The sequence below is a fragment of the Anomaloglossus baeobatrachus genome, chromosome 7, assembly GCF_048569485.1.
Source record: "Anomaloglossus baeobatrachus isolate aAnoBae1 chromosome 7, aAnoBae1.hap1, whole genome shotgun sequence".
NCBI classification, from domain to species: Eukaryota; Metazoa; Chordata; class Amphibia; order Anura; family Aromobatidae; genus Anomaloglossus; species Anomaloglossus baeobatrachus.
Window position 1 is genome coordinate 114,075,390 of NC_134359.1, and position 144,179 is coordinate 114,219,568.

A 144,179-nucleotide genomic window follows, 5' to 3' on the forward strand; every position below is an offset into this window, starting at 1 on the left:
GATGACATCCTTATCTTCTCTCCGGACCTCCAGACCCATAGAGAGAACGTACAGCTGGTTCTGCAAAGACTGAGGGAGAATCGTCTTTACTCCAAATATGAGAAGTGCGTCTTTGAGCAGTCTTCTCTCCCTTTCCTGGGATACATCATCTCGGGCACTGGACTGCAGATGGATCCAAAGAAGGTCTCCTCCATACTCAACTGGCCTCCTCCTTCTGGACTGAAGGCAATCCAACGGTTCCTGGGATTCGCCAACTACTACTGCCAGTTTATCCCTCACTTCTCTGCCCTGACTGCTCCTCTCTCCGCTTTGACCAAAAAGGAGGCTAATCCAAAGGACTGGTCACCTGCGGCCGACGCCGCGTTTTGCTCCCTGAAGCGAGCATTTGCCTCCGCTCCTGTACTCCACCGTCCGGAGTTAAACCGCCAGTTCACCTTGGAAGTGGATGCCTCCTCCTCGGGGGCTGGAGCAGTGCTCATGCAGAAATCCTCCTCCGGCAAGATGGTAACTTGCGGTTTCTTCTCCAAGAGCTTCTCAGCGCCGGAACGTAATTACACCATCGGTGACCGAGAACTATTGGCGGTCAAACTGGCTCTGGAGGAGTGGCGCTACCTCCTGGAAGGAGCAGTGTACCCCGTGATTATCTACACGGACCACAAGAACCTGGAATACCTGCGGTCCGCTCAGCGACTGAACCCACGGCAAGCCAGGTGGTCCTTATTCTTTGCCAGGTTTGACTTCCAGCTCCATTTCAGACCCGCGGACAAGAATGTACGCGCTGATGCCTTGTCTAGGTCTTTCGTGCCCATGGAGCAGGAGGAAGAGACTACCCAACCTATCATCCCTCCTAGCAAGATTATTCCGGTGGCCCCTGTCACTCTGGCCCAGATACCGCCCGGGAAGACCTATGTCTCTGAGACTGACAGGCAAAAAGTGTTACACTGGGGTCATGCCTCCAAAACAGCCGGTCATGCAGGCCAGAAGAGAACATGGGGTGCGATTGTACGCCATTACTGGTGGCCATCCCTTCGCACGGACGTCGCTGCTTATGTCTCTGCCTGCTCCTCTTGTGCCAGGAACAAGACGCCCAAACACCTGCCCTATGGCCGTCTTCTGCCTCTGCCTATACCCTCAGTTCCGTGGCAACACATAGCGATGGATTTTATTACGGACTTGCCATTATCCTCCGGACACACAGTCATATGGGTCGTGGTGGACCGGTTCTCCAAAATGGCTCACTTCGTCCCTATGGCCGGACTGCCCTCTGCTCAGGAACTCGCGGAAGCCTATATACATCACATCTTCCGCTTGCATGGCTTTCCATCCCACATCGTGTCCGACAGAGGAACTCAGTTCACCTCCCGCTTCTGGAGGGCGCTCTGCAAGCATCTGGGAGTGACTCTGGACTTTTCTTCTGCTTACCATCCTCAGTCTAATGGCCAAGTGGAGAGGGTCAATCAAATCTTGACATCCTTCTTACGTCACTATGTCAACGCCCATCACGACGACTGGTCCACGCTTCTGCCTTGGGCTGAATTCTCACATAACCACCATATCAGTGAGTCGTCCTCCAAATCTCCCTTCCATGTCGTTTACGGACTTCAGCCCTCCGTTCCATTGCCTATATCCCCTTCTTCGGATGTCCCTGCGGCTGATACTGTAGCCCGTGACTTCGCTACCATTTGGGACTCTGTCAAGGCGTCTCTTGGACGCGCTTCCCAGCGGATGAAGAAACACGCTGACAAGAGGCGTCTGGACCCTCCGTGTTTCTCTCCTGGTGACCTGGTCTGGCTTGCTTCCCAGTACATCCGATTGAAGATACCTTCCTACAAGCTGGGTCCTCGCTACATCGGGCCGTTTAAGGTCCTTGCCAAGATCAATGAGGTCTCCTACAAGCTACAGCTCCCGGCCACGATGAGGATTCCCAACTCTTTCCACGTCTCCCTGCTCAAGCCGGTCGTCCTTGGTCCCTTCTCCGCTGCTGCCTGTCCGGCTCCTCCACCTATTGCCGATGACGACATCTATGCGGTAAGGGATATCGTGGCCATGAAGACCGTTCGAGGTCGTCAGTTCTTCCTGGTGGACTGGGAGGGGTATGGTCCTGAGGATAGGTCCTGGGAGCCCAGGGAGAACGTGGGCACTCCTCTGATCCGTGCCTTCATGTCCCGGTTGCGGGGAGGGGGGCGTGGGGGGGGGGGTACTGTCACGCTCCCCGGGTCCTTGGCTTCCCTCCCCGGGTCCTCTGCTCCGCTCCCCGGGTCCTCAGCCCCGCTCCCCGGCTCACCTGCCACGCTCCCCGCTCTCCAGCCTCCGGTCCCCGTCCTTCCCAGGCCCCCTGGTCCCCGTTCGCGGCGCCTGACGGCTTCCCAGGCCCTGGCCGGCTCCCCTGCGTCCTCTTCTCAGCCTCCTTCCCTGGCTTCTGGCACCCGGGCTGCGCGCATGCGCATTAGGGCGCGCGCGCGGTCACTGACCCTTTCTTAAAGGGCCAGCGTCCATTAACAGGTAATGAGGCTAATCAGGTACAGGGTATAAAGGGGTGTATTGTCCAAGGGGGCGGGGCCTGATCTTCGTGTTCCCTAAGCTAGGAGTCAGGTCTCCTGGTGTTTCAGTGCATGTACTCACCTATCTCTCTTTGTAGAGCCGTGCTTGCCTCGCCATCCAGTCTGCCGTATCCTGAACCCCGAACGCTGTCCTTCTGCCATCCTGACAGTCCGCACCATCTCGGATCCCTGCGGTGACCCGTCATCTTGCTCCCAAGGTTCCGGACCCCGCCTGACATCATCTCGGCTTCCGAACCTGAGCTGCGTCACCCGGACTACCACCCATAACTCCGTGGTCCCAGGGACTTCTCCGCTATTCCCGTGTGCAAGGACTGTTCTGCTGTTTCTAGTGTTCCAGCTGCCGGACTCTTTCCTACCATCTAGGAGTTCGGTCCAGTGGATCCACCTCCTGGGCCTGCCCGTACACCTGGCCGTGACAGATAGAGTGGCACCTCCACAACGTAATTTCACGCTGCCGACCATAGTAATGGCAACTGGATGTCAAATAATGACCTCCTTGTCTACTAGCTATGGTGGCCTGTTAGACCATTCCAGGGTCATGGTCTAAAAGGTTTTCTCTGCTAGTGTCCACCTGACAGCTCTAATGCATTGCAGTACATATTTATTGCAATTCATTAGAAGTGATCAGAGAAATAAAAGTTGAAGTATGAGTGAGGGGCTAAGTAAAAAAAAAGTAAAAAAAATAGTTCACCTATTAAGTAGAAATATACAGTAAAAACACAATAAATAACAAAATTGTAAAATAAAATTACTCCAATAAAAACACATATTTATGTAAAAATAAAAGGAAATAAAAAAATACACATATTTGGTATTGTTGCTTCCAGAATCTATAAGACTGTCACATTATTTAACCCAGAGGCGTATCTAGGGGGTGGCTGGCAGAGCGTGTGCCCCGGGCACAGTGGCAGGGGGGGCGCTGTCGGGCCTGCTGATGCAGAATTCTGAGTCACCCAGGTGGCCAGGGACGGCGTCATCACCTGTCAGCAAGGGTGGTAATGCATGCTGCGGCCCCCGAACCGAGTTCCAGGGACCGCAGCGCTGATGCCAGCAGCCGCACTTTCCTGATTTGCTGGCTCTTAAATCCACACCTGCTCGCAGCTTTCACTGCTGCGTGCAGGGTCCAAGTTCGTCTGTGGGTAGAGCTAGCATGTAGTGTGCACTGCGCTCCCATCCCACAGATGACTTAATGTGTAATGAAGCTGGTCACGCCCACTACCTGGAAGGAGCCCATGCATTCTAGGCTCAACCCATAGATAAAGAGAGGAGCCGAAGCATCAACATCCCGCTCAGCTGTATGTTGTCCCCCCACCCCAGTGCTGTACACCCCCAGTACTATCTGTCCCCTGACCTCAGTGCTGTATACCCCCAGAACTGTTTGTCCCCACCACCCCAGTGCTGTATACCTCTAGAATGGTTTGTTCCCACCACCCCAGTGCTGTATACCCCCAGAACTGTCTGTCCCCCCATCCTAGTGCTGTATACACCCAGAACTATCTGTCCCTTGACCCCAGTGCTGTATACCCCCAGAACTGTCTGTCCCCCCATCCTAGTGCTGTATATGTGACGCCCTGGACTAGCCAGGTAGTCACAAACATACCAACATACACACCCCCACCCTAGGCAGTTACAGCAGTCAACCAAAAACCCTTGTTGCCTCCCTCCAGGGCCTGATGTCCACACCAGGTGGGGCAGAGCCAGGCGGTTGGCCCCACCCACCAAGGAGTTCACAGGCCTGGAGGCGGGAAAAGTGTCAGATCAGTCTTGGAGGTGAAAGTGAGAGGAGTAAACACTTCAAGTGTCTGGGTCGGAGCCCAGGCACTGACAGCAAGGTTGGCAGACGGTGGTGGCCATCTGCAGGAGTTGGTGGAACTCCGCAGAGCCGTAAGGACCAGGGTCAGGCGTCGGCCCGCCGGTACCGGACCGGGGAACGGAGTGAAGCTAAGCACACAGGCAGGGCCATCGGACCCCGACCAGGCTTGGAGCCGCCGTCAATAGTCAAATCCGAATGTGACATCAACCCCCGGGGTTCCCTAACAACCAAGTCCCGATTGAAGGCAACTGCTCACACCGTGATATACAGCCACCGCCACAGGCTAGAGATCCAAGGGCCAGTGCCTGCGGGCAAAACGGGCTCCTACGGCACCTATACGCCGGGGAGTGGACTACCAGTGGGCAACCACAGGAGTCAGAACATTCTAAAAGGTGCAGGGAAAGACAGCCACCATCAGCCGTCCGGGAGAGCACAACATCAACACTGCAGCCGGCTGCGGGACCCGTCCATCCGGCCGTTTTGGTTTACCAGAGACTTTGTCAGTGATTGTCTGAGTGAGTACACCAGTGCCGTCCGGCACCACGCCGCACAGTCCCTGCACCCCAGCCATCCAGCCTCCCGTTACATCACCAGGCCCCGGGATCACCAACCCCCTACCCACGGAGGGGACAACATCCTAGCTGCACCCTACCATCTCTCCCGGGATCCCCGTTATCAGCAGCGGTGGTGCCATCATCACCACATCCCGTGGGTGGCGTCACGAACAATCTCCCTAAACATACCACCCCCTTTTCACTCACGGCCGAGGAGCGCTGCTCGAGTCCCCGGGTCCGGTCCACCGCTCGAGCCACCGAGCAGCAGCAGCAGAGGCCCCGGACCCGAGCGTGGCGAGCGTGTCCCCTCCGCCCGCGACATATACACCCAGAACTGTCTGTCCCTTGACCCCAGTGCTGTATACCCCCCAGAATTGTCTGTCCCCTGTCCTCAGTGCTGTATACCCCAGAACTGTCTGTCCCCCACCCCCACCCCAGTGGTGTATACTCCCACAACTCTGCCCCTGACCCCAGTGCTGTATACCCCCAGAAATGTCTGTCCACTGCCCCCCAGTACTGTATACCCCCCAGAAGTGTCTGTCTCCCCACTCCAGTGTGCTATAACCCCCAGAGCTGTTTGTCCCCCCACCCCAGTGCAGTATACCACCCCAGAGCTGTATCTCCCCCCATCCCAGTGCTGTATACCCCCCAGGTCTGTATCTCCCCCCACCCAGAGTTGTATACCCCAAGAGCTGTATGTCCCCCCACTCCAGTGCTGTATACAACCTCAGAGCTGTATGCCCCCCTCTGGAGCTGTATGTGCCCCCATTGCTGTATGTCTCTGTGGCGCCCCTGACCTGGTCAGGCACCACTGAGTACTGCACCCATGCTGGGGACAGTACAATACAGGTAATCCAGAAGGCTGACCGAGGTGTGACTACACAGGCGCATAGTGATCAGGTCTCACACATGTACCTTTGGGAGGACCCCTGGGATCCCAGGAGGGGGAAAAGCCTTCACCTCCACTGGAATAGTGGAGGGGGCCAAAAGCCTCCATCTCCTCTCAAGGGGTGTGGTAAGAGAGCCTGGTTGCTAGGTGCGTAGGCAAGAACAGGAGAGGAGGAGCAGTGAGCCGGTTCAGTGCAGAGTCCAGGGAGCTCAGAGAGGAGCAGACCCCTAGGGCTGCTGTAGTCTGACAGCGTCCGCGCAGTGGCTACCGACGGGGGAGAACGGTCACCTAGGAGTGCTACCCGAAACCCATCTCCAGCTAGAGAGAGAGCACAGAGTGGGAAGTAAGGAGACTGCTAGGGAGTACCAGGCCCAAACGGGCGGCAGATCCCGGAGCGGGGATAGATCCACCTTTCCCTGCTAAACCTGCCGGTGTGGGGCCCTCAAAGCCCACACCACAACACCTAAAAACCGCAGCCACGTAGCCACAGTTAGGGCCCATAGTTCACAGGAGGCAAGCAGCTGGAGTGATCTGGCCCAGGCAACAAGCAAACGGCAACCGAAGGGGAGAGAGGCTTCAGCAACTTCCCTGGGTGACCCCCATAGGGACTAAAAGTCGGGGTTACCCCAAACCACCAAGGGCTAAAGGAAGGCGAGTTGGTAGTCACCATCAGAAGTCAGCCTGAAGGATACCTGGTTCCAGCCTGGTTCATCCAGCTACGCCCGGGTTACTCACCCTGCCATCTGAAGTGAGTAAAACCCCTGAAAGACATTCTGCGTGTGTGGAGTTATTCTGCGCCTTGTGGTACTACGCACCTACACAGGGCCCTGGGGCTTGCCTCACTCTCAGGAGGCTATTCCAACTAACTGCACTCACCATCAGCCCCAGGCGTCCCTCAACCTGCAGTGGCGGTCCCCACTGACCGCAATACTGAGAGTGGCGTCACGACAAATAGAAGATCTCCTACCGGTGACAGGATCCAGACTGAGCCAGTGGAGTCCCTGGAGGTAATGCACCGACACAGCGTTCTCGGGGCTTCACATCTCCAGCCTCTCCTTTGATGTATATAGCAGTGTCAGTGTGCACTGTGTGCGGCCATGTCTATTAGCCATGGCCACAAATAAGCGTGGCACAGCCACATGTCCAGGAGGAGATGGATGGGAGACAAGTGGGGGAGGTGAGTGAGGCTGCTGCCGACTTCCCTATATTAATACCTCTAATGTATCCGTATGTGCATGTATGATGTTTACCTATATATGTCAGTGTATATGACTGTGTATAGATTTGTCTATTTAGATGTATTCTTGTGAATTTGCATTAAATATGTACAGTATATGTGCGTTTTTATGTGTGTATGGGGCCGACTAAGGGCTCGTGCGCACGTTGCGTAATTTCATGCGTTTACGCAGCGTTTAGCACTGCAGCGTAAGTGCATGTGTCCTGCGTCCCCAGCACAATCTATGAAGATTGTGCATAATCCGTGCGCACAATGCTTTTTTGAGCGCAGCGATTTGAGTGTCAAAACTTTGACAAAATCACTGCGTTTAAAAATGCAGCATGTCAATTATTCCGTGCGCTTTGGATGCAGCTCCCACTCTGTTTATGGGAGAGGCAGCATCCCGAGCGCATGAAATCGGCATTTTCTCTGCGGTCACAGACAGGTGGAGGGTCGCTGGTTCTCTGCGGTCACAGACAGGTGGAGGGTCGCTGGTTCTCTGCAGTCACAGACAGGTGGAGGGTCGCTGGTTCTCTGCAGTCACAGACAGGTGGAGGGTCGCTGGTTCTCTGCAGTCACAGATGGGTGGAGGGTCGCTGGTTCTCTGCAGTCACAGACAGGTGGAGGGTCGCTGGTTCTCTACGGTCACAGACAGGTGGAGGGTCGCTGGTTCTCTGCAGTCACAGACAGGTGGAGGGTCGCTGGTTCTCTACGGTCACAGACAGGTGGAGGGTCGCTGGTTCTCTGCAGTCACAGACAGGTGTAGGGTCGCTGGTTCTCTGCAGTCACAGACAGGTGGAGGGTCGCTGGTTCTCTACGGTCACAGACAGGTGGAGGGTCGCTGGTTCTCTGCAGTCACAGACAAGCGTAGGGTCGCTGGTTCTCTGCAGTCACAGACAGGTGGAGGGTCGCTGGTTCTCTGCAGTCACAGACGGGTCGTTGGTTCTCTGCAGTCACAGACAGGTGGAGGGTCGCTGGTTCTCTGCAGTCACAGACAGGTGGAGGGTCGCTGGTTCTCTGCAGTCACAGAGTCACAGACAGGTGGAGGGTCATTGGTTCTCTGCGGTCACAGAGTCACAGACAGGTGGAGGGTCGCTGGTTCTCTGCAGTCACAGACAGGTGGAGGGTCGCTGGTTCTCTGCAGTCACAGACAGGTGGAGGGTCGCTGGTTCTGTGCGGTCACAGACAGGTGGAGGGTCGCTGGTTCTCTGCGGTCACAGACAGGTGGAGGGTCGCTGGTTCTCTGCAGTCACAGAGTCACAGACAGGTGGAGGGTCATTGGTTCTCTGCGGTCACAGAGTCACAGACAGGAGGAGGGTCACTGGTTCTCTGCAGTCACAGACAGGTGGAGGGTCGCTGGTTCTTTGCAGTCACAGACAGGTGGAGGGTCGCTGGTTCTCTGCGGTCACAGACAGGTGGAGGGTCGCTGGTTCTCTGCAGTCACAGATGGGTCGCTGGTTCTCTGCAGTCACAGACGGGTGGAGGGTCACTGGTTCTCTGCAGTCACAGACAGGTGGAGGGTCGCTGGTTCTCTGCGGTCACAGAGTCACAGACAGGTGGAGGGTCGCTGGTTCTCTGCAGTCACAGAGTCACAGACAGGTGGAGGGTCGCTGGTTCTCTGCAGTCACAGACAGGTGGAGGGTCGCTGGTTCTCTGCGGTCACAGACAGGTGGAGGGTCGCTGGTTCTCTGCAGTCACAGACAGGTGGAGGGTCGCTGGTTCTCTGCAGTCACAGACAGGTGGAGGGTCGCTGGTTCTCTGCAGTCACAGACAGGTGGAGGGTCGCTGGTTCTCTGCAGTCACAGACAGGTGGAGGGTCGCTGGTTCTCTGCAGTCACAGATGGGTGGAGGGTCGCTGGTTCTCTGCAGTCACAGACAGGTGTAGGGTCGCTGGTTCTCTACGGTCACAGACAGGTGGAGGGTCGCTGGTTCTCTGCAGTCACAGACAGGTGTAGGGTCGCTGGTTCTCTGCAGTCACAGACAGGTGGAGGGTCGCTGTTCTCTACGGTCACAGACAGGTGGAGGGTCGCTGGTTCTCTGCAGTCACAGACAAGTGTAGGGTCGCTGGTTCTCTGCAGTCACAGACAGGTGGAGGGTCGCTGGTTCTCTGCAGTCACAGACGGGTCGTTGGTTCTCTGCAGTCACAGACAGGTGGAGGGTCGCTGGTTCTCTGCAGTCACAGACAGGTGGAGGGTCGCTGGTTCTCTGCAGTCACAGAGTCACAGACAGGTGGAGGGTCATTGGTTCTCTGCGGTCACAGAGTCACAGACAGGTGGAGGGTCGCTGGTTCTCTGCAGTCACAGACAGGTGGAGGGTCGCTGGTTCTCTGCAGTCACAGACAGGTGGAGGGTCGCTGGTTCTGTGCGGTCACAGACAGGTGGAGGGTCGCTGGTTCTCTGCGGTCACAGACAGGTGGAGGGTCGCTGGTTCTCTGCAGTCACAGAGTCACAGACAGGTGGAGGGTCATTGGTTCTCTGCGGTCACAGAGTCACAGACAGGAGGAGGGTCGCTGGTTCTCTGCAGTCACAGACAGGTGGAGGGTCGCTGGTTCTTTGCAGTCACAGACAGGTGGAGGGTCGCTGGTTCTCTGCGGTCACAGACAGGTGGAGGGTCGCTGGTTCTCTGCAGTCACAGATGGGTCGCTGGTTCTCTGCAGTCACAGACGGGTGGAGGGTCACTGGTTCTCTGCAGTCACAGACAGGTGGAGGGTCGCTGGTTCTCTGCGGTCACAGAGTCACAGACAGGTGGAGGGTCGCTGGTTCTCTGCAGTCACAGAGTCACAGACAGGTGGAGGGTCGCTGGTTCTCTGCAGTCACAGACAGGTGGAGGGTCGCTGGTTCTCTGCGGTCACAGACAGGTGGAGGGTCGCTGGTTCTCTGCGGTCACAGACAGGTGGAGGGTCGCTGGTTCTCTGCAGTCACAGACAGGTGGAGGGTCGCTGGTTCTCTGCAGTCACAGACAGGTGGAGGGTCGCTGGTTCTCTGCAGTCACAGACAGGTGGAGGGTCGCTGGGTTCTCTGCAGTCACAGACACGTGTAGGGTCGCTGGTTCTCTGCAGTCACAGACAGGTGGAGGGTCGCTGGTTCTCTACGGTCACAGACAGGTGGAGGGTCGCTGGTTCTCTGCAGTCACAGACAGGTGGAGGGTCGCTGGTTCTCTGCAGTCACAGACAGGTGGAGGGTCGCTGGTTCTCTGCAGTCACAGACAGGTGTAGGGTCGCTGGTTCTCTGCAGTCACAGATGGGTGGAAGTTCGCTGGTTCTCTGCAGTCACAGACAGGTGGAGGGTCGCTGGTTCTCTACGGTCACAGACAGGTGGAGGGTCGCTGGTTCTCTGCAGTCACAGACAGGTGTAGGGTCGCTGGTTCTCTGCGGTCACAGACAGGTGGAGGGGACGCTGGTTCTCTACGGTCACAGACAGGTGGAGGGTCGCTGGTTCTCTGCAGTCACAGACAGGTGTAGGGTCGCTGGTTCTCTGCGGTCACAGACAGGTGGAGGGACGCTGGTTCTCTACGGTCACAGACAGGTGGAGGGTCGCTGGTTCTCTGCAGTCACAGCAGGTGTAGGGTCGCTGGTTCTCTGCAGTCACAGGCAGATGTAGGGTCGCTGGTTCTCTGCAGTTACAGACAGGTGGAGGGTCGCTGGTTCTCTGCGGTCACAGACAGGTGGAGGGTCGCTGGTTCTCTGCGGTCACAGAGTCACAGACCGGTGTAGGGTCGCTGGTTCTCTGCAGTCACAGACAGGTGGAGGGTCGCTGGTTCTCTGCAGTCACAGACAGGTGGAGGGTCGCTGGTTCTCTGCAGTCACAGACAGGTGGAGGGTCGCTGGTTCTCTGCAGTCACAGGCAGGTGGAGGGTCGCTGGTTCTCTGCAGTCACAGACAGGTGGAGGGTCGCTTGTTCTCTGCGATCACAGACAGGTGTAGGGTCGCTGGTTCTCTGCAGTCACAGACAGGTGGAGGGTCGCTGGTTCTCTGCAGTCACAGACAGGTGGAGGGTCGCTGGTTCTCTACAGTCACAGGCAGATGTAGGGTCGCTGGTTCTCTGCAGTCACAGACAGGTGTTGGTTCTCTGCAGTCACAGACGAGTCGCTGGTTCTCTGCAGTCACAGACGAGTCGCTGGTTCTCTGCAGTCACAGGCAGATGTAGGGTCGCTGGTTCTTTGCAATCATCTCCTTACCTAAGCACTCAGCAGCACTTTAAATATTACACACCCCGCCCCTGACCTTGGCCACACCTACAAAGCTGCTGATTGGTTTGCAGGTGAAGTAGCTTTTACTGTGACTGGCTGAGGAAAAGGGGCGGATTGTCATTGGTGCCTTTTCACCCTGTGTGTAGCTGTGAACTTTGTTTCTGGCCTGGAGTGGGGGCAGTGAGCATGGCAGCTACACGGCGGCTGTCACACACTGTGGCTGTGATCACCATCAACCACCCTCCCGTCAATGCACTGAGGTAACTGCTAGAACTACAACTCCCATCATGCAGCGGTGGTCCTGTGGCTATAATGCACATAGCTGAACAGGCAGCCAGTGCGATCAGGTCATGCTTGTAATTGTAGTTCCACAAGAGCAGAACGGCAACTGGTTATGTAGCAACATATGAGTAAACTGACAGATTAGGCTGTAGCCTGTGCTGGAGTGTAGTCTCACTATAGCTGCAGGACACGTCTGCTGTGCAGCCCTGGCATTGTGTGTGCTCGGTGCATGACTTGTATCAGTGCAGACACTCAATCATTTACTGATCAAACAATTGTAGATGTTTAATATAAAGGGTCTTTCAATGTAGCAGATCGGGCATATCGCTAGATTTGTGCCATCAATGTATGACCGACCTCTAGGACTCCCACTGGTCCAGATAATAAAGGGGTCTACATTCTGTAATGTCCCCCTGTAGGGATCTGCAGCCGCCCTATCTGTTGGTGCCCCTGACATTTGGGGTGCTGCTATAATATCACCTCCTGCATGATAATACATGGGATGCCATTTATATAGTGTGGTGCAGACTATACCTGACTTTGACTGTGCCATTGTAGGGAGTGGACTCATTGGTGGTCCTTGCCCTGAAGACCCCAATCACGGTGTTGTATTCTCTTGTGGTTTAATGTGAATTGTGTTCTGCGGCTTTTGTAAATATTGTATCATGTGCACTGTGATGGTAATGTACAGTGAGACTGTAACATATGTATATCACATAGCACTTGTATATGTAGTTGCCAGACAGTAGGGCAGGAAGTAGTTAAGTGTTGGGACTAGCCCACAGTGGGAGGGGTTAGCTGATGGGGAAAGAGATGGTTCCTTCTAGAAAGATAGTGAAGCACTAGTGTACCATAGATATGGTCAGTAGTCTGTAGGTCTTCAAGCCCACATGCAGTGAGTGACTTGTGGCGGAAGAAGAAAAGAGGAGTCCAGATAGCGTCATCCTAAAGTATTAACTGAGACACAGCATTTGAAAGAAGGCTGAGGCTAGAATCCGGCCTTCAAATGGAGTGTACCCAGATGGCAGGGTCTATAGTGTTTACTGATAAAGTCTCAAGCCTAAAAGCTCCTGAGTAAGGAGGGACTGGTATGTGAGCGAAGTAGTCTCCCCAAATGTCCAAGAGCGCAAGGCTCGACTCCGGCACTACTGGCTACTCCTTACCACTCTGCTCTATGAAAATTTTGCCACTACAGCTCTACTCTGGCTATAGCGGCAAAACCCCCGAGCCCTCCTCTATGAGGATACTGGACGTGGAGCTGCACTAAGGGAAGTCACGGATTGGACTGCAGTGTTTGGCTGGGTTATACCGGGACTCGCAACACCAGTAAGATCAGAATCAGCTAGTGGGAACGGCTAATGTGTCTGATTATCCTTTGTACAAATGGAAACGTGCTGGGAGATGTGTGCCGCTATCTGGTGTATAGAGTTGATGAACATCAGTTCATCTTATAATAAATAATAATAATAATAGAAATAAAGATTATTATTATTATTTATTATAAGATGAACTGTTAAGTAAAGGGTTGTTGTTGAAACTGAACTGGTGGTCTCCTTATGAAAGCGAGTCGTCATCTAGCTACATGGGCCTATATGACATAAGTCCACACACCCAGCATCATGTCTTGTATGTAGCGTGTCGGGGCATTCGGAGTCAATCCCTTGCCCATGACTTCCACCCCGCACCACTCTACAACATCACTGGTTTCTATAACCTAACCCCTTTACCACCCAGCCTGTTTCCACCTTCCTGACCGGGCCAATTTTTGCACTTCTGACCAGTGTCATCACTTTGACAGGGTATAACTTTGGAACGCTTCACGGGAACCCGGTGATTCTGAGATTGTTTTTTCGTGGCATATTGTACTTTATGTCAATGGTAAATTTAAGACAATATTTTTTTGCATTTATTTGTGAAAATATCAGACATGTAGCTCAACTCCTTTTTCAAAATTTTGCCATTTTCAAACCTTGAATTTTTATGACCTTAAATCCTAGAGTTAACGTATTTTTTGTTTTATAAGACGCACCGGATTATAAGACGCACCTCAAATTTAGAGATAAAAAAAGGTTTAAAAAAAAAAAAAGGGGGTCCGTCTTATACTTCGGTGTTGTCTTACCGGAGGGGGGGTCACAGGAGGCAGAGGCTGTGCTGGCAGCGATGGCAGGTCAGTGATGGCAGCGGCGGGTCAGTGGTGGCGGTAGCAAATCAGTGGTGGCAGTTGGAGCTGCGGTGGTTGTGTGGTGGAGCAGGCCGGTGCAGTGAATGTCCCAGTCTGTCCGCGGTTCAGGCTTCAAAAGAAATGGCAGTCGGAGCGGCATGTGCGCAGATGGAGCTCTTATCCAAGAGCTCTATGTGCGCACGCACTAACTCCTGGCGCCATCATATGAAGCTGGGACCGCAGACAGACTAGGACACCCGCCACACAGCCACAGCAGTCCACACAGCCACCTGCATAGAGAGGCAGCCGGCCGCCGGGACAGAGAGGCAGCTGGCCACAGGCACCCGGCCACCCACACGGACAGGCACCCTGCCGGCCGCCCGCACACAGAGCCGCACAGATAGCCCCCTGCTAATTCACCTCCCAGTAAGCTATATTTGGATTTTAAGACGCACCCCTCATTTTCTTCAAATATTTTGGGGAGTAAAAGTGTGATTTAGTCCGAAAAATACGGTATATTGCAAAAATTAGTTAATAAATAAAATTATACCCACATGTCCACTTTACATCAGCGCAATTTATTTTTATTTTTTTTTAAATTTTGTTAGGAAGTTAGAAGGGTTCAAAGAATATCAACAATTTTCATATTTTTTTCCAACAAAAGTTACAAAATCATTTTTTAGGGACAAAACTTTGAGAGGTCTATGTGACAGAAAATACCCCAAAATTATACCATTCAAAAAACTTCACCCCCAACACTGCTCAAAACCACATCCAAGAAGTTATTAACCCTTTAGATAGAAGGAAAAAATGAAAATGTTATTGTGTCCCACAAAAATTTTATTTTAGCCCCAAATTTTGTATTTTCACAAGGATAACAAGACAAAATGCACCATACAGTTTGTTGTGCAATTCCTTCGGAGTACATCCGCAACCCACGTATGGCAAAAAATCTACTGTTTGGGTGCATGGCTGGGCTCAGAGGGGAAAGAGCACTATTTTACTTTTTGAATGCAAATTTAGCTGGAATGTTGCATTTGGAGACCCTCTGAGGTGCCTAAACAGTGGAGTTGCCTCGTTCGTGACCCCATTTTGTAAACTAGAACCCTCAAGAAATTTATCTAGATGTTTGGTGAGCATCTTGAACCCCCAAGTGCTTCACAGAATTTTATAACGTTGTGCCGTGAAAATTAAAAAATAAATTTTTAACCACAAAAATGTTGCTTTAATGACATATTTTTATTTTCACGAGGGTAACAGTAGATAATGGACCATACAATATGTTGTGCAATTTCTCCAGAGTACCCTAATACCCCATATGTGGTCAAAAAATGTTTTGCGGGTGCTATGACACATTGGTAGAGCCCCAGAAGTGCCAGAACAGCAGAATTTCCCCCCCACAAGTGACCCTATTTTACAAACTGCACCACTCAATAAATTCATTTAGGAGTGCAGTGAGCATATTGACACCACAGGTGTGTCAGAAAATGTTATACTATAGGACGGTGAGCAAAAAATAATTACATTTCTACCACTAAAATGTTGTGTTAACACAAGATTTCCAATCTTCACAAAGGAAATAGGTAAAAAAAAAAAAAGGCCCCATAATATGTGCCACAATTTCTCCTGAACGTGGCAATACTCCACATGTGACTGTACACTACTATTTGGCCCACCAGAGGGCTCTGAATGGAAGGAGCGCCATTTAATTTTTGGAGCACAGATTTTCATAGAATAGTTTGCAGAGCCCCTAAGTACCAGAACGGAAGAAATTCCCATCAAGTGACCAAATGTTGGCAATTTACGCCCCTCTGGGAATTCATCTAAATTATAGTGCCTGAACATTGTACTCAGCTTGTGATTCTGGAAGCCTACACCCTGTAAATTAAGCGAGCTCTCCTCACAAGAACAATGCCAAACATGTGGACGTTAACTGTGGTTTAGGCGCATCGTGTGTTCAGAAAGGAGGAGGCTTATGGATTTGGGATTATAGATTTTGCTGGATTTATTTTTTGAGGGGGGGGAGCCATGGTGTTTTTTAGAGACTTTGTGTTAGGCCTAAGACACACAGCATGAAAATCGGAGCGAGTGGAGTGCAATAAAATATCACATTCCACTCGGACCAATATTAGCCTGTGTGTCAGCACCCATGAGCGATTATTTTCTCAGCCCCAATCTTACCGAGAAAAAAAATCGCAGCAAGCTGCGACTGTAATGCTTTCCTAGTTTCTCTCGCACCCATTTAAGTCTGTGGGGCGAGAGAAAAATCGCACTGCACTCAAAGTACACCGGTGTACCACGAGTGCACAGCGAGAATGGCATTAGCAACGGAGGAGAGAGGGAGATAAATCCCTCCCTCCCCTCCTCAGTGTTGGACCTCCCCCAACAGCTGAGGTCCGATCGCATGATCGGACCTCAGTCGCAGTGACACTTGCATGACACTCTGCTCCCGCTGTGCTGCCAGCTGTGGCGATTCGGGTACAGAACATTGTCAATCAGTTCACATTTATCCTGTGCTCTATGCTGAGCACTTACATCAGGGTTTCCATCTACATCTCTGAAATACGTGATTCAGTTGAACCCCCCCCCCCCCCCATGGATCCAATTGCTAATGAGGCAGCAGAGTTACTCCGGAGACTGTTTGGCCTCTTGTTCAGCGCTGTCCGTCTCTTCAAAGATAAACAAAACTGTTGTTGACCGCTCTTTCTTTATCGTTCCTTTGGGAGACCCAGACCTTGGGTGTTTAGCTTCTGCCTCCGTAGGACACACAAAGTACTACACCTAAAAGTGTAGCTCCTCCCTCTGAGCTTATACACCCCCTGGTGAGCCAGTCCCAGTTTATCGCTTTGTGTTCAGGAGGCATACATGATTTTTTGCTTTTTGGAAAGAGATTGAAGAAGTGCGGGTCCACGTCTGGACTCCCGGCATGTCCCTTCTCACCCCACTGTGTCGGTGGTGTTGTAAGGTTGATTTCCAAGGCTGGAGCCTTACATGCTGTGCTCCTTCACCATCCCTCCTGGGCTCTGGCTTGAAGTGGGAGCCAGCGCGGTCTCCATGCCTGGCAGGAGACCGGTCTCCGTCCACAGCCCTTTAGGACTCTGCTGGACCGGAGCACTCATCCCCAGGGACCTGGCCCTGCGTCTCAGCAGCTAAGTACCTGAGACGTTCATATGTTGGGGATCCCTGTCCTTTATTGTATGGGGAGAGTGTGTTTGCTGTATTTATTTTGGCATTTCCGGCAGGTTCTCTGGCTTTCGCCCGAGAACCGCGCCGATGGTGCCTGCGCGTCGGCCTCGCTGCTCAAATTTAGGCCCCGGCTTCACCGGAGGCCTAGTTTCTGTTACCGGCCCTCGCATGTCACTCATGCAGAGGGACAGGCACGGCTCCTCCCGGCGGCCGTCCTGCACAGGGGAGGGACACTCCCCACTGCTTGTGCGTGACTCCTCCCCTGCAGGTCTCTATGGCCCTCCAGATCCCGCTTTCCTATAGGGACGCCCCCGTCCCGCCCCCTCTCTTCGCTCCGGCGGCCATTTTCTTGGACAGGGTTCACTCTGCGCTGGGCCATCCTGCACTCTGCATCCCTGCTGAGGTACTGTGCATTGGTGGTGCGGGCTTCGGGATCTGGAGGGCACACAACACCGCTTCCAGCGGTCTGGTAAGCCACAGCCGGTCTCTGGTTGTGGACCTCTGTATATACTCCCTGGGGTTCATTCTCTTTGTAGAAGCTGTCCCCACTCCAGCAGCATGTCTCACACGAGGAGCAAGGCTCCAAAGCTTTATACTGTATGCGCTGCATGTAAGCTCCTGCTGCCTGAACCGAGCACCTAGCCACATTGTGATGTCTGCTCTAACTTGGAGGTGCCACAGCCTGGAGCCTCACCCCCAGTGGTCTCTCAGGCTGCTTCTGCACCTGTGGCTGAACCCCCGGCCTGGATAGAGTCCTTCTCTAGGTCTATCTCCCAGTCGTTTTCTGAGTCCATGGGACTTCTGTCCAGGACTTTGATGAATATGCATCAGCCCCCTTCACAGGGTGCCTCTAATGCTCTTGCTAAGGGTCCTTTAGGATCCCTATCATCTGACCTCCGTCCACCGGAGCTCACAGAGGATTCATCATCAGGGCACAAACCCCGTCCTCCTAAGAGGAGCCGCAGGGTTTCCTCTCCCTCCTCATCCTGCGGCTCTGATTCAAGAGCTGACTCGCAAGATGAGGAGGATGCCTTTACAGGGGGCTCGGAGGCTAACTCCATGTGCCCCATTGATCTTTCCGAGGGTGACTCAGATCTTAGTGACTTGATTGCTTCCATTAATTCTGTACTGGATCTCAATCCGCCAGTATCAGAGGAGCAACCCTCTCTGGCAGAAAAGCACCAGTTTACCTCAAGAGAGTAAAGAGTGTGTTCTTTAACCACTCCAGTTTTCAGACCGCTGTGACCAAACCCAGGGCCTGTCCTGACAAACGCTTCCCAAAGCGTGGTTCTGATGACCAATTTCCCTTTCCACCTGAGGTGGTCAAGGAGTGGGCTCACTCCCCAAAGGTAGACCCTCCGGTCCAGCCCGGACCGTTGTGTCGGTGGCTGATGGCACTTCCCTTAGGGATTCCACTGACCGTCATATTGACCTTCTGGCCAAATCCGTGTATGAAGCGGCGGGGGCCGCGTTTTCCCCAACTTTTGCAGCAGTGTGGGCTCTCAAAGCCATCTCTGCTTCTCTAGAGGAGATGCATTCCCTCACCAGGGAATCTATGCCCCAGATGGTTGCCTTAACCTCTCAAGCTTCAGCTTTTTCATCTTATGCCATGTCTGCCATGCTAGAGGCTTCTCACCGCACTGCGGTGGCTTCGGCTAATTCCCTCGTTATCCGCAGGATCTTGTGGCTTCGAGAGTGGAAGGCAGATGCTTCTTCAAAGAAGTACCTTGCTGGGCTCCCTTTTGCTGGTTCCCGGCTGTTCGGTGAACAGCTGGATGAAATTATTAAAGAAGCTACTGGCGGGAAGAGTACTTCCATGCCACAAACCAAGACCAGGAAACCTGCCCACGGTAGGAATCAGTCGAGGTTTCGCTCCTTTCGTTCCTCCAACTGGTCGTCCTCTAAGCCCTCCGCCTCGTCCGCTAACTCAGCTAAGGACCAGAAATCCAACTGGCGCCCAAAAGCGCATCCACAGAAGACCGCAGGAGGTCCTGCCACTAAGGCAGCCTCCTCGTGACTCTCTGCCCGCTCCAGGAACGTCCTTAGTCGGTGGCAGGCTCCCCCACTTTGGCGACGCTTGGTTTTAACAAGTCTCCGATCAGTGGGTGAGAGATATCATCTCTCATGGCTACAGGATAGAATTCTCTTCCAGCCCGCCAAACAGATTTTTTTCTGTCAACTCCCCCCTGCTCCAAGGCCGCCGCCTTCTCACAGGCAGTGGCAGCCTTGCAGGCCAACGGAGTAATTGTACCAGTTCCCGCCCGGGAACGGTTCAGAGGTTTTTACTCAAACCTCTTCCTAGTTCCCAAAAAGGACGGTACCTTCCGGCCCATCCTGGATCTCAAGCTTCTCAACAAGCATGTTCGGGTGCGGCACTTTCGCATGGAGTCTCTGCGATCAGTCATCGCCTCAATGACCCAAGGGGATTTCCTGGCGTCCATCGACATCAGAGATGCCTATCTGCATGTGCCCATTGCGGTTTCACACCAGCGTTGGCTACGCTTTGCAATAGGAGAAGATCATTTCCAATTCGTGGCTCTCCCCTTCGGGTTAGCCACGGCTCCTCGGGTATTCACCAAGGTCATGGCAGCAGTGATTGCGGTTCTGCACCTCCAGGGGTTGGCAGTGCTCCCTTACCTGGACGACCTTCTAGTCAAGGCTCCATCCAGCGCAGACTGTCAGCGGAGTGTCTCGCTCACTCTCGCCACTCTAGCCCAATTCGGGTGGCTTGTCAATCTTCCCAAATCCACTCTGACTCCGACCCAGAGTCTCACGTACCTAGGGATGCAGTTCGAGACTTTGACGGCACTTGTGAAGTTGCCCTTAAACAAACAGCTGTCACTCCAGTTGGCGGTGCGCTCTCTCCTGAGGCCCCGCCGTTATACCCTCAGGCGTCTGATGCAGGTGCTGGGTCAAATGGTGGCGTCCATGGAGGCTGTTCCCTTTGCCCAGTTCCATCTGCGCCCCCTGCAGCTGGACATTTTCCGCTGTTGGGACAAGCGGCCTTCCTCCTTACACAAGTTAGTGGCTCTGTCGCCACGGACCAGGAGCTCTCTTCAGTGGTGGCTTCGGCCCCTCTCCCTGTCCCAAGGGCGCTCCTTCCTGGCCCCGTCCTGGGTGATTCTCACCACGGATGCCAGTCTATCCGGCTGGGGAGCGGTATGTCTCCACCACAGAGCACAGGGCACTTGGACTCCGTCCGAGTCAGCCCTTTCAATCAATGTGCTGGAAACCAGAGCCGTGTTTCTAGCTCTCCTAGCATTTCACCACCTGCTGGCGGGCAGGCACATTCGAGTCCAGTCAGACAACGCGACAGCGGTTGCCTACATCAATCATCAAGGCGGGACACGCAGCCGCCTGGCAATGATGGAGGTACAACGCATTCTTCAATGGGCGGAAGACTCCAGGTCCACCATATCCGCAGTCCACATCCTAGGCGTGGACAACTGGGAGGCAGATTATCTCAGCCGTCAAAGCGTGGACGGTGGCGAGTGGTCCCTGCACCCGGCAGTATTTCAGTCGATCTGCCGCAAATGGGGCACTCCGGACGTGGACCTAATGGCATCCCGTCACAACAACAAAGTTCCTGTTTACGTGGCTCGCTCCCACGATCCTCAGGCCTTCGCCGTGGACGCTCTGGTTTAGGACTGGTCCCAGTTTCGTCTGTCCTACGTGTTTCCCCCTCTAGCTCTCTTGCCCAGAGTCCTGCGCAAGATCAGAATGGAGGGTCGTCGAGTCATCCTCATTGCACCGGACTGGCCCAGGCGAGCTTGGTATCCGGACCTGCTCCAACTGTCCGTAGAGATGCCGTGGCATCTCCCGGACCATCCAGATCTACTCTCGCAAGGTCCGTTTTTCCGTCCGAATTCTGCGGCCCTCAAATTGACGGCGTGGCTCTTGAGTCCTGGATTTTGACGGCTTCTGGTATCCCCCCTGAAGTCATCTCCAATATGACTCGGGCGCGCAAGTCTTCCTCCGCTAAGATCTATCACAGGACTTGGAAAATTTTCCTGTCCTGGTGTCGCTCTACCGGCCATCCTCCTTGGCCATTCTCCTTGCCGACTCTTCTGTCTTTTCTACAGTCCGGTCTGCAGCTAGGACTGTCCCTCAACTCTCTCAAGGGACAAGTTTCGGCTCTGTCAGTTCTGTTCCAGCGGCATCTCGCTCGGTTGGCTCAGGTCCGCACCTTCATGCAGGGCGCGTCTCACATCATTCCGCCTTACCGGCGGCCCTTGGACCCCTGGGACCTTAACTTGATTCTCACAGTCTTGCAGAAACCCCCTTTTGAGCCTCTTAGGGAGGTTTCTTTGTATCGTCTTTCACAGAAAGTGGCCTTTCTGGTTGCCATAACTTCTCTCAGGAGAGTCTCTGATTTGGCTGCGCTCTCCTCGGAGTCACCTTTTTTAGTCTTTCATCAAGACAAGGTGGTTCTCCGTCCGACTCCGGACTTTCTTCCTAAGGTGGTCTCTCCCTTCCACCTTAACCAGGACATTACCTTACCTTCCTTCTGTCCGGCCCCTGTTCATCGCTTTGAAAAAGCTCTACATACTCTAGATCTGGTGCGTGCTCTCCGGATCTATGTGTCTCGCACCGCTGCGCTTAGGCGGTGCACCTCTCTTTTTGTGCTAACCAGAGGTCGGCGCAAGGGCCTCCCTGCTTCTAAGCCGACCTTAGCCCGTTGGATTAGGTCGACCATTTCGGACGCCTACCAGAGAACGCAGGCGCCTCCCCCGCCGGGGATCAAAGCACACTCGACCAGAGCTGTCGGTGCCTCTTGGGCTTTTCGGCACCAGGCTACGGCTCAACAAGTCTGTCAGGCTGCCACTTGGGCTAGCCTGCATACCTTCTCGAAGCACTACCAAGTGCATGCTCATGCTTCGGCAGATGCGAGCTTGGGCAGACGCATCCTTCAGGCGGCGGTCGCCCATTTGTGAAGTTAGGTTCTGCCTACTTCTTAGTTTTTCTGTTTATTTCCCACCCAGGGACTGCTTTGGAACGTCCCATGGTCTGGGTCTCCCAAAGGAACGATAAAGAAAAAGAGAATTTTGTTTACTTACTGTAAATTCTTTTTCTTATAGTTCCGTCTTGGGAGACCCAGCACCCTCCCTGTTGCCTGTTGACAATTTCCTTGTTCCGCGTGTTTTCACCGGCTGTTGTCGTGGACAGAGTCTCCGGTTGTTCCGGCTCTTGCTCTGTTCTACTTGTGGGTGGCTATTCTCCTTCAGCTTTTGCACTAAACTGGCTGGGACTGGCTCACCAGGGGGTGTATAAGCTCAGAGGGAGGAGCTACACTTTTAGGTGTAGTACTTTGTGTGTCCTCCGGAGGCAGAGGCTAAACACCCAAGGTCTGGGTCTCCCAAGACGGAACTATAAGAAAAAGAATTTACGGTAAGTAAACAAAATTCTTTTTTTTGTGCATGCCTAAAAAGACGGACACTGCCGGACCACAGGCCAGACATGAGGTTAAAGTGACTCCCTCTGCCTCATTACAGTGAATCACGTTTTTTCAGAAATTTACATGTAATCCCTGGTGTAAGCACTCAGCGTAGAGCTCAGGATAAATGTGAGCAGCATTGTACTGTGATCTTTTAGAGGCAGAATGAACAAATCAACAGCTGTGGGAGAATTAGCTTTATTTTTTTTTTTTAAGTTGTACATTGTTCACCTTGCGATATAAGTGATTAGGCGGCTTTATTTTTTTTAAGGTTTGGCTACTATCACGTTAAAAAATGCTTTTTACAAAGTAAAGGTTTGTTTATCTCTGAATTTTGAAGAATCTAGTTTTTTTTGTTTTTTTTTTGGGGGGGGGGTTTCCTGCTGACAGTTATGTGAGACCTTGTTTTTTCTGGGATGAGTTTTTGTTGGTACCATTTTTGGGCCACATAATATTTGTTGATCATTTTCTATCCCACTTTTTATGAGACAGAATCATGAAGAAACAGCAATACCGGAATTTATTTATTTTTAACGCTGTTCGCTTATTCATATACGTGATAAGACGGTATTATTCTTCGGGTCAGTACGATTACAGTGATACCACCTTTTATATAGTTGATTTATTTTATTTTTTTTAATGTTTTTGTTGCTTTTACACCTTAAAAACTAATACTACTAATAATAAAACTAATACTAACTAATTTTTTTTCTCTAATATAGTTATTTGCACTGCTGTATTCTGTGAGCTATAGCCTTTGTTATTTTTTTTTGCTGATGGAGCTGTATCGTGTTTTTTGTTTTGTTTTCTTTTGCACAGGATGACGTTTGCAGTGGAACCATTTTTATTTATATACGACTTTTCTATCGCATTTTGTTTCACTTTTTTGTCAGCTGTATGATGAAAAGACTTTTTTTTAATTTTTTTTATTTTATTTTTACTGTATTCATTGAAGTGGTTAACTAGTGTGACAGTTTTATAGATCGGGTTGTTACAGATGCAGCAATACCAAATATGTATACTTTTTTTGTTACATGAACTCACATATTTATTGGAATTATTTTTTTCTTTAGTTTTTACAATATTTTTTTTTTTTTTTTTCTTAGTCACTTTATGGGACATTACTTTTTTGTACTCTGATCACTGATATAATCCACTGCAATGCACGATCATTGCAGTGGATTATGTCAGTGCTATATTCTGTTTCCTACACAAACTAATGCTAAATCCTTAATATATTCAAATGCTTACCTCGTCTATTCCCCTTATTTTTTTTCTCAGCTCCTCTGTTCGTCATGCAATAGTGAAAGAGTTTGGAGAAGCTACTAAAGACCCATCAGTGAAGGCTATTGTGCTGGCAGGGGCCAATGGAAAGTTCAGCGCCGGTATGTTGTGTTGTTATAAAATTTATTTTTAAGACTTTTGGCTAACCTGGATAAATATACTGGAAACCTGACATCAGCAACATGGTGCCGTATGTTCCTCATGGCCACATTTGTGGGAGGAGTGTCAGTAAAGCACAGCTGAGTTTTGTCTCTTTACACACACCTCTGCAATTCTCCTCATAGTGCTGTCAGCTCAGCTGTACTGCTTCCTCCCCTCTCCCCCACACTCTCACTTCTGAGATGAAAGCTGGAGAAGTAATTACACTTAAGTCTGCTCTACTCCTGACACCTTGGTAATGAGACCACTGACAAGAGCAGACTATCTGTCATTACATGTCTCACACTGAGAAGTCTGCTCTATGTTATTGTGAGGGAGTGTTCTTCTTTCCCCTGAAAGTTGCTTAATGGATATGATTGGTCCATGTCATACAGGGGAAGAAGTACACACCCAGAGGCCGCCTCTCCAGGAGATATTTGATAGATCTTAACAACTCCTCTACATAATAAATAAAAATATGGATTTCTTTCGAATAAACCTCAGATATCAAGATATCATTTTACTCCACTTTCTATGATTTATTGTGATTTACGATTGTTTGTTTTTTTTTTTTGTTTATTTCGTTTCTATTTTTTAGGTGCAGATATCCGTGAATTTGCCACCTCAGCTTTAAAAACGGTGTCCTTAGAAGATATCAATGCAACAATTGAAGCCAGCAGGAAACCTGTAGTGGCTGCAATCGAAGGTGTTGCCCTTGGCGGGGGGCTTGAGCTAGCCTTGGCATGCCACTTTAGGGTGGCGAGCGCTCAGGTAACTGTTTATCTATGCCCCAACTTTCATTCTAATTTGTGGCTGAAGATAAGTGCACAATGCATTTGTACTCACTGTTGGACGTATATGCTCATGAGATATGTGCCCAACAGTGACCACAGTCTGGGCATCCATCGACTATAAGGACACATTGCAAAATTCATATTGCATCATGTGTTTGTTTTTTTTTTTTTTGTTTTGTTTTGGTAAGCTTGAATATGAAAAAGTTGTCTGCTGCCTTTTTTCTATACCGTTAAATGGGCAGTATGTATAGCGTACATACCAGATAAGGCCAATGAAAAATCACACTTCTGCCATCCGCCTGGTTAATAGAGGCTTATACTTTTGAAATATAGACCTCTGTAGATAACATTTGCTACCTATAGAGCTAAATTACACCCACACTGTGCTTCTAAACCTTTTTCAAAATGCTGTACAGTAATTAGAGACTTCAGTATTTTTTTAAGTGACCACTAGTGATAGTAAAGAACAAAACAAAAAAAACCCAAAAACTTCATGCAGAAATCTTCTTCCAGGTACAGAATACCCGTGTCCCTCGCCGATAATGCCCCCTTAGGTTATGTGCTACATTCTGTCCAGTGGAAGGGCATTTGCACACGATAATGTTTTGCTGTAAACATTTCTACATCAAAAACTTTTTTGCAGGAAATGCGCTGCATAAACAAACGCTCATTTTTGCTTCAACAGTTTATGCCCATCCGTATCCCCATCCTTCTCACAACCTTGTGTGTGGCTGTAAGATAACTGACTGCAGCAGAAATCTCCTTCCTGCGTGTATTAGGATCAAAGATTGTTAGGCCATCCCTTCCCCTACACTTAAACTGATTCAGTCAGCCACAAGACGAAAGTGGAAGTGATCAGCAGGGGACCAAACTATTTGTTCTATTAGGGATTTCTACAAGACTGAGTTTTTTCAGGATCCTGGTTTGCACAATAATGTAAGACCATTGTCTGTCCTCCGGTGCTCACAGCACACAGTAGTGTGACTACACAAAAGCTGGCATGGCCTTCCACAGCCTGACAAATTTGCTATAATTTACTCTTGCCAATTGCTGGAGTAGATTTCCCTTTCTGATTCATGCACAGGCAAAAGATGCAACTAAGATTTTTAAGAAGCCTTTGCCTTAGAAATGCTACCCTGTAACTTTCATTATTAAAATAGGATGTGATATTTTGACTTATTATTTGTAGATAACCATTGGCATTGTTGAACTTTATGCCATGCTAGGAAATATGGTGGACATGTGTCACACTATAAACTCGCTAAATGTCATGGCGGCATCAGATGCTGTTCAGACTACAGACTCTGACACTCCACACTATGCTTCCTCTGGTGCTTCTGAGTTGCACAGGCATCAACCAGCTATGTGCTCTTTAGTGATCAGACTAGCAGTAGTCAATTTCTGCTAGCCTGCTGGTTACCATTTGGATCACATGTTGCAGCAGACCTATCAGTTACTCCCCACCTTTTTAAGATGGAGGAATTTGTCTTCCCATGCCGGCTATAGCTTTTTGCTATACCAGTCCATGTGATGTTGTGTTCCAGTAACTTACTGTGTGTTGCTTGGTATGCTGTGGAATTCCTCCTGTTGTCTGAATATTTCCTCCCTGCTTTAGTTTTCCTACTTATCAATTGTTGTCTGATTACTCCGTGTGAGCGTGCTGTGTGATAGTTTTGGTTTCCCCCGTGTGTCTATCATTGTTGGTGTATACACGCTCCTGTCCCGGCCCCTCCCACCATTTAGAGTAGGGAGAGAGGGGGTATTAGATCAGGACTGGTTAGGAACAGGGTAATGCTGGTGGCTCTGACAACCTAACTATCAGATGTAAATGAGATAAGAGATAGCCAGGGCCCCTCTAGTCTGAGGGCCTAGTCTCCGCTTTCTCCATGATCACCGTGATAGCATGCTTACTCATGTGTTATGCTGACCATGGATACACTCATCCTCTGTGACTTCTCCACTCAAGTGTCAACAGGGCATGTCATTTCTACATAGTGATAGAGGGATACGCCATCAGGTACTACACGTCTCATAGAAAGCCATGAAATCTAACCTTACCGATCACTATATCCCCAGACATGCAATGTTGAGGTACAAGTGGACTAATGGTGGTAGGATTGGTTGACAATCTTTAATATCTTATTTTAGTGTTTTTGATCTTAAATAATGCTAAAAGATAATATTCCCTGCATATAGATAATTAGACATGGACAGTTTTGTTTTGATAACCTGACAGTCTTTAGTCTGCCATGACAAGTTGCATTCTGCCAATATAGCTACAGGTCGCTGATGACTGGTTTACTATTTACTGTAACTCTTTTAATTGGACCTTTCTATGGAAAAAGGATGTATTTAAAGTGCTTCTGTCATTTTAAAGCGTTCCTGTTCTGTGTGTATACAGGAGCAATAACACTGTTTGGCTGTGACGGTATATAGTGTTCAGTTGTCTCTGAGCTAGTCGGTAGAGCCTAGCTGCTGTGATATCTTGTATACAGAGCGAGATATTCCTGCAGCAGCATTGAGCACTGTAGCTGTGAATCCAGCACAGATGTGAGTTCTTTTATGTCTGGGTCTCTTCCTCCTTCCCCCTCACTCTTCTCTCTGCCCCACCGGCTCCATATACTGTCATAATAGCAGTAACCTGACCCCTCAGCTGCCATTTTATCTTTTTTTTTTTTTTTTTTTTTTACGAAGACATGTTTGAGCTGTTTTTCAGTAAATGATGAGTACAGAGGGAAGGGAAAAAACTCTCCTAAACATAATTTTGTCGTAAGACATATTACAAAGTTTGTTATATTCACTTGTACTATTGATTTACGTAGCTTGATAAAATGACAGTGATCACTTAAATCTCGACTATGGTAGACTATCTTAGAAAGTTGGCAAAAGATCCAGTAGCTCTAGAAAGTCCAATATATTTTGTCATCCTCCTTCAATCATAGCTGGGCACACCCTCAGCAGAGGTCCACTGTAGGGGAGACATGATTTTCATCCACATGAGCTTCTATACCCCATATGCTTTTGTATGATGTGACCATTATTGTTTGCATGGTTTTCTAGATATTGATGATTTTCTTGCCCGTTTTTGGTTTTCATTAAGTTTTATTTAAACAAAATAAAGTAATTCAATTAGGTCATAAAACTCAAAATAACATAGAATAATGGGAATCTTGTATTTCAGTTTTATAGATAAATATATCAACACCATATAAATGTGAGAAAACAATAATAACTGTGCATCGTGTATAATATCCTGCTGTTTTTGATTACAGTCCCGGGTGGGTCTACCCGAAGTACTAATTGGCATTCTGCCAGCAGCCGGAGGAACCCAACGCCTACCCCGGTTAATTGGTGTTCCTGCAGCTCTAGATGTGATTGTGCGAGGTGATTATTTTGTATTTATGGATAAAAAGAAACATAAAATGCTGACGAAAGCTATCCAAATTCTCCTACTAGAAGTTGAAAATGTGGCTAAAATTGCAAAGCTACCTAGCTGCTGCTTTCATGGAGCAGACCTGCAATCATTTCATGTCCAAAAATTATACTACTTAAATTGAAAATTTAGTAACCCTTTAGAGATACCCATTGTATGATGGCCGTGCACAACCGCGGTATAGAGCAGGCTCAGGAGTTGAGCCTGTTCCATGCAGCATGGCTACCGTCTGTGTTACATAAGTTGTTCCAAAGAGTAATTGATGGGATCGGAGCTAGCTCTGATCAGATAACGTTTACCTTTTATAAATCATGCTCTCAAGTGTGACTACATCATTTTAAAAGGTTTCAACATGGTGGTCTTCACCCCTGACAGCCACTGGAACCTCTCAGGAGGTTGTGAAGTGCCAATCAGTTGTCATGAATGCCAAAGGAGTTCTGAAGACTACTCCCATGAAGACCATCCTGTGGCTGCATTTTATAGGAGCTTGTCTATTTCACAATACACTGCACTACTACAGTACTGAAGTGTATTGTATAGGGGATCAAGAGATTGTAAGTTCAAGTCCCTTTTGTGCTGTTCATTTAAAATGATTAAAAACATTAAAAAATGTCATAAATGGTACATTCTCTAAATGGGCTATAGTCAGCAGTGGGATACTGCAGGGATCTGTGCTAGGATGAATTCTTTTTAATCTCTTTATTAATGACCTTGTGGATGGGATTGATAAGTGAAGTGTCAGTCTATACTATTGACACCAGTCTATGTAGGATATTAAAAACTGACCTTGATAGTACAAAATTACAAAATGATCTGAATAAGATGTCAGAATGGGCAGATACTTGGCAATTGAGATTTAATGTTGATAAATGTAAAGTAATGCACCTAGGACGGAGTAATCCTATAACTGCATATACATTAAATGGAAGTAAACTCTGGACTACAGAACAGGAGAAGGACTTGGGTATTCTCATTACAAATCACAGCACAACAATGATTTTGCTACTGAGGGTAAAACATGTGTTCTTTACTAATTTGAACATGCTGATTCCAAATATGAACTCAGAATTTGCACAGCACGTCCAGATTTTGAGTTATACTTAGAAAAGGCCATACGCCTATTCAGGCATTGTTGAAGGCATTGTACATGCGGTTGGAATGAAAGAGACCTATGCTTCTATGCAGATCATTCTGAAATTGATTAAATATTCAGAACATCAATGGAACATTTGTGCTGACCTCAAAGTTGTTGCACTAGTCCTTGGTTTGCAGTTAGGTTACACTAAGCATATGTGCTTTCTGTGCCTATGGAACAGTCGAGATGACAACAACCATTATAAAATTAAACGGTGGCCCAATAGAGATGAACATAAGATTGGTAAGCACAATGTTCAACACGAATCACTTGTCGATCCACTTAAAGTTTATCTTCCACCTCTTCACATTAAACTAGGACTAATGAAAAATTTTGTAGTAGCAATGGATCGTCAAGGGAATGGATTTAAGTATCTGAAGGAAAAGTTTAGTGCATTGAAAACTGAGGCCAAACTCAAAGCAGGAATCTTTCTTGGTCCTGAAATCCACCAACTAATCCATGATGAAATCTTCAAGAAAGAACTCACCCCACTTGAACTAACTGCATGGGATGCATTTATAGTAGTAGTTCAAAACTTCCTTGGAAACGAAAGAGCAGAAAACTATGCTGAACTAATAGACAATATGCTTCAAGCATACGAAATGCATGGTGCCCGAATGTCATTGAAAATGCATTTCCTACATTCACATCTTGACTTCTTTCCTCCAAATATGGGTAATGTCAGTGACGAACATGGTGAGAGATTCCACCAGGACATTTCTACTATGGAAAAAAGATACCCAGGTCGCTTTAACCCCAACATGATGGGTGATTACTGCTGGTTTTTGCAACGGGCCACTAGGACCACTCACAAGCGCAAAAGCAAGTGCCTGAAGCACTTTTAAAAGTACTCTGCTGAGTTCAAGGCGATTTCTTAAGCTACTATAAGTGATTTTTAAGTTTTTTGGTTTATTTACCTATACTTCTTTTTCAATAAAAATGATAATACATGTTGTGAAACTGTGGGACATAACGATTCTGTATCTTTATTAATTGCTTATTTTAATTTTCACAAAAATTGGAATAACTTAATATCCTGACGTGCTACAAAAAAACTAACTTCAGATTTGGATTCAGCGCTTTCGATTTAGTATAGCGCACATGGTTTTTGCCAAGTAGCAGACAAAAAGTGTTTATTTGTTGTGCTGTGAAGCTGAGCAGCAGCACTCAATGTCAAGCAGCAGCTGCTAAAGCAAACAAGATTCTAGGGTGTATAAAAAGAGAGATTAGATCCTGGGATCCCAATGTATTGTTACCCCTCTATAAATCACTTGTAAGGCCACATCTGGAATATGGGATCCCGTTTTTGGCTCCACATTTTAAAAAGGACATTCAGAAGTTACAGTCAGTTCAAAGGCGGGCAACTAGACTATTACAAGGAATGGAAGGCCTCCCATATGATGAGAGGTTGAAAAATTAGATATGTTTAGCTTAGAAAAAAGACGTCTCAGAGGAGATCTCATTTATATGTATAAATACATGTGTGGTCAATATAAAGGACTGGCACATGACTTATTTCTTCCAAAGACAGTACTAAGGACCAGGGAGCACTCACTGCGAGTGGAAGAAAAGCGATTCCGACAGCTAAATAGGAAAGAGTTCTTTACAGTTAGAGCGGTCAGACTGTGGAATACACTACCACAAGAGGTAGTAATGGCAGATACTATAACAGCTTTTAAAAAAGGGCTGGATGATTTCCTCAGTACACAAAACATTGTTGGTTATAAATGACAAAATGCAGAATTGGTGGAGGAAGGTTGAACTAGATGGACCTAGGTCTTTTTTTCAACCTTTGTAACTATGTAAAAGTTAAATTGTTTTCCTTTTCTCTAAATTTAGATAGTAAAATAAAAAACTATATTTGGTATTGCTGCTTAATTATTAAAATGTAAAAATATTTATTCCATATGGTGTACCCAAAAATGGGGAAAAAAATCAAAACAACAGAATTAGAGTTTTTTGGTCACTGCAATTCCCACCCAAAAAAGTGATAGAAAAGAACATATATGCCACCCAATGGTATTGATAAAACCCTCACGGGTCTGGTCTATTGAAGGAAAAAGAAAGAAGTTCTGGGTCTCAGAAAATAGCGACATAAACCACATTTTTAGATTTTAATTAAAAAATAAATAAGTAACTATGGTATCTCTATAATCATACTGACCTGTAAATTTATGTTGCCAGGTAATTTTTTTAAAATTTTTTTTTTACCACACAATAATTTCCGCAAAACATAATCCAAAAAATAATTGGAACAATTTGTCCCGAAGATATTAAGTCCTCTTACAGCAATATTGACAGAAAAGTAAAAAACTTAAGGCTCTTGGAAAAAGAGGAGGGAAAAACAAAGAGAAAATTGCGCAGGTCCTTAAAGACTCTCTCCACTTTACTGCTTAGGGAGCAGATACTGGTGAAATCTGCACACCGGGGGGCAGGACTGCATGCTATAGCTTGTTCGCCACAGTTTCCAGTCCGCGGGGGGGTACCAGACGCGCAGGAAAAGGGCCTGATATGCCCCTCCAGGAGCATGTTTCCCAGGTTTGGCTAAAACACTATTTTTTATTTTTTTTTTTTTTGTTAATATTTTAGATTAGAAACCAATTTATACATAGAGGAATTAAGTGGATAATTAGACGTACATTTTAAAGTTTTAATTTAAAAAATGATGTACATATAGGCAAGAGTGTATTTCCAACCAAAAATGAGTTCTTACTAGAGGTGAATGCTATATACCTAGATCTGTTGTTGACCTATATATATTGCCACCTTGACCTTGATATGTGGTAGCAAGTGACTTCCATTGCACATTATACATGTAAACTAAAGAAGAGATTGTTATAATTGAAAGAATCTTCTGGACTAATTGGTGCTTTTAATTTTTTTTTTTTATTTTTTTTTAGGCAGACATGTCCCTGCCACTGAAGCATTACAGATTGGGATTGTTGATGAAGTGGTACAGGGTAATGTTGTTAATGCAGCAATACAGCTGGCACGGACAGTTATAGGTAAGCAAATACGAGGTTTACGTCTACATTATGAACATTAAACTATTAATACTTCGATTGGTAAATAGATTTTATTTTTTTTTTTTTTGGGTGTTGCATTTTTCTTTTTTTGTTATATGGCCCATGGGTTCATCATGTGTCTCTTTGCCTTGACCTCAATTTCTGATGGGCTGCAGCTTTCACAGTTCTTTCAGATCAAACTGTCCTTCCTGCCTAACGGAAGTGTGAAGCTTGCAGCTCATCATTGGCTGCCGATAGGCTACGGAGTGTTGGGAGTCACCACAACGAGATTCATGTGAGCTCTGGGAGTCATCACACCTAGCGTCATGGGAGCGATTGAACGCACCACACTGAGGGTCATGGAAGCGTTGGGACACACCACACCAAGGGTCATGGGAGCTCAGGGAGTCACCACACTGAGGGTCATGTGAGCACTGGAAGATGCAGAACCCACATTGCTAGAACAGTCTTGTTTTTATTTTATGAGGGGTCCCGTAGCATTTTAATAAAGGTCTGTCCATTAGTATATAATCCCTTTTAAGGCCTCTGCCACACTCACGTGGAAATCACGCACATGCCGCGAGACACATATTTTCCCTGCGTGTTGCAAGTACGTGTCTCCGGTACGTGCGGTCCACGTGTGTTCTCCGTATGCTATCCGCGATAACACATGGAGAACCGGTAATTTGCATACTCATGTGGTTGATGCTGCTGTCCAGGGTTCTGATCTTCGGCTCCAGCCCCGCCCACTCCCCACTGATGCTGCTTCTGGCCGAGCGGAGGGGCGGAGATCAGAGCCTGTGACAGCATGCCCACCTCCATAACACGCTCATAATGAGTGGCGGCCGGCAGCAACTGTTTGGAGCAGAAGATTCTGCAGGGAAGAAGGAGGTGAGTATGTGTTTTTTAAAATGACACGTGTTTCTCCGGCGCGTGTCACATGGGACCGCATCCACACTACATCCGTGTGGTATGGGTGCGGGCCGTGTGACACCTGTGCTGCCGGAGGAAACGTGGACATGTCGGCGTGAGGAACACACGGACTCACGTAAGTACGGAACGGACACACGTTCCATTCCAAAATACTTATGTCGTGGAAACCACTTTCTTGGGAGAGCTAATTTAGGGTGAGATACAAAGTGATCTCCAGATCTGCCAGTGTTGGTCCAATTAATAGCGATGCATCGGAGACAAACACACGAACACACAGTTAATGTCCGTGTACCAGGCTTTGTCTGAATCTCAGATGCCCAGACAGTAGTTTATTAACACCACAAAAGAAAAGGGGACGGCTTAGTACATGACCAAAAATGGAATGAAAGTTGAAAATAACAAAATCGTAAATTATGGATCCTGCTGCATTCCTAAAAATCTAGTTCTGTCCAGTTTTCTGGACCTTCATTAACAAAGACATTTGAGACAAAAGCATCCTTATAACAAAGAGTACACCCTGTGTTATTGCTTTTATGAATAACACTTATGAAGCTAATATAAAAGTACAAAATTATCAAAGATATATAGATATATAAATTGCTTAAATGATAATCAAACTTAATATAAAATATTAACCATAACAATTCCTCCCTTTTTATTATTTACAGACAATTTATCCATCAGCTATATCCCCATGCTGTGACAGCATGAAGGGGCCAACCCCGTTCACCGATAGATATCTTGTTTGTAAACTTCATCATATATGTTTACCAAGGGAGCACTTTGATGTTTTGCAGATGTGTTAACTGACGGCCTGTGATGTTTGATCTTACGAGTCTCTTTACATAATGTTGTCACAACAAATATACCAATTCTTGCAGCTACATACACTAGTAGTATCAACATTCCCATCTGTAGAATGCCCATCAGCCACCCAGTGATACCTGAGAACCAAATTGTCGGATACATTTGTCTGCAGCTCGGTTATATAGGGAATGTTTAGGTAAAGCACTTATATCTAGAACACCATGAGGAAATATGAAGGTAGCGGCATAAGGCGTGCAGAGGTGTCGATCCCCACTGCGCCCCGGGGAAGTCATTTATAGGCCTGGTGACCACATACTAGATATAAATCCTTAGGCATTATGCAGTGTATTATGTCAGTGGTTCTCCCAACACAACACATATCAGTCAAACGTCCTTTGCTTAGAAGGTTTGGTACACAAATTTCAGCAGTTTTTGAGACAGACCTCATTCCTTCAGGATGTCTTAGACTCAAAATGTTAGTTAAATTGGTAAAGTTGTTCACAAGTCTACACAGAATGTGTAAACCACAGTTCACTATTGCTCCAAACATCCATGGTCACTTTTCTGGAAACAACTATCATTACAAATAATCACGAGTAATTGAAGTACTCTCACAGTTTTTCCAGTCCTAAGAGTGGGAGCATCACAGGCGTAACTTATAGTCCTCATATAGGGTCAGGGGATCTGCAAGATATGGCGTAGAATTAGAAGATATTGGGCTCGGAGTGCATATCCAACAGTTCTTAGTGCTTTAGAGTCCATATCTTGGAACAGAACTTGGTGATGCTTTATCAGTTTGTTATCACAGTCCTCTTTTAGTGCCTCATTGATAGGACAAGAGGTACAGTTGCCATCAGCATAATCCAAAAGGCAGAGTGGTTATCTTTGTATCTTTGCCTTGGATCTTGACAGAAGTGGCAGTGGTTAGCATCACTTAGAATGGCTCCCTGGATCTAGGCTCCAATGGTCTCTTTATGTGTCTCTTGACCACGACCCAGTCACCTGGTGCCGGTGTGTGTGTGCCGCTTATAAACATGGGGTCTGGGATGGAGGAAAGAACACAGTTATGAGTAACAGTCAGATGTTTGTGCAACTCAGCGACATATTCAGTGAGAAAAGCATACGAGGCCTGCAATTGCTGTAGGAAATATAATTCTGTCTCAGGAATACTACCAAACATTAATTCATATGGGGACAGCTTCTTTATACCTCTTCGGGCAGTTCTCACTGAAAGCAATGCGATGGGCAAGCAATCTACCCAGGACAAGTGTGTTTCCTCCATGCACTTTAATTTAAGAGTACCGTTAAAGCATTCCACCTTCCCACTACTTTGTGGGTCAAAGGGAACGTGGAAAGCTTGTTCTATTCCCAAAGCAGCCATGATCTGTTTCATTTAATTCTCCATTGAAGTAAGCACCTCTGTTACTTTCTATAGTTTTGGGAAACCCATATCTGCAAACCACCTTACTTATTACTTTCTTGATGGTAATTGTGGTCTTTGTATTATCTTTCATCACGGTCTAAGCTTCAGACATACCAGGACATATTCATAAGTACCCACCTTAGGCAGCAGTATGTAGTCCACCTGCAGTCTCTGAAATGAGTAATCTGGTTTTGGTGCTGAATTTCTGCGGAACTCAAATAGGCCTACCGGGGCTGTGTTTTGCACAAACAAGACATACTTTGCAGCCATATTCGGGAACCCTGGGGCACATCAGTTTTGCAGCACTACCGCACACGTCACACCTTTGCACCGGAGAATGTGCCAGGGCAGCCATCATGGGGAACAGGCAGCGTGGGAGGCAAATCCGGGTGTTTACCTGCCATACCCCTGACTCTGACCGTACAGCGCCCACTTTGACCCACGCATTCTGTTCGTTTGAGGGGGCCTGGGTCTGGAAGACCTGCAATAGTTCACGATCAACAGCCACTGGGGCCGGTACGGTGCCAGCCTCCTTTGCTGTAAGGGGGCACCCCGCACTATCGGTCACTAAGCTCCCTGAGAGGGCTATGTCTGTTATGACCAGTATGTCTGTCAGAGGTAGTCTTGCTGCTTCTTTAGCCGCCTTGTCGGCCAGTGCATTCCCTACTGCAAGGGGAGTTTGTTCCCGTGTGTGTGCCGATACTTTGACTATGGCTGCCCTTCGGGGAAGGGTGAGTGCTGTCAGTAGCTGCTCTACCGCCTGCGCATTCTTTATGGGTTTGCCAGCAGAGGTCAGGAAATTACGGCTTCGCCAAATGGCGCCAAAGTCGTGTGCTACCCCAAAAGCATATTGTGAGTCAGAAAATACATTGCTCTTCTTACCTTTTCCCAGACTGCACATTACAGCGAATGCCTTCAACTCAAACCTCTTGCGCAGAGTAGCTCGAAGGGAATGGTTCTTACTGCCTTACCATTGTGGACTACTGCATACCCGGTGATGAACAGTCCTTGATCATTGTCCAAAGCTCTGGAACCATCTATAAAATACTCAACAGAGGGGTTAGTGAGTGGTACATCAGTGATATTTGTCAAGTCCTCTGTTTCTGCCTCCACCAATGCCTGACAGTCATGTGTCATATCAAACTGAACTTCTTCATCTGCTAGTTTGAAAAACAGGGGCAAGTCTTGTCTCACGGTCTCTCCCACAGGGACATGTCTTGTCTCATGGTCCCTCCCTCAGGGACATGTCTTGTCTCATGGTCCCTCCCACAGGGACAGGTCTTGGCTCATGGTCCCTCCCACTTCCCCATCCAAATATTCTCCTCCCTTTTCTACAATCCACTGTTAATCATGCAGCTGGATTTAGACCATTACAGTTTGAGAGCATTATGGGGGAATGTAAAGAGGGAAAAGCTTAATATTTGTCCGGCCTTTATACTGAAAGATGGTGGGTCTGAGCCTGTTGGAGTCTTTCAGATACAGCATGAGGAGCTTGGAGTGAGGGGGCAGCTTAACACTATGTCCTCTGTCTGTCTAATAGAGTCCTGAAACAGCTGCCCAGCTCTTACACAAGCAGGGGTCACTGTAATAACTGAATGTAGTATCCCAGAGTAATACTCTGGAGGGTGCTGTCTGCCACCGTGTTCTTGGGTGAGGACGCTGGCTATATGTCCAACCTGCTTGTGGCGGTAAAGGGTTAAAGGTTTTTCCCACGTCTATTTTGCTTATGTGAACACAACTGTCTGGATTTATTCTCAAGTCAAACAACTAGCTTTGGGAATTGTCAGTCAGGATTCGGAGACTACACAGAGTGCCTTCTTTTAAGGGGGGGGGGGGGTTGGTCACCTTGGGCCCAATTAGGGTAAATTATATGCAGGTCCCAATTTTCTGCAACACGTCTGTCCTTAAATTAATAAGTGAATATGAGAAAACTAAAACCTGGGTCACAAAATAGGAACAATGAATATAGTCCCCGGGGGATGACAATGGGGTTGTGGGAGACGTCTGAATTGTCAGTTTCCTATGGTGGTGGGGGTCACGATAGTAGTTGTTGCATTTTTGGGACATTTGTCCCCTCAAAAAACAAAAAAACCTTTTTGCCCACAAGCCCAACCTTTTACATTGCTGTAGTCTAAGCCCTTAAAGCCTCTACGGCTGTGACAACTCCACACCCTGATGAAGGTGACACTAATCACAAAACCACACATTAGTTCTGGACATCACACACCAACAAGATGTCCGTAGCGAGGCACCATCCTCTCACACATTGTGCTATCTTCCTATGCAGCATGGATGACATACCTTCAGTCTTTTTAGCTGACACATTTACCATTGCTACTGCTTGCACATTTTCTCTTTTTTTTTTAGCACCTTACATTTACACCATGTACGTTTGTATGGTTCTTCATACATTGCTGCTGTAATATACTTCACCATCATTCCATTCTGTTCTATAAACTCATTGCCTTACATACACACGCAGCATGTTACTTTTGTATGGTTCTTCATACATTGCTGCTGTAATATACTTCACCATCATTCCATTCTGTTCTATAAACTCATTGCCTTACATACACACGCAGCATGTTACTTTTTATAACTCATGCTGCTTTTTGTATCATTATAGGTCAATACGGGTCTATTCACATTGCTGCTTGTGGTCATCATTATAAACATTCCATTATAATCCAACATTATAAATATTCCTTTTACATATTTTGATTGTTGTGATGCTGCCCTTTCTCGGTTGTACCCACTGCACCATTTTACTTGTTATCAATAAACATTATTGTGTTATTTCTCCTCTATAATGGTTACATATAGGCTATTTTTTTTTTCCTCACTCTTTTGTGTATTCCTGTAGTTTAGTCTCTTATCTCCTTCTTGTGGTGGATTCCCCCTCTACCCCTCCCTTTTCTTCTACTTGGCTGCAGGGGGGCCAAATTAACGCTTTCCTTTCTAGTTCAGCTACCCAGGGGATATTTCCCTCAAATACATCCATTTAATATTGCTCCACTTTGGGAGACTGGTACAGTGCCCTGGACTGCAGGTCTATGGGCATTTATAACACACCGCAGCAATAGTCCATGATTCTTATCATTATGTTCATACCCAAAACTGAGTATGGTCCTATGCTACAATCTGCAACAAATCTTGTCGCTTATTCTGCCTAAAACCAGTGTCTAATCCTCTGTTAAACTCCATTCTCTGGAAAGTTACCAAGATTAGGTTTTCCTATGTGGCCAGATATACCTCCTGAATACCCTGGAGATATGTTCTAAATGTAAGGGTAATTTTACAGGAGATTCAGGATCTAGGTAGCAAGGATAATATACCTGGGCATGGGGAAACACAGGACACGCAATATTAGCTCCAGAGGGACTGTGTTGGCCACAGTGTCCGAGGTCTATCCCAATGATCCTGCATATGGCAGGGGTGCTGAAGGGGGGAGGCAGCACAGGTTTTACATCAGTTATAGAGACTGCAGCGTTCCCTGGGCCTTTATACTATCACAGATTACATATACACCACCATGAATGGTTTAATCTGATTTATGGTCACTCAGTGAGAGACGCTTGGATACTTTACCACATTCTAACCTGTTTGTTTTTATCTTTCAAACAGTCTTCACATTTGCAGAAAAAAAAACATCTCCCAAAACAAAAAAATTCCAATAACATTTTGCATCAATCCATTGCTTCATTCCCTTTTCGTCTTTCTTCTATACCCTTTGTAGGGACATGGGTGGTACCTCTGAGGCTGATTACATCCTATAGCTGCCAGTCCTCTGACTGCAACTTCAATGCCCGCAGTTAACCGTAGAACTGAAATGGGCCATAGAGTCTTAACCGCAGAAGACTCTACTCTTCTCCCAGCACCAATTTGCTCGCAAGAGAAGGATTTCTACTCCCAGAACCACTGTTCTCGCAAGAGAAGAATTTCTAGGAAGCATCAGGTTACCAGCCCTCTGTACCCGTACAATTCTGATACAGAACCAAACAAATAACAATTCATAAACTCTACTACCAACAGTTATTGGGATTACTTCTACTTCTCAATATAATATATCATGGGAGACTAAGCTAATTTCCTACAAAATCTCCATCTACCTCTGACTCAAACAGATTACATCAAACACAAAAGAGACAGTGTATCCAGACCAGAGCATATCAGATTTCAACTACTCAAACAAGTTCCCTTTCTTGTCCTGTAGAGGGCGCAGCTCCAAAAATAAAATCTTCAATAAGTTTTCCCTCTCTGGCTAATGGCTATATGTTTCTTTGTCTGGATAAACTGGATGATTACAAACTACACCTCCTATTAAGCCAATTACCATCTTAAATGCAAATTGAAGAGAACATAAACACCAGCACAATGGTTTATCAGATTTTTACAATACATTCGTCACTCAAACATCAATCAGTCCCACATGAAAGGATCCTCATAGCTTAAAATATAATTCCAGAGATAACAGTCATATAGAAAACACAGGACAACATATAATCTTTCAACTGCTGAGATGATATACTCTTCATTCAATTTCCTTCAGCAATCATTCGCACATTTAAAAACACATTGATACATATAACAGATCACAGATGGCATATCTCTATTATTTCAATCATACACACAAAATCCAAACACTGGCAGAGGTTTGATAAGAATGGTCTTGTTGGACCACTACGTACCCGTCTCGGACCTCCAGAAAGCACTGAAACATTTGTAACACAATGGGTTACTCACCGCGGATTTTGTTCAGTGGTTCCTGGGAAGGTCTTTGTAGTCGGGTCACAGAGAGGTCCAGTTAACCATCCCAGGTTTCTGCACCATGTTCTGTCGTGGAAACCACTTTCTTGGGAGAGCTAATTTAGGGTGAGATACAAAGTGATCTCCAGATCTGCCAGTGTTGGTCCAATTAATAGCGATGCATCGGAGACAAACACACGAACACACAGTTAATGTCCGTGTACCAGGCTTTGTCTGAATCTCAGATGCCCAGACAGTAGTTTATTAACACCACAAAAGAAAAGGGGACGGCTTAGTACATGACCAAAAATGGAATGAAAGTTGAAAATAACAAAATCGTAAATTATGGATCCTGCTGCATTCCTAAAAATCTAGTTCTGTCCAGTTTTCTGGACCTTCATTAACAAAGACATTTGAGACAAAAGCATCCTTATAACAAAGAGTACACCCTGTGTTATTGCTTTTATGAATAACACTTATGAAGCTAATATAAAAGTACAAAATTATCAAAGATATATAGATATATAAATTGCTTAAATGATAATCAAACTTAATATAAAATATTAACCATAACACTTACGTGTATCCAAACCATTATGAAATCATATGTCCACGTGTGTACGTGCCTCCAATACGTGAAAAAACTGCCAAACACGTACCGGAGGCACGAGCGTGTGACAGAGGCCTAAGGGGGTTTTCTCTGATCCTGGTGTCTGTTGTTGTTTGCAGTACTGATGTCATATTGATCGCGCTGCAGCCAATAAGCGAGCTCACTGGCTATGCCCTAGTTAGTACCTGGCACGAGCCGCTGGGCTCACTGAGTGAATGCAGTGCTGTCAACATGACATCAGTGCTGCAAACAATAATAGACGCAGAAGCAGCAGCATACACTCTGAGCTGAACTCAGGAAAGGTGAGTAAAGCGCTGTTTTGTTTTATTTTTCTATAGAAAGTGGTTTACTGTAACCTACAAAATAATTTCAGTTCTTAAAAATAAATTTTTGAAGTGAATTTACATTGTAAGCATGTAAGTTATTTCAGACCCACCCTTGCAATAAAACTTCTAGCGCACGTTGTTTGTGACTTATTCCCTGGAAGCACGGATTGCTTGTCACAACACAAAAGTACTTTGGTTTAGTGCAATAAATTGTATCACTAGAAAGTACAAGCACAGTATGAGCAAAAGATCTGTAGCCTTTAGTCGTCACTAGTATAATCAGCCTCCTAATTATGTCTAGTAGTGTCTATTACTAAACTAGGAGTTAAATACGTCTATCTGCCGGCATCCACCACCAGCAGTAGGGTAGGTTCTTATGGGTCGGAAAAGCAGATTTTTTCCGTCAGATTTCCAAAGGTAAGATCAGCATTGGAATACATTAGTAAATATGTGGATGAGGTTTTAAGAATATTTTCCTACAGTGAAACCTGCATTGTGCGTCTCTAAAATCTGCAGAATGTCAATTTCTGCTACAGATTTTTACAGACATTGATAAGCGGACATAAGTCTAAAGGGGGTTATACACGCAACGACATCGCTAGCGAGATGTCGTTGGGGTCACGGAATTCGTGAGGCACATCCAGCCTCGTTAGCGACGTCGTTGCGTGTGAAACGCAGGAAAGACCGTTAACGATCAAAATTACTCACCTGATCGTTGACATGTCATTCTAATCCCAAATAATGTTGCTGTTGCAGGACGCAGGTTGTTTGTCGTTCCTGCGGCAGCACACATCGCTACGTGTGACACCGCAGGAACGAGGAACAACATCGTACCTGCGGCCACCCGCAATGAGGAAGGAAGGAGGTGGTCAGGATGTTACGGCCGCTCATCTCTGCCCCTCCGCTTCTATTGGGCGGCCGCTTAGTGACACTGCAGTGACCCCGAACAAACCTCTCCCTTAGAAAGGAGGCGGTTCGCCGGTCACAGCGACGTCGCTAGGAAGGTAAGTAGTGTGACGGGTCCTAGTGATGTTGTGCGCCACGGGCAGCGATTTGCCCGTGACGCACAACCGACGGGGGCGGGTGATTTCACCAGCGACATCGCTAGCGATATCGCTGCGTGTAAAGCAGCCTTTACACGATTGCTTCAGATGAATCAAGTATTTTACAATTTATATTGTACAGCGCTTGGTGAGAAAGATTAAAAAAAAAAACCCAATCAAAAACAATGATGCATGGGGTTTTTTTTTTCTCCGAAAATAAACTTTATTTGCACAAAAAACAACAAGCCATCGTTGTATTTTTTTGCAATAAATCTTCAAGTGTACCGTAAATGGTTAAAGTCGCTTTCTCCTATATGTGACTTATGCCCTGAAAGCACAAATTGCTTATCACAGCACTAAAGTACTTTGCTTTATTGTGATAAACTATATTACTGGATGACATAAGAATATTTCATGTGTAGCTCTCTGGGCTCATTTGTAAAGTTAAAGTTATAACATGGTTCAGGGCCAAAAAGACAGACAAGCGCACATAGGGTGATGCAGTATAAGGGAGACGATTAGAGGGGCTGCTCAGTGCTCACCTGTCTAGGTTGTGCTTATGTCCATCGAGGATACAGCTGCTGCAGTGACACCCGCAATAGAAGAACATCTTCATCTGCAAACATCTTGAGGAGTAAAGGCGGCTTTGCACATTGCAACATCGCACGTGCGATGTCGGTCGGGTCAAATCGAAAGTGACGCACATCCGGCGTCACTTTCGACATCGTTGTGTGTAAATCCTAGATGATACGATTTAACGAGCGCAAAAGCGTCGTTATCGTATCATCGGTGCAGGCTCTGACTTTTTCATAATTACGCTGCCGCGACAGGTCCGATGTTGTTCCTCGTTCCTGCGGCAGCACACATTGCTGTGTGTAAAGCCGCAGGAGCGAGGAACCTCTCCTTACCTGCCACCGGCGGCTATATGGAAGGAAGGAGGTGGGCGGGATGTTTACATCCTGCTCATCTCCGCCGCTATTGGCCGCCTGCCGTATGACGTCGCTATGACCCGCCCCCTTAGGAAGGAGGCGGGTCGCCGGCCAGAGCGACGGTCGCAGGGCAGGTGAGTGCATGTGAAGCTGGCGTAGCGATAATTTTCGCTACGCCAGCTATTACAAGATATCGTACCTGCGACGGGGGCGGGGACTATTGCGTGCGACATCGCAGCATCGGCTTGCGATGTCGCAACGTGCAAAGCCCGCCTTAAAGGAGATGGACATTTTCTGGTTTACCGCGCTACTGTTGGAAAAATAGTTGCTCCACGCTGTTGTCCTTAATAGTAGCTTTATTACACATTTCAAATTCATAATGAAATGCGTAATAAAACTACTATTAAACAGTACTACAGCGTGGAGCAACTATTTTTCCAACAGTAGCGCGGACAACCAGAAAATGTCCATCTCCTTTACTCCTAAAAATGGTTCAGGGCCAGACAGAGTTAGATGAGGGCCCCTGTGCAAGAACAGCACATGGGCCTTCATCATAATGCACAATTTCATGTATAATGCTCTCTTTCTTCCTTAGCTCTTGTGCAGCTGCACAGGTTTGCACCAATTTAAGAATATTTTTTCTTTATTGAGCTATAGACCAACAAACATTGATTCCTACATGACTGGTTACAGAACAGCTAAGCTGTTATCTTACCATCTGATAATAAATGTAAGCAATTACATGACAAATTCCACCCATCAGCTATAGTTATACAATTCAACATACAGCCAATACAATTTTTAAATTTTTATGATTCGCTCCATCATGATGCGTAGGGCAAATCAGGTCTAAACCTTTTGAAAGAACAGAAAGTATAGAGGAGAATAAAACCTCAAAGTACAGACTGAATAGAAAGGAATAAAATAAAAAAAGAACGAAAAGGGGAAGAAAGGGAGGGAAAATATGGGGCGGGAAGGGAGGATGTGAAAAGCAGTGATGGATACTGTACCGGCTCTGGGCCCCGAATACAAGCTTATGGCCAACTCATAGCCCCAAAAGGTCCCGATAATCAGTATATTTGAAGAGAATCCACGACTGCCATACTTTCAGGCATTTCTCCTGGTCTCCCTCAGCCTCTGGCGTTAGATCCTCCATGTAATGGATAAATGCCAGCTCCAGTAACCACACCCGAGCAGAAGGGACTACCGTTGTGCGCCAATGTCTTAGTATGAATGACCGCACCGCCTTACGGCAAAACCTCAACAAGTCACTCTTAAGGGTTCTTTACACGCTGCGATATCGCTACCGATATATCGTTGGGGTCACGTCGTTGGTGATGCACATCCGGCGCCGGTAGCGACATCGCAGCGTGTGACATCAAGGAGCGACGATCAACGATCGCAAAAATGGTGATCGTTGACACGTCGCTCCTTTCCTTTAATATCGCTGCTGCCACAGGTACAATGTTGTTCGTCATTCCTGCGGCGTCACACATCGCTATGTGTGACACCGCAGGGATGACGAAAATCTCCTTACCTGCGTCCACCGGCAATGAGGAAGGAGGTGGGCGGGATGTTTCGTCCTGCTCATCTCCGCCCCTCCACTTCTATTGGCCGGCCGCTTAGTGACGCCGCAGTGACGTCGCTATGACGCCGAACGCACCTCCCCCTTCAGGGAGGGATTGTTCGGCGGTCACAGCGACGTCGCTGACAAGGTATGTGCGTGTGACGCTGCCGTAGCGATAATGTTCGCTACGGCAGTGATCACCAAATGTCGCACGAACGACGGGGGTGGGTGCTATCGCGCTCGACATCGCTAGCAATTGCTAGCGATGTCGCAGAGTGTAAAGCACCCTTTATGAGATTTAATGGAGCTAGGAAGCATGGATAATAAGGATGGCTAGGGGGAGGATTGTATTGTCTCCCCTGTAATTCTGGAATTTGTCCTAAAAACATCTCTCAAAAAGGTTTTAAGTTTAGCACACTCCCACAATATATGCGTCATAGTACCAGCACCCAATCCACAGCGCCAGCACTCCTCCGATACCGTGTGGAAAACTCTATGAAGAGTTACCGGACATTGGTACCACCTTGCTAGAATCTTGTAATTCTTCTTGTAGCGTACCTGGCCATAGACATTTTGTGTGTAAATAAGAGCGCCTTCTGCTTTTCCTCATCCGTAAAGGACGTCTCCAGCTCTGCTTCCCAACTAGTAATAAAGTTTGGGTCCTAAAACCACAGAGGGTGCCGCCTGGCTCAGAATTTTATAAAGAAGTGATATCAAATGAGAGGGTATGGTATCCTGAGGAAATAGCTTCTCATAGGATGTGAGTGAAACCTCCATCAAGGGCCCCCCCCCCCCCATCAACTGGGCAATGACAAGAGTACATCTGTCTATATTCGATCCATGACAATATCTGGGGAGGATCCAAGCTCTGCATATCCGAATATGACTTAATATTAGCCCCCTGTAACATATAATAGATTCGGCAGTCATCTCCCACCCTCCAGCGTAGGAATGTCATATGTGAAAGACCTGATGGAAATTCCGGGTTCAAGAAAATCGGGGACAGCAGTGAAAAGGGTCCAACTAATTCACCCCTCCATTTCACCATATCCCAAACCCTCGGAGTGGCCCTGGTCAGGAACCCCATTGTATTCATGTTTACCCCGTCCCGGCTCCCAAACCTTGGTATGTGTTTCAGCGGCACCAAAGCGCCCCTCTGTTCCAGAGCAACCCACTTTTTAGTGTCGGCGTGAAAGTGTCAGTCAAATATACGTGTTATCAAAGCAGCCTGATGGTATCTATGAAGATCTGGCAACCTGTCAGCAGGTTTTTGATATTTAAGCTGAGGGTAGCATATTATAGGGGCTGAAAACCTGATTCCAGGAATATGTCACTTGTTCAACAACTTGCTAGTTTCAACACAAGTGTTTTGTGAGCAGCAGATTATCACTACATGAATAGTTAATCTGTTTAACCCCGCTCTCATCACTGATTGGCAGATTACTTTGTACACCTTTCATTGACTGCAAGCTACTAATCAGTGGTGGAGGCTGGGTTATAGAGAGCTAAGCATTTTGATCACTGTTAGAATCCTTGTTTTCTCTGCTGTCGAGCTATTAAAACTGCACTAAGCAGTCCAGTAAGTGATACATCTCTGGAATCCGGCTCTCTTGCTCTACATAATGCTGCTCTTGGATTACATAGCAAAAAGCTGCTGACACATTCCCTTTTTAAGGTACAATTTGTCCCTCAAAAAGACAGGCATCATACAGCTTTGTCAACAGAAAAATGTATAACTGAAATGATTCAATGGAAAAAAAAAAATCACTTGTTTCTGATGGCCAAAATAGTCCAGTCCTCAAGGGTTTAAAGGGCTTTTAATGTATTTTGAAAGGTTTACAGAGGGCAGGGACAAAAGAAGAAAGAAATTACTTGCCTCCAGTCCTGCCATTTTGCCCGGCTGGAAGTGATAACGTTCTGATCACCAGTCACATTACAGCTGAGGCCACTGATTAGCTGCAAGGTCAGCTGACTGTTGGTCAATACGTCTGCAATTCCGGTCCTGGCGTAGTGCATTATTGCTTGGACGTACCTTTCAGCTTGCACTTGTTAGTTGTTATCACCATAGAATCAAAAACTGCTTTAGTTGACAGCTGCAATTAAAATTATTCAACCCCCATTATAAGTTAGGTTTTAATAGCAAAACTTACAAACTTTTTGTTGTTGGCCAAAAAAAAATAAAACAAGCAAGAAAAAATGAAATATCTCATCACACCTAATATAACAATCGGTTTCTCAAAGTTCAGCAGAATATGCCATTTATAATGAATATGGCCATCTCCGAATTATTCAACCCCTTCATGACGAGTGTCTTTAGTACTTAGTCTTATGACCTCACACGTGATGACTTGCCAAGCTGCATCTCCTGGCAGCATTCCTGAGAAATGTTTGCCTAGTTCTCGTGCGCAGAGGCCTCTAGTTCACTAATGCTCTTGGGTTTGAGTACTGCAAAAGCATTTTTCAAAGCCACCAAATATTTTCTATTGCAATTAAATTAGGTGACTGTGACGGCCACTCCAGAGTCTGCAAGAACTTTTGAAACCAAATCTTGGTGGTCTTTCAGATGTGCTTGGGATTATTGTCCTTTTAGTAGGTTCTGTGATGTCCAATGTCGCGCCAGTCACTTGCACGCCCTCTGCCACCCTACTCACCGTGAGTCTCGCTCTGCTCCACTCAGTACCTGACCATCGCTCTGGGTTACTTTGTGCTGTTGTCATAGGGTTGTGTGGCCATACTCTGCAGGAATTTGTATCTACCTTCTCATGCAGAGATTTGTTTCCTTGGCTTATCACCTATTAGTATTAGTATTTATTATCACATATTGCTTCCTGGGTTACCCTTACTATCAATTACTATATTGATTTACCATCACATATTGCTCTCTGGGTTATCCCGTTTTTTTGTGTGGTTTAGTACATATATACCCGCTTACCATCACATATTGCTACCAGGGTCACCCCTGTTACCTACCACTGGATATCTCACTATGATTTTTCTGAGGTGGTATTCCCTGGTCTAGCTTTTTGATTTTGTGCTGATTTTTCAATCAGGACTACTCCTGCCTAGGGGATTTTTTCTGTACTCACTAGATTTATTTGTATATACCTCTTTCCCCAGGATGCCCCTTGATTATCAGCCGCATAGAGTAACTCTCCACAGGGTTATGTTTTTCATTGTCTTTATTCCAATTATTTAGGGATTATTACTTGCTTGACCCCATTTTTTCTAGCGTTCAGCTTAGTGTTCACTTTATGTCAGGCGACTTGGGGATCTATATGTAGAACATTATTGCCTGTCAGTCCACACCCGGCAAATGGTTTTTCATGTATACCATCTGTTCCCCATCCTCTTTTTCTATGTATAATTATTTATGTCTTACTGTATGGCACTTTGCACTTTGAATATAACGCATTAATAAAAAACCTTTTGATAATGATTCAGCTTTCTGCTCTAGTTCTCTCTTTTTTTTTTTTTTTAATCAAATTGAGATTCTGGTTTGGATTTTATACTAAGTCATATACTTATGGGGAACTTTACACGCTGCCATACCGATATCGCTAGCGAGCGTACCCGCCCCCTGTCGGTTGTGCGTCAAGGGCAAATCGCTGCCCGTGGTGCACAACATCGCTAACACCCGTCACACATACTTACCTGCCTAGCGACGTCGCTGTTACTGGCGAACTGCCTCCTTTCTAAGGGGGCGGTTTGTTCGGTGTCACAGCAACGTCACTAAGCAGCCGCCCAATAGAAACGGAGGGGTGGAGATGAGCGGGACGAACATCCCGCCCACCTCCTTCCTTCCTCATTGCGGGCAGCCGCAGGTACGAGGTTGTTCCTCGTTCCTGCGGTGTCACACGTAGCGATGTGTGCTGCCGCAGGAACGTCGAACAACCTGCGGCATGAACAACCAACGATATTATGAAAATGGACGATGTGACAACGATCAACTATTTTTGACGCTTTTGCGATCGGTGATCATCGCTCCTAGGTGTCACACGCAACGATATCGCTAACGACGCCGGATGTGCGTCACTAACGACGTGACACCAACGATATCTCGTTAACGATATCGTTGCGTGTAAAGCACCCTTAAGGCTCATTAAAGGGTCGATATTGACTTTTAAGATTGTTACTTCTCATAGGTGGCATTACAGTTCAAGTCGTCTTCCTCTCTGAAGAATCAGTTTGCATATAAAATTTTCCAGAGGAGCATTACATGGGTTATAAGTCTCCTTACACTGACATGTCAGTCATATCACTCTCCACAGGGAGGGATGTTACCCCTTTGACCTTGACTGTATCCTTACAGTTCAGTAGTTTTATTTGGTTTTGAACATTTTGAAGAAGACTTTGGGGGAGGTAATGTCTAGGAGTCCAGGTATGTACGTAGTTCTTCAGCATTTAACATGTGCATTTAGCATGTGCATTACTATGAAAACTGAAACCTTGCATCTGCGGCCACCAAATCTTGTCTTCTGTTGTCACTCGAAGGTTTTTGACTACTTGCTTCATCAGGAATGTTTATCGCTGAAGATGGATACTTTTTTCTGCTACATCCAGGTAGTAGACAGTGTTCCTTTACTATGAAGATACTTGTGTCTAACGGTAGCTCTCTGGATACACAATGCCTTTGTATCTTTTTCTATCCTTCTTCTTTGTGAAAGGCTTTAATTCTTCTCTTGACTTTAGAACCTCTCAGTAGACATTCCAAGAAAATTGGAGAACCCAAGGCTATTGCCTATGAGAATGAGCTGATGTGCCTCGGGAATACTGCCAGAAGCTTGTGTCTTGCTATGCATCATGTTTTCGCCAGGTCATGACATCCAAAGGGTTCTTTACTAACTTCAAAAGATGCTTGTCATGAAGAAGTTGAATAAATCTGAGACTGCAGATTAAAGGGAATCCGTCAGGATGATCAACTCCTCTAAACTAATTATCATGTAGCTCTTTGAAAGTTAAAACAATTTTGTACCTTTTACCAGGGCTGTGGAGTCGGAGTCGTGGAGTCGGAGTCGGAGCTCATTTTGGTGGAGTCGGAGTCGGAGTTGGAGTCGGTATAAAATGCACCGACTCCGACTCCTAAAATATATAATAAATTGGGGACAGTAGTGCAATGCAGAATGTGCTGAATATTTTACTAAATAATAACATTTAGTATAATGCTTATATTTAAGTGAAAAATTTATTGTAGTACAATGTGAACATCAGACATTTAATTGTTTTTATGATACAATAATCAAGATATTTGGATAGAACATAAAATATTTATTGGAATACAACTTTAGAACACAAAAAACTAATAAATTGTAAATATGTAATATATATATATATATATATATATATATATACTGTATATCACATAGTGTATTACATATTTACAATTTATTACAGTTTGTGTTCTAAAGTTGTATTCCAATAAATATATTTTATGTTCTATCCAAATATCTTGATTATCGTATCATAAAAATTATTAAATGTCTGATGTTCACATGCACATATTCATGTACTACAATAAATTTTTCACCTAACTAAGCAATATATGTAGGAGTCGGAGTCGGAGCCGGAGTCGGAGTCGGTGCAAGAGAATTTGAGGAGTCGGAGTCGAAGGTTTGGCTTACCGACTCCACAGCCCTGCCTTTTACGCACTGTGGCCATTGAGCATAAAAAAACGATTATAATACAAAAATCAACATAAAACCTGCAGTAAGTAAATAATAATGGTACAATTAAATAACATAGGATACTTAACACAATTTTGATTTTCATTTTCAAGTTTTCCATTTTACTAATAAACCTAATTTGCAGTTGGAGTTGAATAATTTTGATTGCAAATGTATATAATAGTATTATTTTTTTTTTTATTTTTTTTTGGCTTTTTAACTCTTAACAAATAGTGTTTAACTTCCTAGACTGGATGAAAAATTAGCTACATTTTTAAAGAGTCTGGTTTTTACATATGGATGTAGTGGCGTGTGTATAGGTTTTCGTCTCCCATTTAAAATGATGCTACTTTGGTTGAGATCTGATGCACCGGTCATGAGAAATCTTGCTTAGGTACCTTATGCAAATCAGGCTGGAAGTGCACTGAGGTGTGTTGATGCACTTAGCCTGTTTCTTCCTAGTTCAGTGACACGCCCACAATGCACTTCCAGCCTGATTTGCATATGATTTCTATATGTGACTTGCACATCAGAGCTTTACAAAAACAAGTTGCCATTTTTATTGGGGGACTAGTGTCTATACAGCTATTACACTAACAGGAACCTGCAACACATTTTTAAATATGGAAGTAAAGTACATCATCCCTTTAAAAGATATGTTGTTTTGCTAATGTTTTTGTAATGGATTCCAATTACTGATCTGCAAATAAAAACATAGTTGTTTGTGCATCTTGTCCATACAATTCAAGATGCAAAAGGTCAGCTTTGCTCTATCTGTCTCCGGGAAAGTTAATGATTTAAGAATGAGCCCTCATTAAATCCTTAATCTATCAAATAGAAGGAGCCCTTGACCTAGTGCAGACGGGTTATTAGCATAGTCTCATTAGCACAGATAAGCGTTCTACCAACTGGATCCTGCAGCACATGGTATTTTGGGCTTTTTTTGGTCTGGTTCTGCTTTTTTCCAGCTGCTTCTTAAGAAAAGACAACTGAAAGAGCATTTGTCGTAGAGGAAAAAGTGTAATTTATGAAAAAATTAAATACTTCGTGAAATTGTGTTCATGGAGATTAGATCAGCAGGGTGTCACTACTTCTGGGAGCAGTATGGAGAGAGTTAAGGTACGGTCACACATAACGAGATCGCTAGTGAGATCGCAGCTGAGTCACGGTTTCTGTGACGCAGTAGCAATCCCGTTAGCGATCTTGTTATGTGTGACACCTACCAGCGATCAGGCCCCTGCTGTGAGATCGCTAGTAGTTGCCGAATGGTCCAGGCCATTTTCTGGGCAGGACACATCGCTATGTTTGACACTGTGTGACAGGGTCACAGTGACTGGTGAGATCGTTATACAGGTCGCTACTGCGACCTGTATCATTCCTGCATCGCTGGTAAGGTCTGACTGTGTGACATCTCACCAGCGACCTCCCAGCGACTTACCTGCGATCCCTATCAGGTCGCATCGTTTTCGGGATCGCTGGTAAGTCGTTGTGTGTGACTGGGCCTTTAGTATGGTAGGTGGATACTGTGCTCCATGTTGATGGTCTGGGCCTGGTTGCATTAGGTGAAGTGGTGTACCCTGCCCCAATTCATGGAGATTGTATGAGATACACTTTCTGTAGAGGTTGCTTCCGGGTATGTTTTACTCTGAAACACTGCAGAATTTCAGAAAAACATACAGGGATTCACTCTCTGCTTTACCCTGACACATTTCTGTTACTGCCAAAAGAGACAGTTGACTACTGAAATTTGGACTGTTCATACTTTGGATCATGAGAAGCGAGTGTGCAATGAACTTTTAGCGACTACGACCAGAAACATCCCTCGGTGCAGGGGGGTCTTGCAGATTTGTCTTTCCGACGGTCATCTCCACTACGAGATAGGCTTGCTGCACGCCTTTCTGTGCGTCGTCAGTTTGTGTAGTACTTGCATTTCACTCCTGCTAAATTCCTTCTTTATTTGTTAATGGGCAGCATGGTGGCTCAGTAATTAGCACTGCAGTTTTGCAGCTCTGAGGTCCTGGGTTCAAATCCCACCAAGGACAACATCTGCAAGGAGTTTGTATTTCTCCCTGTGTTTGCATGGGTTTCCTCCCACACTCCAAAGACATACTGATGGGGATTTTAGCTTGTAAGCCCCAATGGGGACAGTGATGATCATGCCTATAAAGCAACTGTAAGGAAACGATTCCAGCAAAGGATCCACATCCAGGGGTACATACAGTGCCTTGCAAACGTTTTCAGCTCCCTTGAAATTTTCAACCTTTTCCCACATTTCAGGCTTCAAACATAAAGATAAAAATTTTAATGTTATGGTGAAAAATCAACAAGTGGGACACATTTATGAAGTTGAACGAAATTTATTGTTTATTTTAAACATTTAAAAAAAATAAAAAGCTGAAAATTGGGGCGTGCAATATTATTCGCCCTCATTAAGTTAATACTTTGTAGCGCCACCTTTTGCTGCGATTACAGCTGCAAGTCGCTTGGGGTATGTCTCTATCAGTTTTACACATCGAGAGACTGAAATTCTTGCCCGTTCTTCCTTTGTAAACAGCTGGAGCTCAGTGAGGTTGGATGGAGAGCGTTTGTGAACAGCAGTTTTCAGCTCTTTCCACAGATTCTCGATTGGATTCAGATCTGGACTTTGACTTGGCCATTGTAACACCTGAATACGTGTATTTGTGAACCCTTCCATTGTAGATTTTGATTTGTTTTGGATCATTGTCTTGTTGGAAGACAAATCTCCATCCCAGTCTCAGGTCTTTTGCAGACTCCAACAGGTTTTCTTCAAGAATGGTCCTGTATTTGGCTCCATCCATCTTCCCATCAATTTTAACCATCTTCCCTGTCTCTGCTGAAGAAAAGTAGGCCCAACCCATGATGCTGCCACCACCATGTTTGAAAGTGGGGATGGTGTGTGTTCAGGGTGATGAGCTGTGTTGCTTTTATGCCAAACATCGTTTGGCATTGTGCCCAAATAGTTTGATTTTGGTTTCATCTGACCAGAGCACCTTCTTCCACATGTTTGGTGTGTTTCCTAGGTGGCTTGTCGCAAACTGTAGACAACACTTTTTATGGATATCTTTGAGAAATGGCTTTCTCCTTGCCACTCTTCCATAAAGGCCAGATTTGTGCAGTGTACGACTGATTGTTGTCCTTTGGACAGACTCTCCCACCTCAGCTGTAGATCTCTGCAGTTCATCCGGTGTGATCATGGGCCTCTTGGCTGCATCACTGATCAGTCTTCTCCTTTGTTTGAGATGAAATTTTTGAGGGACGGCCGGGTCTTGGTAGATTTGCAGTCGTATGATACTCCTTCCATTTCAATATGATCACTTGCACAGTGCTCCTTGTGATGTTTAAAGTTTTGGAAATCTTTTTGTAACCAAATCCGGCTTTAAACTTCTCCACAACAGTATCACAGACCTGCCTGTTGTGTTCCTTGGTCTCTGCGCTTTAAACAGAACACTGAGACTATCACAGAGCAGGTGCATTTATACGGAGACTTGATTACACACAGGTGTATTATATTTATCATAATCAGTCATTTGGGGCAACATTGAATCATTCAGAGATCCTCAATGAACTTCTGGAGTGAGTTTGCTGCACTGAAGGTAAAGAGGACGAATAATATTGCACGCCCCACTTTTCAGTTATTTATTTTTTAAAAAAGTTTAAAATAAGCAATAAATTTTGTTCAACCTCATAATTGTGTCCCACTTGTTGTTGATTCTTCACCATAACATTAACTTTTTATCTTTGTTTGAAGCCTGAAATGTGGGAAAAGTTGAAAAAGGGGGCCAAATACTTTTGCAAATCACTGTAAAAAAAACAACAACTTTTATTCAACATTCCATTAAAAGTCCATCTGTGCAATATTACTGGCAATACATCTGATGCAGTCCTCCTTTTAAGACTGTGTTTCGGCTATTTACTCCTTCTTCATGGTCTTTTTCCATCGGTTAAGACCATAAAGGAGGTGTAAATAGCCAAACTACAGACGTATTGCCAGTAATATTGCACAGATGGACTTTTAATGGAATTTTGAATAAAAGTTGTTGTTTTTTTTTTTTTTTTTTGTTTTTTTTTATATACCCCTGGATGTGGATCCTTTGCTGTAATCTTTTCCTTATTTCACATGCAGTAGCTCTTACGCTTTCCGGCCTTGAACCACCATTAGAATAACACTATCCACTACTACAAAACTGGTGAGTTGTCTGTTTTTCTATTTTTTTTTTCTTTTCTGTAGCGAACTGTGGAATTAATGGCTGTACATAAGTGTGTGAAATGTATGTATGTATGTATGTATATGTGTGTGTGTGTGTGTATGTATATGTATGTATATATATATATATATATATATATATATATATATATATATATATATATATATATATTATATATATATATATTATAATAATAAAAATACATTTAACAATGGAAAGATGTAATGATACGGTTTGGAGGAGTGTGTTATCATTGTGAAAACTTATTGGAAAACGGAGTTTTTAAAGAGGTGCAAGAGTGGGTTTCTAAAGAAGCTTGAAGGTGGAAAGTTTGCCTGTACAGAGTCACTGTCGTTCAGGAACTGAAAGTGCCCAATCAATAGAAAGGAATTTTGTTATTGTCAGTGCTTCCAGACCTTCATTGCTGAAGAAGAAATATAATACATGGTACACTGACAAAACCTGGTTTCACTATGGCTATGTCAAATACAAAACGCCCATATTTCAGCAGCCGTCCACCCGAATGTGGTTCATGAGACGCTGATTCATCCAGAAAAAGTTGATCTTTGGTGTGGCGCATAATTGGCCCCATATTTTTGGAAGCAACATTGACAACAGCGGTGTACATGGAAATCTTCCAAACCATTGTCAAACAGCTGGAAGATAAGGAACGTAGGATGGTGCAGCGTGCCACACTTCATTTGACAGCATGACAGAGATTGAAGCCCTCTTTGATGGCAGACTAATCTCCAAAGGGACTGTGGCCACCAAGATCACCCATTTTTTTTTTTTTGTTTTTTTTTTTTGTTTTTTTTCTTTGGTGCCATTTGAAAGGTCAGGTGTACAGTAAGAAGCCACAGGAACTCTAGGAGAACATTCAGAGAGAAATTCAGGTGTCCTGCAGAATACATTCAACAATATGGAACGGCCCGTGCAGGTGTTCTTGAATGCGAATGGAGAACATTTTCAACACTTGCTTTAAAGATCAGTTTCTCATAAACCAAAGTATGTACGGTCCAAATTTCAGTACGATTGATTGTCTCTTTTGGAAGTTACAGCAATTTTTCCAGATAAAGTAGCGAGTGCTTCACCCTGTAGTGTGAAAAGCTGGCCCGGGACTATAAGGAAACACCTGACTAGTCCGATGATTGATTGGTTCATATACTGTATATAATGGCAAAAAGTTACAAGGTACTGTAATCAACAGTGCACTGAATAGCGGGAACATGACAAATGCATGCATACCATGCAGATTGCGTTACTTTTGCCTTTTTTAAATTTGATATATACAGTACATATTAAAAATAATCCACATACTTGAATACAGTACATTGTCCATAACAAAATTGTTTCGGTGGTGAGAAGTAGTGTGTATGTGTTTGTGGCTAGGAAAGGCTTTTCCAGTTTACAGACATGGCAGAGACCTTTCAATCCACTGGAGCGTGGCAGGGAGAAGCCACCCTGGGGCATCATCGGACTAGTCAGATCTTTCCTTATATTCACTGGCCACCTTTTCATTATTTTATTTTTTATTTTTTTGCTCTGAAACGCTGCAGCCCGGCTCCGGTTCATGCTGCTGCTGATTTGGGCAGCACAAATCTATTGGCAGGTTCACTTTAAGGGTATGTGCCCACAATCAGGACTCGCTGCATTCAGAACGCTGCAAATACTGATCGTGGCTAGGAAAGGGTATGTGCGCACGTTGTGTTCTGTGCAGTGCGGAAAAGAACGCACCCTCTAAGGGCTCATGCGCACGTTACGGTTTTTTTTTTTGCGTTTCTGCAGTGTTTTAAGCTGCAGCGTCACATTGTCAAAATGGATGCATTCTGCTTCCCCAGCAAAGTCTATGAGAATCATGTAAAATCTGTGCGCATGATGCTTTTTTTTATCTTTGCGTTTAAAAAAGCAGCATATCAATTCTTTTGTCCGTTTTGGCAGCGTTCTACACCCATTGAAATCAATGAGTTGTAGAAAAATGCTTCCAAAGTGCTAATCAGTGCGTTGCACTGCATTTTTTTTTGGGGATCCGCATGTTTTTTTGACATAACAAACGCAGCTCTTTTGGTCTCTCTCTGTCTGCCTGTCTGTCAGTTAGTTTGTCAGTCTCTCTCTGTCTGCCTGTCGGTTGGTCTCCCCCCCTCTCATACTTACCGATCCCAGATCACCAGCGCGGCGCTGCACGGCGTTCACACTGCTCTGGCGGCTTCTCCTCCTCTTTTGAAACTGCCAGCCGCTCATTATTCCATCTCGTATTCCCTGCTTCCCCTGCCCACCGGCGCCTATGCTTGGTTGCAGTCAGACACACCCCCACGCTGAGTGACAGCTGTCCCACTGCAACCAATCACAGCCGCCGGTGGGCGTGTCTATATCGTGCAGTAAAAAAATAAATTAATTAAAAAAAAAAAAACAACATGCGGTCCCCCCCCAGTTTGGATACCAGCCAGGGAAAGCCACACGGCTGAAGGCTGATATTCTCAGGATGGGAGCTCCACCTTATGGCCTAACAATATCAACCAGCAGCCGCCCGGAATTGCCGCATACATTAGATGTGACAGTCCCGGGACTCTACCCGGCTCATCCCGAATTGCCCTGGTGCGGTGTCAAACGGGGTAATAAGGAGTTAATGGCAGCAGCCAATAGCTGCCACTAAGTCCTAGGTTAATCATGGCAGGCGTCTCCCCGAGATACCTTCCATGATTAACCTGTAAGTTAAAGAACATAAACACACACATTCAAAAATCCTTTATTTGGAATGAAAGACAAAAAAAACCCCTCTTTCACCACTTTATTAATCCCCAAATACCCCTCCAGGTCCGACATACTCAACATGAGGTCCCACGACGCTTTCAGCTCTGCTACATGAAGCTGCGGTCGTGGTTTGTGGCCGCTCGCTGTCAATCTGTCAGCTCCACGCAACAACTGAAGTGAGCCGTGCGATCAGCGAGGACGTCACTCAGGTTACTTGCGGCCACCACCCTCAGGTGGAGGACTCCAGCTGTGGCCACGGGTCACCTGAGTGACGGCACCGCTGATCGCGCTGCTCACTTCAGTTACTCAGGGGATTTGCGGTCACAGGGGAGTCCTTCACGTGTGACCGCAAATCAGGCTGTGACACAAAGAGAGGGCCACGCGATGTCAGTGAAATCAGGTGAAGCTCTGACGTGACTGCTGCAGACTCCTGTGTCCTGGCACTGACCTCGGAGGTTCATCTGAGTTCATGACAGCACACAGACAGAGCAGCTGGGATGACAATGAAGTCAGGTGAAGTTCATCCGGGTTCATGCTCATCGCCCGGCTCTGTCTGTGTCTGCTGTCAGCAGGCATGTAGCAGAGCTGAATTGCCGGGGCACCGCACTAACAAAAATGCATGTAAAATGCATCCAATATACATGCATTTTGGATGCATTCTTTTTCTCAAAACGCAGTGTCAAGTCTGCCAGAAGGTGGATTTATTTCTGCACTGGTCAGGACGCAGTCTGCACATGAGCCCTAAAACTGTAAACACTGCGTTTTTAAAAAAAAAATGCATCCAAAACGCATACGTTTTGCATGCATTTTGAATGCGTTTTGGATGCACTTTTTGCAGTGCGGTCCCACGGCAATTGAGCTCTGCTACATGCCCGCTGACAGAGTCGCGCGATGAGATGAGAATGAACTCGGATGAACTTCACCCAACTTCATTGTCATACCGCGGCTCTGTCTGTCTGTCTGTCTGTCTGTCTGTCTGTCTGTCTGTCTGTCTGTGTGTCGTGTCCTGATTAGTAGTCACCCGTGAAGGACTCACTGGTGACTGCTAATCCCCTGAGTGACTGAAGTGAGCAGCGCGATCAAAGGTGCCGTCACTCAGGTTACCCGCGGCCAGCTGAAGTCTTCCACCTGAGACCGCATCTCACCTGTGACATAATCGCTGATCGCGCAGCTCACTTCAGTCACTCGGGCAACTTGCTGTCACAGTTGGAGGATCCAGCGGTGGCCGCGGGTAACCTGACGTCACCGCTGATCGTGCGGCTCACTTCAGTTGTTGCGTGGAGCTGACATAGAGTGGTGTGGTCTGTGACCGCTCCTGTCAGCTTCATGTAGCAGAGCTGAGAGCGTCGTGGGACGTCGTGTGGATTACGCCGGACCTGGATGGGTATTTGGGGGTTAATAAAGTGGTGAAGGAGGGTACTTATATTTTTTTTTTTTTTTTTATTTGTCTTGTTTTTTATTTTGTCTCTTATTCCAAATAAAGGATTTTTTTGGGTGTATGTGTTTATTTTCTTTAACTTACAGGTTAATCATGGAAGGTATCTCGGGGAGACGCTTGCCATGATTAACCTAGGACTTAGTGGCACCTATGGGCTGCTGCCATTAACTCCTTATTACCCAGATTGGCACCGCATCGGGGCAATTCGGGATGAGCCAGATAGAGTACCGGAACTGTCACATCTAATGGATGCGGCAATTCTGGGCAGCTGCTTACTGATATTGTTAGGCTGTGGGGCTCCCCATAATGTGGAGCTTCCCATCCTGAAAATACCAGCCTTCAGCCATGTGGCTTTATCTTGGCTGGTATCAAAATTGGGGGGGACCAATTTTTTTTTTAAATGCACGATATAGACCTGCCCACCAGCGGCTGTGATTGGTTACAGAGAGACAGCTGTCACTCAGCGTGGGGGAGTGTATGACTGCAACCAATCATAGGCGCTGGTGGGCGGGGAAAGCAGGGAATACGAGATGGAATAATGAGCGGTCGGCATTTTCAAAAGGGGAAAAGCCGCCGGAGCTTTGTGACAGCTGTGCAGCGCCGTGCCAATGATCGGTGAGTATGAGAGAGGGGGAGAGATTGACCGACGGACAAAAAGAGAGAGAGAGACAGAGCGAGCAATTAACTGACAGAGAAAGAGACCGACAGACAGAGAGAGACTGAAAAGACCTCTGTTTTGCTTGTGAAAACATGCGAAACGCAATAATACAGCAGTCCAAGTGCATTTTAATTGCGTTTTGACCCACATCATTGATTTCAATGGGTGGAGAACGCAGCTACAACGCACAAAAGAAGTGACATGCTGCTTTTTTTTCCGCAGCGATTTTTGGTATCCAAAACGCTGCCTTTAAAAACACAGCGTGTGCATTGAATTTTCAGACTTCTCATAGACTTTGCTAGGGAAGCAGAACGCATGCAATTTGGCACTATGGAAACTAGAAAAGAGAAGCGCTGATAGGGTTTTACCAGATTACACATATGGTTTAGCATATATCACAATACACTCACCGATTCAGGTTGTGAGAGGTCACAACCACCATAGATAGCATCAGATAATGGCGGCTGCAGCGGCCCCACGTGTTTGCAGATCAAAGTGGAGAAGGAGAAGGGGTTAAACCCGCGCAATCCGCCAGATAAATTCAGAGGAGATGTTGATAATTCAGAACATTCTTTCTTGGAGTTCGTGTCCTGATTTTTGACATTTTTTTCTTTCCTTTTCTTTTTATTTTATAATTTTCCATTTTATGAATGTGTATTTCTCATATAAATTGTTTTTATGACCAGTATAATAGCATTCTACAAAGTATATGATATCTGTGAAAAACGCTGTATCATGCATGCAGATCCTTTTTTTTTTTTTTTTTTTTTTTCTTTCCCTTCTGACTTTTTTCAAAGTGCCGGGAGGCGGTACTTGGTGTTTACCACAGGTATAAAAAGGCTTCATTTGTATGTACATGTAGTGTTGATTTACTGGTCCTGAAGAAGAGGTCACAGACCTTGAAACGCGTAGACCCATGGAATAAATGAATGTTCTGAATTATCAACATCTCCTCTGAATTTATCTGGCGGATTGCGTGGGTTTAACCCCTTCTCCTTCTCCACTTTGATCTGCAATTTGGCACTGAAACACTGCAGTTCAAAACGCACCGTTAACGCGGGCAGAAACGCAATGTGCGCACATAGCCTTAGGCTATGCAATCACGTCAGCAAAAATAAAGTGCTTACACCCTGGTTATTTCTGTATAAATGCAGCAAATAAGTGTGTGTCTTATCATGAGGGAAGCTCCCTACTCACTATTTAGTGTTTTGGGGTTTGTTTGTTCTTTTTTAGCTTAGTTTTATACTGTCAATATTTTCTTCTGGTAGAGGGGCCGAGCTCTATAACATAGTGATTCATCATGGCCTTCACAGATGCATTGGATGCCAAAATTAGTGCATTTTGATGAACTCTGATAGGCTGTAATTTTACCCTATACCAGTTTCAGTGTACAACATTCTGATGCAACTTTGCCAAGAACACATTGCAATGGTTTAATCTGTAGAGTGAGTGTGTGTGTGTGTGTGTGTGTGTGTGTGTGTGTGTGTGTGTGTGTGTGTGTGTGTGTGTGTGTGTGTGTGTGTGTGTGTGTGTGTGTGTGTGTGTGTGTGTGTGTGTGTGTGTGTGTGTGTGTGTGTGTGTGTTATATGTAATTTTTTTTTAGTTTACTAAACTCCCAATACTGCTTTTTATTTTTACTATATTAAGAGAACTATTTTTTATTCATTGTAAATAAGGCGCTTTGGAATGCTATTGAGAAAATTTTGGTTTTGCATTTCCACTAGCTGCCTAAGGAGGGCGATATTGGACCATCTTTGTTTAGCATGTTGAAGTGATGTGGAAAATTATATTTTTTTTTCTTTTCCTTTCTCCTATGAGATATCAAGTGAAATAGTGGATTGTATACAGTATCTCTTAATGATAATTATCCCCCTCCCTTTTTGCCTTAAAATACAGTAACCTGCTCATATATTGGAGAATTACAAAACCTATGCCTAATCTGTAATTCTCCATGTCGGCTCTCCCTGCCCCATCAGCTGAATGCGACCAGCAGAACTGTTGTATACTGCCAATGAAATGACCAGTGGGACTATCACTATGTGTGGTATATATTTTATATAAGGTGTATATGTGCATAAAAAAAATATATATATATTAGTGTGTGTGTGTGTGTGTGTGTGTGTGCATAATAATGATTATGTCCTGTAATTTTTCCCATTTTGTCCTTTTATTAATCAAATTTAAGGAGATGATACCTGTAAATGTTTTAGGTTTGAGAAAGATGTCCTCATAGACTTTAGGATCAGGGTTCTCTTTCTAGGATAATTCCATTGTACTGTAAATAGATATTAATTGTTGAATTGGCAACTGTGAATATTAAGATAGCACATACTCGATGACACAAATTTCCAGATTAATCGGTTGTAGAAACCATTAATCTGTTTGTACATATCGTAGATTTTGATAATTAATCGAGCACACTGAGAAATTCATCCTTGTTGTGCTTGTATTGGCTATGCTGTGACTTGTGCTTTAATCACCTAGCTAATACAGAATGATTACTATACAATATGTTTATATCTTTACATTATTTTAAGGTTTGAATTTACTACCATATCCTATAATTTTGTATATATATATATATATATATATATATATATATATATATATATATATATATATATATATACAGTTAGGTCCAGAAATATTTGGACAGTGACACAATTTTCGCGAGTTGGGCTCTGCATGTCACCACATTGGATTTGAAATGAAACCTCTACAACAGAATTCAAGTGCAGATTGTAACGTTTAATTTGAAGGTTTGAACAAAAATATCTGATAGAAATTGTAGGAATTGGACACATTTCTTTACAAACACTCCACATTTTAGGAGGTCAAAAGTAATTGGACAAATAAACCAAACCCAAACAAAATATTTTTATTTTCAATATTTTGTTGCGAATCCTTTGGAGGCAATCACTGCCTTAAGTCTGGAACCCATGGACATCACCAAACGCTGGGTTTCCTCCTTCTTAATGCTTTGCCAGGCCTTTACAGCCGCAGCCTTCAGGTCTTGCTTGTTTGTGGGTCTTTCCATCTTAAGTCTGGATTTGAGCAAGTGAAATGCATGCTCAATTGGGTTAAGATCTGGTGATTGACTTGGCCATTGCAGAATGTTCCACTTTTTTGCACTCATGAACTCCTGGGTAGCTTTGGCTGTATGCTTGGGGTCATTGTCCATCTGTACTATGAAGCGCCGTCCGATCAACTTTGCGGCATTTGGCTGAATCTGGGCTGAAAGTATATCCCGGTACACTTCAGAATTCATCCGGCTACTTTTGTCTGCTGTTATGTCATCAATAAACACAAGTGACCCAGTGCCATTGAAAGCCATGCATGCCCATGCCATCACGTTGCCTCCACCATGTTTTACAGAGGATGTGGTGTGCCTTGGATCATGTGCCGTTCCCTTTCTTCTCCAAACTTTTTTCTTCCCATCATTCTGGTACAGGTTGATCTTTGTCTCATCTGTCCATAGAATACTTTTCCAGAACTGAGCTGGCTTCATGAGGTGTTTTTCAGCAAATTTAACTCTGGCCTGTCTATTTTTGGAATTGATGAATGGTTTGCATCTAGATGTGAACCCTTTGTATTTACTTTCATGGAGTCTTCTCTTTACTGTTGACTTAGAGACAGATACACCTACTTCACTGAGCGTGTTCTGGACTTCAATTGATGTTGTGAACGGGTTCTTCTTCACCAAAGAAAGTATGCGGCGATCATCCACCACTGTTGTCATCCGTGGACGCCTAGGCCTTTTTGAGTTCCCAAGCTCACCAGTCAATTCCTTATTTCTCAGAATGTACCCGACTGTTGATTTTGCTACTCCAAGCATGTCTGCTATCTCTCTGATGGATTTTTTCTTTTTTTTTCAGCCTCAGGCTTCACCTCAATTGAGAGTTCCTTAGACCGCATGTTGTCTGGTCACAGCAACAGCTTCCAAATGCAAAACCACACACCTGTAATCAACCCCAGACCTTTTAACTACTTAATTGATTACAGGTTAACGAGGGAGACGCCTTCAGAGTTAATTGCAGCCCTTAGAGTTCTTTGTCCAATTACTTTTGGTCCCTTGAAAAAGAGGAGGCTATGCATTACAGAGCTATGATTCCTAAACCCTTTCTCCGATTTGGATGTGAAAACTCTCATATTGCAGCTGGGAGTGTGCACTTTCAGCCCATATTATATATAGAATTGTGTTTCTGAACATGTTTTTGTAAACAGCTAAAATAACAAAACTTGTGTCACTGTCCAAATATTTATGGCCCTGACTGTGTGTATATATATATATATATATATATATATATATATATATATATATATAAATATATATATATATAATTTATATTACACACATACTAGAAGGTGGCCCGATTCTAACGCATCGGGTCTTCTAGAATTTATTGTGTAGTTTAATGTATGATTTCTGTGTGGGGTGCTGTGTGTTGTGCGGTTGGTGTGGGGTGCGTGTGTGTGTTTTGGGGGAGGTATGTTTTGTGCAGTGTGTGTGTGTGTGTTGTGCGGTATGTGCGTAAATTTGTGTGTGCCGCGGTGTTTGTGTGTGTGTGTGCAGCATTGTCTGTGTGTGTGTCTGTATAGGGTGGTGTTTGGGGTTCCCAGTGTGTGTGGTGTGTTGTGCCTTCCCATGGTGCCCATTGGCTGCTGCCCCAGTGCTGTGCCCTGGTGCCCCCTGTGGCTGCTGCTCACCTTCCCCCAGGTGCAGGGGATTGCTGTCTCCTCTTCCTCATTCCCCTCCTGTTTACCTCTGTCTCTTCTCCTCCTTCTTTTCTTATCTGCTCCTTGCCCTTTTCTCCTCCAGCTGATTCCTATCATCTGCACTGCAGCACTAATTCTGGGAGTTGTAGTGCAGAAATATTACTCCAGTCCGTGTGCCATTCTCCTTTGTCAAGTTCTTACTTTTGGGAAAAGTCGAGTATGGGTTAAATGAAAACCACGGTCGCACTGACATCGAATATCCGCACCCCCTAAAAAACTTACACACAGACGGGGCCGAGCAGGCCAACGTGTGCCGGGGGTGGGGCCGAGCGGGCGAGGCGTCAGCGTATGCCGGCTCCCTGCACATGTGTTACGGGAGCCGGGGTAAGCTAGTAACCATGATACACATCGGGTAACTAAGGGAAGCGCTTCCCATAGTTACCCGATGTGTATCATCGATACCAGCGTACGCCGGCTCCGTCACGATCCCAGCATCGCAAGGTTATGTCTGGGCTGGGTTGCTGGTGTGGACTCCCGGGAGTGCAGCAGTCACCTTGGAGTCGGGGCTTCGTTTGAATTCGGGGGAAGGGGTGTGGCCGATCGGGCAATGCGTGCGGAAGGCCGGGGCGAGCGGCCAATCCGTGCGGGGTGGCGGAGGCGAGGCGAGCAGCCAATGCGATGGTTGTCACTGTAACGACATAATTTTGGAGCAAGACAGACAGGCAGGCAGACAGACAGACAGAATAAGGCAAATATATATATAGATAGATAGATAGATAGATTTAGCTGTAACAATATATGATTTTTATAGCACCACTTCCGCGTTTTGTTTTTGGTTTTTTTTTGTAAATTTCACCACTTTAAATTTAAGTCTCCTGCCCTTTGTCTTCTACTCCCCTTCTGGCATCTTCCCCTGTTTCCAGCGTCGCTCTGATCGATTTTCTGCAGTTTGTGACCTTCCGGCAGCTCCAGTTTTTCATGGAGCGTGCTGGAGATCAAAACTCAATGCAGGTCTATGAGAGCCTCATCCTGGTTCTCGTACACTTGTATTGGGAGCCTGTGACGTAATTACTTACTTTTGGCCAGTCAGAAGTTACAAACATAAGATGTCCTGCGAGACCGAAGCAGTGCTGAAAAGGGATGAAATCGCTGGAGGGTAGCTATAATTTCAGGGGACAGACTTAGATTTCAAGTACCAGTCCAGTGCTGAAAAAAAAAAATCCAACGCTGGAGTGGTGCTGCAAAATATTTTACATTTTTTGGGGGCGGATATTGAGATTACTAATTCCTTGGCCAATAAAAAAATAATGTGGCTTTTTATACACTTAGCCCCTATTGGAGCAAAGAAGGTTGATGAATAGAAATGTTACTTTTTGGATTAATAAAAATGTTTTACCTATCCACCTTACCTTTTTAGGTGTGGTGTTTTTTTGTTGTTTATTTGTTTTTGTTTCTTGTTTTTTTATGACCCTTTATATCTCCTTTTTGATGTTTGCTTCTATATGCCAGAAAAGTATCCAAGGATTTACTATTTTGAGATACATGTTCCTTTTTTTTTCCTTGGTTTGACCCTCCTGCTTTGTTTTGTTATAATCTTTTTACATTGTTATACATATTATAATATAGTATTAGCTGCCATGTTGTAAAGGGGTGCATTATGAGGAGCTATTGGACTGAAGGGTCCCACATTCTGTTGTCACATGGGGTCGCTCTACTGTTTGTGTCTGCTCCTGTTGTGATCACCTCTACACTGACAGCACCGTATGTCAGAGTCCCATAGTAAAGATAGATGCGGAGCCGTATTTGCTATATATTGTGGATATGCCTTTAAAGAGGACCTATCAGCAGTATATTCAATCCCTAACTAAAGGCATGTGTAAAGCCCCTTCAGGCTATATGCGCACTAGAAAGTGCCTTTTTCTTAAGAAAAAAAACTGACCCTCTGAAAGAATTCCGCACCCGCGTACTACGCACAACTACGTAGTACCACAAGTTGCAGAAGATCTCATACACAGTCCAGAAATGTCTTTCAGGGTTTTTATTCATGTTCAGTTGGTAGTTGTTAGGCAACCCGGGCGATGCTATGATGAACCAGGTGGAACCAGGTATCCTTCAGGCCGACATAGGGGTGACTGCTGACTCGCCTTCCTAGCACTTCTTGTTTCAGACCACCCCTGATTTGAAGTATATCGTGGGATGCGTCCAGGGAAGTCGCAGCTGCCTTTCTCCCCTTTCTGACCTGTTTGCTGACAGCGTGGACCAAGGATAAGATGGCTCCAGGCTCCATCCTCCTTATGGGCTCCCTCGTTGCTGTTGATGCTGCGGGTTCTGTGTTGGTTGGCGTGGAATCTGTAGTCCCACCACCTACCGGATTTAGCAGACCACTAAATGGATGTCTGGCTCTAGGGACCTGTACCCCATGTGTGCGTTCATTACCAGGAGTCCCCGTACTCAACTCCTTACTGCTCTCTGTCTTCGGGTGTCTTTCAGTCTGACTTGGTGGCAATGCTCTCCCCCGCCAACAGCCACTGCACGTGCAGGGTCCGACAGTGTTCTGCTCTTCAGCCCTACACTTCAGACACGGCTGCTCCACTACTTCTCCTCTGACTGCCACTGCACAACTCTCCTCCAGCTTCACTACAGCACCACACTAACTGAGATGTGGAGGCTCTGCCCCCTCCTGGGTCTGCCCAGTGGTCCCCTCTAATGTGTGTGTGTGTGTGTGTGTGTGTGTGTGTGTGTGTGTGTGTGTGTCCTGGTCAAAGGGTGCCTGTGTGTCCACACCCTACTCAGCCATCAGGATTACCTGTTTGTACTGACCCAGCATGGGTGCAGTACTCAGTGGTGCCTGACCAGGTCAGGGGCGCCACACTGTCATTGACACAAATCCAGGCAATAATGGTGCCAAAGTGGGCAGAGTTAACTGAAAGTAGCATGAAAATATCAAAGGTTTGCAAAAATGTTTGCATGTAACTTCACATTGTGCAAAAAAAAAAAAAAGACTTTTCTTAATGTTTTGTCAGAATTCTGGTGTAAAGACTTCGTTGGACTGGGGCCTATATGTCCGTCCGGCTGTTCCTTTTAAATCACTTATGAATGTAATGAATAATAGAAGTTAATTCTCTGAAAATATACATTTTTGCCTTTTTATAGTAGATGTGAATATCTTCAAGAACCTTTTGTAAGATGCAGAATAAGCCTGTCAAGAATTGAAGTGAGTTCTGTAAAGAAATGCAGTTCTTAAAAATGTATTTGCGGCCAGAATCCAACGTAATAGAAGAAATCAGCAGCCATTAAGTTTTATATTTCATTGCAGTCCAAACCCATCTGCGAGACAAATTATTTATATTGAAGGGGTTACTGTATGTCTAGTAACCATGGCGATACAATCCGGTTTCCTAGGATGTGGTTACATTTTCGTATCTGCATACTCCTATACTATAACCTATGAGAACCAGCGTCGTGCTAGTATAATAAGTTATTAGCTTTACTCGTTTCTTGCATTTTTTTATTTTTATCCTTTTTATGTTGGATAAATATCTAGTTTAATAAGAAGCGGCTGTAGATTCTCTTGGTCGGTCGAATCTATAAGGGAGTGTGTTTGAAGAGTGGTAATTGGGTGTGATGAGCATATAGTAGAGGATCGTTCAGGAATGTATCACCTATATGTCTGATAATTAAAACCTGATAATGAAATGTAATAATCTCTTCTTAAAGGGATTGTCCAGTACTTTTATATTCTTGGCCTCTCCTTATTATAGGTATTCATTACCAGATCAATGGGGGTATGAAACTCGGCACCCCTGACAAGCAGTTGTTCCTGGTGCTGAGGTATAATATAGTACCCCAACACACCGCTGCCGGAGCTGTGCTGTGCATCTGATCACACAATGTCACCGCCGGCATCAAGAACAGCTGATCGTGGGGGGGTTGCACAGCTACTGATTTGATATTGATGACCTAAAGGGTGCTTTACACACATCGATTGCTAGTGATGTCGCGAGCGATGGCACCCGCCCCCGTCGTTGGTGCGATATGTGGTGATCGCTGCCATAGCGAACATTATCGCTTCGGCAGCGTCACACGCACATACGTGTTCTGCGACATCGCTGTGAACGGCGAACCGCCTCCTTTTTAAGGGGGCGGTTCGTGCGGCGTCACAGCGACGTCACACGGCAGCCGTCCAATAGCAGGGGGGTGCGGAGATGAGTGGCCGGAACATGCCACCCACCTTCTTCCTTCCTTCCTCATTGCCGGTGGACGCAGGTAAAGAGATGTTCGTCGTTCCTGCGGTGCTACACATAGCGATGTGTGCTGCCGCAGGAACGACTAACAACATCGTACCTGCAGAGCAACGATATTAAGGAAATGAACGACGTGTCAACGAGCAACGGTTTTTCACGTTTTCGCGCTCGTTGATCATCGCTCATTGGTGTCACACACTGCGATGTCGCTGACGGCGCCGGATGTGAGTCACTAACGACGTGACCCCGACGATATATCGTTACCGATATCGCAGCGTGTAAAGTACCCTTAAGGATACTCCATTTTGTATAGAAATATCTCAATATGAGCATGGGAGCAGATATGTTTATGTTGCCTGTCTTTAAAGGACCTCTCATTTTGTTTTTTTGTATTCCTCCTTCCCACCCCCACAGTTAGCAATCAGTAATAGGTGTGCAGTAAAATACTTACCGGCCGCCGTCTTCTGCCGTTTCCAGCGTAGCTCCACTCCCACTCCTGTATCATGGAGCCACAACTGTCTCTTGCAAGTTTGCACAGCAGACTATTAATTTCTTTCCTAATGTACGTCTATGAGAGCCTCATTTTGTGCCTCATAGGCTTACATTGAGAATGGGACTTCTGGTCCACACAGAAATGCTGTGTGTCATTGGACAAAGGACATTGTCGTGAGGCTGAAACGCTAGCCATATTTTGTTGTTTTCTGCAAAACGCAGCCTCATGATTTTATTTGGATTTGTATTCTTTCTGTTTTACCATTTGTAATAAACCTTGGATTTTGGCCTTCTGGAGCTGGATTTCTTTTTTACTGGTCAAAGTGTACTGTCAGTAATTTTTCATAGACGCATAGACTTACAGAAATACTTGGACAGTGACACAAGTTTTGGCATTTTAGCAGTTTATCAATACATATTCAGGATACAGTTCTAGACTAAACATGGACTATAGGTGTCGACACTCAGCTTTAATTTTAGGGTATTGACATCCTATTTGGAGTAGGGTTTTAGGAAATACAGCTCTTTATTATCTAGCTGCCTTTTTTCAAGGAACCAAAAGTAATTGGACAAAAGCTCTTTAATGAGCTGCATGGCTACTCCCTTTCTAATCCATCAATTAAGCAGGTAAAAGGTCTGGAGCTTATTCCAGGTGTGACATTTGCATTTAAAAGCTGTTGTTGTGAACTCACAACATGTGGTCAAAGGAGCTCTCAATTTAAGAGAAACTGACCATCATTAGGCTGAAAAATAGAACATATCCATCCGAGAGATAGCAGAAATTTTAGGAGTGGCCAAATCAACAGTTTGGTACATTCTCCACTCAAAAAAGAAAGCATTGGTGAGCTTGTGAACTCAGTAAGGCCTGGACATTTTTGGAAGACAACAGTGGTGGATGATCACAGAATCCTTTCCATGGTGAAGTAAAAACAGCCTTCACAACATCTTCATAATAGCAAATAATCAGCCTTAAAAATTGAAATACCAGGTTAGACTTGGCCAAAAAACTTCTAAAAAAGCTGCCCAGTTCTGGAAAAGGATTCTTTAGACAGATGAAACAAAGATCAACCTCTACCAGAATGATGGCCATTTGGTAATGTCCTTGTCTTCCAGACTTCAGGCAGTCATTGCCTCCAAAAACGTGTCTATAAAGTATTAAAAATGAACATTTTATTTATGATAAAGTTAATTTGTCCAATTATTTTTGAGCCCCTAAAATGAGAAGGCTTTGTAGAAAAATGGTTGCCATTCCTAACAATTTTACAGGATATTTTTTTATCAACCTCTTTAAATTTGAAAGTCTATATTTCAATGGCATCTCAGTTGTTTCATTTTAAATAAAAAAAAAAATAGTGGCATGAAGAGCCCAAATGAGTCTGTCAGTTTATATGTATAAAGGCCCAGTCACACACAACGACTTACCAGCGATCCCGAAAACGATGCGACCTGATAGAGATCGCAGGTAAGTCGCTGGGAGGTCGCAGGTGAGATGTCACACAGTCAGATCTTACCAGCGATGCAGGAACAATACAGGTCGCAGTAGCGACCTGTATAACGATCTCAGTAGTCACTGGGACCCTGTCACACAGTGTCAAACACAGCGATGTGTCCTGCCCAGCAGGACATCGCCTTTGAAGAAAATGACCTGGACCATTCGGCAACGACTAGCGATCTCACAGCAGGGGCCTGATCGCTGGTAGGTGTCACACATAACGAGATCGCTAACGGGATCGCTACTGCGTCACCAAAATGGGGACTCATCTGCGATCTCGCTAGCGATCTCGTTATGTGTGACAGTACCTTTAAACCTGGCTCGACTATGGAAGAAAAGGGGGCCAAGAAGCAAAGCAGACAATAGTAGATTGGATTAGCTTCGGCACACCAAAAAAGAATAAAAGGTTCTTTGTCAGAAAAACTCGAAATTTATTAACAAGGCATACAAAAAGACAAAAACGTCCAACATTTTGACCCATCAGGAGTCTTTTACAAGGTCAATTGATCTATTAAGATACATGTACAAGTGTTATCTCCACAGGACCTTGAATTATATGCCTTAAAAATAAATAGAGAAGTGCTCAGTCCATCACGGGACTAAACCAGGGTGTTTTTAGTGGCCCAAGAAGAATCCGGGTATGGTGAGAGGGTATAGTCACAAGGAAAATAATGAATGGCGGTAGTCACTTGGTCAGACAGGATTAATGAATCCCAGTGATTAAATTAATTTACGCTAACGATCAATTCTAAAGATACTTAATGTAAAGTATGCCTACAACTTGAGAAGCATGTGTAATGCGGTGAACCTATTTCAATGGGAAATGCGGCATCACAAAGGTACATGGCCCATTGGTAATAAGCAGGCAGCTAGAAGGATCCCATAATGTGGGCGAACATACGGCTATAATGAGCATTTGATGATGCAGAAGTGGAAAACCGGGCCTGATGTTTCTGTCAGTGTCCAAATATTTCTGGACCTAACTGTATAGGTAATTTTGACCTAATGACTCTGATCAAAAACAGACATGTCTCACAGATTGTTCTTGCTGACACATGGTCCTCCCCCCTCCAAAAAAAAACAAACCCACATGTGGACAGCACCATAGATTATAATAAGTACATTTTCTATCCATGAAAAACCACAGATAGAACAAGTACTTGAAAAAACAGACTTCTGAATTAGACTCAAGGGTGCTTTACAAGAGACGATCTATCGTGCGATAGATCGTCGGGGTCATGGATTTTGTGACGCACATCCGGCATTGCTTGCGACGTCGGGCTGTGTGACACCTTCGAGTGACGCAGTATCGCTCACAAATCGTGAGTCGTGTACTCGTCGCTCGGTTTCATAATCTCGTTTAATTAAAATGGCGCCGTTTGCTCATCATTCCCGAGGTAGCACACATTGCTCCATGTGGCACCCCGGGAACGATGAACAGCAGCTTACCTCCGTCCCGCGGCACCCGCCGGCTATGCGGAAGGAAGGAGGTGGGCGGGATGTTTACGTCCCGCTCATCTCCGCCCCTCCGCTTCTATTGGCCGATGGCTGTGTGACGTCGCTGTGACGCCGAACGGCCCTCCCACTTCAGGAGGTGGAGGTTCGTCACCCACAGCAAGGTCGTCCAGAAGGCAAGTACGTGTGACGGGGGTTAAACGAGTTTGTGCGCCTCGGGCAGCGATTTGCCCGTGACGCAAAAACGACGGGGGCGGGTACGATCGATTGTGAAATCGCACAATCGGTTGTCCTGTGAAAAGCAGGCTTTATTTATATAGCACCAATATATTCCACAGCACTTTACAATTTAGAGGGATATCACTATCACTTCTGCCAAAACATCTTCCCTTATTGCACCTCACAAACAGCTGGAGAACCGCTGATATACCGTATACTGTGCTCAAACTGAGTGGTTTATATGGCAACTGAATAAAAGTGATAATATATGCTTCTGCTTTCAACATTTTATAATTTGTCTGTCTTTGGCATACAGAGCCGTACACTAGTGTGTGTAGAGATGTCTGACATGAGGAAATTAGATTTTATACCCCAGTGAGGACCGTGACCAATATTAGTGATGAATGTTTGTACATTGCTACAATATACAATTGTGCTATATAAAAAAAATCCAGAAATAAATGAGGATCACTGACATTTATAGCATACTAGGAAAATACCGGAGGCTAAAATGATATCTGGGAAATGATATGTTAAATTGTTGGTTACGCTTGCTAAGGTTTAACTGCAGTTTCACCCTGAAGTTGATATCTTCAGAGTTTAAAATTTTTTTTTTTTTTTCAACTCTTCTTTTTTGTTAGTTTGGCGTTGTTTATTTTTTACAAATTTGTTGTAACACCGAGGTCAACCACAACTGCTTTTGAACAAAGTTTTATTAAATATTACAATTTTACCCTCCTTTCACAATCTTATAAAAAAAATTAAGAAGGGGACAGCATAGGGCAGCCTCTAGCCCCCCCCCCCACCCCGCCATGTAATCTATATGTGATTAATGGGCAAAGGAGCAAGATTGATTTACATATACACATCTGACTATTGTACTTTTTGGTAAACAAAACGTTTTTTGTATTACCTTCAAGTGCATATATGAAAAGATTTTGGGGGTTACCCATCCTAGAGCAAGCAACATAGCATTGACTATGTGAAAAACACAGGCTCTCCAAATTTAACAGTTAAGAAAACGGTAATCCAGCTCTTCAAGTTGAGGTAGTTTTATTTATAGAAAAATAACAATATACATGGTAGAAAAGTTTAAAAAAATGCGTTTCGACTGAAGCTACATGTCAGCCTTAAGGGTGCTCTACACGCTGCGACATCTCTAGCAATTGCTAGCGATGTTGTGCGCGATAGCACCCGCCCCCGTCGTTCGTGCGACATTTGGTGCTCGCTGCCGTAGCGAACATTATAGCTACGGCAGCGTCACACGCACATACGTTTTCAGCGACGTTGCTGTGACCGCCGAACAATCCCTCCTTCAAGGGGGAGGTGCGTTCGGCGTCATAGCGACGTCACTGCGGCCGCCCAATAGCAGAGGAGGGGCGGAGAAGAGCGGCCGGAACATGCCGCCCACCTCCTTCCTTCCGCATTGCCGGTGGCCGCAGGTAAGGAGATGTTCGTTGTTCCTGCGGTGTCACACATAGCGATGTGTGATGCCGCAGGAACGACGAACAAGCAGCGGCATGTACCACCAACGATATTATGAAAAGAAGCGACGTGTCAATGATCAGCGATTTTTGACGCTTTTGCGATCGTTGTTCATCGCTCCTTGGTGTCACACGCTGCGATGTCGCTAACGACGCCGGATGTGCATCACTAACGACGTGACCCCGACGATATATCGTTAGCGATGTTGCAGCGTGTAAAGCACCCTTTAGTCAGTTGCATGGAATACAAGGCACAGGAAGAACTTCTTATATATATCATTTGAGAACAATTAGCAGTAATTACACAATTAGTGATCAGAAAGAGAAAAAAAAATGCAGTATAAAGATATACAAACATTGTAAACGGGGATCATGCACTACAGAGTTTATAAATATATAGATTTAGGAATCGGAGCATTCATAGACATGTATAGCAGCAATCAGGAGAACAAACAATTTTTTCAATAACAAAAAAAAAGACTTCTTTTCTGGCATTTAGACCCTGTGGTTGGCAAGTTCCCAATGTATACATCCAGAATGCTTCTCTAACTCGCAATCTTTTTTCCATGTCTCCTCTTCTTTTAGAGCTAGATACACGTTCAATACCTATTATTTCCAAAGAATTGAGAGAGTGAGAATGACAATTAATAAAATGAAATGACACATGAGACACTTTTCGTGGAGTAGTAGAAGTAGATACAATATCAGTGATATGTTCTGATATGCGGGTTTTTAATTTTCTTATGGAAGAACCAATGTATGATTTTTTGCAAATATCGCAGCAAATCATATACACAACATTTTGTGTGTTGCAATTTATAAACTGTTAAATCCTGAATATTCTAGAGTCATCATGGTTAGAAAAATTCTTTTGTCTGAACTGCATTTATAATAACCTAGCAATTTTATGGTCAAAACATATATAAGGACACTCCGGTTCAAATTTTATATAAAAAAAGGTTTAGAAAAATTCAGTAAATAATTTCTCTAAATAAATAGGAGCAAAAAATCCGATAAAATTTTATCAATTTTATTGTAAACAATATTAAAAACATACAGAAAATATAAAACAGAGATGTATACAGAATAAATTAGAGGATATAGCGGCATAATGTGCAAAATTACATATTGTGATATAAGTTCTATAATAAAAGAGCAAACTGGAACTACTACAATAATTTACAAAGCTATAAAAAATCAATATAGATTATTCCCTCAGTAATTACAACAATTTATAAGGTATAATAATATAAAGTGGTTCTGCGCAAATAAATAATTGCATACAATAATACAAAAAAATAATACCTTACCAAAAGTGAATAAATATATGTATAAATTATTTTTGGGAAGATAATAAATATATTGAGGGATACATTTTATATCAAAAATCCGTATTATGTAAAAATTTGTGCAAAAATATCCAGCTGCCTTTAAACTATTCTATTACTAGCAATAGTGCTAATACGGACCCAAAAACACTATAGTGGGCTTTACACGCTATGATATATCATACGATATGTCGTCGGGGTCACGTCGTAAGTGACGCACATCCGGCATCATTTGACATATCGTAGCTTGAGACAGCTACGAGCGAGTGTGAACGAGCAAAAATACTCACCTTATCGTTGCTCGTTGACACGTCGCTCATTTTCAAAATATCGAATGTCCTTCTGCGTGCCGGTTGTTCATTGTTCCCGAGGCAGCACACGTCGCTCCGTGTGACACCCCGGGAACGATGATCTGCAGCTTACCTGCATCCCGCCGGCAATGCGGAAGGAAGGAGGTGGGCGGGATGTTTACGTCCCGCTCATCTCCGCCCCTCCGCTTCTATAAGCCGGCCGCTATGTGACGTTGCTGTGACGCTGAACGTCCCTCCCCCTTCAGGAAGTGGATGTTCGCCGTGAGGTCGTTTGGAAGGTAAGTACGTGTGACTGGGGGGGTTACAACATTGTGCGACACGAGCAACAAATTGCCCGTGCCGCACAAACAACGGGGGCGGGTGCGATCGCAAATGCGATCACACGATTAATTGCAGCATGTAAAGCAACCTTATGTCCCAGCTGTATTTCCAAAAATGGACCACTAGATGGCGCTCCAATCAAAAATTTTGCATATACCAATAAGGTGTATATAACGAACCTATATCAGAACCATTCGGAAACCATAATGCAAACCGCCGCGATTACCAGACCCAAAAAGGCATATTAAGGATCAGAACATAGTACATCAAGTTACCTGGGCGGATGCGGTTATGTGCCGCAATCCTCTCACCCCGACGTACATTTCGCTACGCCCGTACAGAACCATAAAGCTTGGGTGAGAAAGTTGCAGAAATCATGATTAAAAGTACCAGTTCTGGAAAGATGAAATTCTAGTGCTTGCACAGGCAATGCTATGTGGTATGGAAGTATATAATGATTTTACATCACATGATAACCAAGTATATTTACTCTTCCATGTTAAACCAGACAATTGTTCCAGAACATCTTTGGAATCCTTCAAAAAACCTTGACATTCTTGTGCAATGGGCTGCAATATTGAGTCGACTCAATCAGATAGATGTTTCGTCAGTGAGCCGATATAATCGGTCGCAGGAGGTTTAGATTGATCTTTATGAATTTTAGGTAGTCCATGCATAATAGGCATTATAGGGTGATTTACCAGAAAAAAATGTTCTTGGATCCATACTCAATTTAACATAGGTGGCATCATTTTCCAGAAGTGACATGATTTGTTCTTTTATATAAAGATCTGTCCATGATGACGAACAGTCCGTCCTTATCAGAGGCTTTTATTATTGTCACTATAAGTTTTTAACTTTTGTAGGGCTTTGCAATGTTTTTGGGATAAATTAGAAAAAGATTTATTATGTGAAGCTTCAACATCCAATTTATTCAATTCCCTATAAATGGTTTCCTGAAATGTATCCATGCAATCAGCACGAGACTGCACAGGATAAAAGAGAGGATTCCGGATTTTAGATTTATGTGAACACATAGGGTCAAGTTCAGACTTGTCATTTTCCATTTGGAGATCTAACATTGTTAGCTGAGGTTTTTTTTTTTTTTTTTGTTCTGAAAAATGTAAACCTCAATATTGATTATGAGTTGAAGTTGAGTTCGATATTTCACAGGCTTCTTTATTATCGAAAAAATGACGTTTGATATTCAGGTTGTTAATGACAAGATTATGAACTATTAGGAGTATATATGAAGATATCCAAAAACCAGGATTTAAGATGCTGTTTCAGACTGTGTATCGCACCTAGTTCTGCATTTGGACATAAGACTCAGACAGTCTGATCTATTCATGTGATGAGTGAATCATGCTGACATTGCTTAATATAAATGCGGAAGCAAGCACATTACAGTATATTGTATATCACAGAATAAGCTGTTCTACTTTATCCAATAGGAGACGTGTTACGTATTATTGGCTGCTAGCCAATAAGTCAGTTTAAATGTATTTTCACTTCCGGATTAAATCAGTCTTACTTTCTATTCATATCCGAGTACGTCTCTGGTGTGTGTGAAAGAGAGTGGTAGGCATGCTACCACAAGTGACTCATAATTTGGACTGCAGACAGTTTAAGAGGGATGCATGATTAGATTGCATCACAGTAAAATTTATGGCCAACATTAACAAGGTTTCTCATAAATTTATTAATCTCTAACTGTGTCAAATAGGTCAAAATCCTTGCTTGGAGCAAAATTAAGTCCCAGGGAGAGAACCTCCATCTACTCTTGATAATGCTGACTACTTTTAAGTGATTGCCCAAGTCAGATTAGGAACTGCAGATGCTTAAAGTAGAAGGGCATGTCACTTGGTAACAAGTAGGCCCAGTAAGAATTTATATCACAGGTTCCTAAGAAACCTCTTCGAAGACACCTTACATAGAATGTAAACATCTTCTCCCTTAGAGTTTCCCATAAGAATATGGCTTCTCCCTTAGAGTTTCCCATAAGAATATGGCTTCTCCCTTAGAGTTTCCCATAAGAATATGGCTTCGATAACATTGGGCATGAGACTCTTAACACACAACCTTGTGCCATTATACAATTTTGGTGGGTCAAGATTCCTAAGCAACATTATGTGGGCTCCTATATCTCTAAAGTGAGCCTGTGCTGTGGCATTGCAGGAGTCTCCAAAGAATTCAGCTATATCTTTACCTCAGCAGCTTCAGGTTGCCCTATCTTAGCGACTATATGGTTGCTGCCTCTTAAAGAGTGACTCTTTGGGCACAGTGGATTTAGAACCTTTGTTGCTGCTGACACAGTTTTTTACCCAATGTTGAAAGATGCACTCTTGTTACTATAGGCAACCAGAACAATCTTAGGCTATGTGCCCACGGGAGATTAAACCTGCGGATTTATCTGCGGAAAATCCGCGGATTTTCTGGATTTTCCAGATAAATCCGCAGGTTTCAGCATGTACAGACACTCCCCATGTTATCCTATCAGACATGGGGAGTGCTGTGTCCATGCTGCGGATACCTGCGGCTGCGGATGTCCCGCAGCCGCATGTAATTGCATGTCAATTATTTCTGCGGAATTACCTACGGAAATCCCGGCTCTCCACTATGGAGATAGGGCCGGGACTTCTGCAGGTAAGCCGCATGAATGTCCGCAGGTTTACCGCAGCTATTTTGCTGTACTAGCGCAGCTAAAAATAGCTGCGGATTCCGGCGAGCAGCTACGGGAAACCTGCGGATATATCCGTAGGTACAAAGTCCCATGGGCACATAGCCTTACTGTGAGACAATCTTTATAAATGAGGCCCCCATTACTTTTGGAGTGACTATAGGAAATCAGAACAATCTTAATGTGAGGCAATTCTCATAAATGAGGCTCCCGCTCCATCATATGCCATAGCCCTCTACAGACATTATCTTTTCTGTCTCCATTTGGTCTAACAATCAGTTCCCTATCAGTATGTCTTTTATAGTGTGGGAGGAAATCCACACAGGAATGGGGATTTGGTGGTATTTGAGCTAGGACCCCAGCACTGAAAATGTACAGGTGCAACCACTGAACCATCGTGCTGCCCTTGGTTAGTGGGAACCCAGCATCCAGAGAAAGATCCCAAAATTTTCCTTGGCCCCCTCACTATTAGACTGCAAGTGCTATTGTGTTATTGTGAAATCTCGTGTTTGGAACTGAAACCACCCATCCACATCCTTACTGTGACGCTAGTCACTGCTCACAGACAAGCTGTGAGGCAGGGTAGTCAAACATTCCATGGTCCGATACCAAGAGAGCAGGTTAAACTAAGGGGAAAGACAGAGACATAGTCAGGTAACCGTCTGGAGACAGAATACCAGGAGCATAGAGGATCAAAGCAAAGGGACAAGGCCAATGTCTGGCAGCAATAGATCAAAACACAGAACACAGATAAACAAGGCCCATATGCACCAAAGAGCAAATGCTACGAGTGGCAGAGTGATCTGACACTTACTGCTCAGCTAAGTAGCTGGGCAATCACTGAGAACCGGGAACACCTAAAAAAGCCCAGCACCTCCCAGTCTCAGAACGGCTGAGCTGTCAATCAGCATACCGACAGCTCAGCATGGCCCTGATTTCGTAGGGCAGCAAAACATTGCGAGGTTTGGAATGGACACATGCATAGAAAACCACAACGCAAACTGTATGTGTTCACAATCATTGGGGCTACATACAGTCTGTGCATTGTTGGTAGCACATCTATTTCTACTTGAGGAGATGTACTGCCAACAGCGATTTTAATTTTTTTTTATGCCGCATAAACGATAAATGATGCAATCAGTAGACAAACGAGCTTATTAGCCGCCTTGTTTATGTGAGTTATGCTAATATATTAAGTTCAGATTAACTCTTTCTGCTTTATTCTCAAGAATTCCCCCCCCCCCCAAATTAAAAGGGGGAAAAAAAGTAACTACAAATGTATCACCACCCTATGCAAAATACATGTTGCAGAAGCATAAATTGGTGTAAGGTGATAGCATAAAAAATTCTGTTAGTTTCTAGAGAAGACTAATTGCTCATTATATTAAGAGACACCATAGAAAGCTGGCATTGATGAGACAGGCAGCAGATGATGCCACTTATCTAAAAGTACAGCTTATTTAGGAATTTCCCAAATGCAGTAGTGAATGTGTAAGAAGTATATTTCTCCTTCTCCGCCAGAGGGGACAGGAAACTAAAGCGCTTTGCAGCTGGTGATAGCGTTTGAGGAATGGACTGAGACCATCTTGTTTGGAACGTTCATTTTTCCTCAGGACAGGAGACGGAAATAAACTGCTTAGCAACTACCAGCATCCAGCTCCGATCCCTTCCCCGCTGAACGTATTATGAGAGGCTGTCATTTTTCTGCTTTCCCAAATTGTAGGAGATGAAAGAGAAGTTTCCATCTGTCACCTCCCTGCTTCAGGGGTGAAGGAGCATCCGATTTGCTTGTATTACATCAGTGCTTTATACAGCCTGCAGCAAGGAGAACAACTGAAAGACCAGGCAAGAGAGGGAATAAGTTGAAAAGACTTGGAAAATAACCTTTTTAGATGCATTGGCTATGTCTTTACTCATCAGACCTATGGAACACTTTTTCCTATGTGTAAAACGTTATCAAAACAAATTGTGCCACAGATCCATTTCTCCCCCAAAATCGCCAATGTCAAAGCCTCTTTCCTCCACCCAAAAAAACAGTGTGTGTGTGTATGTGTGTATGTATGTATCTATATATTATAAACCCTGTGTCCGTGTCTCAGTGTGAATAAGGGCAGAGAAGAACAGGGTCTAACTGCAGCCACCAGTCATAAGAAGCAATCTGTCACGGGTGACAGTCATGTGGTTACTGGCCATAGAATGTCACTGTGTTTGGCTGCACAGAATGCTCTCTGACTTTCCATTGTTCCTGCTGTCAGTATTTATTGGTATAGGTAGCTTTCCTGCTGCTTTGGCTTTTTCGATCCTCTTAATGCCACAATAATTAGCGATCACAGCATTTAGGGGGCTGGGAGAGGAAGGGTGCTTCCTCTCCTACCTAATCGGGATCTCTGTAACATATGATTTACGTACATTTATGAAAATGTTATCTAACAAAATTTACCAATAACAAAGTACAAAGTGTCATGAAAAAACATCCTAAGGGCTCGTGCACACGTTGCGTAATTGCATGCATATACGCTTCGTATTGCACTGCAGCGTAAATGCGTGCATCCTGTGACTCGCCCACCCCAGGGCTATGGGACACCCGGTGCCGGGCCGGACTAGTCTGGGGGTCGTCAGTGGTGGCGGGGCCCGACTCCGTGACCCTGGTGGGTGTCAATTAAATATGGCTGGTGACTTGGGGGGGAATAAAGTTTATGGTTGTCGTGATGCCACCTGTGGTTTGCGGCTATTAAGCCGCCGCTGCTGTATGAGGCCTCCGGGGCTGGTGATATGGCAGCTTGGGTGGTCCTGCTCCCCACAGGTGGAGCGGTGCCTCGGGGCAACAGTTGGTGCTCGTAAGAGTCTATGGTGTGATGGAAGTCTCTGGTGATGTGTGAATAATACGGTGCAGGGCCGACAGGGCAGTGAAAGAAACGGGCACAAACAGTAGTCTCTTTACCTTCTCCTCTTTTACTTGGCAACAGTTTCGTCCTGGGAGACCGTCACAGGTGGTAAAGATGATCCGGCCGGCCTGGAAGTGCCTGGGGGTGATCTCTTTGGCCAGTTGAGTGTGAGGCCTACTCCCTGCTCTTTCTTTTCTTCTACAGGACCCTGCACTCTGAATTTAGCAATGGCCCTCTTGCTGCTGGGACCGGTAATTCGTCCCTTTTTCTGTATGGTAGGCTACGCAGGCCCTCTCGGGTGCTTCTCTGCTGGAGTCCACACCGGGCCCTTGGGATGCCGCTGTACCTTCAGATTGCTTATGAGCCAGGGGGCTTGCAGCTCTCCTGCCCTCCGGACTCGGCTACTAAGGAATATTTTAGGCCCTGGTGGCCACAGACTCCGACGTCCAAGTCTCTTCTGTGCCTCTCTGCAAATCCTGCTTCACTGGGCCAAGCTATTCCAGCTCCAGGCCCCAGTCCACAGGACAGCACCACTCTGCGTCTGCACTCTCTGCTCTCTCTACACAGACTGAACACTAACTCCTCCCTCAGGTCAGACTTGAGGAATGCTCCCTGGAACTCCAGGTTCAGAGCTCCCTCTGCTGGCCTGAGGGAGAAACTGTGTTGGATGTTAAACTTACTGGCCAATGATTCCCCCAATTACCTCCAGGCTCAGCATTAACCCTTTGGAGGGGTAATGCTGTTGTGGCGACCAGGTCCTGGGGCACCACACTCCCCCTTAGTTAAACTCAGTACTCCCGGACTGAAGAAAACAAAAACAAGATATAACATGTTAACATTTTCATCCCTTTATGGGAGGCGCATTTCTTAAACGTTACAACTTAAATAACTATACGAGTCTAGTGTGGCTCCCTGCCGGGTGTCCAATACACTGCTCCATGGGGGACCCGCCGTGATAAAACCCCCAACGTAGGCTCTGGGCGTGCGTCAGAGCATTGATGACCCCACTCTATGCACGCCGGACGGGTTTTTCTTCAGGGGTGCTGAGCACACTGGTGCTAACTATGTACAGTTAAAGTGTTGGCCACCCATAGTCCAGTGGCCCAATTGTCCATTTACTTAATCATCTAAAACAAAAAGCATTTTATACAAGACATTTTAAATAACTATATACATTCTAATAGGTACTTTTTCTTTTTACTCTCTATACCTTGGAGGGGGCTGTCCCCGAGTGCTGCGTTGGGACCTGTGTAGCTCTGGTGTTTGTCCATGACTACTTGGTGTATGCACTACCTCAGTGCTACTGGTAGGCCTAACCCTGATAGGTATGCGTGATGGTTGCCTATGTAGTCTGAGATTCGCCAAGGGTACGACAGGTTCACCACTGGCAGGGGGTTGATCCTCCTGTTCCACTGCTGGCGTGTCATCTTGTGTTGGGATGGACAGTTCCTTAGGTGGATATGGAACTTCTTCTGTTTCTGGCTCGACCAATTGCGGGAACGTCAAGACTGGTACCACTATAGCATTATTTATTCGGGTCCAAGTTTTGGGGAATTTTCCAAGTATTGTTTGGATCATCTCTTCCTCTTCTTGAATTTGGGGACTTTCTTGTACTTCCTCTACTTCCTTTTGGATTTTGCACCGTTCAGGGCACGCTTTCAGGCGGTCTCTAGAAACTGCTTGATAGGTCTTGCCTTCATCTTTGCTTACGAGACATACTTTACTATTGTCAAAGTTGGAGGGAATAATGGTGTAGGGTTCATTCTCCCACTGATCATCTAATTTATGCGCTTTTTCTTGAGGACCTGTTCTCCAGGTGCTAAGGGAGTTGCTGGGGCCGTTTGATTGTAGTTCTTTTCTTGTCTCATTCTTGCTTGGGACATGCTTCTTTCTACGCATTCCTGAACTTTGCGGTACTGCTGTTGTCGCTCTGTATCCCAATCCTCTATCTCTTGGACCGCTTCAGGTGACACAGTTCCCATATCAAAGTCTACAGGTAACTTGCCAGGTCTTGCTCGCATCAGGTAAGCAGGGCTGCAGTTGCTCGAGTTTACTGGGATATTATTGTACAAGTCCACTAGATCTGGTAACTTCTCTGGCCATTGGTTTCTTTCTTCCAGAGGTAGAGTCTTGAGCATATCAATAACCACATGGTTCATCTTCTCGCATAATCCATTGGTTTAAGGGTGGTACGGTGTTGTTCTTATTTTCTTACAGCCGTACATGTTACAAAACTCTTGGAACACATCTGCCTCGAATGCAGGGCCTTGATCAGTCAGTACTCTTTCAGGATATCCGTGAGGTCGACAAAAGTATGCCTCAAATGCTCGAGCTGCTGTTCTGGCTGTCTGGTCTTTCACAGGCACTACTACCAGGAAACGAGAGTAATTGTCCACAATGGTGAGGGCGTAAACATAGCCTGACCGGCTTGGTGTTAACTTCACGTGGTCCAGGGCCACCAACTCCAGGGGCTGCTTCGTGACAATTGGCTGTAGGGGAGACCTCTGGCTGGTATCATCCTTCCGCCTCAGGTTACACGGACCACAGTAGTTTTCTGGATTCCTTTCTGTGGGACGAAGCTTCCTACTGGCGTAAGCTATCACCTTCTCTCTGCCTCCCTGCACCTAGGACATGACTACTCCCAGTCCCACGTTGCTGGCGTCTGTGTACAGTACAAACTGCTGGCTGTAGTCAGGGTAGGCCAGAATTTCTTCTCCCGTGAGAGCCCCTTTCAGCCGGACAAAAGATGTTTCTATTTGGCTGTTCCATTCAAATGGAGGGCTTTGCTTCTTAGCCTTCTTTGGCTGGCCCACCAGGAGATCTTGAAGAGGCGCTGCTATCTTTGTGAAACCATCAATGAACCTTCGGTAGTAGCCCACCAGCCCAAGGAACTGCCGCACCTCCTTTACCGTGGTGGGTCTTGGCCAGTCCTTGATTACAGTGACTTTCTCCGGATCAGGTGCCACACCTTCTGCGCTGACCACATGACCCAGGTACTGTACCTTTGGCTTCAAGAGGTGACATTTGGACGGCTTTATCTTCAGGCCATACTCCGACAAGGACACAAACACTTCTGCTAAGTGCCTCAGGTGGTCTTCGTAGGTCTTGGCGTAGACTATGACGTCATCCAGGTACAATAGCACGGTTTCGAAGTTGTAATGGCCCAAGCAGCACTCCATCAATCTCTGAAATGTCCCTGGGGCGTTGCAGAGCCCGAACGGCATACAATTGAACTCGCAGAGACCCATTGGTGTCGTGAATGCAGTCTTCTCCTTGTCCGCCTCTGCCACGGGAACCTGCCAATACCCACTGGTGAGATCCAGGGTGGAGAAATAATTAGCTGATTTTAAGGCTGTTAGTGACTCTTCTATTCTGGGTAGTGGATAAGCATCTTTATGTGTAATGCGGTTAATTTGTCCGTAATCTACGCACATTTTCATTGTACCATCTTTTTTCTTTATGAGCACTAGTGGAGCTGCCCAGGGGCTACAACTATCTCTGATAACCCCAGCCTCCTTCATTTCCCGTAACATTTCTTTGGCACGCTGATACTGTGCTGGGGGTACAGGGCGGTATCTCTCTTTAATGGGGTGATGGTCACCAGTGGGGATTTGATGTTTAACCCCTTTTACCTGCCCAAAATCTAGGGGGTGTTTGCTGAAGACCCGCTCGTATTCCTGTACCACCCGGTAAACCCCATGCTTCTGGTGTGAGGGGGTTTAGTCGGTGCCCACGTGTAATTTTTGGCACCAGTCCTCCAGCTGTCCCTTGGAGCCATTGTCTTCCGCCTGGTCGGACGGGATCAAGGGTTCCACTGCTTGGATGGTATTGTTACTGACAGTGTACAGTTTTGCTACAGTGGCGTACTGGGGCAATTTGGCTTCCTCCTCCCCACAATTCAGGACGCGGACGGGCACTCTTCCCTTGCGGACGTCTGCTACCCCTCTGGCTATCAGGACTCCAGGCCTACTTTCTGAATACACAGGTTCCACCAGGGCCTGGTAATCTTGACCCTTGAGGCCTATTGCTGCCCGACACCATATCAACATTTCACTTTTTGGGGGAATTGCAATGGGGAGAGGGTCACTTACCCTTACACTGCCAATTTCTCCTCCGGCCAGCTCTACCTGCTGCCTCCTCATCAGGGCTCTGATCTCCCTCTGTAGGGCACGCTGCTGCCCGGAGCTGGCACTTTCAGATGCCTGTTGCAACAAAATTATCACTTCGGCAAGACAATTTTCCATCACATTTGTACCAATGGTTAGCAGTGGGTTAGATTCTTTGCGATCAATATCTACAATTATCATCCCCTGACATGGCAATTCTACCCGCCCCACTTTAATGGTTACTTCCTTATACCCAATTTGAGGCAAGGACTGACCATTACTGGCCACAATTGTTAAATCATCATCTGGGCCATAGTCAATGTCTGAATCAGCCCAATATCTTTTGTACAGTTTATAAGGGATGGTTGTTACCTGGGACCCCGTATCCAGGAGGGCATTCAAAGGGATCCCATCCAGCACAATAGGAAGGATCAGTCGTCCTCCCACATACTTGCTGCTACTGGGGGTTGAGCTGGGCTTCCTTACACCTGGGGGTTGCCTCCTGGCCCCAGGTTCGGCCCATTTAAAGGACAGTGTCTTGCAATGTGGCCCGCCTGGCTGCAGCGGCGGCAGATCGGTTGTCCAGTTGAATCATACCGGTCTGTGTCTTTTCCTCGGGTCGGCGGAATCCTCCTCTGTCGCATCCATGGGACGTCATCTGGGCTGGAGGCCAACTCGATTCTTGCAGGCGATGGGGTCACTTGTAGAGACTGCACGGTCTTGGCAAGGGCAGCTACAGTCTTGGTCAGCTCCTGGACCTGCTGTCTGAGCTATGCAGCAGGATCCTTATCCAGGGTCTGCGCCTCAGCCCCTGCAGCAGCTCGTGTTGCAGGCATCACCTCTGGGTACGTGATAGCAAGAGGCCGGAGGGGTACTGTGTCATTCGGTGTAGATTCTCTCAGTACCCGGATGGCCTGGTCCTTAAACTTTGCAAAGTCCAGAACAGGGTTCTGCAGGACCATGATACGCAGCTGTGTCCTGTGGGCGTCTGACAGGAGCCCTTCTATAAACTGCTCAGTTAGGAGCTTGTCTTCTTCACGTACACTCTCTGGGTCCACCTGTTTAATTGCTCTCAGGGCCTCCTGCAAGTTTAAGGAATAGTCCCGTATGCTGTCTGTGGCCCGTTGTTTGCACCCAAAGAATCTCATCTTTATTTCTGCTGCGGTGCGGGTGTCAAAAGTACTCTTTAACTTGGCCAGTATCTGGGTTGCTGTCCCTTTTATCTGTGTCAGGCCAGGACTTCACTTCACGCTGGGCCGCGCCGGCTAGCTGCCACATTAATATGCCCACCTTCTGGCTCTCAGTCAGAGGATACACTCTAAACACTTTTACTTGGCAACAGTTTCGTCCTGGGAGACCGTCACAGGTGGTAAAGATGATCCGGCCGGCCTGGAAGTGCCTGGGGGTGATCTCTTTGGCCAGTTGAGTGTGAGGCCTACTCCCTGCTCTTTCTTTTCTTCTACAGGACCCTGCACTCTGAATTTAGCAATGGCCCTCTTGCTGCTGGGACCAGTAGTTTGTCCCTTTTTCTGTATGGTAGGCTGCGCAGGCACTCTCGGGTGCTTCTCTGCTGGAGTCCACACCGGGCCCTTGGGATGCCGCTGTACCTTCAGATTGCTTATGGGCCAGGGGGCTTGCAGCTCTCCTGCCCTCCGGACTCTGCTACCAAGGAATATTTTAGGCCCTGGTGGCCACAGACTCCGACGTCCAAGTCTCTTCTGTGCCTCTCTGCAAATCCTGCTTCACTGGGCCAAGCTATTCCAGCTCCAGGCCCCAGTCCACAGGACAGCACCACTCTGCGTCTGCACTCTCTGCTCTCTCTACACAGACTGAATACTAACTCCTCCCTCAGGTCAGACTTGAGGAATGCTCCCTGGAACTCCAGGTTCAGAGCTCCCTCTGCTGGCCTGAGGGAGAAACTGCGTTGGATGTTAAACTTACTGGCCAATGATTCCCCCAATTACCTCCAGGCTCAGCATTAACCCTTTGGAGGGGCAATGCTGTTGTGGCGACCAGGTCCTGGGGCGCCACACCTGCGTCCCCTGTACAATCTATGGAGATTGTGCATGATCCGTGCGCACGTTGCTTTTTTGAACACAGCGATTTTGGTGTTAAAATGTTTACCCAAATCCGTGCGTTCATAAAATGAGCATGTCAATTATTTGGGCGTTCTGGATGCAGCTCCCACTGTCTATGGTGGGGGCAGCAGCCAGAGCGCATGAAATCGGCTTTTTTCTACAAAAAAACTGCATCCATTATGCAGAGTTTCTGCAGCGATTTGAAGGGCACATATGCTGTCAAATCACTGCAGAATATTCAGCAGTTACGTGCGCATGAGCCCTTAGAATCAATTGGAAATGTTGAAGTGTTCCAGACTTATTACCACTTAAAGTGACACTGGTCAGAATTGTAAAATTGCCTTGTCATGAAGGTGAAAACAGGCTTCGGGGTGAATGAGTTAAACAGGTGTCTGAAGGCCAAAGAAATTTACATTTTAAATCTGTATTTATTTAGTGCCATAATCTAAACTATTTTCTAATATACTTCCATTAAAAATTATGTAGCATTCTCTAACTACACTAACTGCTTTCTATGTCTTCTCCCTACTTCTTTTTTGATGGCGCTTTGTTTGACAATCCCCAGTGCATGCTGGGATAGTCAAATGAAGTATCTCCAGGAGGCAGAGACAGTGGTCACTGCCGCAGTTTGTGCTCTTCACTGAAATGAAGCATCGTCAGTAACGCTGTGCTAGTACTTGTGCAATGTGCACAATGACAGTTCACTCTCTGTTGATGTCCCCGCAAGCGCATACCGGGTATTCTGACACCACTCTGTTGCTGGCTTGCTTCAAGGAGGATGCATGAACTGTGCTGTGACTGCTACCTGTGTCCCCTGATGACCCTTCATTTTAGTATCCCAGCATGCACTGGGTTTCTCAAATCTTTAAAAAGCAAGTAGGCAAAAAATAGAATAGCATTTATATAGTGTAGTTAGAGATGGATAGGGACATTTTAATAGAAGTAAATTAGAAAATAATTTGGATTATGACTTTGCCTTTTAAGTTTGTAACGTGCAAAAATGTGGAAAGTTCAGAGTATGAATACTTTTCAAGGCACTGTATATATACATATATAAATGTATTACTTTGTGTTTGCAGAATATCCTGACATTATGTACCGTATCAAAGAGTATACATCATGGCACAGCACAATCAAAAAATAATATATACTGTATACACTTGTTTCAGGAAACATTTTGCAGATTTCAACTTTCAGCAAAATCCTTGAGCATATTAACGTTGTAGGGAAATTAACAATTGTATTTGGGACATATAGTAATCATACTCTGTATTGTGATGATATAGATTATTACAGAAGAAAACTAAAAAAAACAAGATAGGTTAGACCGGTTTCAAGTGTTGCGAGAATCCTTCTCTGGGTCCCCCTAATAATATTATAATATTATAATATTTGTAACTCCCCCCTTCTCATCTACCTCCCCCCCCCAAAAAAAAATATAAGTCATGTATTTTGTTTTCTTTATTTTAGGAACTGATTTGGGGAAACGGAGACTCAGCACGAACTTTGTACCATCCAATCCCAACATGGAAAGTTTCTTGGACACCACTGCGGAGAAAGCGAAGAAGCAATTCCGTGGAGCCCAAGCTCCTTTAGCCTGTATAGAAGCTGTAAGAGCCTCTGTCCAGAAACCTTACCAACATGGTATAGAGAAAGAGAAACAACTGTTCTTGTCTCTTTGGGCAACTGGTCAGCCTCAAGCACAGCAATATGCCTTCTTCTCAGAGAGGAATGTTGGGAAGTGGACTCATCCCTCGGGTGGTAGATGGGACACCATTGCACCTAAACCTGTCCGCACTGCTGCTGTTATAGGTAGGTTACAGTTACGCCATTATTTCTCCTTTCTATGCTTTTTGTAATCTAAATAACCTGAACAAAACCACTAGATTTTACAACTAATAGCCAATGTATTAAATGTAAAATTAACCCCTAATACAGTACTTCATAGACAATACAAGAAATGTATTGTGTATGGCAGTCCATAGTACCTGGGAGTGTCTCGACAAAACAGTATAGACAATAGTATTTGACTACAGTGTTAAAAGGTAAAGAAGTTGTAAATTCCGACTAAACTGAAAATATTTCCTCTTACAGGAAAATAATTACAGCCATTAGAGAGAAACATCACAAATAGCACTGGTGACTTTTTTTCAGAAGCAGAAAGAAGTAAACCGCCAGTTAATGTAGTCCATTTAGTCTTTACACATAACCTTGACGGAAAGTTACTGCACTTTTCCTCCCATTTTGTAATTAAGTATGCAGGTCATTAGTGGAGCGTAGCACATATCACTACGCTTTTTTGTGTATTGTTAAGGAAAAAGGGATAACCCAAGTAAAAGGGAATTCCTTTTGTCCTGCAGGATGTCCAGCAAGGGTTTGAGAGCTGTCCGTTGTGCCAGGATGTGGCATGACAGATCTGACATAATTCGGATGGGTTTATTATGGTATGTAACAGTCTAAGTCTGATTTTTTTCCATGCTGCTTGAAGGATGGATTTCTGGAAAGCAAAAAAAGTGGATACAACAGACTGTCTCTAGGGCAGGGGTCCTCCGAGTCAAGAGGGCGGAGATCTCTGTGTGCCCTAGCAATTTATTTTTGCGCTCCTGAGGGACGACCAAGAAGGTTGTTGAAAATAGACAAAAAAAGTGTCCGTCCTATTAATTGACTCCAATAATCCACAAATTCGGAGATTGTTCCTTCTGTTTCTATTTACCAAGTCATCCAGATTTTCTGTAGTGAGTGCAGTTGTATGGAGTGACCCCCGAATAGTGTCTTGCAGGGTGTTTAAGGTGGCAACGGTGGTCTCTTATGTTTGGGATAGCACATTAACCATGGTGAAAAGCGATGACAGGTCCGTCCGGAACTGAGCAAATTCTTGTTTACATTCCGCCACTTGCTTAACTAAGGCTTTGATGTCCTTTTTGGTGGGTATCGCCTGTAATTCTGTTGTCGGCACTATGCATGGAGGCGAGGGGTAAAAAACCTGCCAGATGAGGTTGATTTTGCAGGGCAAAATGTTGGTTAACTTTAGGTACATATTAAGGGTAACCCCTCTATGACAACAATTACAAAAACAAAATGAAAGGGGTCCAAGATGACACCCCTGGTTTCTTGTTCAGATGAATCGGGGATCGATGTAGGACCCAGGGGCTGGGTTGCCAACGCCCAGAAATTCCAGGACCGTCCATAAAAATTGGTCACTTTTTTGCCCTGTCCGTAAAAAAAAAAAAGTAAAAAAAAATCAAGGACAATATTTAATATTTGAGGCTGAAGAAACATATATACGTGTGTGTGTGTGTGTGTGTGTGTGTGTGTGTGTGTGTGTATATATATATATATATATATATATATATATATATATATATATATTTATATATATACAGTTAGGTCCAGAAATATTTGGACAGTGACACAATTTTCGCGAGTTGGGCTCTGCATGCCACCACATTGGATTTGAAATGAAACCTCTACAACAGAATTCGAGTGCAGATTGTAACGTTTAATTTGAAGGTTTGAACAAAAATATCTGATAGAAATTGTAGGAATTGTACACATTTCTTTACAAACACTCCACATTTTAGGAGGTCAAAAGTAATTGGACAAATAAACCAAACCCAAACAAAATCTTTTTATTTTCAATATTTTGTTGCGAATCCTTTGGAGGCAATCACTGCCTTAAGTCTGGAACCCATGGACATCACCAAACGCTGGGTTTCCTCCTTCTTAATACTTTGCAAGGCCTTTACAGCCGCAGCCTTCAGGTCTTGCTTGTTTGTGGGTCTTTCCGTCTTAAGTCTGGATTTGAGCAAGTGAAATGCATGCTCAATTGGGTTAAGATCTGGTGATTGACTTGGCCATTGCAGAATGTTCCACTTTTTTGCACTCATGAACTCCTGGGTAGCTTTGGCTGTATGCTTGGGGTCATTGTCCATCTGTACTATGAAGCGCCGTCCGATCAACTTTGCGGCATTTGGCTGAATCTGGGCTGAAAGTATATCCCGGTACACTTCAGAATTCATCCGGCTACTCTTGTCTGCTGTTATGTCATCAATAAACACAAGTGACCCAGTGCCATTGAAAGCCATGCATGCCCATGCCATCACGTTGCCTCCACCATGTTTTACAGAGGATGTGGTGTACCTTGGATCATGTGCCGTTCCCTTTCTTCTCCAAACTTTTTTCTTCCCATCATTCTGGTACAGGTTGATCTTTGTCTCATCTGTCCATAGAATACTTTTCCAGAACTGAGCTGGCTTCATGAGGTGTTTTTCAGCAAATTTAACTCTGGCCTGTCTATTTTTGGAATTGATGAATGGTTTGTATCTAGATGTGAACCCTTTGTATTTACTTTCATGGAGTCTTCTCTTTACTGTTGACTTAGAGACAGATACACCTACTTCACTGAGAGTGTTCTGGACTTCAGTTGATGTTGTGAACGGGTTCTTCTTCACCAAAGAAAGTATGCGGCGATCATCCACCACTGTTGTCATCCGTGGACGCCCAGGCCTTTTTGAGTTCCCAAGCTCACCAGTCAATTCCTTTTTTCTCAGAATGTACCCGACTGTTGATTTTGCTACTCCAAGCATGTCTGCTATCTCTCTGATGGATTTTTTCTTTTTTTTCAGCCTCAGGATGTTCTGCTTCACCTCAATTGAGAGTTCCTTAGACCGCATGTTGTCTGGTCACAGCAACAGCTTCCAAATGCAAAACCACACACCTGTAATCAACCCCAGACCTTTTAACTACTTCATTGATTACAGGTTAACGAGGGAGACGCCTTCAGAGTTAATTTCAGCCCTTAGAGTCCCTTGTCCAATTACTTTTGGTCCCTTGAAAAAGAGGAGGCTATGCATTACAGAGCTATGAATCCTAAACCCTTTCTCCGATTTGGATGTGAAAACTCTCATATTGCAGCTGGGAGTGTGCAGTTTCAGCCCATATTATATATATATATAATTGTATTTCTGAACATGTTTTTGTAAACAGCTAAAATAACAAAACTTGTGTCACTGTCCAAATATTTCTGGACCTAACTGTATATGCAGCTGATATCTTCATGTTAGAATTATGGGCTGCAGACATCTATAACGTATAATCATAATGATTTATTATGGCGTTCCGTTGTGTCCATAAAAATATTGTCTGTCCTTGATTTTTTGACAACTTGTCAAGAGAACATAAAAAGTCAGGTTGGCCACCGGGCCCACAGGTTGATGGGGGGGACCCAGCCGAAGAGGAGCCTGTAGCCTACCTTGATGGGGAAGGTAGCGGAGCTCCAAGATATGGAAAAGTCCACCATTTCTGCTGGGATGTGAGTGCCCATTTCACCCCTGTGGGAATCTAGAGGCTCTGGGATAGGTGGTGATGCATAATGCGAGGTCTGTTTGCCCCACTCGAAGGAAGGCTCTACTCAGCTTCTTGTTGTGAGGCAATAGCCCAGATGGGGGCTGCGGAAGAGTGACACGTGGGAAAGTCTACAGTTTCTCTGGGGATAGGGGAGGTTGTGAGCCTTGTCAGCAGCATACCTCTTCTTCCTCCTCAGTCTCTCTGGGTATTGGTGCAGGGTCACAGAAGCAGGAGGATGAGGGAGGGTGTTGAAGCACTGTAAGCCTCAGATGGCTGCGTTAGGCCTCCATCTCACATGAGGCAGCAGCCTTCTTGGAATGATGCCAACTGTTGCAGCATCACTGGGTTCTTGGTTCATGGGTGAGACACTGCAAGGTCTTCCTGCACTACCTTCCTGGACACAGGACATCAGAGTTCTGTCTCCTTCGGCCCCAATGCTGGGGTGACACTGAGACGTTAACTACAGACCTCTTCCGGCAGGGTCTGCTGAGGGAATGTTAGTGTTGGACTCTGGTAGCGGGTGGTGAACACTTCCATGTCCACTTTGGATGAAAATTGTGTAGAGGAATTGGTAATAGTCTTTTTCAATGATTTACCCATGGTGGGGTAAGGATGCCAAGGTTTTTGACGAGTAATGAATGATCAGTAGCTCTGGAGAACATGCTCTCACGCTTCCATGTCTACCAATGCCTCCAGAGATCCTATTTTATCTCATACTGAACAGCATAAAATATGGGAAAAGTCATCCTTTTTCTTAGGATGCAAAATATACATGTCTGTATCTAGCCTTAATGGTATTCACACACAACAGTGTTGAATACATTTTTGGAATGGAAAATCTGTTAGATGTATTGAAATAGGCTGGATTTTTTTAAAGCAACAAGTACATACATTTTTGCAAGCCCTACGCAGTTAAATGGGAAAGTTGCAAATTGGAAATGCCACATGTGGGTATACTCTTATATTGATGAGATTTGGTCAGTATTTAACAAACACAGACTTTATTTTTTTAAAAACCACTTGAATTCCTGTCTCACTTGGTAGAAGGTCTGGATTACTATGTACTTTTTCAGAATAGTGTAATAATATGCCTTGCATGACAATATTTGAGACATGGGAAACTCTGTATGTCTCCCAGAAGAGTGCAGCTAATCTATTCTGTTCCCATTACCCCCTCCATCTATCAGTTGTCAAAAATATCCCTGTAATCATCTGAGACAAGTCTGGAAAATAATTGAGCAGAGGAACAATCCACCTGTGTTTTATATACAGAGTACCCTGTGCAGCCGGAGGATGGATGGTGGAAATTATTAAACAGTATAAAGAATTTATCACAATGATTGCAAGTCTTGGTATTCAGATACATGCATGATCAGAATAGGTTCTCATTTGAATTAGATCTGCATATGATTTGCTCAGAATAACAAAAGAATTAGGAACTTAACAAAAAAATCCCTATTCAGACCCTTAAGACTTTCCCACTGTACATTATGTTCAGACTTGAGGTTGAACAGTACAAGAGGTGAGCAAGAACTTGTATCAGTGTTTGGAAAGGGTTTGAATTCAGTAGTAGAGATTGGCACTGATTGATCCGGGGCTATAAAGAACTTGCAGACAATGAGTACATAAGATCCTTAAAAAATATAGCAAAGCTGCGGGCTCATTAAATGGATTTTCTCTACTACTATATTTACATCACCTGCATCCGGTTCTCACATAGCAGCTATGGGGTCACAAAGTGCGGCATGGCAGAATAAATCAACATGTTTATCATGAGCTACTGTGGATTTACACCAAAATACAATTAAATCACATGAAAATCATGTGATTCATTTTACATTTCTTCCCTGGTAGAAGCATAAATCTCTAGAACAGAGATGCCTCCACCTGGATATTGAGAAGGACATCTTTGCTGTTTCTGTAACTTCCATGGTAAAGAAATGAGCAGACCCGTGGAAGTTCGATTCGGCGAGTTCAGTTTGGCAACCGGACTTGACCTGAACCTCACTGGAAGTCACTATTTGGGCAGTTCGGGTCTCCGCTTACACGCAGCCAGCCATAAACAGTTGGGGGGCAAGTGACCATTTAATTTTGGTGTACACTACATATGATCATGCTGTTTGAACAGCTGACATGTGTGCCTCGCAGGCACGAGTGCCTCTGCGATCCAACTGTGCCTGTTAACCCCTTAAATTGCGCTGTCAAAATGTGACAGCACGATTTAAAATCCTGCCCTGGTAAATCATAACTCACCCGGCTCCATTGGCGGTGGCGTGACGTGAACCCTGTGAGCCAATGGTTGCCATTGTAGCACAGGGTTATGTGATGACTCCTGTAGCTTACATGACTCACTTTGTGTAACGCAGCTGTGTGCTGCTTGTAACAAGAGATGATCATTTCTGGTGATCTGAGATGTGCAGCTGTGATCAACAGAAATGAATGAGCGATCAGACTGCTGATCCTTATATTCCTTATAGTCCCCTAGAGAGACTAATAAAATAATAAAAAAACAAAAAAAAGTAAAAAACAAAGTTTAAAAAAAAAAATGAACAAACCTAAAAGTACAAATCACCCCCCATTTGCCCCATTGGAAATTAATGGGTCAAAAAATATACACACATTTGTTATCTTCGCGTTCATAAATGCCCGATCTATCAAAATATAAAATCAATTAATCTGATTAGTAAACGGTGTAGCTGCAAAAAAATTCCAAACTGACAAGATTACGTTTTTTGGTCTCCACAAATTTCAAAATGCAATAACAGGCGATCAAAACGTAGCATCTGCGCAAAAATAGTACCATTAAAAACGTCAGCTTGAGACATAAAAAAATAAGCCATCACTGAGCTGTAGATCCTGAAAAATAAGAACGCTACGGGTTGCGGAAATTACGCAAATAGTGTGCCACTTTTTATGGACACTTTTTGACCCCTTAGATAAAAGTAAAGCTATACATGTATGATGTCTACAAACTTGTACCGACCGGAGGCACACAATGACACATTTTACCATATAGTGAACACGGTGAATAAAATATCCCCAAAACAATCATCACACTTTTTTTGCAATTATTCCGTACTTAGAATTTTTATGTAATTTTCCAGTACACTATATGGTAAAACTTCTGGCTTTATTTAAAAGTACAACTCATCCCGCAAAAAAACAAGCCCTCATATGGGAAGATTGAAGTAAAAATAAATAAGTTACGGCTCTCAGAAGAAGAATGGAGAATGACTGGACAAACACAGCGAATAAATTTGTCATAAAGGTTTGGGGTTTTTTTTTGTTTTGTTTTGGGTTTTTTTTAGAAAACCCCCCTTAGAGGTTAAATTTAACTGTACACTAACTTAAATTTATTTGAAGTGCAATAAGTCTTTAAATGGTTTTGTCCTGGCTTAAGATTTCTTTATGCGATGATATTGCTGAGGCTATATACTACCAGCTGTACAGTGATCCCATATTCCCTTATCTACTTCATCATTCGTCAGTACCACGATGCAGATTCCAGCATACAAATGGTCACTTCCAATACTTTCATTTGAAAATGACCGACAGCTACAACAACCTTGTAATTAATTTTACCTCTTATCTCGTCTGAATAAATAAGACCTCAAAGAGAAGACCCGTTTGTTGACACCTGAAAAATAAAAAGGCAAAGCTCCAAGGCAGATTGCCTCCAGATATAATAGAGATATTAATTTTTCATAGACTGCGATAAATGAGTTTCACCACAATTTGGCTGGTCTGTGAAAGGCTTTATGTATATTAATGCAATTAATCACTAGACATTTTTTTTCTGCTCACTATAGCTGCCATGCTCGCTGCCTTAGTTAAAATACTATCTTTCTTATAACACAGCAAAGGAACCTTCATGCTACTGGGATTATTAAGGTTTTCCAGAAAACACTTAGTTTTATTTTTTTTTTCCCTACTACTCATATTCCGTATAATAATTATACAATTAGTTTCTGCAGTCTCTATACATATTAGCCGCCGTGTGTATGAATATGGCCGTTCATCAGGGCAGGAGACAGGTAACCCACGCAAGATATTCAAACATGCTTCTTGTTCAATTCCACTGCATTATTTATTTTGAACTAGCTGTAGTACCCGTCATTGCCCGGGATAGTGACGGTCTCTCTCATACTCGCCCTCTTTCCCAGTCTGTCTGTCTCTGTCGGTGTCTCTGTCTGTCTGTCTCTTTGTTTGTGTCTGTTTGTCTCTTTTCCTGTCTGCCTCTGTCTGTCTGTCTTTATCTTTCCCTGTCTGTCCGTCTGTCTCTTTCCCTGTCTGTCTCTATCCCTCTCTCTGTCTATATTTTTCCCTGTCTCTCTTTACTTGTCTGTGTCTTTACTTGTCTGTCTCTCTTTCCCTATCTGTCTCTTTCCCTGTCTGTCTCTTTCTGTCTGTCTGCTATTTTTGTCTCTGTGTCTGCCTCTTTCCCTGTCTGCCTCTTTCCCTGTCTATCTGTCTCTCTGTGCCTATATCTGTTTGTCTCTGTCTGTCTGTCTCTGTGTGTGTCTCTGTCTCTACCGAGATCATATTACTTCACAAATACACTTATACTAAGAAAGTCCTTTGTTGCCTACAGCAACCAATCACAGCTCCTATTAATGACCTGTAGCTCCCAGCTCCATTCACTTTAATGTAAGAAGGTTTTTTGGTGAATAACTGTAAAGCGGGGGGTTAAATTTTCCCCTCAAAACATAGTCTATGACGCTCCCTGAGTCAAATGAGGTGTCTGTGCCAAATTTTGTGATTGTAAATGCACCAACATAAAGCCAGTTATATACAGAGCATTTCTGTGGGAGGGAAGGCTGTTTTTTTTCTTAACACACTACATCCAAAAATGTTCTTTTTATCCTCTGGTAGAGCCATTCAGATACTGCAAATGGCTCATACTGGGGTGCCGGCTGCCATCATTCAGTGAAGAGAGACGGTTCTTTGTGTTCTTGTTTCACGGACAACACAGCTGAGCACCCGCGATACTTGGCCGAGCACTGTGAGCACCCAAGCACCCTGGTGCTCAATCGAGTACCGAGCAGTGGCAAGCACCCAGTCTCATCACTAACTACCTCATAAAGTTACTGGTCAGAATAGTAAAATTTGGCTCTGTTGTGAAGGTGAAAACAAGCTCTAGCAGTAAAATGTTAAAAGGTTTAATACATCGTAACAGAGAAATATGCTTTCTCCCCTTATGAGATGCTTTTTCTCATGTGCTCTGTTTGCTGAACTAATAATTTACTCAATTACACCAAAAACGCATACAGATATGTTTCGAGTTTATGGTTGAAAGATAAGTTGTTGAATTTTTTGATGCTTTACTTTGATTCTTTAATCACATTTTAATGGAATTCTGAATATTTATATACAGTACGTAGTCATTTTTTCCATATCATTATGTATAGAATTATTCATTTGGATATACAGTACTCCTAGTTTTCTTGGGTGTTTACTTCATTCAACAATCAATATGGAAAAATTCTGCATTCCTGTCCAATGTAGAAATAATTTATGCTTTTTGTTCTTTTTGTAATCCAAAGTACTAATTGTGATATTTCAGTCCACTGTTTTATCCTTAAGGCCGCTTTACATGCTACGACATCGCAAAATCGATGTCGTTGGGGTCACGGATTTTGTGATGCACATCAGGCCGCGTTAGCGATGTCGTTGCGTGTGACACCTATTAACGATTTTGAATCGTTGCAAAAACATTCAAAATCACTAATCGGTGACATGCCCCCCTAATCTCGATTATCGTTGCTTCTACAGTTACGATGTTGTTTGTCGTTCCTGCGGCAACACACATCGCTACGTGTGACACTGCAGGAACAAGGAAGCTCACCTTGCCTGCGGCCGCCCAAAATACGGAAGGGAGGAGGTGAGCGGGATGTTACGTCCCGCTCATCTCCGCCCCTCCGCTTTGATTGGGCGGCCGCTTAGTGACGTCGCTGTGACGCCGAACGAACTGCCCCCTTAGAAAGGAGGCAGTTTCGCCGGTCACAGCGACGTCGCTATGCAGGTAAGTAGTGAGACGGATCTGAGCGATGTTGTCTACCACGGGCAGCGATTTGCCAGTGTCGCACAACCGATGGGGGCGGGTACGATCGCTAGCGATATCTGTAATGATATCGCAGCTTGTAAAGCGGCCTTTAGTCTGACAAAACTGATTTGCAGACACTCCAAGGATAAGCAGTCAAGAATACGACTGAAGGAGAAAGTTCTGCATGTAGAGTAACAGCTCTTCGATATCATTTTGGCTGATAAAGGTCCGAAATTGTAGACTGAAATGGCACACATGTTCATACTTTGGAGGTAAAAAGAATAAAAAGCAACACTTATTTATACATTGGAATGGGGAGTTCTTAATTATTGAGGAATATGTAAATAAATGTGGTTGTGACTATAATCGTTAATTTCATTTATAATTTTTTCTTCTTACTAGGACTGGGAACAATGGGCAGAGGAATAGCCATATCATTGGCCAGAGCAAACATTCCTGTGATTGCATTAGAACAGGATGCCAGTCAATTGGAGTTTGGTAAAAAGGCAGTGAATGCTCTGCTGGAACGTGAAGCTGAGAAGTTAATAAAGCAAGGGCTAACACCAGCTGCGTCATTGGCCTCCGTTCGTTTTACACTTGACTTTACAGAACTTTGTGATGTAGATTTTGTTATTGAGGCAGTGTATGAAAACATGGAACTAAAAAAGGAAATCTTTCGTAAATTGGCATCTGTTTGTAAGCCAGATGCCTTTCTTTGCACCAACACATCAGGTCTTGATATTGATGAAATTGCATCTGTCACAAAACACCCTCACCTAGTCATTGGAACTCATTTTTTCTCCCCTGCCAACATCATGAGACTCCTCGAAGTTGTGAGAGGTCATCACACTTCTCTAATGACCATTGCTACAGCTATGACTCTAGGTAAAACATTGGGAAAAGTGGCTGTACTTGTCGGAAACTGTCCATTATTTGTTGGAAATCGGCTTTTAGGACCATATCTTGAGCAAGCAAATTATCTCCTGGAGGAAGGATGCAATCCAGAAGATGTAGACAGAGCACTTGAAGATTTCGGCTTTGCAATGGGCCCTTTTCGTATGATGGACCTGGCTGGCTTGGATGTTGGGTGGAGGTCTAGAATGGAAAAAGGTTTAACTGGTAATAAAGTTCCAGAGGGAACTCCAGCAAGACAAAGACACGGTAATAGGTACAGCCCAGTAGCTGACATGCTTTGTGAACTGGGAAGATTTGGGCAAAAAGCTGGTAAAGGCTGGTACCAATATGAGAAACCTGGTGGCAGATTTGCCCAACCTGATCCTTGGGTGAAAGATTTCCTCCAAAAATATAGAGACACTCACCAAATAAAGCCGCGTCCATCAAATCCAGAATTGATCCTTGAACGTTGCCTGTATGCTCTTATTAATGAAGGATTCCGTGTCCTAGAAGATGGCATTGCTTCCGGTCCAGAAGATATTGATGTTATCTACAACAATGGGTATGGTTGGCCTAAGCACAGAGGAGGCCCAATGTATTATGCCTCCACTGTCGGCGTAGCTAAAGTGTTGGATGTACTGGATCAATACCACAAAGAAAATCCTGATGTCCCAAGCATGAAACCTGCATTTTTATTGAAGAAATTGGCAGCGGTGGGAGGACCTCCAATAAAAGAGTGGAGAACACAGGTTGGAAAGCTTACAAATAAACTTTAAAATTTTCTCATGAAAGAGTGAAGACTTGCATTGTAGGGAAACAAAAGATAAAAACCATAATTGAGAATAACTTTAACACATAAACTGAAATAAAGTCTCAAAATCCTAATGTAAGAGAAATTGGATAGAGCAGACCATTCTTATATATGTTCTGCAAGTTTTTAGGTATGGTTTGACAAATTATATTGAAATCTCAAGCATTCCAAAATGATGACTCATATTGTGTTATAATCACGTTTGCGATATTGGACTTTAATAAACGTTAGTTTGTAAAAATGTTTTTTGAAAAGCTGAGAAGTACAGTATTGATTCATTGTAAGTGGATAGCAACTGATTTGTCTATTTAATTTCTTTGTCTATTTACCATGCATACATTTATGGGTTAATGAGCAAGCACTTTACAACGTTTTTCAGATTCATATGCAAATAAAGACTATTAATTAAATTAAATTTCTTTTGTACTTTTTATGTTCCTGTCTGATTAACATTAGCAGTTATAAGGCATGGTCAAGATCTCAAAGGTGTACTCAGATTTTTCTGACTACTCTAATCCTAGCTAAAAGGGAAATTATACTTTCAGGTCATTTTGTAGAATAAACTTATGTGTAAACATGAGGAATAGTACTAATTATAACACTATTTCTGGTCATTTATATTGTTCATATATTTGTATCCTGCATACTGACTATTTTTTCCCTTTGCAGGCTTTATTTGCAATTGATACTGAGCTTGTGGGAAATTACTAGCTGCTATGATGTCTCACATGTATAGCACATGACTTAGGGATTGATTTCTGCTCTTCATTCCTTTTTAACGCACAAAGAAAAGCAGCTCCATGGAAGACGTTATACCACAGTACTGTTCATTGTACTAAACAGCTTTAGGGGGAGGTAAAAGACTTGTTAGAAAACTCAGCATGATATTTGTTTCTGCCTGTTTTCTCACTCTCATCCTTGCTCCTCCCCTCTTCTCAATAGAGTATAGTAGGGTGTGCAACCTGATATCTCACTGTGCTGGTAGTCTATTGAGACAAAGCAGTAGGGAGAGGGAGAAATGGTTCAAAATTGGAAAACAAAGCATGTTTCTCTGAGATACTGTATGTATGTGTATATATGTGTATATATATATATATATATATATATATATATATATATATACAGTTAGGTCCAGAAATATTTGGACAGTGACACAAGTTTTGTTATTTTAGCTGTTTACAAAAACATGTTCAGAAATACAATTATATATATAATATGGGCTGAAAGTGCACACTCCCAGCTGCAATATGAGAGTTTTGACATCCAAATCGGAGAAAGGGTTTAGGAATCATAGCTCTGTAATGCATAGCCTCCTCTTTTTCAAGGGACCAAAAGTAATTGGACAAGGGACTCTAAGGACTGCAATTAACTCTGAAGGCGTCTCCCTCGTTAACCTGTAATCAATGAAGTAGTTAAAAGGTCTGGGGTTGATTACAGGTGTGTGGTTTTGCATTTGGAAGCTGTTGCTGTGACTAGACAATATGCGGTCTAAGGAACTCTCAATTGAGGTGAAGCAGAACATCCTGAGGCTGAAAAAAAAGAAAAAATCCATCAGAGAGATAGCAGACATGCTTGGAGTAGCAAAATCAACAGTCGGGTACATTCTGAGAAAAAAGGAATTGACTGGTGAGCTTGGGAACTCAAAAAGGCCTGGGCGTCCACGGATGACAACAGTGTTGGATGATCGCCGCATACTTTCTTTGGTGAAGAAGAACCCATTCACAACATCAACTGAAGTCCAGAACACTCTCAGTGAAGTAGGTGTATCTGTCTCTAAGTCAACAGTAAAGAGAAGACTCCATGAAAGTAAATACAAAGGGTTCACATCTAGATGCAAACCATTCATCAATTCCAAAAATAGACAGGCAAGAGTTAAATTTGCTGAAAAACACTCATGAAGCCAGCTCAGTTCTGGAAAAGTATTCTATGGACAGATGAGACAAAGATCAACCTGTACCAGAATGATGGGAAGAAAAAAGTTTGGAGAAGAAAGGGAATGGCACATGATCCAAGACACACCACATCCTCTATAAAACATGGTGGAGGCAACGTGATGGCATGGGCATGCATGGCTTTCAATGTCACTGGGTCACTTGTGTTTATTGATGACATAACAGCAGACAAGAGTAGCTGGATGAATTCTGAAGTGTACAGGGATATACTTTCAGCCCAGAATCAGCCAAATGCCGCAAAGTTGATCGGACGGCGCTTCATAGTACAGATGGACAATGACCCCAAGCATACAGCCAAAGCTACCCAGGAGTTCATGAGTGCAAAAAAGTGGAACATTCTGCAATGGCCAAGTCAATCACCAGATCTTAACCCAATTGAGCATGCATTTCACTTGCTCAAATCCAGAGTTAAGACGGAAAGACCCACAAACAAGCAAGACCTGAAGGCTGCGGCTGTAAAGGCCTGGCAAAGCATTAACAAGGAGGAAACCCAGCGTTTGGTGATGTTCATGGGTTCCAGACTTAAGGCAGTGATTGCCTCCAAAGGATTCGCAACAAAATATTGAAAATAACAATATTTTGTTTGGGTTTGGTTTATTTGTCCAATTACTTTTGACCTCCTAAAATGTGGAGTGTTTGTAAAGAAATGTGTACAATTCCTACAATTTCTATCAGAAATTTTTGTTCAAACCTTCAAATTAAACATTACAATCTGCACTTGAATTCTGTTGTAGAGGTTTCATTTCAAATCCAATGTGGTGGCATGCAGAGCCCAACTCGCGAAAATTGTGTCACTGTCCAAATATTTCTGGACCTAACTGTATATATATATATATATATATATATATATATATATATATATATATATATATATATATATATATATAATAATATTTCTTTTATTGACTTGTACAATTGATTATTGCAAAGTTTGCTGCAAGCATAGTTTCCATTTAATAGTGAAAGTCTCCAACATATGGAGTCCCTCACCAGTGCTTTCCTTGCAAGATTACTTAAACTTTGAGGACAGACTACCTTGGACCAATGTAAAGCAGTGTCCTATTCATTTCATATTTGTAATAGTCTTCCCCTATACAGTTGGATTTTCCAGATACATGTGTATTTAGGCTATGTTCACACATGCTAATGTTTGCTGTAGGTTTTTTTACATCAAAATATTAGCATTAAAAGTACACCAAAGGTCTTATTCAGACACATTTTATTCCTGTACCTAACACAAGTATCTTGTGTTTTTATTTAAACCATCATAACGCTGCATACAGATTTACCCTACAAAGACTCAAGGGTGTGTTTCTACTCTTAAGGGTACTTTGCACGTTGCAACATCGCTACTGCGATATCGTCAGGGTCAAATCGAAAATGACGCACATCCGGCGCCGGTAACGACCTCGCAACGTGTAAAGCCTAGGTGCGCCGATAAATGATCGCAAAAGCGTCGTAAATCGGTCATCTGTGTAGCATCGGTCATTTTCATAATGTCGCACCAATAGGAGATACGATGTTGTTCCTCGTTCCTGCGGCAGCACACATCGCTGTGTGTGAAGCCACAGGAGCGAGGAACATCTCCTTACCTGCCTCCACCGGCTATGCTGAAGGAAGGAGGTGGCCGGTATGTTTACGTCCTGCTCTTCTCCGCCCCTCCGCTTCTATTGGCCGCCTGCCGTGTGACGTCGCTGTGACGCCGCACGACCCACCCCCTTAGGAAGGAGGCGGGTCGCCGGCCAGAGCAACGTCGCAGGGCAGGTAAGTGCGTGTGAAGCTGCCGTAGCGATAATGTTCGCTTTACACGCGACTACATCGCTAGCGAGATGTCGTTGGGGGTCACGAAATTCCTGACGCACATCCGGCCTCGTTAGTGACATCGTTGCGTGTGAAACACACGAACGTCCGTTAACGATAAAAATTACTTACCTGATCGTTGACATGTCGTTCCTTTCCTGATTATCGTTGCTGTTGCAAGACGCAGGTTGTTTGTCGTTCCTGCGGCAGGACACATCGCTACGTGTGACACCGAAGGAATGAGGAACATCACCTTACCTGCGGCCGCTCGCAATGAGAAAGGAAGGAGGTGGGCGGGATGTTCGTCCCGCTCATCTCCGCCCCTCCGCTTCTATTGGGCAGCCGCTTAGTGACGCCGCTGTGACGCCGCACAAACCGCCCCCGTAGAGAGGAGGCGGTTCGCCGGCCACATCGACGTCGCTAGGCAGGTAAGTATGTGTGACGGGTCCTAGCGATGTGCGCCACGGGCAGCGATTTGCCCATGACGCACAACCGACGGGGGCGGGTACGCTCGCCAGCGATATCGATAGCGATATCGCTGCTTATAAAGTGCCCTTGAGGCTCTGTTCACACTAGAAAAAGGATTTTTCTCAAGAAATGTCTTGAGTCTGAAAGATTAGCGCACTTGAGGTAAAAAAACGCATCAATAGCGCACCGAAAACCGCATGCGTTTTTACCGCGGTTTTGTGCTTTTTTGATGCGGTTTTTGGTGCGTTTTTTACGCAGGTTGGTCCCTGTGGTTTGGTTTTTTTTACCATTTTATCTATGGCAAAATACGCAAGTACCTGCAGAATAGAAGTGACATGCTCATTCTTTTTCTCAAGAAATTCTGCAGAAAGAATGTTCTTTAGAAAAAAAAAACGCAGTGTGCGCACAGCTAGATTTTTTTTTCCATAGGTCTTCCTGAGGAATGTCTGCAGAACGGTTACAGCCATTTTCTTGAGAAATGTCTTCAAAAAAAGGCGGGTAGAACCGCAGTGTGTGAACAAGGCCTTATACTTGCCTCTGCTGCCCCCTTCATTCAAATCAGACACTTTCATAGGAAGCAAGAGCTGCTTCTGCTCTCCTACTTCCTCTAGATGTCAATTGCATATGAAGGAAGGGACAGTGAAATATGCGCTCATTTCCTGCAGGGATTGCATGACACTGCTGGAACTGTGCCGGCACTAGAGGTGAGTATTATTGTTATTATTCTACTGCCAGGAAACATAGGAATTGAGAAGCGGTTGCCTGAGAAGTGGATAACTCCTTTAAATTGGAACTGTGCTTGCAAAACCAATAGCACATGAAATTATAATAATATATGTATACATCTTATCGAAGACATCAGCTTCCTTTACCTATTATGAGACACTTCTTCCCCTCCCTCCACCTCCTGAACTTGTCATTTTCTGTGAAAAAGTAGCTAAAGTCCCTCTCTTGCTCAGAGAAGATGAGCTGCAATTGTCATGTGACAGCCCATTATCCTCCATGGAGAGGGGACGGTGAGGAGCAGCGAGGGAAGCAAACAGAGGCAGACAGAAAAATATCATGCAGAGCTCTGTAATAAGTGTTTTACCTCACATCAGAGGTTGAGTCAGATCAAGATCACTCAGCCCTGCTGTTTAATGTGTGAGAGTGTGGAGCTGACACCTGCAGTGTCTCCTCCCATCCACCAGAGAGGTATCTTCAGACTGGACAAAAAACTGTGGTCAGGTACAGGACAGTATGTGGACCAGGCTGAAGAGTGCAGACGTGTAGTGAGCTGCTCTTGTCCCGTTTACCGAGAATACTGGAACTGATGGAGACTGTCTGCTGAGTGAGTGAGAGGTGTTAGTAGCACATCGGGAAAGCTAGCATTTGCTGCCATACTGAGAACTGTATTTCAAAAGACATCCTCAGGTGTTGCTGGCACGAAACCCCTTTGCTGAACCCGCTCCTGTGGTAACTGTTTCCGGATGGTTGTTGGCCACCGAAGATACGGATACTCTGTTGCAATCTACTGATACTTCCCCTCCTATCTTTCCAGCCCATTATTCCTGTAACATGGACATGTGGGACTATAAGTCACGCGTTTAGGCCCCGAGTGTATATTTTTGGCAGAAAGTGTGCACAGATTCATTAGCCTATGGTGCCAAACTAGTTTATATAGTCTGCAGCCATTTAGACAGCACTGAACTTGTTTACACGTAAAACTGCATTTACTGTTAAAGGGAATCTGTCAGCAGGTTTTTGCTACCTCATCTGACCACAACATAATGTAGGCAAGAAAATTCTGAATCCAAGAGTGTATCACATAAATTACTGTATGCAGCCATTCTCACATAATCAAAGAATTGAGTTTTAAGTATGTAGCTGAGCTGTGAGAGCTGTCCTGCCCTCACCTGTCAAGTCAGCAGTCTTCCTCATGATTGGGATGTGTAGCCTACTGAAAAGACTAAGGGACCATTTTAAACGTTTTGGAAGTCTTTGCTTGTGTTTTGTGGTAATTATTCTAATTTTCTAAGGTGACTTTTGGGTTTTCATTGGCTATAAACCATAATCATCAACATTAACAGAATTAAACATGTGAAATACTTCACTCTGTGTGTAATGACTCTATATCATATTTGTTCCCTTTTTGTATTGAATTGCTGAAACAAATTAACTTTTTGAGGATATTCTAAGTTATTCAGATGCACTTGTATCTTGCCACACTTAAACCCCTACTGGAAATATGCAAGACAAAGGGATTTCCTTTCACTTGGGCTTCCTTTTTTCCTTAACAGTATGCAATGGATCACAGTTATCTATATTACGCTCCCCAGAGGACTTGCTGTTCTGGCACTTCTATTTCACTACCTTAATGGTCCACTTTAACCCTATTTGTACTTGGTCCTGGGGGCTGACTGAGAAAATCCCCAAACCACTCTACATCTGCTGATTATGCAGGCCTCCCTCCAAGAGAAGGGTGGGAAGGTGGCAAGAGATGTTTTCCTCCTAGGTCTCAAGGTCCAAAGGATGCTGCCTTAGTTTAATCCCATTGACCCATGGAACTCTTTGTTTCCTAAATGCTGATAAATTCTAATTATCAGCAGCTCTACTTTTGGCAGTGTATTGTTTTATTATTATTACAATTAGGTTATATAGTATACCACAAAAGTGAGTACACCCCTAACATTTTTGTAATTTTTTTTTTATAAATTTAACTTTTATTAACATTATCAATAACACTGGAAACACCGTATTGTAAAGAATAAAGCACAATGTCAGAACACAAGCATTGTATCGAAGAATTGTTAGCAGATGAAATCCTAAAATATGGGGAGATACAAAACTCAAGACTGTATAAACAATGATGAGAACTGTAACCGACTACTGTCGGAGGATCAACATAATACCTTTTTAAACTATATAACGAGGACACCTTAGAGGAGTGAACAAAACCGGGGCCGTAACTCAAGTGTGAGTTGGCAGAATAGAAGATACTGAGTAAAACAGTTACAAGAAAGAAAAAGAGAGAAAAGAAAGTCAGAGAAGAAAAAGGTCAGAGGGTTGGGGTCAAAAATGGTAGGTGAATTTGTCAGGATGGAGGGGGAGGTGGGGGGGAGGTTCAAGATACTGACCGTGCAAATTCAACCTGTCTCCAACAGTGAAATGTAATCATCAGGTCCCTTAAACTCTGTCCAGTTATACCAAGTTCTAACAAACCAGTCTTGAGAGTTGTGAATTATGGAAGTGAGGTCTTCGAGCAACATCGTCTCGTTTATCCTGGCGAACCACATTGCCATCGTAGCAGGGTTATCTTTTTTCCACAAGCGAGGTATGCAAGCTCTGGCTGCCGTGATTAAGTGTCGTAGTAAGGAATTCTTGTACTTTTTCGTTGAGATGTCACAATGATGTAAAAGGACAAGGGCCGGATCCAGAGCGGTGGTCAAGCTAGTAACTTTATGTATAACTGTTTGAAAAGAAAAGAAAGATTCTGTACAACGACTTAGTTGCAAAAAGTGTATAAATAATGTATAACTGTTTGTACATTCTCCCAAAACGGGGCAAGGCGCCTACATGACCAGAAAATATGCATCAGACTACCATCCTCCTCATCACATCTCCAACAAAGTGGGCTCACTTCTGGGAAAGATTTAGTGCAGTCTAGTAGGAACTCTGTACCATCTGGTGAGCAACTTAAAACTCTCTTCCTGATCACGGGATCAGATAGAGGATCGATGGGTCAGAGAACATATCTTTTCCCATTGGCCTCAGAAAACTGGATTTGAAGATCGTCCTCCCATTGTGACTGTAATTTGGTTTTAGTGTTCCCAGTGGGTGTGTTAATAAGATTATATGCCATAGAAAGGATGTGTCTAATGGGACCTGTGCTTATACATTTCTTTTCAAAAGGTGTCATAGAGTTAGAAAAATGGGATCTAGGAGGAAGGGATTTCAAGAAATGTGTCAATTGGTTGGCTCTCCATACATCGAGGGCGCGGGGAGTTTGGGAGCTCATAAGTTGCTCCTTTGTTGGCCAGGCGTTTCCACTACCAAATTGCACCACTCTGTGATAGCCCTTTCTCATAATGACCGGAAAATTCAGTCTTTCACCCCAGCGGAAAAAGCGGATTTCCCAGAACCGGAAACAATGAGGATGATTGGGGGAGTATGCGTGATCTAATGAATGAATTATCGCAACATGCCAAAGTAGCCCCGATTGTGGGGTGATCTCTCAGATGTTTTATTCTGCTGGAACCCACCCATGGAAATATACATCTGTGAAGTCCTGTTCCACTCCTACCCAGGCCTTCATCTCACCGTTCCTACACCAGTTCAGAATTCTGGAAAGATGAGTAGCTAAGTAATATGATTTGAAATTAGGAAGTGCGGTCCCTCCAGCCGACTTGGAGCGGTGCAGGATCTTTCTGCTAATTCGTAGTGGTTTGTCTCCCCAGATGAATTTAGTTTGGATTGATGTGAGGCTTTTAAAGAATGATGAAGGGACCATAATTGGGAGGGTTTGAAGGATATACAATATCCTGGGAAGGATGTTCATTTTAAAAATTGCAATCCTCCCAAACCATGTGAAAGTGTTCTTCCTCCACCTCGAGCAATCATTTTGGACTTTCTGTAATATCTTAGGAAAATTTAGAGAGAAGGTCTGGCGGGTGTCTCTTGGGAGCACAGTGCCTAGGTACTTGATCGAAGAGTTCGCCCAGTGAAATTTGTAAGACCTCTTCAATGGTGCCAAGGCAGTGTGAGCTGAATTAATCTTTAATGCCTCCGATTTCGCTAGGTTAATTTTAAAATTGGATAGCTTCCCGTACAATTCAAATTCAGTCATGAGAGCTGGTAGAGTAGATAAGGGGTTGCTGATAAAAAACAATAAATCATCTGCATAAGCTGCAATTTTGTATGGTGCACCTTTAATCATGGGGCCTTGTATGTTAGAACCATTCCTCTGGAAGATCAGGAATAACACTATCGATAGTATGAAAATCAAGGGGAGAGTGGGCACCCCTGCCTTGTTCCGTTAAATATAGAAAAATCAGAGGAGAGGAATCCATTCATTTTCACCTTGGCCGACGGTTTTTAATATAAAGCTGAGATCCAGGCGAGCATGTTAGGTCTGAGGCCAATTCGACAGAGTGTCTGGAACATAAATGTCCAATTCACCTTGTCGAACGCCTTCTCTGCGTCAGTAACAAGCAGCATCAGGGGTAGAGATTTCAGCTTTGCTCTATAAATAAGGTTTAGAGCCTAAAGCTGGGTTTACACGCTGCAACATCGCAAAGGACATCGCTGTAACGTCACCGGTTTGGTGACGCAATAGCGACCTCCCTAAGTCTCTGCTAAGTCTCTGGTGAGCGTTCAAACAGGCAAACCTGGCCAACAACTCAACAGCGATCCGGACCTGCAGAGCGACCTAGCTGGTTGTTGGGGACATTGATAAGCAGCCTTTTGAAAGGGAAGTTGCTAACAAAGTCGCTGAAAAGGCTTCACACACTGAAACTTCATGCTGCACAGCGGGAAACAAAGGACCTAGGAATGGTCCTGAACGATTTGTAACGATTACAACTTCACAGCAGGGGCCAGGTCGCTGATAGGATTCACACACTGCAACATCGCAAACAACATCGCTATTGCGTCACAAAACCGGTGACGTTACAGCGATGTCGTTTGAGATCTTGCAGTGTGTAAACCCAGCTTTAGTTGTGTTATCTCTAGCTTTTCTACCACCAATGAAGCCTGCCTGATCAGGGTGAATGAGTGATGGTAAAAAAGGAGCCAATCTAGATGCTATCATTTTCGCAAATAATTTGATATCTACGTTGAGAAGTGATATCGGCCTGTAATTGGAACAGAGGGCAGGTTCTTTACCTATTTTATGTATGACCGAAATGTGGGCTCTCAAAGAGTCTACTGGCAGTGTCGACCCCCCCAGGAATAGAGTTCAGGCACCTGATAAGGTGTGGAGACAGGGACTTCAGAAATAGTCTGTAATAGGGGAGTGTAAGACCATCGGGACCCGGGGCCTTCCCTGGTTTAGTGTTCTTAATTGCCATGGAGAGCTCCTCTTCTGAGAAGGGCTGTTCCTTGGCCACTGCCTCGTCACCTGACAATGCTGGCATGCCCGATTCCTTAATGTATTTTTGAATTCGGTCTTTAAATTCATCACCTTGTGTTCCCTCCGAACCCTTATCTATTGAGCAAAGTGCCTCGTAATAGTGGTTAAAGGCATCCGCTATGCCCGAAAGTGTTTATGTTGCCCTGACTGATCTACTATAGTTGGTATGTACGTATTGGACCGTTGGGCTCTCAGTGCTCTTGCTAGTGCTTTGCCACTTTTATTGCCGTGTTTATAATAGAAGCGACGGCACTTGGTAAATATAGCCTTTGCTTTGTGGGTCAGTATAGAACGTAGGGATTCCCACCTGGCCAACAGGTTTTTTTCAGGGACTCATCGGGGGATTTTTTTGAGAGCTCTACAAGTGATTTATCTCTTTTAGTAAATTAGATATCTCCTCTCCACATTTCCTTTTCACCCGTGCCCCATGTTTGATAAAAATTCCCCTAATCACGCATTTGTGTGCTTCCCAGACTGAGCAAGGATCTGTGTCCCCTTTCATATTGGTGGCAAAGAACCAATTTAAAGTTTCTTGAATTTCTGTTGTTACAACAAGGTCGTCTAAAAGCGGCACATTTAATCTCCAAAGACATTGCTTTGGTCTAAACATCGGCAAGAGTATGGAGATACTGACAAGCGCATGATCGGAAATTATTATGATATCAATATCAGCGCTACTGTTAAGGGAAACGTCTTGGTGTTTAATGAAAAAGTAATTGATCCTCGTGTACGTGTCGTGGGGAGCAGAATAGTATGAGAAATTCCTATCTGATGGGTGCATTAGTCGCCATGTATCGAGCAATTGGTGGTTACGGATGCAGGAAGTCACGCGCTTTTGAACGGAAGGAGGTGTGGAAGAGATGCCTCTGGAGTTATCCAAGGCAGGGCCAGAATCATATTGAAATCTCCGCCCAGGATCAAAAGGCCCTCTGTTAGAGAATCCAACAACTCTAAGTATGTGTGAAGCGCCCTATCCTGCCCCGTATTTGGGAGGTACAAAGATGCCAGTGTTACCTTTTGGGAAGCAATATGTCCCTTGACCACCAGAAAGCAGCCCTCTCCATCTGTGTTAGATTCAAGGAACTCCCAGGGGATCGCTTTAGAAACGACTATGCTCGAGCCTCTAGATTTCGGATCCGGTGAAGGACTGTGATATGCTGCAATAAACCTGGAAATAGAAAGCTTAAAAGGTTTAGTTAGACAGTAATGAGTTTCCTGAAGGAAGGCAATATCTAACTTCCTTTTATGCAGAAGATTTAGGAGGATAGACCGTTTTCCTGGGCTATGCAGCCCCTTTACATTTAATGAGCCTACCCTCACTTCTGAGTATGGGTTTGATACCATTGTGATAATTGTTTGTGGTAGATAGTGCACGTCTGTGTCAAGATATCTTAGGGGAGGGAGCGGGAAAAGGGAAAATGGGGATGGGAAGAAGAAGGTAATGTAGTGGAAAAAAGACGAGTAATGGTATAGCTTACTAGAGAAGAAAAAGGAAGGGAGAAAGAAGAAGGATTTGAGAAACTAACGCTAAATGTTGAGGTACAAATCTCAAGTTTGCTCCAGACAGCAAAGTGTTAGGGAGTCTCAAGGGAATAGAGTAAGAAGTAGAGAAACAAAGACAGTAATACGTTGAGGAGGAAAGAGAAAAGAGTAATGTGTAAGAAAGCTAACGTAGTGTACCCAAGAAAATTCTTACGCAAGCTCCAAGAAGCGGAGCATTGGGGAATCAGAAGGTTAAAAACAATAAAGATAATTAATACACATGGGGGGGGGACATGGCCGTGGGTGCCACAACCCCCTGAAAGCAAAGAGGAGTGTAAATGTACTGTTGCCAGTTTGAATAACATCATCCTCCCTGGTGTAACAGGGGAAGGATGATGACCAAGTCTAAAAGGCCATTAAGGAGGCCAACAGCTCCTCCCTGCTTATTCTATGCTAAAGCATTAACCTTATCATTGCCATCTAAAGAACAAAATACATATTAAACAGAAAAATAAGTGTCTCCCAATTAGTCTGTTCATACCATATATGTGGATCCCCGAAATGGTTACTACTGAGTCATTTATGGCCCTCCTCTTATCACCTCTCAGGATACATGTGGGAGGGATCCCCAAAATGGTTACCACTGGGTCATATATGCCCCTCCTACTATTGCCTCTCATGGTACATATGGGAGGAGTCAGTATGGGCGACACAAAGTAAAGAGCAAAATCTCAAATCAGACTGCGCTTGATGGATAACGCATCAGGGAGATGTAGAAATTTTATCCTTCTGCGAAGGCTGATGGTGGCAATGTGCTCCTCTTCTTGGCTTCTGCTGAGGTGTACGGAAGCCATCCAATGACAGCCAGTCTGGAATCGGGACTGGCACCACATTGAGGAGATCAAACAGTGCAGGGAGATCGTCCGGTGTATGAAGGTAGAACATGGTGTCTTCTTTTCGGACGGTGAGGTGGAATGGGTGTTCCCACCGGTATGTTGCTCCGGCATCCAATATCTTCACCAAGAGGGGATGAAGAAGGCGCCTCATGTACAGAGTGCAAGCGGAGACATCTGGAAAGATCTTAATAGGAAAGTCATTGAAAACGATCCAGTCAGACTTCCAAGCCTCCCGTAGAATGTCTTCTTTGTCTATAAAATAATGGAGTCTACAGAAGACGTCTCTCGGCTTGGCAGGATCTAATGGGCCTCTCCTTGTGACACGATGCACTCTATCAAACTGATAGCGGTCTTCTAGAGATCGAACGGACACACTTTGGAAAAGTTTCTGCACTTTAGATTGGTAATTTTTTTTTTTTTTATATCTTCAATGTTATCCCATGAAACAAAATATGACACTTTGATACAATGAAAGGTAGTCAGTGTACAGCTTGTATAACAGTGTAAATTTGGTGTGCCCTCTAAATAACTCAACATACAGCCATTAATCTCTAAATCGCTTGCATCAAAATTGAGTAAAACACTAATGAGAATGGCCAAATTGTGGCCAATTAGGCATCTCCCCCCGGATGTCATAAAACTCATTAGTGATACAAAGGCTCAGGTGTGATGGGGAACAGGTGTGTTAAATTTGAGGTTACTCACACACTCTCTCATATTGGTCACTGGAAGTTCAACATGGCATCTCATGGCAAAAATTTCTCTGAGGATCTGGAAAAAACAATTGTTGCTCTACATCAAGATGGCTTAGGTTATAAGAAGATTGCTGACACCCTGAAACTGAGCTGCAGCACGGTGGCCAAGACCATACAGCGGTTTAACAAGACAGGTTTTACTCAGAACAGACCTCGCCATAGTCTACCAAAGAAGTTGAGTGCACATGCTCAGCGTCATATCCTGAGATTATCTTTTTAAAATAGATGTATGAGTGCTGCCAGTATTGCTATAAGGGTTAAAGGGCTGGGGGTGGTCAGTCTGTCAGTGCTTAGACCATAGGCCACACACAGAATCAAATTGGTCTGCGTGTGTGTTGTCCCAGAAGGAAACCTCTTCTAAGATGATACACAAGAAAGCCTGCTGTTTGCTGAAGAAAAGCACACTAAGCACATGGATTACTGGAACCATGTAAGGGCTTGTGCGCACGTTGCGTAAATTCATGCATTTACGCTGTGTTTAGCACTGCAGCGTAAATGCATGCGTCCTGCGTCCCCAGCACAATCTATGTAGATTGTGCATAATCCATCCACACGTTGCTTTTTTGAACGCAGCGATTTGGATGCTAACATTTTGACTCAAATCCGTGCGTTCAAAAAAGCAGCATGTCAATTATTCCGTGCACTTTGGATGCAGCTCCCACTCTGTCTATGGTGGGGGCAGCATCCTGAGCGTATGAAATCGAGATTTATTCAGCTGAAACACTGCATCCATTACGCAGTGTTTCTGCAGCGATTTGAAGCGCACATGTGCTGTCAAATCGCTGCAGAAATGTCAGCATTTACGTGCGCACAAAGCCTAATGTGGTCTGATGAGCACAAACTAAACTTATTTGAAACAGATGGTGTTAACCGTGTGTGGCGGCAACCAAAAAAAAAGGTGAGTCTTTCCTACTGTCAAGCATGGTGTAGGGAGTGTCATGGTTTGGGACTGCATGAGTTCTGCCAGCTGTGGGGAGCTACAATTCATTTAGGGAAACCATGAATGCCAACATGTACTGTGACATCTTTAAGGAGAGCATGATCCTCTCCCTTCGGAAATTGGACCGCAGGACAGTATGCCAACATTATAACAACCACAAACACTCTTCCAAGATGATCACTGCCTTGCTAAAGAAACTAAGGGTAAAGTTGCTGGATTGGCCAAGCATGTCTCCAGATCTACACCGTATTGAGGTCATCCTCAAACAGAAGATGGAAGAACGCAAGGTCTCTAATATCCACTAGCTCCATGGTGTCGTCAAGGAGGATGGAAGAGGATCCATGGGCTCCTGTGAAGCTCTAATGAAATCTATGCCAAAGGTAAGGCAGTGCTTGAAAAATAATCTGGCCACACAAATTATTAGATTAGATTAGACTTTAAATTAGATTAGACATTAATTCTTGTTATTTAGAGGAGACACAAAATTTACCGTTATACAAGCTGCACACTGACTACTTTACATTGTATCAAAGTGTCATATCCTCAGTACTGTCCCATGAAAAGATATAGTAAAAAAAAATACAAAAATGTGAGGGCTATACTTTATTATGTGTACCTCTTTTTTTCCTGACATTGGATGGGGGCCTCTGTCCTATCCCTTTGGGACACGCATACTCCCTAATTATAAACAGGTCTGCAAAGGTAAAATTGTAAAAAAGTAATACTTTCTCTGAATATCGAAAACATTCCATCACATACAGGTTTTTCACAAACATTGACTCCATAGGCATTTTCTTGTACCATTGTACCATACTTTGACCTTTGATGGATACATTTGGTGTCATTAGATTGTTTAGAAATTAATGGACGCTGTGCTGCGATTGGCTGCTTTGGGCAGAGATTTTCTGAACCCAGCTTCCAAAGAGTCTGGTGGTGTTCATAGCATTCAATCATAGCATACTGTAGTGACCAAAAGTTTTGCATTTTTTTTAATGATTACTTCTGTCTGGTGGTTGTGATGCCATTTTCCTGGTGATTTTAGAAAACTGGAAGCAATTGGTTGTCAGCTCTAAGGATGAAAATTTTGTTTGACGTTGTTTTATCCCTTTATATGTTAGTTTTCCACATTTGCTGGGCCAAATGTTTTGCATATTTTATCATTTTTATCATTGGTAGTCTAATTTTGCCTAAATTATTTTTTTTGTGCATTTGTGTTTTTCGAATAAAACATGGCAAAGACCAATCCAAATTTATCACCAGATGTCAGGAAGCTTATTATTCTGAGAGTGAGTCAGGCAAAAGCCAAAAAAGGTTCTCAGAGTCAAGTGTCACGTATAATAAACAAAGAAAAAGAAGATTATGGAACAGTTGACAAACCTAGAAGTGGACAACCAAGGAAAACTTTCTCCAAAGTTGATCACATTATTAAGAAAACGTCTGTATCTGATTTCCATAAAAGTGATGTACAGATTTCACACAAAATGAACGAAGAATATGGGGTCAAAGTGAGTCGCCAAACTGTGGTGCAACGGGTAAGAGCAGTAGGCTTACATGCACAAGCTAAAGTCAAGAAGCTGTTCATCTCTGCAAAGAACCGGAAGGTCGAACTTGAGTGTGCCAAAGAACACAGTCAATGGAAAGAGACAGATTGGTCTAAGGTGTTGTGGTTGCATAAATCCAAGTTCAATCTGTCTGGTAGTGATGGCAAACACTATGTATACAGCCCAACTGAAAAAGGTAATGATGTAAGGTACCAAAAACCTACAGTGAAACATGGCGGTGGCAATGTCATGGTTTGGGGCTGATTGCATGTACCATTGGCCCTCTGCATATAATTGATGGACATATGAAAGCTACGATGTACAAGGATACACTGGAGAATGTAATGCTGCCACATGGTAAAATCAAAGTAGACAGGGACAGGAAATTCAAGCAAGACAATCATCCTAAGCCCACATCCAATTTAGTCAAAAATTGGTTAGCTAAGAAAAATGTTCAACTGTTGCAATGGCCAAGCCAATTACCTGATTAGCACCCTACAGAGCACCGTTTGGATGAGTTAGGGTGACGAGTTGGGGACCGTACCCATAGCAAGATGAATTGTTTGCAGATTTGCAAATAGAATCAAGCAAGATCTCTCAAAATGTCTTTAGTACCATAGTGGCTTCAATGCCCCACTGGTGTGGTTCAGTAATTAAAGCAAGAAGTTATGCTACAAAGTACTAAGTTATGGCATTGTAAACATTGAATTACTGAAGTTATTGTGATCAATAAATAGTAGATGTAAAACTTTTGGCAGTCAGTTTTCTTTAATTAAATGACCACATCGATATTTAAAAGCATTTAGGTTAAAATTAAAACTTGCATAATGTCAACTTCATGCACTTTCAATTCATTATCAGGAAAATGGCATCACAACAACCAGACAATGACGCTTTTAGAACAAAAATGCAAAACTTTTGGTCACTATTGTATAGTACTCTTGAAGGCTTCAACAACCTTCAGAAAGCAATTATAGTTTATACTCTCATCCTCGAGGCTCATAGCTGACTGGACTACATCATGTTACAACACAATGCCCTGCGTTGGCTCGCTTACACTAATATTGGAAATATTCTCTGGTCTGTGTTCTGTGCTTTCAGAGTGCCTACTGTCACTGAAACAGTATGGATCTGGAAGCTTACCAAGTCTCTTCTTCTAGATACAATATACATGGCTGATATACAAACTTCCATAACTATCACATGGGAAACCCTCAAATGTGTCCATAGGAGGCGTTCGATCAATCACGGTTCAAGAATTAAGATAAACAGGGTTCAAGCCATGAATATAGCTCTCCAGAAAATTACCAGCTTAGAACTGATACATAAGAAATCTCTTTCCACTGAGACTTTTAGGAGCCTACTCAAAGCTAGATTGGAAGCCAAACAGTTGATACGTAGATGCTTCCCAAAAGCGTCCTCTTCAGATAGGTTGTAACAAGTTGTATGAGTTTGGAAATAGTTCTAGAGGATTCTAGCTAAAGTACTAAGTTCCTAAAGAGCTCCAACCCATATTCCCTCTATTCAGAATGCACATGATAAATTGGTTCACACCACCCCAGAGATTGCAGACATGTTCCAGCCTTACTACTGTAAGCGCTATAATTTACCCTCCACAGCCACTGAAAATTAAATTTCTAATAACATGCCCTCCCCCTATAAAAAATTTAAACCAAAAATAATTATGAACCTGGAAGATCACTTCTCTCCCAAGACCTTCTAGCCACAATTGGTGATGAGCCAGGAAAATAAAGCCCTGGACAAATGGCCTCACATCTACATTTTATAAATTTTACATAGTTAGATAGGAACCTTCCTCCTCCAATTATACATTTCTTCACCAAATCATTTATAGCCGACAATGTTGTGTGTACTGAGGAAATCGTCCAGCCCTTTTTTTAAAAGCTGTTTTAGTATCTACCATTACTACCTCTTGTGGTCGACATTCCACAATCTGACCGCTCTAAAGGGGGCTTTACACGCAACGACATTGCTAACGAGATGTCGTTGGGGTCACGGAATTCGTGACGCACATTTGGCCTCGTTAGCGACGTTGTTGCGTGTGACACGTACAAGTGACCACTAACTATGCAAAATATTCACCAAATTGTTGATCGTTGACACGTCGTCCATTTCCCAAATGTCGTTGCTGATTTTTTTTTTTTTTAACTTCGTTTTATTAACAATTTCAAACATGGTACAACTGACATTTGCCATATAAAAATAGCTCAGTATATAGATAGTAATATTTGAATATAACAATAAAGTCCATAATATCTTTAGCATTTAAGATAGAACAATGTTATTATCCATACTTCTTATCATTTGCATATATATCTAATTTTATATTGAGCATAAGAACAGCTCTAACTATCAGCATGACCATATTTTGAAAACAAGATAGAAAGAGGAATAGAAAAAGGAAGAAAGAAGGAACAACAACAACAGCCACATTGCATTATTATATCTCAATATACCATTGGACAGTGTTTCATATCCCAACATTTAACGGGAACCACCATTATCCACATAATCTCCCTCAAACCTCCGCAAGTGTGTCTGGAGAAGAATTCCACAAACCCCAGATTTGTTAAATTTTCCAGGGCACCCCCTATTATAATATACCACCCGCTCATAGACTATGGTTGCATTGACTAGTTTAACCCAGGACCGCACAGTTGGATTCGAATCTCCCATCCACCTCAGAGCTATTAATTTCCTAGCCAGAAACAATGCCTCTCTGAGGAATATTGTCATGTAATGATCCCAGGACTCTTCCTCCACCACCCCAAACAGGCATATCAAAGGGTCACACAAAACAGGAATCGACACAATCGATGTCAGCAGAGATGTCACTCCCCGCCAGTACGAAGATATATTGGGACAGCTCCAAATCATATGTATGAAATTTGCCCCTGAGAGATGACACCTCAGTGTTACACCTCGTGGCTCTCCTGTTGCAAGGAATGAGGTGGTCCCCCATTCCTTGTCTGCCGCGAGCCCTCCTGCTCAGCGGCGCCAAAGGTCTGGGAGATTGCGCAGTCTGCAGGAGTTGCCTGCTTGGAGACGCAGCAGAAGGGTGACACCTAGTGGTTCTCCCCTTGCAAGGAATGGAGTGGTCTCCCACGAGCCCTCCTGCTCAGCATCACAGAGGGTCGGGGAGGTTGCGCAGTGTGCAAAGGATGGATACTCAGGGAAGCAGCAAGACTTCCCTTATCTCTGCACATTGTGAAACCGAGGATCCCGCCTTTATGACCCAGAGGCAGGAAGATGAGTATGTGCCCCACGTGACGTCTTCTGATTCGCTCACTGATACCACACGGCCCGATAACGAGGCTGGTGGTGTGCTGAATCCTGACTGGCCGGGCCAAGACGTCACGAATCCTGATTGGGTCACGTCCATCTCGCGCCCGCCCTTGGGTGGAGCTACACCTCCTTAAAAGCTCCCCCTGCCATTATGGTGGCGTGCGACTGTCCTTCTATGTTTGGATGTCTGGCAGCGTGCTGCCACGCCACTGCTCAGGCATTATTGTCTTTTGTGGGCTTTGCCCTTGCTGCTCAGGCAGCACCTGGTTTGCAGGCCGTGTTCCTGCCTTGCTGCTCCGGCAGTATCTCCATCAACAGGCCGTGTTCCTGTCTTGCTGCCCCGGCAGTATCTCCTTCAACAGGCCGTGTTCCTGTCCCAGGTGAGCTCCTCGAGTCTCCACCGGACTCACCTGGTTATTGAAAGCACACGTGCGTGGGCACCTCTGTGCTACCCTCGTGCCATATCCTGTGACTCCCGCTGGCACACGTGCGTAGGCACCTCTGTTCGTCCCCGTGCAACAGGTATACCGATCGAGAAGCCCCGAGCCATACAACCCTCACGGGTTTGGGCGGACCGGTGTACATAGATTGTCTGTGACATTCCAGACGATCACTAGTAGCAACCCGCTCACTCTTTCCTGACCATAGCAGCGGTCCCTTACACCGCACAATGGACCTTGACCGGCGGAAGCTGTCCATTTCCCATCTTGGCACGCTTCCCCGGGTCCCCCTCGTAACATTACGGTCGCGCCAAAGGTCTGGCTATGGCGGTAGAGCAGCAGCAGTTGCTGCGTTATGTGCAGCAGTTGGAGTCACGACTGGCAGCAGTGGAGCGGTCTTCCCCCGATAAGGCTGCTCTAGCAACAGTCGCCACCCAGGCGGCTACTCAGGCTGTGGAATTGTGCGGAAGGTCGCCTCGCCTTGCGCTCCCAGAGCGCTTCAGCGGGGACGGCTCTGAGTGCCGTGGTTTCATAAACCAGGTTACCACCTACTTGGAGTTGTCCGCGACTGATTACGCTACTGAGAAGGCGAAGGTAGCCTTCTCCCAGTCCCTGTTCACAGGGAAAGCGCTAAAATGGTCCACGCCGTTGTGGGAGCGCGGAGATCGGGTGGTGAATCACCTTCCAGTTTATCTTGAGGCCATGAGAAAGGTGTTCCTCGGGCCTCAAGTCACCCACGACTCCGCGCTTCGGCTCCTACGCCTTCGGCAAAGGTCCACTTCAGTCGGGGACTTTGCAGTACAATTCAGGACACTCGCCGCAGAGCTGGACTGGCCAGATAAAGTCCTGGTCCCTGTGTTCTGGGAGGGTCTGGCAGGGTTCGTCAAAGACGCGCTGGCCACGCGTGACGTGCCGACCACCTTAGAGTCCTTGATTCGGCTTGCCTCTCGCATAGACATCCGCCACGCGGAGCGGAGGCTCGAGGTCTCTTCGGCACTAACGTCTACCTGGTCTACAGAGCCTCTGACTCCCCTTCCCCACCAGACCGATCTCCCAGCCAGCTCTGTTGATGACTCTGTGGAGCCAATGGAAGTCTCCAAAGTGGTCTCTACCATAGGTTCTCGGCTGTCGGCCGTTTGCTTTGCCTGTGGGCAGGGGGGACATGTAGCTACCCGATGTTTGAAATCTTCGGAAGAAAGTCAGTGTCTTGTTTCACCTACGGTCAGCGTGAGGAGGGTCATTTCCACTCCCCAAGACCAGGTGCCACCTGGTAAGACCCTCACTTCTTCTGACTCACGGAACGGTGTGCTGTCATGGGATCATGCCTCCAAAGTTGGGGCCCACTTCAGGGTCGACAGGACCAGAGACCTAGGGGTCAGGCATTATTGGGGGCCGGCGGTAGCCCAGGATGTACAGAAGAATATGGGAGTCCGTACGTCCTGTGCGTATAATAAACCGTTCAGGCGGAGGCCTGCGGGTCTTCCACATCCTGTGCCATCTTTCGCACCTGGTGACCTAGTGTGGCTGTCTTCTAAACATATTAACCTTCCGGTACAGACAGCCGAGTTTGCTCCTAGGTACCTTGGCCCGTTTACAGTAATAGAGCGGGTAACCGCGGTAGTATATCGACTCCAGCTCCCTCCGCGCTGGGCTATTTCTAATACGTTTCATGTATCTCTTCTGAAACCCGTACGACCTAAAACCTCGGGGTCCCTGCTGTCCCAGGCCGACTTCTAGTCCGACGACCCAGAAGTAGCGAAGCTAGTAAAAACAAAAATCGTACAGGGCAAGAGGTACTTCCTCGTGGAGTGGGTCGGTCGTGGCCCAAAGCATAGGTCCTGGGAATTGGAGGATCGTGTCCACGCCCCAGGTTTGGTGGTGGCCTTCGAGCGCAGGCGGGGGGGGGGGGGGGGGGGTAATGTTACACCTCGTGGCTCTCCTGTTGCAAGGAATGAGGTGGTCCCCCATTCCTTGTCTGCCGCGAGCCCTCCTGCTCAGCGGCGCCAAAGGTCTGGGAGATTGCGCAGTCTGCAGGAGTTGCCTCATTGGAGACACAGCAGAAGGGTGACACCTAGTGGTTCTCCCCTTGCAAGGAATGGAGTGGTCTCCCATCCCTTGTCTGCCACGAGCCCTCCTGCTCAGCATCACAGAGGGTCGGGGAGGTTGCGCAGTGTGCAAAGGATGGATGCTCAGGGAAGCAGCAAGACTTCCCTTATCTCTGCACATTGTGAAACCGAGGATCCCGCCTTTATGACCCAGAGGCAGGAAGATGAGTATGTGCCCCACGTGACGTCTTCTGATTCGCTCACTGATATCACACGGCCCGATAACGAGGCTGGTGGTGTGCTGAATCCTGACTGGCCGGGCCAAGACGTCACGAATCCTGATTGGGTCACGTCCATCTCGCGCCCGCCCTTGGGTGGAGCTACACCTCCTGAAAAGCTCCCCCTGCCATTATGGCGGCGCGTGACCGTCCTTCTATGTTTGGATGTCTGGCAGCGTGCTGCCACGCCACTGCTCAGGCATTATTGTCTTTTGTGGGCTTTGCCCTTGCTGCTCAGGCAGCACCTGGTTTGCAGGCCGTGTTCCTGCCTTGCTGCTCCGGCAGTATCTCCTTCAACAGGCCATGTTCCTGTCTTGCTGCCCCGGCAGTATCTCCTTCAACAGGCCGTGTTCCTGTCCCAGGTGAGCTCCTCGAGTCTCCACCGGACTCACCTGGTTATTGAAAGCACACGTGCGTGGGCACCTCTGTGCTATCCTCGTGCCATATCCTGTGACTCCCGCTGGCACACGTGCGTAGGCACCTCTGTGCGTCCCCGTGCAACAGGTACACCGATCGAGAAGCCCCGAGCCATACAACCCTCACGGGTTTGGGCGGACCGGTGCACATAGATCGTCTGTGACATTCCAGACGATCACTAGTAGCAACCCGCTCACTCTTTCCTGACCATAGCAGTGGTCCCTTACACCGCACAGTGGACCTTGACCGGCGGAAGCTGTCCATTTCCCATCTTGGCACGCTTCCCCGGGTCCCCCTCGTAACACCTCAGGCACTCCGATGTACGAGAACGGCCCATACTAAATAATCGAGTTGGAGTAAGGTATGCCTGGTGGACAATGTAGCATTGAATCAACTTATTATTAACCGAAGGGGATACCGCAGTCGGAGATTCCAATATCTCTTCCCATTCCTCTTCCTGCAGAGAGGGAATTAGAGATTTCCATCTATCCTGGGCTGGCAAGGGGTCCGACTCCACCCCCACCGACAACAGGTAAGTATATATAGCTATTAGGCCTCGAGGTCCTTGTGATTTTAGAATACCTATCATAGGAAGTGATGATATCAATTTCCTCACTCCAATTTTTTGTTTGTGGGATTGAATCGCTGTGCAAATCTGCAGGTAACTAAAAAACTGTGATCTTGGAACATTATATTCAATCTGGACTTGTTCAAAGGACTTGAAGGTTGTGGTTCCCGGGACAAAAAGATCACTTAATGCACTGACGCTGTGAGTGGCCCAGAATTGCACTGAGGGGTGATCTCTCAGAGTATGGAAGTGGCTATTCCCCCATAATGGGAGTTCCGCCACCACCCCTTCGAAGTGTACCACCCTCTTGGCTTGTCGCCAGACTAATCTTGCCAACCTGAGGAGGGGTAATTGCCGTGTTGTTCTCAGTCCATCTCATTCCAGAAAACCCACTAAACAATCAGTCCCAGCCGGTTGTTGCTGATTTTGGACGCAGGTTGTTCGTCGTTCCTGAGGCAGCACAAATCGCTACGTGTGACACCCCTGGAATGAAGAACAACACCGTACCTGCGTCCGCCGGCAACAAGGTGGGCGTGACTTTCATGCGGCTCCTCTCTGCCCCTTAACTTCTATTGGATGCCTGCCATGTGATATCGCTATGACGCCGCACGAACTGCCCCCTTAAAAAAGAGGCTGTTCGCCGGCCACAGCGACGTTGCTAGGAAGGTAAGTATGTGTGATGGGTACTAGCGATTTTGTACGCCACGGGCAACGATTTGCCCGTGACGCACAAATGACGGGGGCGGATGCTTTCAAGAGCGTCATCGCTAACGATGTCGCTGCATGTCAAGCAGCCTTTACTGTACAGAACCCTTTCCTATTTAGCTGCCAGAATCTATTTTATCCTACTCGCAGTGAGTGCCCCCTGGTCCTTAGTATTGTCTTTGGAAGGAATAAGTCATGTGCCAGTCCTTTATATTGACCACATATGTATTTATACATATAAATGAGATCTCCTCTGAGACATCTTTTTTCTAAGCTAAACAAATCCAACTTTTTCAGCCTCTCATTATATGGGAGGCCTCCATTCCTTGTAGTAGTCTAGTTGCCCACCTTTGAACGGGCTCTAACTTCTGAATATCCTTTTTAAAATGGGGAGCCCAAAACTTAATCCCATATTCCAGCTGTGGCCTTACAAGAAACCTCTAGAGGGGTAACAATATGTTGGGATCATGGGATCTAATCATTCATTTCATACACCCTAAAATCTTGTTTGCTTTTGCAGCTACTGCTTGACATTGAGTGCTGCTGCTCAGCTTACTTGTAACCAGAATCCCGAAGCCCTTCTCATGTTCGGTAAATTATTCTCTGATCCCTCTGATGTCAAACACTTTTAATTCCATTTCAGACTCCACCTCATTTCATTGTCATTCTACAACTGCACACGTGGTAGTCATCCCTAATTCAGGCACAGACCCACATTCCAGTAGTAGCTATCACTCAATTTCTCTTTTAAATGTTGACCTGAAACTCTATTTCAAATTGTTAACAGATTGACATCTCACCTTCTTGATTTAATTCATGTGGCTCAGGTAGGTTTTGTCCCGAGTAGAGAACCTAGTGATAACACCCTTAAAATGCTGCACATAGTTAATTACGCACATATCCACAAAAACTCCTTAGACACCGAAACGGCATTTGACGGAATCTCTTGTTCATCTCTTTCTCAAAATTTGCACCATTTTGGTTTACGCCCGACATTTATATCTATAATTACCAGCCCTCCATTGCTCTCCCTCTGCTATATTGAAAAGTAATGGCAAATTATCATCCCTTTCTCCATAAATAATGCTACCTGACAGGGTTGCCCTTTTTCCCACTTGCTGTTTATCTTGATCATGGAAGACCTAATGGAAGCTGCATGTGCCAATTTGGACATACATGGATTCCAGATTGCAGGATATAAATATAAATGCTCTGCTTTTGCTGATAATCTGATCTATCTTACTAGTACACATGCATCTTTTTCTTACCTTATGTCCCAATTGGCACGCTTTAGTAAATGGTCCAACTTTAAGGTAGACATGGACAAATCAGAGGTTTTAAACATCACCTTACCCCAATAATTGGTTAACATTCTGAAAATCAACTTACCATTTAAATAACTGATGAATAACAACATTAAATATCTTAGTAGTAGTATTCCATCTGATCTGTCAAAATTGTTCTCTTTCAACCTTCAATCATGTTTGTCCCTAATTGAGTAAGATTTTAACTCCTGGAACCATGGAGAATTCTCTTAGTTCAACAAATCAATATACTTAAATTGTGTATTCTACCCATACTATTGTATCTCTTGCAAACCGGTAAGCCATAATCATCAACATTAACAGAAATAAACACTTGAAATAGATCACTCTGTGTGTAATGACTCTATATAATATATGCGTTTCCCTTTTTGAATTGAATTACTGAAATAAATTACCGTAACTTTTTGAGGATATTCTAATTTGAGATGCACTTGTAGGTCTTTATGGCACAAGATACCTGCTCCATACCAATATCTAACTTGCCATGGACATGGCCTTTCCTAGTTTGAAATCATGTGTCAGTGCCGTTTAGCATCAGGCCCACACCTATTATACATTCCTAGTGTGAGAGGCATCCTGATCAACCCACATGGGCCAATGATGCCGCTAACCGACAATCTGGGGTTCCAACTAGGGACTTCCCTAAATGCTTTCCTGACCAGCTATGAAAAAAAATCCCTTCATCTCATTATCAGTTGGCCCAAAGGGAGTGTTCTACTACCCCTTTCTGCTGTCTGGGGTCAGTGCTCCAAATATACCTAAAGCCTAAGAAACAAGTTACAAAATTGTTTCTTGGTGGTACCAAGTCCCCTCTGCTCTACAGAAATGTTTTTCTGAAATATCTAAGCTGTAGTGGCTTTGCGGGGCTCAGGAGGGAACTATATTGCACACGTGGTGGTACTTTTGGGATGGGGTAATCAACACTACTCAGAAGATGACAAAGGTAACAATTCCAAAAAACCCAGAAGCAACCCCTTTATACATGTTCCCTATGTCTAAATGTGCTTATAAAAAATCTCTATTAAGACAGCTCAAGCAGTTAAAATATTAATCACTCACCACTGGAAGTCAGTCAGATCCCCCTTCTCTAGGGTAATTGTTTGTAGTAATAGGGAGAGTTCACTATATGGAAAGGTTAACAATCGTGGTCACAGAAGTTGCAACCAGGCCCAGGGGTGGAGGGGGGCAGCCAACCCCAATGTCTACTTCAGCTGGATGTGTGTCAGAGAACATCCCATCAGGTCCCTGCACTGCGATACACGCTGACGGCCAACCAGAGGCTGGCAGCTGATGTTGGTGTGCCAGTCTTTGACGTCGCATGGCAGAGACTTAGGAGAGGAAGGTGAGTAGAATGTATTTTTTTTTTCCTTATGCGTTAGAATGGGGGACATCCTGTATATACCAGGATGGGGGCATTTATATCAGGATTGGCACAGGATGGGTGACATATATAGCAGGACAAGGAAAATACATAAAAGCATGGGCCCAGGATGGAGGGACGTATATAAAATGAATGGAGGGACATATATACCAGGATGAGAAACATATATACCAGTATGGGGGATATTCAAATTCCACCAAGGACAACATCTGTAAGGAGTTTGTATGTTCTCTTGTGTTTGTGTGGGTTTCCTCTGGGTACTACAGTTTCCTCCTATGCTCCGAAGATATACTGATAGAGAATTTAGATTGAGCGCCCCAACAGGGACCGTAATGATTATGTCTTTAAAGTGCTGTGCAATTAATATTGTTATATAAATGAGTTAAATAAATACTGTATATACTATAAAGGGCTGAGGATGGGGGACATATATGCCAGGCTAGGAGACATATACACCAGGGTTGGGACATATATACCAGAAAGGGCCCAGAATGGGAGACATACTGTATGCAAGGTGTCGATTCATTGAATTGATGATGCCCTACAATTGTTTAATTCACTTTTTTTCTCTATCTCGTTCCATTTTCGAGATAAAAATGCTCACTCCGTTGTTTTCCACCAGGTGGCACTATAGGTGGTTTCATTGCGTAGCGCATGGCTACTTTACTATACCTAGACACCACTTCTATTCCTATAGCTGCCGCCGTTCTCAAGTTAATGGTGGTGGACAGGATATGGATGGACACACTGAATATAACAGGATGGTGGACATATATATATATATATATATATATATACATATATATATACACAGTGCCTACAAGTAGTATTCAACCCCCTGCAGATTTAGCAGGTTTGATAAGATGCACATAAGTTAGAGCCTGCAAACTTCAAACAAGAGCAGGATTTATTAACAGATGCATAAATCTTACAAACCAACAAGTTATGTTGCTCAGTTAAATTTTAAAAAATTTTCAACATAAAAGTGTGGGTCAATTATTATTCAACCCCTAGGTTTAATATTTTGTGGAATAACCCTTGTTTGCAATTACAGCTAATAATCGTCTTTTATAAGACCTGATCAGGACGGCACAGGTCTCTGGAGTTATCTTGGCCCACTCCTCCATGCAGATCTTCTCCAAGTTATCTAGGTTCTTTGGGTGTCTCATGTGGACTTTAATCTTGAGCTCCTTCCACAAGTTTTCAATTGGGTTAAGGTCAGGAGACTGACTAGGCCACTGCAACACCTTGATTTTTTCCCTCTTGAACCAGGCCTTGGTTTTCTTGGCTGTGTGCTTTGGGTCATTGTATTGTTGGAAGATGAAATGACGACCCATCTTAAGATCCTTGATGGAGGAGCGGAGGTTCTTGGCCAAAATCTCCAGGTAGGCCGTGCTATCCATCTTCCCATGTATGCGGACCAGATGGCCAGGCCCCTTGTCTGAGCCCCACAGCATGATGCTGCCACCACCGCCATGCTTGACTGTAGGGATGGTATTCTTGGGGTCGTATGCAGTGCCATCCAGTCTCCAAACGTCACGTGTGTGGTTGGCACCAAAGATCTCGATCTTGGTCTCATCAGACCAGAGAACCTTGAACCAGTCTGTCTCAGAGTCCTCCAAGTGATCATGAGCAAACTGTAGACGAGCCTTGACATGTAGCTTTGAAAGTAAAGGTACCTTACGGGCTCGTCTGGAATGGAGACCATTGCGGTGGAGTACGTTACTTATGGTATTGACTGAAACCAATGTCCCCACTGCCATGAGATCTTCCCGGAGCTCCTTCCTTGTTGTCCTTGGGTTAGCCTTGACTCTTCGGACAAGCCTGGCCTCGGCACGGGAGGAAAGTTTCAAAGGCTGTCCAGGCCGTGGAAGGCTAACAGTAGTTCCATAAGCCTTCCACTTCCGGATGATGCTCCCAACAGTGGAGACAGGTAGGCCCAACTCCTTGGAAAGGGTTTTGTACCCCTTGCCAGCCTTGTGACCCTCCACGATCTTGTCTCTGATGGCCTTGGAATGCTCCTTTGTCTTTCCCATGTTGACCATGTATGAGTGCTGTTCACAAGTTTGGGGAGGGTCTTAATTAGTCAGAAAAGGCTGGAAAAAGAGATAATTAATCCAAACATGTGAAGCTCATTGTTCTTTGTGCCTGAAATACTTCTTAATACTTTAGGGGAACCAAACAGAATTCTGGTGGTTTGAGGGGTTGAATAATAAATGACCCTCTGAATAAACTTTTCACCATTTAAATAAAAAAAGAAATAACATTATTTTTTGCTGCAGTGCATTTCACACTTCCAGGCTGATCTACAGTCAAAATGTCACAATGCCAAGTTAATTCCGAATATGTAAACCTGCTAAATCTGCAGGGGGTTGAATACTACTTGTAGGCACTGTATATATATATATATATATATATACATATATATATATATATATATATATATATATATATATATATATATATGTATATATAATATATATCAGAAAGGGTCCCTAGAAAAGGGACATATTTACCAGGATGGTGACATATTGACAAGGTTGGTGGACATATTTACCAGGAATGGGCCCAGGATGGGGGACGTTAGTACATGATAGAGTACATTACTATATGATAAAGGGGGAGGGTGGCAGAGCTTATGTGTTAATAGAATTTAGAACCCTACAAGGGCCCGAACATTGGACCATCATTCGGAGGGAGGAAAGGGTTGGGTGGGAGCCCAGGTGCAAATATTTCACTGGGGTTCATAGGATTCTAGTTACACCACTGATGTTAAGAAATTAGTTTTCTATTATTCTATATTTCCTGATTTTGATTATTCGTTGTATGTGATTCTTTTTAAAAAAAAAACAATAAAACTTTGAATTGAAAAACAAAATGTAAAGGTGTTACCTGGGAGTTACTTTTTCTTTAATATGGGACTAAGTACTTATTGCAGTTGCTAACTACCTACTTGTTCTGTCAAACAACACTTTCTTCTAGCTCAGAGTTATCACAAACCGCTCCTGGCGTCAATGTTTCTGCATAGTGTGATGTCACGTCAAAGTAGCTACTTGTCTTCCAATCTAAGTGCACTAGCCTTATACCTAGTACCAATAGCCTTGAAACTTAGAGTGCATAAATCACAAAAACGAAATTCTCAAAGTATTTGGCTAAAAATATACCATTTTTGAAACATATGTTGAGGTGACCAGACGTGGTGGATGTACTCCTCCTGTAAGTAAAGCAGTCTCTATCCTGGATACCTGCTATTTATGTGCTCAGACCAGGGGCGGACTGGCCCACTAGAAGGTCGGGAGAATCCCCGGTGGGCCCCTGCTATTGATGGCCATGCCTCCTAGGCCCCGCCCCCCTACCCCTCTTGGGCCCCTATGGATATGTGTGAGAGGCCCTCCCCCAGCCGGTAATTTCACTAATCATATCGGTACATTGCCGATATGATTAGTGACAATCCCATTCCCTGTGCAGCGGCAAGCAGGGAGAGCGATCTCCCTGGTCTCCCTGCTGTCACTGTCAGTGCTGCGCGGCTCTGACTCATCTGCGCAGCCAGCGACACTGCAGGAGGAAGCAGTCTCAGAGTGATAACTGCTTCCTTCCTGTTCAGATGCTGGCAGCATCGCGCTGCGGAGGACGGACCCGGCATCGCCCAAGGCCAGGCTGCAGGAGCAGCAGCACGTGAGTATAGAAGGCGGGCGCCCAGGGGGGTGGGTGCGGGGGCCCGGGGAGTGAGCAGGGGCCCCGGGGGGGTTGTGCGGGGGCCCAGGGGGACAAGCAGGGGCCCGGGGGGGAGGGGCGGTTGGGCATGTGGAGACTGTGGGCAATCAGATGAGTAACATTAACCCTTATTCCATCGAAATGTCTGCACAGTCACGGGTGGGATTCAGCCGGTTCTGTCCAGTTCTGGAGAACCAGTTGTTAAAATAGCAGCCGATTCCCAGAACCGGCAAGAAACAGCTCCAGCGATCCGGTTCCCTGTATTCATTTGTGTTAGTGTCTCTTTAAGACACTGACACAAATGAATCCCTGTACCTCCGTATGCGCCGCACTTCCGGGTTCAGTGGACTCTGACCCAGCGTGCAGCGACGTGCTGACGCTGCAGAGGTCACGGCAGTGTGGGGAGGTAGGTCCTCCTCCTGCCATCTGTCAGCGTCAGGCCCTGTGCGCACTAGACATTTTTGCTGCGTTTTTAGCGGCCTTTTTTTACCGCGTTTTTTTGCAGAAAACTATATGACATTGCTTCCCCAGCAATGTCTATGGGTTTTCAGAAGTGCTGTCCGCACACAGCGCTTTTTAGCTGCGTTTTTGTGGTGACCGCAAAAACGCAGTATGTCAATTATTTCTGCGTTTTTCACTTCGTTTTCCACCCATTGAGTTCAATGAGATGTTCAAAAACGCAATGAAAAATGCAAATTGCAAATATAGCTGCGTTTCTATGACTAAAAACACGGCTCTAAACGCAAGGGGTAGGTAGTACAGTGACGTGTACAGGAAGAGGATTCCTTCTGTTGGTAAACACAGAAGTGTGAATCCTTCCGGTACTGCCACCGCTGCTTCCATCTCCCATTCGGCGCCATGTCCGCTCCCGTGCGGCGCCATGTACGGGCAGGAGATGGAAGCAGCTGCGAAGTCAAAAGTGAACAGTAGAGAAAAAAAGTCATACTCACCTGTCTGCAGACTCCCGGTGCCATGTCCGCTCCCAGCTCCTCTACCGGTACCGCCACCCCTGCTCCGGGTGTGTGCAGACGGTCGGGACACCTCCGATAGCTGCAGGACCTGGCGTTGATCACCTGATGCAGTCACCTGATGGAATCAGCTGACAGTGACAGTGACAGCGGTGACGCCGGCTTTTTACTACCCGGCCGGCTAAACTATCAGCTGATGCCGTCAGGAGACTTCATCAGCTGATTACCGCCGGGCCCTGCACTGATCGGTCTGACAGGAGTCTGCACTGAAGTGTGTATTTTTTTTTTTTTGCACTGATGCATCAGCTGATTATATAAACGGCTTTTATATAATCAGCTGCTGTGTCATGGAATTCACATCCTTGATCCTGACACATCATCAGATCGCTTTGCCTTTCAGCAAACCGATCAGAGGATATTGGATCCGGATTGGACGGCGCGGGACCCTTGACCCAGGATTACTGCGGAGGAGGGGGGTTCTTTATTTCAATAAAGATGGCGTCACTAATTGTGTTGTGTTTTATTTCTAATAAAAATATTTTTCTGTGTGTTGTGTTTTTTTTATCTTTACTAGTAGAAATTCATGGTGGCCATGTCTAATATTGGCGTGACATCATGAATTTTGGGCTTAGGGCCACTTGATAATATACAGCTAGCCCTAACCCCATTATTACCCAGCAAGCCACCCGACATCAGGGCAGCTGGAAAAGTTGGATACTGCGCCAGAAGATGGCACTTCTATGAAAGCGCCATTTTCTGGGGTGGCTGCGGACTGCAATTCGCAGAGGGGGTGCCCAGAAAGCTTGGGCACCCTGCACTGCGGATTCCAATCCCCAGCCACCTAGTTGTACCTGGCTGGACTCAAAAATTGGGCGAAGCCCACGTCATTTTTTTTTAAAAATTATTTAATGAAATTCATTAAATTAAAAAAAAAAGGGCTTCTCTATATTTTTGGTTCCCAGCCGGGTACAAATAGGCAGCTGGGGGTTGGGGGCAGCCCATAGCTGCCTGCTGTACCTGGCTAGCATACAAAAATATGGCGAAGCCCACGTCGTTTTTTTGGAGGGCAAAAAACTCCTGCATACAGTCCTGGATGGAGCATGCGGAGCCTTGTGGTTCTGCAGCTGCTGTCTGCTCTCCTGCATACACTAGTGGAGAATGAAGAACATATTGAAGAAGGAAATGACATCAGACCTTTTTTTTCAACAATCTTTAATGGCATTGTTCACTGATAAAAAAAAACACATAAAAAAGCAGTGAGCAAAAACGCAGCCAAAAACGCACAAAAAACGCAGTGTGAAAAAAACACCAAGTGCGCACATACCCTTAGTGTGCAGAGAGCCGCGGAGGACGGAAGACAGAGGAGAGACCACCAGTGCTTGGAGCAGGTAAGCGCTCAGTGAGCTGAAGATGCAGGGAGAGGGGCCACATAAGATGGCAGCTATATGTGGCTATATGGGGAGAGGGTCCACATTAAGGTGGCAGCTATATGTGACTATGGGGAGAGGCCACATAAGATGGGAGCTATATGTGGCTATATGGGGAGAGGGGTCACATTAAGATGGCAGCTATATGTGGCTATATGGGGAGAGGGGCCACATTAAGATGGCAGCTATATGTGGCTATATGGGGAGAGGAGCCGCATTAAGATGGCAGCTATATGGGGAGAGGGGCCATATAAGATGGGAGCTATATGGGAAAAGGAGGGCATGGGATGTAATCTGCTGGGGAAAGAGGCAATAATGGGATGTGATCTGCTGGGGAAAGAGGCAATAATGGGATGGGATCTGCTGGGGAAAGAGGGCATAATGGGATGGGATCTGCAGGGGAAAGAGGCCATAATGGGATGGGATCTGCAAGGGAAAGAGGCCATAATGGGATGAGATCTGCAGGGGAAAAGAGGCCATAATGGGATGGGATCTGTATGGGGAAAGAGGCCATAATGGGATGGGATGTGTAGGGGGAAAGGAGCCACATGCGATGGGATGTGTAGGGGGAAAGAGGCCATAATGGGATGGGATCTGCAGGGGAAAGAGGCCATAATGGGATGAGATCTGTATGGGGAAGGTCGTCCATTCCAATTTTAGCAGCGCTCCTTTAGTAATAATTTTTAAAAACTGTAGAAAAATCATTTAATACAATAAGACTGACAGTGACTGGAACAACTGGTGCTGGACAGGAGAGGAAGGAGAAGGAGATTTTACTTTAAATTACTTGTATTTTTTGGTTGAGGAAATTGCGTGAAAATGGGTGTGGCTAACAGAATGGGTGTGGTTACAGAATGGGTGTGGGTTTTCAAATGGGCGGGGTTTACAGAGAACCTGTTAAAAATTTGAATCCCACCCCTGCTATATACAGTACAGTAACTGCATGGTGCTGGTGGGCCCCAAGATTGATTTTTTCCTGGTGGGCCCCAGGTACTCCAGTCCACCGCTGGCTCAGACTATAATATATTTTCACTACTACTGTGCAGTTTGCACAGTGCCTGTTTGCACATCTATAGCTGATTAAAACCTCTTTGTATTATATGCTATTAGTCTGTGCACATAGTTCTTGCTTATAGCTATATATATTCTATGCTTGCGGCTTGCACAGTATACGACTGCATTTGTGCAGCTGATAATAATTCAAAGGTACAAACTTGCACTTTATCCAATATGCATACACTGGTGTAGACTGCAACTACACATATATATACAGTTAGGTCCAGAAATATTTGGACAGTGACACAATTTTCGCGAGTTGGGCTCTGCATGTTACCACATTGGATTTGAAATTAAATCTCTACAACAGAATTCAAGTGCAGATTGTAACGTTTAATTTGAAGGTTTGAACAAAAATATCTAATAGAAATTGTAGGAATTGTACACATTTCTTTACAAACACTCCACATTTTAGGAGGTCAAAAGTAATTGGACACATAAACCAAACCCAAACAAAATATTTTTATTTCAATATTTTGTTGCGAATCCTTTGGAGGCAATCACTGCCTTAAGTCTGGAACCCATGGACATCACCAAACGCTGGGTTTCCTCCTTCTTAATGCTTTGCCAGGCCTTTACAGCCGCAGCCTTCAGGTCTTGCTTGTTTGTGGGTCTTTCCATCTTAAGTCTGGATTTGAGCAAGTGAAATGCATGCTCAATTGGGTTAAGATCTGGTGATTGACTTGGCCATTGCAGAATGTTCCACTTTTTTGCACTCATGAACTCCTGGGTAGCTTTGGCTGTATGCTTGGGGTCATTGTCCATCTGTACTATGAAGCGCCGTCCGATCAACTTTGCGGCATTTGGCTGAATCTGGGCTGAAAGTATATCCCGGTACACTTCAGAATTCATCCGGCTACTCTTGTCTGCTGTTATGTCATCAATAAACACAAGTGACCCAGTGCCATTGAAAGCCATGCATGCCCATGCCATCACGTTGCCTCCACCATGTTTTACAGAGGATGGGGTGTGCCTTGGATCATGTGCCGTTCCCTTTCTTCTCCAAACTTTTTTCTTCCCATCATTCTGGTACAGGTTGATCTTGGTCTCATCTGTCCATAGAATACTTTTCCAGAACTGAGCTGGCTTCATGAGGTGTTTATCAGCAAATTTAACTCTGGCCTGTCTATTTTTGGAATTGATGAATGGTTTGCATCTAGATGTGAACCCTTTGTATTTACTTTCATGGAGTCTTCTCTTTACTGTTGACTTAGAGACAGATACACCTACTTCACTGAGAGTGTTCTGGACTTCAGTTGATGTTGTGAACGGGTTCTTCTTCACCAAAGAAAGTATGCGGCGATCATCCACCACTGTTGTCATCCGTGGATGCCCAGGCCTTTTTGAGTTCCCAAGCTCACCAGTCAATTCCCTTTTTCTCAGAATGTACCCGACTGTTGATTTTGCTACTCCAAGCATGTCTGCTATCTCTCTGATGGATTTTTTCTTTTTTTTCAGCCTCAGGATGTTCTGCTTCACCTCAAATGAGAGTTCCTTAGACCGCATGTTGTCTGGTCACAGCAACAGCTTCCAAATGCAAAACCACACACCTGTAATCAACCCCAGACCTTGTAACTACTTCATTAATTACAGGTTAACGAGGGAGATGCCTTCAGAGTTAATTGCAGCCCTTAGAGTCCCTTGTCCAATTACTTTTGGTCCCTTGAAAAAGAGGAGGCTATGCATTACAGAGCTATGATTCCTAAACCCTTTCTCCGATTTGGATGTGAAAACTCTCATATTGCAGCTGGGAGTGTGCACTTTCAGCCCATATTATATATATAATTGTATTTCTGAACATGTTTTTGTAAACAGCTAAAATAACAAAACTTGTGTCACTGTCCAAATATTTCTGGACCTAACTGTATATATACACATAAATATAATCTCAACAATATAATTTACATACTGATGCTATAATTAGATCACGCTTATAATAATGAGATGTATTTATTGTATTAAATAATCCACCACAGTGCTGGTATTAGCAGCTTTTGTATTTGAATTTTATATTATCTATTTCTATGTTTGTATGTTAATTAATTATTTGTTTAATAAAAGTAAACACTTTTTAGCCAAATACTTTGAGAATTTCTTTTTTGTGATTTGTCTTCCAATCTGTACTGTTGAAGGAGTATTAGTGCCAACATCATACTGACTGACAGCTGACTCGCCTAATACAGTGGGGGACTGGCTGTCAATCAACATTACGTCGGCAGTGATACCCCATTGACAGAGCAGAGCGGGAGAGAATGAACTGCTCTGTGAATAATTATTATTATTATTATTTATTTCTAGAGAACCATTAATTCCATGGTGCTGTACATGAGAAGGGGTTACATACAGAATACATATACAAGTTACAGTAGACAGACTAGTACAGAGGGAAGAGGGCCCTGCCCTTGCAGGCTTACATTCTATTGGATTTTGGGGAGGAGACAGTAGGTGGGGTGTAGATCGGGCGGCAGCTCCGCACGGTGGTCGGGCGGCAGCTCCGCGCGGTGGTCGGGCAGCAGCTCCGCACGGTGGTCGGGCGGCAGCTCCGTGCGGTGGTGAAGCAGTGAGGTCATTGTAGATTATAGGCATTTCTGAACAGATGAGTTTTCAGGTTCTGTTTGAAGCTTGCGAGGATAGCAGATAGTCTGACGTGTTGAGGCAGCGAGTTCCAGGAGACTGGGGATGCTCGGGAGAAGTCTTGGAGTCGGTTGCATGAGGAGCGAATGAGAGAGGAGGAGAGAAGGAGATCTTGGGAGGAACGGAGGTGACGTGTTGGAGTGTAGTGGGAGATTAGTTCAGAAATATACGGAGGAGGCAGATTATGCACAGCTTTGTAGGTCAGTGTTAGTAGTTTGAATTGGATACGGTGAAAGATTGGGAGCCAGTGGAGGACTTGCAGAAAGGAGAAGTGGGGTGGTATTGAGGAGAGAGGTGGATCAGTCAGGCAGCAGAGTTAAGGATGGACTGGAGAGGGGCGAGCATGTTAGCAGGGAGGCCACAGAGGAGGATGTTACAGTAATCGAGGCGGGAGAGTATGAGGGCATGCACTAGCATTTTTGTAGATTGCGAATTGAGGAAAGGACGGATTCTGGAAATATTTTTGAGTTGAAGACGGCAGGAGGTGGTGAGGGATTGGATGTGTGGTATGAAGGACAAGGCAGAGTCAAAGGTTACTCCGAGACAGAGACCTTTGGGTACTGGCGATAGCATGGTGTTATTTATTGTAATAGATAGATCAGGTGAAGAGTGGAGGTGAGATGGAGGAAAGATGATTAGTTCAGTTTTGGCCACATTGAGCTTTAGGAAGCGAGAGGAGAAAAAGGAGGATATAGCAGATAGACACTTCGGGATTCTGGACAGCAGAGATGTGACATCTGGGCCAGAGAGGTAGATCTGAGTGTCATCGGCATATAGCTGGTACCGGAAGGCATGGGACTTTATGAGTTGTCCCAGGCCAAATATGTAGATAGAAAAAAGTATGGGTCCGAGGACAGAGCCTTGAGGGACGCCAACAGAGAGATGGCGGGATGAAGAGGTTGTGTGGGAGTGGGAGACACTAAAAATGCGGTTGGAAAGGTATGAGGAGATCCAAGAGAGGGCAAGATCTCTGACACCAAGGGAAGAGAGGATCTGTAATAGGAGGAGTGGTCAACAGTATCGAAGGCTGCGGACAGGTCTAGAAGTAGGAGTATGGAGAAGTGCTTGTTAGCTTTGGCAGTAAGTCATTCGTGATTTTAGTCAGGGCAGTTTCGGTAAAATGATGTGGACGGAAGCCGGACTGTAGGTTGTCAAAGAGCGAGTAAAGGTCCCGTCACACACAGAGATAAATCTTTGGCAGATCTGTGGTTGCAGTGAAATCATGGACATATTGTTCCATTTGTACACAGCCACAAACCTGGCACTGATTGTCCACAATTTCACTGCAACCATAGATCTGCCGCAGATTTATCTCTGTGTGTGACAGAGCCTTTATATGAGAGGTGGGAGGAAAGTTCAGCATGGACATGCTGTTCCAGGAGTTTTGAGGTGAACGGGAGTAGTGATATGAGGCGGTAGCTGTTGGTAGAGGTTGGGTCGAGGGAAGGTTTCTTTAGGATAGGTGTGACTGTTGCATGTTTAAAGGCAGAGAGGAAGGTACCAGTTGTTAAACATAGGTTGAAAAGATTGGTTAAGGCTGGAATAAGGATAGTGGTGAGGTTGGGGAGAAGGTAGGATGGGATGGGGTCAAGTGCACAGGTAGTGAGGTACGCTTTTGAGAGAAGGCATGCAAGCTCTCCTTCAGTGATGGTGGGGAGGAAGTTTATGGGGGAGTGGCAGTGGTCAGTTATATGAAGGGTTTGTGGTGACTGAGCAGAGAAAACTTGCCTTATTTGGTCGATTTTTTCTTTGAAATAAGTGGCAAAGTGTTCTGCAGAAATGAGGGAAGTTGGAGGGGGCAGTGGTGGGCGAAGGAGGGAGTTGAAAGTATTGAATAACTGTTTGGGGTTGTGTGTTAAAGAGGATATGAGGTTTCTGAAGTATTTCTGTTTAGCGGAGGTGAGGGCTGAACGAAATGTGTGAATTGCATTTTTGAGTGTGGTGAAGTCTTCCGGGGAGTGCATTTTCATCCACCGCTGCTCTGCAGCCCTAGACACTTGCCGAAGTTTTTTAGTGAGGCTGTTGTGCCAGGGATGTCTATTGATTCGTCTCACTCTGCCATGCACAAGGGGAGCGACTGAATCAATAGCTGATGTGAGAGTGGTGTTGTAGAAAGTGGTGGCGCTGTTTGTGTCGTGGAGTGGCGATATGGAGGACAGCGGAAGGATAGAGTCAAAGAGGGTGTGCATGCTGACGTGTGCAAGGTTTCTGCGGTGATGTGCTAGGTGCTGGATGGGGGGGCAGGTAAGGAGGACAGGGCTGAAACGGTCAGTAGATGGTGGTCAGATAGGGGGAGGGAAAAAGTTGTGAGGTCAGAAACGGAACAGAGGCGGGTGAAGATAAGGTCTAGTGTGTGTCCATCTTTATGGGTGGCAGAGGTGGACCACTGAGTTAAACCAAAAGACGAAGCGAGGGACAGGATTTTGGAGGCTCCTGACTGGCGGTTGCAGAGAGAAAGTGTAGAAGCCAGGCAGAGACGTGGTCTAGGAATGCAGTGTTATCTGTATATGACAGCCACTTGGAGGTTAGAGGGAGAATAGATTCAGAGAGAGTGCACTTCAAAGGTAGGCAGAACAAAGGAGGGTAGAAGTGGGATTGGGTTAAAGCTGCAGTTGTTAGAAAGAAGGAGACCCACTCCTCCACCCTGTCTATTGCCAAGGCGAGGGGTGTGTGTGACGTGAAGGCCACCGTAGCACAGTGCAGCAGGGGAGGCAGTGTTGGAGGGTGTCAACCATGTTTCGGTGAGGCCTAGAAAGGATAGATTGGTGGAGGTAAAGAGATCATGAATGATGTGCAGTTTATTACAGACAAATCAGGCATTCCAGAGTGCTCCAGAGAAAGTGAACGGTGGAGTAGGTGAGAGGGGAATGGATTTTAAATTGGAGAGATTGCGGTAGTTACTAAAATGTGGGGAGTGATAAGTGGGTGATAGAGAGGGGTGTACCATCTGTGGGGGGCCAGGATTGGGGGATATGTCACCAGCAGTGAGAAGAAGTCGAGAAAGGGAGAGCAGGTGGGAAAAGGAGAGTGGACGGCATGGTCTGCGTGGTATCAGGAGCGATCTGAGGTTTAGGAGCAGGTCAGCAGATGAGGTCTGCGTGGTATCAGGAGCGATCTGAGGTTTAGGAGCAGGTCAGCAGATGTGGTCTGCGTGGTATCAGGAGCGATCTGAGGTTTAGGAGCAGATCAGCAGATGAGGACAGATGAGAAGGCAGGAGGGAAGGGGAGATGAATATTTGTTTGGAGAGTACTGGGGTGTGGGGATAGCGAAGGAGAGTAAGGAGGAGAGGGGCAAAGACTGTGAGGGCAAAGGTGAACATGGTGGGAGTTAGGTGTTCAGTATGAATGTGACGTAATCAGAAGTAGGAGAATGTCCTGCAGAAATGGTCTGTGATAACTCTAAGCTGGGAGAGATCGACCCACTGCAGATTAGGTGGGCATCGTATTTTTATTACTATAAGATGCATCTTGATCAAATGTATGCGTATCTTGTAGTCCGCAGTCATATAGACCTCCGTGATTGCTTCCTTAAAGCTCTCTTGGGGTGCCAGTTCTGAATAGGGTTTGAGTAAGAGAAGACATGGCTACGGTTTCAGGACCAGTCAGGGAACCATAAGGTAACCTCGAGAGGTCTGGAGCCTACAGCAGGCTCAGGGAAGTTGTACAACTAGAAAACCATCAGGGTGTTGCAGGATGTGACAGGATAACTAGGAACACGGGAGCCTAAACTGTCCCTAAGGCTAGAGGAACCCTAGCTGATCCTGATCCCAAAGGTCTGAAGGTGACAATGTTTGGGCAGCCTTCCTTGCCCTAGCTCCTAAACAACCTTGGAAAGAAGGGGTTAATCTTACACAAAAAAACAGACGGAGAAAACCGAAACTCAAACTCAGCAATCACTCACAGAGGTATAGACAATACATGATCAGGAGGAAACTAAAGGAAGGGAGGAAATAATCAGACAACTAGAGTATTTCCACAACACACCAAGCAGCACACTCATGTCCACCAGCAACAGGATAAAAAAGCACAACGACTGGAATTGCATAAAGGTATCACAGGTGTGACACCCTGGCCTATCAGGTCATCACAGGGTATTGTGCAATCTGCCCTTCTGCACAGTATCCACTCCTCCGTGGTTACGGATCCTAGTCCTTTGGTGTTGCTAACAGCTTAGCCAGTCAAAATCCCAGGAACACCTTGCTCCGCCCCCACCAGTCACACCATTGGGGGGCCTGAAGGGAATAGGGCCACCCATATGGGGGTTAGTAGGGGTAGGGGAAAGTGAGAAAGTGAAAGAGGAGTGGTGTGGTGGCTCTCAAGAGGAGAGGTCACAGGTTAGGAGCTGGGCTCCTTGAGTACTAGGTGGCAGACGGTGGTCTGGGCCTGGTAGGAGCTGGAACCCCGGTCGCAGAGGATTGCGTCAAGGGGCACGGACTGCCGAGGAGGGCAGCCGGCGGCCTTGAGCCATCACCGGGCAGGGGCCAGGTCATGACGGGGTACGTGGACCCTAGGCCGGGAAGTAGCTTGACGCGTCCCGGTAATTTACCCGACGGGGGTGAAGACTTCATGATTCATCCCCAACCCGCTCCAAAATTGGGGTACTAGCATACCGATGGGATAGGACTTTCCCAAATTACAGTCCAAAGAAATCCTACGCATGAACCCTGAGAGCAAGCTCACTCTGTTAGCCACATGGGTGTGCGGGACCCGAATAGTTCCAAATTTGAGGGTCCAATAGTGAAAAGGTGCCACAGAAAAGGCCACAGGCTAACAGCAACACCAAGGACACGGATCCAGGCGTGCTCCTTCCATGCTGCAGCGGTGCTCAGAATTCTGGTTTACAATCTGTCGGTGTTATTATTCTTGGACTGAGTGAGTTCGCTGAAAAACCCCTTTGCCTCTTCCCAACGGCACCCTTTCACCGTCACCTAACGTTCCCCGCAGCACAAGCCCCCTACCCACGGAGGGGTTAAGACACCTTGCTGCTACACCATCGCCACCGGGCTCTCCCGTCCCCAACAGCAGCGGTGGTATTCCACATTACCACGCACCGTGGGTGGCGTCACAAACTTCCAATTACCCCTGTACATAGTTTACCCCCTTTAAATCGAGTGGCCGCATGACCCCCGGGTACGGAGACCCCTCGAGCCACCGCGGATCCGGATCCGAGAAGCCCGGCTGCTGGCACGGGGGCGGCACACAGGCATGGGAGAACAGGACACCTTAAAAGGGCGGAGGCGATCGTGATAGGTCTCCTGCAATATGTGAGTCCAGCAGTAATCCATAGGCTAGAAGAAATTAATTCCTGCAAGCCCGATTGCTAACAAGAGGACAGCTGTTCGACGCCTGAGTCTGTCTGTGCAATTGAAAGGCAGCATTGTGTTGAGTGTCCGACTGTGTGAATAGCCTCAGAAGTAGTCCTGACACTCGAGTTTTGAGCCAGACCCCTTTTCCAAGTACCAGAAGAGACATCCAGGTTTACACCACTTCTGTGATACACACCAGTTGCCTTGTTCTACCTCATAATATACTTGCACCACTTTATAATAATCCATTAACCCCCTCTTCTATCCTGGAGCACCAAGTAAAGAGCACATCCGAAGTGAACCAACATTATTCCCACATTGTCCCCTCCACATCTTTATATCACCAGGGTAGTTTTAATATTAATATGATTTTTCCTATTCTCTGTTGTCCAAACCTGGGTGCTTCTTGTAGTTAGAAGCATCTTATAGTCCGAAAAATATGGTAGTTAGCAACTACTCGTCAATTAGTGTTTGGCTTCATATAAAAAAAATTAAGTCCCAGATAACCCCTTTAATCTATGTTGTAAATGAAACGCTTCCCTTTTCTTTTAGAATGTTAAAACACTCTTGAACCGAACATAAGGCCACCGCCCTTATAAGAGCCTTCATTAATTTCTATGAAGGGCACTGATGTCTATTATTCTGCTATTTGGGAATTTATGTCTAGCATTTAAACGCTGTCCTATATTGTCAAGAGTCTTAGGACTTTTGATGCTAGCTTATTCATAACAAAGCTAGTGAAAAAAAACACCTTGCTTTTAGGCTTCTAAACGGACAATAAAAAGATGTTCCATGTTTATCTAATTGGTTACTGTGAGTAATTACCACTTCCACTATTCATCAGTTTTCATAAATGTGTTCTGTTTTTGTTCCTCATTCTGCACAAATCCTTTTCAAATTACAAAAATAAAATGCAGCTCTGTAGAGTTGATGTAAACAAGTGACACAGATGAGCTCCGTGGAGTTTTTATTTCTGCAAAAATCATAAATTCAAAAATATTTTCTGAATTTCCCATCCAAAGCTCTGGTCATAGATGTTTGCTTGCAACAGACAGCAAGCTCCATTGACTGATACCAATGGCACCAGATAAACCTATTTGACTTGATAGCTCCGTGTGCGGCTCTTTTATCTGTTCAACTGACATTATCCGTGATAGAAGGTTCCAAAAAATCTATTGAGGTAAACTCAGACTAAAGGCGGCTTTACACGCAGCGATATCGCTAATGATTTATTGTCGGGGTCACGGTGTTTGTGACGCACATCCGGCGTCGTTAGAGACATTGCAGTGTGTGACACGTACGAGCAACCTTAAACGATCGCAAAAGAGATAAAAATCGTTGGTTTTGGAGAGGTCGTCCAAACACCAAAAATTGTTGTCTCGTACGTAGCGATGTTGTTCCTCGTTCCTGCGGCATCACACATCGCTATGTGTGACACCGCAGGAGCGACAAACATCTCCTTCCTTACGTCCCGCTCATCTCCGCCCCTCCGCTTCTATTGGACGACTGCCATGTGACGTCGCTGTGGCGCCGCACGACCCGCCCCCTTAGAATGCAGGCGGTTCGCCGGCCAGAGCGACGTCGCTGGGCAGGTAAGTCCATGTGACAGGTGTTAGCGATGTTGTGCGCCACGGGCAGCGATTTGCCCGTGACGCACAACCGACAGGGGCAGGTACGCTCGCTAGCGATATCGGTACCGATATCGCAGTGTGTAAAGCCCCCTTAACACTAGAAGTCCCAGAGAGGGGTCATTTAACATTTCTACCTTTGGAACCCAGGGAGCTCGAAATTTCTGGGACTTCTAGTGTTAAGATACAGTTAGGTCCAGAAATATTTGGACAGTGACACAAGTTTTGTTATTTTAGCTGTTTACAAAAACATGTTCAGAAATACAATTATATATATAATATGGGCTGAAAGTGCACACTCCCAGCTGCAATATGAGTTTTCACATCCAAATCGGAGAAAGGGTTTAGGAATCATAGCTCTGTAATGCATAGCCTCCTCTTTTTCAAGGGACCAAAAGTAATTGGACAAGGGACTCTCAGGGCTGCAATTAACTCTGAAGGCGTCTCCCTCGTTAACCTGTAATCAATGAAGTAGTTAAAAGGTCTGGGGTTGATTACAGGTGTGTGGTTTTGTATTTGGAAGCTGTTGCTGTGACCAGACAACATGCGGTCTAAGGAACTCTCAATTGAGGTGAAGCAGAACATCCTGAGGCTGAAAAAAAAGAAAAAATCCATCAGAGAGATAGCAGACATGCTTGGAGTAGCAAAATCAACAGTCGGGTACATTCTGAGAAAAAAGGAATTGACTGGTGAGCTTGGGAACTCAAAAAGGCCGGGACGTACACGGATGACAACAGTGGTGGATGATCGCCGCATACTTTCTTTGGTGAAGAAGAACCCGTTCACAACATCAACTGAAGTCCAGAACACTCTCAGTGAAGTAGGTGTATCTGTCTCTAAGTCAACAGTAAAGAGAAGACTCCATGAAAGTAAATACAAAGGGTTCACATCTAGATGCAAACCATTCATCAATTCCAAAAATAGACAGGCCAGAGTTAAATTTGCT

At 44.9% G+C, this 144,179-nt stretch overlaps 1 protein-coding gene across 1 annotated transcript; it reads left to right on the plus strand.

Annotated features, from left to right (window-relative positions):
• Positions 1-11,395: 11,395 nt before the first annotated feature.
• Positions 11,396-100,507, plus strand: EHHADH (enoyl-CoA hydratase and 3-hydroxyacyl CoA dehydrogenase). The gene is made up of 7 exons (XM_075318967.1): positions 11,396-11,481; positions 23,566-23,669; positions 24,305-24,477; positions 27,773-27,884; positions 31,969-32,073; positions 88,469-88,810; positions 98,790-100,507. The coding sequence occupies exons 1-7, from the start codon at positions 11,408-11,410 to the stop codon at positions 100,055-100,057; spliced, it is 2,178 nt and encodes a 725-aa protein (XP_075175082.1). The 5' UTR covers positions 11,396-11,407; the 3' UTR covers positions 100,058-100,507.
• Positions 100,508-144,179: the final 43,672 nt, after the last annotated feature.

Coding starts and splice junctions, on each gene's coding strand:
- EHHADH (XM_075318967.1), top strand. CDS start 11,408: ATGGCAGCTACACGGCGGCTGTCACACACTGTGGCTGTGATCACCATC. Junction 27,885..31,968: donor TCTAGATGTGATTGTGCGAG/GTGATTATTTTG, acceptor ATTTTTTTTTAG/GCAGACATGTCCCTGCCACT. Junction 88,811..98,789: donor CCGCACTGCTGCTGTTATAG/GTAGGTTACAGT, acceptor TCTTCTTACTAG/GACTGGGAACAATGGGCAGA.